The sequence below is a fragment of the Cetorhinus maximus genome, chromosome 20, assembly GCF_964194155.1.
Source record: "Cetorhinus maximus chromosome 20, sCetMax3.hap1.1, whole genome shotgun sequence".
Taxonomy (NCBI): domain Eukaryota; kingdom Metazoa; phylum Chordata; class Chondrichthyes; order Lamniformes; family Cetorhinidae; genus Cetorhinus; species Cetorhinus maximus.
The window spans coordinates 84,097,483-84,241,661 of record NC_135898.1 but is presented as its reverse complement, the minus strand read 5'-3'; the positions used below and the strand labels follow the sequence as shown (position 1 = coordinate 84,241,661).

General features: G+C 44.8%; 3 protein-coding genes and 2 long non-coding RNA genes across 6 annotated transcripts in view; 3 read left to right on the top strand and 2 right to left on the bottom strand.

The window, feature by feature from the left end:
- LOC144694703 (slit homolog 1 protein-like) overlaps positions 1–17,975 on the bottom strand; it is a 191,135-nt gene extending 173,160 nt beyond the window's left edge. Inside the window, exons 1-3 of the mRNA XM_078565291.1 lie at positions 17,477–17,975; positions 9,348–9,419; positions 8,051–8,122 (exon numbers count right to left, since the gene is read on the bottom strand). Of these exons, the coding sequence (XP_078421417.1) occupies positions 8,051–8,122; positions 9,348–9,419; positions 17,477–17,655 (323 nt within the window). The 5' untranslated portion in view covers positions 17,656–17,975. The remainder of the gene's footprint in view (positions 1–8,050; positions 8,123–9,347; positions 9,420–17,476) is intronic.
- An 18,201-nt stretch (positions 17,976–36,176) lies between these two features.
- Positions 36,177–92,138, bottom strand: pi4k2a (phosphatidylinositol 4-kinase type 2 alpha). Of its 2 annotated transcripts, XM_078565051.1 has the most exons (9): positions 91,705–92,138; positions 67,242–67,442; positions 65,788–65,919; positions 62,491–62,644; positions 60,326–60,387; positions 56,136–56,235; positions 53,825–53,958; positions 49,077–49,136; positions 36,177–44,510 (listed from the first exon to the last, which is right to left on the bottom strand). In XM_078565051.1, exons 1-9 carry the CDS (start codon positions 92,080–92,082, stop codon positions 44,352–44,354), a joined length of 1,380 nt encoding a protein of 459 aa, XP_078421177.1. In that variant the 5' UTR covers positions 92,083–92,138; the 3' UTR covers positions 36,177–44,351. The 2 variants fall into 2 exon arrangements, with proteins under 2 accessions (XP_078421177.1, XP_078421178.1); XM_078565052.1 differs by lacking the exon at positions 49,077–49,136.
- Positions 82,999–142,105, top strand: LOC144694527 (uncharacterized). The gene is made up of 2 exons (XR_013579769.1): positions 82,999–83,050; positions 141,678–142,105. It is a non-coding gene; the product is annotated as an uncharacterized LOC144694527 (long non-coding RNA).
- LOC144694702 (uncharacterized) lies at positions 114,266–119,056 on the top strand. The gene is made up of 3 exons (XR_013579814.1): positions 114,266–114,393; positions 117,945–118,056; positions 119,015–119,056. It is a non-coding gene; the product is annotated as an uncharacterized LOC144694702 (long non-coding RNA).
- pgam1b (phosphoglycerate mutase 1b) lies at positions 128,976–139,242 on the top strand. Its single transcript, XM_078565056.1, has 3 exons — positions 128,976–129,629; positions 132,114–132,294; positions 138,717–139,242. The coding sequence occupies exons 1-3, from the start codon at positions 129,216–129,218 to the stop codon at positions 138,884–138,886; spliced, it is 765 nt and encodes a 254-aa protein (XP_078421182.1). The 5' UTR covers positions 128,976–129,215; the 3' UTR covers positions 138,887–139,242.
- Positions 142,106–144,179: the final 2,074 nt, after the last annotated feature.

Sequence of the window (144,179 nt, the reverse complement as noted above, 5' to 3'; positions counted from 1 at the left end):
CTCTAATAGTCTCTGATACTGAGTGCCCTCTGATGCTCTCCAGTACTGAATACGCTCTAATATTCTGATACTGAATGTTCTCTGATACACTCTCTGCGCTCTGGTACTCTCTGATGCTGAGTGCTCTCTGATACTGAGTGCCCTCTAATACTCTCTGATACCAAGTGCCCTATGACGCTCTCTGATACTGAATACCCTCTGACCCAGAGTGCCCTCTAATACTCTCTGATACTGAGTCCCCTGTGACGCTCTCTGATACTGAATACCCTCTGATCTAGAGTGCCCTCTAATACTCTCTGATACTGATTGCCCATTAATACTCTATGATACTGAGTGCCCACTAATACTCTCTGTAATGATTGTAAGTTAAACCATTTCTTACTGCTAAGGGGATCATGTGACTGTATAGACCAATCAGCCCTAAGCGTGGGGAATCATAGGGGCAAAGCTTTCTAGCCATGGCCTTGGAACAAGCAGGTACTCTCATCTGGAGTCTGAAAATAAAGTTCACTGTTTCTTACAAGAAACCCATCCTGCGCTCCAAGTTTATTGCAATTGGCGACGAGAATAAATACCGCAGCCACAGCACCTCGCCTAGGGACTGTGAGTATTCCGATACTTTAATAGAAAGAAGTATACTCACCTGCAATGCTTCTCTTTGGTAGAATTGACCCGTACGACTCATCTGTCCATGACTGGGGTCAATACATTGAGCGATTGGGTTTCTACTTTGTAGCTAACTAAATGAGGCAGGTGTCCTAAGGCGAGCTCAGGGAGGACAGACCTCCCGTGGAGCAGAAGCGGAGGAAAACAGAAGGCAATTCTGCTAAGTGTCTGCAGGAGCAAAATGTATAACCTGAACCGTAGCTTGATGGCTCCGAACGCTCCAAATTCCAGGTCCTTCACAAAGCTAATTGACCTCGTGAAAGGATATTTTCAGTCTAAACCCTCAGGGATCATGCAAAGATTCAAGTTTAACTCTCGAGTAAGGGCCCCTGGGGAGTCGATCGTAACGTCCATCACAAAGTTAAAACAGGTAACAGAGCACTGTAACTTCGGTGATACTTCAAACGACATGTTGCAAGATCGTTTGGTTTGCAGCATAACTGACGACGACATTCAGCGCCGTTTACTTGCCGAAGTTGAGATAGACCTGAAGCACACCGTGGAGATAGCGCTAGCAGTGGAGAGCGCTGAGAGGGACTCACAGGCTTTGCAGACTGTGCAACATGGCGCCGTTCTGCAGTTAGGGCAGGAACCTGCCACCGGGCATGGGGCGAAGACCAGGGAGGCTACTGCAAAGCAGGACACGGGTCCCTAAGGCTAGAAAAGCAAAAAGAAATACCGCAAGCAGCTCACCAGTAACCCAGAAATTAAGTGCTCTGAGAGAAAAGATAGTTGCGGAATTATGTCATTTGGAGAAGTTAGGAATAATCCAGCCAGTCTAATTTTCAGAATGGGCAGCACCCATAGTCCCTGTGCTAAAACCAGACCAAACCATTCGCACCTGTGGGGATTATAAATTAATGGTAAACAGGGCTGTGAAATTAGACAAATACCCAATCCCAATGATTGAGGATCTGTATGCTAAACTCGTAGGAGAAAGATCCTACACTAAACTGGACATGAGTCATCTGTATCAACAGCTTGAGCTGGACAACACATCAAGAAGCTACATCATCATAAATACAGTGTGTCATCTGCTTGTGTGATTTTCCTAAGAACTATGGAAAGCTTACTACAAGGACTCCCCTGAGTTATAATGTACCTGGACGATGTCCTAATCACAGGATCCACAGAAGCAGAACATGTGGCAAACCTGGAAGAGGTTCTGAAGAGATTTTTAGAGGCTGGCATTCATTTAACAAAGAAAAGTGCACCTTCCAAAAAAGGAAGTTATGTATCGGGGTCACCGAGTGGATGCCCAAGAGTTGCATCCATTAGAGGAGAAAATCAGGGCAATCAAGGAAGCACCCTCTCCTACCAACATCACGGGGCAAAAGTCTTTTGGTAAACTATTACGGTCGATTCTTGCCTAATCTATCTACAGTATTAGCCCCTTTACACTTATATTGAAGAAGAACTACAGATGATCTTGGAAGGCACAGCAAGAGGGAGCCTTCACTAGAGCTAAGAAGCTTATACACTCGTCGTGTTTGCTAGTGCACTATGACCCGTCCAAGGAATTGATATTCACTTGCGATGCATCTCCCGACGGAGTGGGAGCAGTATTGTCACACAAGATGGAGGATGGATCTGAAAGACCGATAGGCTATGTATCTAGAACCCTGTCTGCAGCGAGAAAGGTTACTCACAAACTGAAAAAGAGGGCGTTTCTATTGTATTTGGAGTAAAGAAGTTCCTTCAATATTATTGTAACAGAGAAGGTTGATAAAGGAAACACTATTGATGTGGTGTATATGGATTTTCAAAAGGCTTTTGATACAGTGCCATATAACAGACTTGTGAGCAAAATTCTAGTTCATGGAATGAAAGGGAAAGTATCAGATGGATAAGAAATTGGCTGAGTGACAGGAAACAGAGACTAGTATTAAATGGTTGTTTTTCAGATTGGAGGAAGGTTTGAAGTGGAGTTCCTCGGGGGTCAGTGTTGGGACCCTTGCCCTTCCTGATATATATTAATAACCAAGGCAAGTTCAGGGCATGCTTTCAAAATTTGCAGATGATATGAAGATTGGAAATGGTGTCAAGTGTGATTGGGATAGTCTTGAACTTCAAAAGGACATAGACATGTTGGTTGACTGGGCAGACAAGTGGCAGATGAAGTTCAATGCAGAGAAGTGTGAGGTGATTCGTTTTGGCAGGAAAGATATGGAGAGATAGTATAAAATAAAGGGAGAGCCTCTAAAGGAGGTGCAGGAACAGAAGGACATCGGTGTATACATTCATAGGTCATTGAAGATAGATGGGCATATTGAGAGAGCAGTTAATAAAGCACAGAGTATCTTAGGCTTTATTAACAGGGACATTGAGTACAAGAGTAAGGAGGTCATGTTGAACTTGTATAGGACACTAGTTAGGCCTCATCTGGAGTACTGCATCCAGTTCTGGGTGCCATCCTTGAGGAAGGATGTGAAGGCATTGGAGAGAGTACAGAGGAGATTCACAAGAATTATTCCAGGGATAAAGAACTGTAGCTATGAGGATAGATTGGAGAGGTTGGGTATGCTTTTCTTGGAGAAAAGAAGGCTGAGAGGAGACTTGATAGAGGTATTCAAGATCCTGAGGGGTATGGAAAGGGTAAATAGTGAGAAACTGTTCCCACTCAAGAGGACATCAAGAACTAGAGGGTACAGATTCAAAATAATTGGCAAAAGGAGTAAATGTGACACGAGGAAAAATGTTTTTACCCAGAGGGTGGTTGGAGCCTGGAACAAACTACCTGAAAGGGTGGTGGAGGCAGGTTCGATCGAGGTGTTCAAAAGGGAATTGGATTGCTACCTGAAAAGAGAGAATGTGCAAGGTTATGGGGATAAGGCAGGAGAGTGGGACTAGGTGGAATGCTCTTTCAGAGAGTCAGTGCAGACTCGATGGACCAAATGCCCTCCTTTTGCACTGCAAAGATACTGTGATATTTGCATGGTCAACATTTCACCATAGTGTCAGATCAGAGACCACTGTTAGGATTGTTTAATGAAGATAAGGCAATCCCACCGATAGCCTCTGCTAGAATTCAAAGATGGGCTTTAATTTTGTCGACATTGAGTACACTTTTATGCACTGCCCAGGTGTGCATATAGCAGATGCAGACACCCTGTTCATCTCCCTTTGCCAGATAGTATTACACATGTTCCAGTACCTCAAGAGGTAGTACTTGCGTTGAATTTCCTGAACTTCTGTGCAAGACAGATAAAGAATTGAACAATTCGTGATCGAATTTTAGCAAGATTCCGTGAATATGTATTAAAGGATGGTCAAATGCACAAGTTCCAGAAGAATTAAAACCATTCTTTGCATGTAGATCTGAACTGAATTGTCAAGATGGTATTTTGTTATAGGCAGCGAGAGTCGTTATCCCTGTGCAAGGAAGAGAACTATTATTGGAAGAACTTCCAATAGTGCACATCCTGGTATTGCAAAAATGAAGGCGCTCACACGAAGTTATATCTGGTGGCCAGGTATAGGGAGTGATATAGAAAAAACGTTGAAACACTTTCTCCGCAGTCAGCAGCAGCAGAAGTTGCCCATTTCAGCTCCACTGGGGTCTGTGGGAGCGGCCTGGTCAACCCTGGATCAGGCTACATATAGACTATATAGGTCCATTTCTAGGTACCATATTTCTTGTGATTATCGACACACATTCCAAATGGATCAATGTGTTTGAAGTAAGATCACCTACTTCATCTGCAACCATTGAAAAACTGCGCCAGAGTTTCAGTGTTCATGGTATACCTGAAGTTATGATGTCAGACAATGGTACAGCTTTCACAAGCACTGAATTCCAGAGATTCATGAACCTAAATGGCATTAAACACGTCAGAACAGCACCGTATCATCCCTCATCCAATGGGTTAGCAAAAAGAGCAGTACAAACTTTTAAAACAGAGATAAAGAAACTAACAGAGGGAAGGTTGGAAACACAAATTTCAAGATTCCTGTTCAGCTATCGCACAACTCCTCATGTGACCACTGGTTTAACACCTTCAGAATTGTTAATGAAGCGTCGACTTCATACAAGATTGAGTCTAGTATTCCCTAATTTAGAGGGGAAGGAGGAAAGAAACCAGGGTAGTCAGAAAGTGAATCATAATGTTCACAGTAAAGATCGAGAGTTTCGTGTGGGGGAGACAGTTTTTGTACGAAATTTTGTAACTGGACCAAGATGGGTCCCTGGTACAATCGTCTCTGAAACAGGATCTTTATCATATCAGGTCGAAGTGGAGAACAGGATTGTTAGGAAACACGTAGGTCATCTCAGAAGTCGAGAATCCTCCAACAACCAGTTAATCCGCCTGAAATCGAATTCGAAACTTCGACCCCCTGAGGTGCTAGATCAACAAGGAATAGACATACCAGATGTCTCTGTTGAAGTAAATAATTCTGAACTGCCTTTGTCTGGGGATGTCCCTGAAGCTGCAGTTACTGTACAAGTTGATCCAGTGGAAATACCTCCAGTTGTAGATTTGCGTCGCTCTAACTGAATCAAAAAACCTCCTCAAAGACTAAATTTATAATGGCATGAACTGTATCTGATTGTATATCATGTGGGTTAAAATACTCTCGGATACTCTTTGATGCTGAGTGCTGTCTGATACGGAGTGCCCGCTAATACTGAGTGCCATCCGATACTCTCTGATACCCAGTGCCCTCTGATACTCTGATACTGAGTGCCACCTGATACTTTCTGATGCTGAGTGCCATCCAATACTCTCTGATGCTGAGTGCCCTCTGATAGAGTGCCATCTGATACTCTCTGATACTGAGTGCCAACTGATATTCTCTGATGTTAAGTGCCCTCCAATACTCTCTGATACTGAATGCTCTCTGATACAGAGTGCCCTCTGATGCTCTCTGATACTGAATGCCATCTGATACTCTCTGATGCTGAGCGCTCTCTGATATTGTGCCCTCTAATACTTTCTGATACCGAGTGCCCTCTGATACTGAGTGCCATCAGATACTCTCTGATGCTGAGTGCCCTCTGATACTGAGTGCCCTCTAATACCCTCCAATACTGAGTGCTCTCTGATACTTTCTGATACTGAGTGCCATCTGATGCTGAGTGCCCTCTAATACTCTCTGATTCTTAGTGCCCTCTGATACTGACTGCCCTCTAATACTCTCCAATACTGAGTACTCTCTGATACTGAGTACCCTCTGATACTGTGCCCTCTAAAACTCTCTGATTCTTAGTGCCCTCTGATACTGAGTGCCCTCTGATATTCTCTGATGCTGAGTACTCTCCAATGCTCTCTGATACCCAATGCCCTCTGATACTCTTTAATACTGAGTGCAATCGATACTCTCTAATACTGAATGCCCTCTGATACTCTCTGATGCTGAGTGCCCTCTGATATTGAGTGCCCTCTAATACCCTCTGATACTAAATGCCCTCTGATACTCTCTGATACTGAGTGCCACCTGATACTCTCTGATACGGAGTACCATCTGATACTCTCTGATGATGAGGGCCCTCCAATACTCTCTGATTCCTAGTGCCCTCTAATACTCTCTGATACTGTGCCATCGATACTCTTTGATACTGAATGCCCTCTGATACTCTCTGATACTGAGTGCCATCTGATACTCTCTAATGCTGAGTGCCCTCTGATACTGAGTGCCCTCTAATTCTCTCTGATACTGAGTGCCCTCTGATAGAGTGCCATCTGATACTCTCTGATACTGAATGCCATCTGATACTCTCTGATGCTGAGTGCTTTCTGATATTGTGCCCTCTAATACTTTCTGAAACCAAGTGCCCTCTGATACTGAGTGCCCTCTAATACTCTCTGATACCCAGTGCCCTCTGATACTGAGTGCCATATGATACTCTCTGATGCTGAGTATCCTCTAATACTCTCCGATACTGAATGCCCTCTGATACTGAGTGGCCTCTAATACTCTCTGATACTGAGTGCCCTCTGATGCTGAGTGTTCTCTAATACTCTGATACCCAGTGATCTCTGATACTCTCTGATACTGAGCACCCTCTGATACTCTCTGATGCTGAGTGCCGTCTGATACTGATTGCCCTCTAATACTCTCTGATATCCAATGCCCCCTGATACTCTCTGATACTGAGTGCCATCTGATACTCCCTGATACTGAGTGCCATCTGATACTCTCTGATGCTGAGTGCCATCTGATACTCTCTGATACTGAGTGCCCTCCAATACTCTCTGATACTGAATGCCCTCTGATACTGCGTACCCTCTGATCCTGGATGTCATCTGATCTCTCTGATGTTGAGTGCTTCCTGGCTGTGCCCTCTAATACTCTCTTATACCGAGTGCCCTCTGATACTGAGTACCCTCCAGTACTCTCTGATGCTGAGTGCCCTCTGATACTCTCCGCTACTTAGTGCTCTCTAATACTTCCTGAGACCCAGTGCCCTCTCATACTCTCTAATACTGAGTGCTCGCTGATACTCTCTGATACTGAATGGTCTCAGATACTGGGTGCCTGCTAATACTCTCTGATACCCAGTGCCCTCTAATATATTCTGATACCCAGTGCCCTCTAATACTCTCTGATACTGAGTGCCCTCTGATATTCTCTGATATTGAATGCCCTTTGTTACTCTCTAATACTGAATGCCCTCTGATGCTCTCCGATACTGAGTACTCTCTGATATTGAGAGCCCTTTGGTACAATGGGTGCCCAGATATATTCCCTTTTAGTACATGACGAATCTGTGAGGCTAGATAGCCAGCATCAGTGGGCTGTGAGTAACCCGGACCCACTTACACAACATAAAAGCAAAATACTGCGGATGCTGGAAATCGGAAAAAAAAACAGAAAATGCTGGAAAAACTCAGCAGGTCTGACAGCATCTGTGGAGAGAGAAACAGAGCCCGTGCTCTGAAGAAGAATCATGCGGACTCGAAACGTTTACTCTGTATTTCTCTCTCCACAGAAGCTGTTAGACCTGCTGAGTTTTTCCAGCATTTTCTGTTTTTGTTCCACTTAACACAACATCCTTGCATAGCTGTTTTTCAGCAGTTCTCTGGATAGTGATCAGGAGCAGGAACTCCAGTCGATTTTTTTTCCCCCCTTCCCGAGCTCAGGATCGTTGTGCCAGCAACTTCCTCTGTCGAGATCAGGGATCGAACCTGCGTGTTGGGGGGAGCACCACACACACACACACACACTCTGGTGGGGCCCAGCATCACAAAGCACAGTGTTTTTAAGATGCTGATCAGATAAGCTGAAGAGCAGTCTGAGGAAGCTGGTGTGCAGCATTAACATTGATCAGATGGGCTGAATGGCCTGTTTCTGCACACTGTAAATTCCACGTAATTCTTTGTGTTGAAACCCTAAAATCTATGCGTGGGAATGGAGAGACGGCAAAAATAAACTTCCAACTTACAATCTCTCCAACTCCTTCATGTCGTCAAAAGCACCGCGTTCAATGGAACTGATGTGATTCTCCATAAGTTGTCTGGGAGGAGAGAGAGAGAAAAGGGAGAGGAAACATTAACGTCATGGTTGAGGCAAGCAGGTCATTTAACACAGATTCTCAATACAAGAGTAATGGCTCAAAGCAGCCAGTCAATTCAGTCCCAACAGTTATGGCCCAAAGGACAACACTGTCCTTAACAAGTCCATAAATGAGCAGACCCACTCAGAACAATCCACAAGAAAGCCCATACTATCTCTTGCCCTTCAGTCTTTTAAGTCCAGGCACTTTTGCACCTTATTTTTATGACAAAAATATTATTAGGGTGCATTTTACAGCACAGGGTTAGATACAGAGTGAAGTTCTCTCTTAAAAATTAACATTTGCAATTAACACTTTAGTCTTTCAGCAAATATGAACAAGTGTTATTTTAATGCAAGAGTGAGCACTCCTCAGACAGTTACACTGTCCAATCAAACACCCTCAAGGCAGGCACAGCCTGGAGTTAGATATAGAGTAAATCTCCCACTACACTGTCCCCATCAAACACTCCCAGGGCAGGTGCAGCACAGGGTTAGATACAGAGTAAAGCTGCCTCTACACTGTCCCCATCAAACGCTCCCAGGACAGGTACAGCACGGGGTTAGATACAGAGTAAAGCTCCCTCTACACTGTCCCCATCAAACACTCCCAGGCAGGTACAGCATAGGGTTAGATACAGAGTAAAGCTCCCTCTACACTGTCCCCATCAAACACTCCCAGGACAGGTACAGCACGGGGTTAGATAAAGAGTAAGGCTCCCTCTACGCTGTCCCCATCAAACACTCCCAGGACAGGTACAGCTCGGGGTTAGATGCTCCACTCTACCATTTGTCTGCTTCCCGCACCAGCACTGACCCTTTGATTCTGATAGAAAAGACAAGACAGTTTCTGTTCTTCCCAACCTAACATCACCCACGCTGTTACCCATGCCCACTGCTACCAAGATACCCTGAGCAAACCATTCCACACAGGCACACTAGAACGTAGAACTCTATCAGCCTCATAGGGGTTTAAGCGGGTTAGTAACTGTCCGAAAATATCCTGCAAAAGGAAGTTGACAGTGATGCTTTCTGGAGCTGTTAGACCCCATTGTGCCTACACAATCTATCAAAGGTTTAATGCAAACAGTAGGGGCTTTAACGGTGCCCATGTGTAAACAGTGTTGACATACAGCAGAGTTAATGCTCTTTTATTTTCTCTCAATGCCGTCATTGGCGATACTCACAGAACCCTAATGTGCCTGAGTCCCAAGAAGTCACTTTTGCTGATCCGTGAGATGTTGTTTCCATTGAGCTCCCTGTGAAGGAAACCAGGCAAAACATCAATAATAAACCAGCTCCCTGTCTGAACCGCGACTCAATCTGGGACAACAGTCCCATGGCTGCCAGCTACCTTTTGTTGCTCCGTCTCGGTTTCAATACTTGATGCAACCCCCTAGGGCGTGAACACTGGCAGGCTTTGTGACCCTAGTGGGACACCACAGCACAAACTATATTTTCCTCACCTGAAAGTAATGCTCTGAATCCGCTATACCTTCAACAGGGGAAGGGTTACAGTTCAGGGTTCCCTTTATTCAGCAGGGTTAGGGTGAAAAGAAAAGGAAGACTTGCATTTATGTAGTACCTTTCATGACCCTAGGACATGTAGTGTAATGCAGTCATTTGTAATGCAGGATGCATGGCAGCCAATTAGTACGCAGCAAGAGCAGTAATGTGATAATGAGGTTGCCTGAGGGATAAATATTAGCCAGGACACCGGGGAGATCTCCCCATGCCCATCTCTGAATAGAGGCCGTGGGAACTTTCACTTGAACCCACAACCACTGCCCAACTCCAGAGGCTTGAGCACATCATTCAGGCTGACAGCGCTGAGGGAGTGCTGAGGGAGTGCTGCACTGTTGGAGGTGCCGAATTTCAGAGGAAACATTAAACCAGCCTCAGCAGGCAGTAAAAGATCCCAGAGCAATATTTCAAAAAATGGAAGGGGAGTTCTCCCCAGTGTCTTGACTAATATTTATTGCTCGGCTAACATCACTAAAACAAACGATCAGGTTATTATATTGCTATTGTGGGTGATTGTTCAGTGCAAATTTCCCAGCGATGTTTCCTTATAGGGATATATCCTCTCAGATGGATGTAAACAATCCTTGGGCACTATTTTGAAAACAGCAGGAGAGCTCTCCCTGGCATCCTAGCCAGTATGTATCTTATAAGTCAACATCACTGGTTATTATCTGATTGCCATTTGTAGGAACTTGCTGTGCACAGTTTAGCTGCTGCTACACTTGCACTACAAGGGTAACTAAACTTCAAATGTATTTTATTCATTGTAAAGTGCTCAGGGACATCCTGAGGTTGTGAAAGAAATGCAAATTATTTTTTTCTTCTGTAAGCAATAAGTATAACTATAAGCGACAATAAAGTGGGAGGTAGTGAATAGTTGACACTCAGTTTAATTGCAGGAGGAATTAGCCCCTTACCTGAGATGTTGAAAGGGGAAATTCTTTGGATTTAGGGTTTCAATCCCTCAGCCTTTTAAGTATATCAGTGTGCAACCACAATAACAGTGAATTCTCCAGCTTGCAGCAGGAGCTGGCTACGATAATGATCTTAATAGGTTTATAAACATCGAGTAAAAACACATCTGCTTTCTCACCGCATAATAACAGGTTTGAAGACCATTGCAGGCCTGTTGGAAAATGAACACATATGAACCTTCCTCAACTTGCATTCCAGCTCCTAACAGCATTCTTGTGTAGAATATATGGAACAAGGCAAAGATAGCTAGGACAGAAACAGCCATCTGGCCTATCAAGGCCATTGCTTGCTCAAACCATGTGTAGCAGGAGCAGACTGCTGTGCGGTCAGTTAGACCAAAGGCCTCTTTCTGTGCCACCATGGACTCTACTCCAATTGACTTTGAGGAAGATTCTGCTTGTCCCAATATCCCTGGGGAATGTTCAGTGAAGGAGAAAATGGGACTGAGACTTATCGTCACAGGTATCACACCCCTACTACACTTGGGATTTCTGTCTCCCCATTAGTTCTTTACTGCACCTACACCTTGAGCAAGCCTAACCTCAGCTTTGTGCAGCAGAAGTGAGCGTTCTCCAAGAGCTGAACAAACCAGGCATTGGGCATAGGCTGGGGAGGGAAAAACCTGTGGTGGGGGAAAGCTCGAAGGTGGGAGTCCCTCCACCCGTGCTCCCGCCCCTATAGGCAGCCTTCATTCTCGAGAGGCCTGCAGTTCTTCTCCACTTTCTGCTCCTGAGTGCAGGGTCCAGTTAAGGGAAGAGTGGGCTCTAGGTATGTACCAAAAACCATTTGAGAAAACCAAGTTCTCTCACACCCCTCCTCAGTGCACCTCAGATACACTGGGCTTGTCAGTCATCAACCAGGGGGCAGGTAGGAAGATCTACCCACAGGAACTAGAAGGAGAACTAAGAGGGCCCTTGGGCCTGCTCCGCCATTCGATATGATCACGGCTGATCTGGTCATGGTCTTAACTCCACTTTCCTGTCCGTCCCTCATAACCCTTGATTCCCTTGTCGATCAGAAACCGATCTAACTCAGCTTTGAATATATTCAATGACCCAGCCTCCACTGCTTTCTGGGGAAGAGAGTTCCACAGACTAATGACCCTCGAAGAGGAAAAAGTTCTCCTAATCTCAGTCTTAAATGGGAAACCCCCTACTTTTCAAACAATTTCTGGTCTCTCCCATAAGGGGAAACCTCTCAGCATCCACCCTGTCAAGTCCCCTCAGGATCTTACATGTTTCGATAAGATCACCTCTCACTCTTCTAAACTCCAGTGGGTCCAACCTTCCCACATAAGGTAACGGGAATCAACCGAGTGAACCTTCTCTGAACGGCACCTAATGCAATTATATCCTTTATGAAGTAAGGAGACCGAAACTGTACCCAATATTCCAGTACTTAGCCCTTTGAGGGTAAGCTGCATATAAATACACCCAGCCCCCTCAAAGTGTTGTCAAGCGAAAGTCCAGAACATTCGTCCATTCTCGCCTTGCCATGAGTTTCTCAATAGCCTGAGGCTAGGAGCAGTAGAGAAGCTCTAAGAGTCACTGGGAGCCCATGCATGGCTACAAAAAGTAACGTTGGCCTTTATCTTAAAGGGAGGCTGGAATACAAAAGTGAGGAATTGATGTTTCAGCTGTACCAAGTCGTACAGATGAGTTAAACTGAAGCCCCGGTCTGCCTGTTCAGGCGGATGTTATAGACCTCACGGAACAATTGGTTGTACAGCAGACAAGCTCTGCCTCTGAAATAAAAACAGAAAATGCTGGAAAAACTCAGCAGATCAGACAGCATCGGCAGAGAGAGAAACTGAGTTAAGGTTTCTCCAGAGCTAAAGAGTAGTAGAAATGTGATGGATTTTATACTGTTTAAGAGGGGGTGGAGCAGGTGGAGCAAGATAGAAGGTCAGGGATAGGTAGGAGCTAAGGAGAGATTGACAAAGATATCAGGGACACAAGTTCTCCATCTGTCCTGATTAACATCAGTCTCTCAACCAACAGCACTGAAGAAAAATAAAAATCAGACAAACTGATCTGATCACTGTCTGTGGGATCTTGCTGTGTGTAAAATAGCTGCCATGTTTGCTCTTGTAACTATGTGGCATAATTCATTCTATGATACACCAAAGTGTTACTGGGGCTAAGAGGGTTAAATTATGAGGATAGGTTGCGTAGATCAGGCGTGTATATAAGCTTGTATTCCCTAGAGTGTAGCAGATTAAGTGGCAATCTAATTGAGGTGTTTAAAATGATTAAAAGGATTTGATCGGATAGATAGAGAGAAGCTATTTCCTCTGGTGGGGGGAGTCTGGAGCAAGGGGACATAACCTTAAACTTAGAGCCAGGCTGTTCAGGGGTGATGTCAGCAAACATTGCTTCACACAAAGGGGAGTGGAAATGTGGAACTCTCCCCACCGAAAAGCTATCGAGGCTGGGGGGGGGTCAATTGAAAAGTTCAAAACTGAGATTGATCGATTTTTGTTGGGTAAGGGGATTAAGACACACAAACACACACACAGACAGACACACAAACAGATATACTCACACAAACACATATACACACACACACACTGACACACATTCACACGGACATACACACACACGCTGAGACCCTCACACGGACACACACACTCACACGGACACAGACAGACACACACACACACGCACACATACTCACACATACACACACGGACACACGCACTCACACTCACAGTTAAAGAACTGCACTCAGTCACACATACAAATAGACATACATATATACACAGATTCACGCACACACATATAAACACTGTCCAGTCACATATCTCCTCCACATACACAAACAGATTTCAAGTTTGGAAAGGGAGGAAACTACCTTACTGGACCGGGGGTGTGAGTGGGCAGTTAACTTGTTTTCCAACCTGTCAACAACTTGTCTGACCATCCTTTAAAATAAAACGTATAGCACCAAAGATAAAACCAGACCACTTACGTCACATGCACATTCCGCACAGAACAGGGGCAACATGCTGAGTTACAGACTGGAATCTAATCGAGGGGTTCGGGTGGTTTATATATAGAATAACAGATACCCGGGGGTGAGTTACAGACTGGAATCTAATCGAGGGGTTCAGGGTGGGATATTGGGAACATTTGCAAGTTGAAAGGGACAGAAGACAATTTTGCAGTAATCCCAGGATATGGTGATCCCAGTGGGAGAGACACGGCCGAGGTGCTGATCACCTCAGCTCTCCCAGTGGACGCTGCCCCCTGCTGGGAGTGTGGCTTCATCCCTTGGCAGATGTGTGAGAGAGAATGTGAGAGTATGTGTGTGTGAGAGAAAGTGTGTGTGAGTGAGAGAGGATGCTAGTGAGTGTGAGAGAAAGTATGCGAGCATGTGTGAGAATGAGTATTAGATTGTGGATGTGCGCGTGTGAGTGACTGTATGAGTGTGTGTGAGAGTATGAGCGTGTGTGAGTGTGAAGGTGAGAGAGTGTGTGAGAGAAATTGTGTAAGCGTTTGTGTCAGTGAACGGGGGTATTAATGAGCATGAGGGAGTGTGAGTGTGTGTTTGAGAAAGTATGAGAGTCAGTATGAGATTGTGTCCGTGTGTGTGAGATTGAGAGTGAACGGCTGTGTGAGTGAATGTGTGAGAGAGTGTGTTAGAGTGAGAGTGAGTTTGTGAGTGTGAGTGTGTGAATGAATGTGTGGGCGTCGGTGTGTGTGAGAGCGAGCATGTGAGAATGTGTGTAAGTGAGAAAATAAGTGAGGATAGGACCATTTGTGCTGAGATGCAAATACTTGTGATGGAATGCACTGCCTGACAGGACAGTGGAAGCTGATTCAATAGGAACTTTCAAAAGAGAATTGGATTCATACTTGAAAGGAGAAATTTGCAGAGCTACAGGGAAAGAGCCGGAGTAGAGTGAGGACTAATTGGATAGCTCTTTCAATGAGCCAGAACAGGCATAACGGGCCGAATGGCCTCCTTCTGTACAGTAAGAGTCTACGATCCAATCCATGTTCTCTGAGTGTTCCTACAGCACCTTCATCTCTCACTGCGTCTGTGATGTGCAATGGAAATCGGGACACAAGATCAATGGATTCTAACAGTGTCTCTCCTGGCCTATTGATAGGTAGGTTACTGGTGTGGGAGGGGCTGGTTCCATGGTGATACGACCAAGTCTGGACAAACATCATTTTTGTCTTGGGGAATCCAAGCGCAGAACAGCAGCTTTCCCACTGGCCGGTGGTGGGGTCAGTCTGAACACAGACACTCCGACTGCTGACCCTCCGCCAACTAACCTCCCGCCAGCCGGACCTCAGCTCACACACACTGGGCTGGATTTCATCCGGTTCCTCGCGGCAGGAGCCATGGGGGCCGGAGCCACTTCACCGCAGGACAGGCCCCACGTCAGTCTCCCAGTGGCGGCAAAGCCGCCCTCAATTAAGCCGGGAGTGCGGAAGGGACAGATGCAGGATTCTGGCTGGTGGGGCAGGATGTCACTTTGGCCTCCATTTTCCCTGAGCCCACAGCAATTTAGCGGTGGCTCAGGAGTTAATTGGAGGTCTCACGGCTCACCCACACCCTGGGAGGGTCTTCCAATAAAACCTGTCGGGTTTGCCAGCGGCCTTTGGGGTGGTCCCTCGCGATCAGGCACTCTGTGCCCAATTGAGGGGCCTGGTGTCAGATGGGGGGGGGAGGTCGCTGACAGCCACCCCCATGCCCTTGCCTTCAACCGCCCCCTCCCACCCCTCACCTGCAATCTCCCCCCCCACAATCCCTGCCCCACAATCCCCACCCCACCTTTGGTTCACACGATGACGCAGGAACATACAAATTAGGAGCAGGACGAGGCCATTCGGCCCCTCGAGCCTGCTCCACCATTCAAAAAGATCATGGCTGATCTGATTGTGGCCCCAACTCCACTTTTCTTCCTCCCGCCAACACCCTTTGACGCCCCCCCCTTGTCAATCAACAATCTATCGAACTCAGCCTTAAAAATATTCAATGACCCAGCCTCTACCGCTCTCTGGGGAAGAGAATTCCTCAGACTCAGGCCCTCAGAGTGAAAACAATTTCTCCTCATTTCCGTCCTACATGGGAGACCTCTTATTTTTAAACTGTGTGCCCCCCCACAATTCTGGTCTCTCCCACAAGGGGAAACATCCTCTCAGCATTCAGTGCAATGCTGACAGCTGCCACTGCTCCCACTGGCACTGGAGGCCTCTGATTGGTCAGCAGCTCTCAGTGAGTGTGGCTTCCGCCACCAGTGACCTCAATCGCGGATAAGGCCCGACAGCGGCCAACTGAGTGCCTGAAGGGCACTTGATTCCATTGGGCCTCCCCCACGGAAGTGACAGAGGGTCCCTGCCGGTTCACCAACCAATGAGCCAGACCCCCTGTCGACCCGACAGAATCCTGGCTACTCACAAACACACACACATACTCACACACACACATACTCACACAGAAACTTCACACACACATAATCACTTAACACACACAAAGACACACACACACACAGAGTCATCCTCGCTCGCACAAACACACACACATGCACACACATAGACACACACACTCAAACACACACACACATGCTCACACATAGACACACACAATCAAACTCACTCGCACAAACACGCATGCACATAGACACACACACACACATACATGCTCTCTCATGCTAACACACACACACACACTCACTCAAACACACACATACTCACACAGAAACTTAACACATACAAAGACACACACACAGAGTCATACTCGCTCGCACAAACACACATACACACATAGACACACTCATTCAAACACACACACACACACATACATGCTCACACATAGACACACACACTCATTCTTGCGCACTCACACACATAGTCAAACTCACTCGCACAAACACGCATGCACATAGACACACACACACGCATGCTAACACACACACACACACACACACACACACACGGTGTGGACAGGGCTGTATTCCAAAAAAATGTTCCTGTCTTTGAATTCAATATCCCGAATGCCACTGTTGGATGTGGTAAGAAATTAATTTTTTTAAAACAACTTTTTTTTCAATGAAAGCTAGGATCTGCATTTCTATCAAGTCTTTTTGCAATCTCAGAGCGTCCCAAAGCACTTCACATCCAAATACATACCTTTTCAAAGCATATTTACTGCTGTAATGTAGGCAACTCGACTGCCAGTTAGGACACGGCAAGATCTCGCAATCAGTAATAAGGTAATGGTCAGATCACCTGTTTATTTGATGTTGTTTAGTGATTAAATATTCTCCAAGATAGCACCATGGGATCTTTGACATCTACCTGAGGCCAGAGATGGGGGTTTCAATTTAACGTTTCGTTTTGAAAGACAGCCTCTTGACCGTGCTGCACTCCCCCAGTACTTCACTGGAGTGTGAACCTTGATTTGGCGCTGGGCTCTCTGGAGTGGGGCTTGAACCTTCTGACTCTGAGGTGAGAGTGCTACCCACCGAGGTCCAGCTGACACTGCAATGCATTAGAGGGGGACGGATAACACAGCAAGGAAATAAAAGTAACTGGTGCTGGTCACAATGCAAAATGCTTTGCGAGTCCCAGCCCTGCACGGGAGAAGGAAGAGCAGGTTAATGATGGCGGATTCTGCATCATCCCGTGGTCACAGGATGTGCATTCAGTGCAGTCGCCTCACAGGGTGGCAGAGAATTTCAAAGTTTGGTATTGGTACTCATTAAGGGACACCGGATAAAGTCTGGACAATTCCCCCCTGCACCCCTCTCCGTCAAACAAGGCAAACGAACAGACAAACAGGAAAAGGACGGGTTAATACTCACAGTCTCTCCGCGTTCCTTGGGATGTTCTTGGGGATGGCTCTCAGCCCGAGCCCGTGACAGTCTACAGTGGTCCCTGCGCAGCTACATAGAGCCGGGCAGGCAGTTGTACAGATCCGACAAGCAGCCAGCAGGAGAATCCCAGTCCTTACGATCCCAGGCAGACTCCAGCTTCTGTCCATGGTGTTCGGGAGGCACGGGAGGGGAGGGGAGGGGTGGGAAGAGAGAGATGAAAGGTGAGGAAATCCTTCGGGTCCCCAGTAAAACCTTCAGAGCATGACAAAACACCGGAGCTGTCTCAATCCAGTCTTTCGCTCAGTCCCCCCCCCAAAGGATCTATTCTGGGTCACAAACCCTCAATAGCACAATGGAAGGGAGGGATCCTTGTGCTAGTCGACACAGTAATCCAGTCACTGATCTTCAGGAGTAATCTCTGTTATGTTAACCCCCCCACCACTGGAGAATCTCTCTGTCTTTCTCTCTCGTTGATATTCCAAAAAAACCCTCTGTTACAAGCTGCATCTGACTGCCTATAGAATAAAACCGACACACACATCCATCAATGAGACCACAAATAACAGAGGATGACCCCGCCCCCTGATCGCACAGTCCCTGCTGTTGCAGCACAGGCTGGAGAGGAGATTGACAATCACACCCCCTCCCTCCCTCCCTCCTCTCCCCCAAAAGACTAACAGCAGGTTACGGGCAAGGAGAGACAGAAGGATATAATATACTCATTCACTGCTATGGTGCATGAATTACGTGTGTGTGTGTGTGTGTGTGTGTGTATCTGTGTCTGTGTGTCTGTGTGTGTGTGTGTGTGTGTATCTGTGTCTGTGTGTGTGTCTGTGTGTGTATCTGTGTCTGTGTGTGTGTGTGTGTCTGTGTATCTGTGTGTGTGTCTGTGTGTGTGTCTGTGTGTGTATCTGTGTCTGTGTGTGTGTCTGTGTGTGTCTGTGTATCTGTGTGTGTGTATCTGTGTCTGTGTGTGTATCTGTGTGTGTATCTGTGTCTGTGTGTGTGTGTGTATGTATCTGTGTCTGTGTGTGTGTCTGTGTCTGTGTGTATCTGTGTCTGTGTGTGTATCTGTGTCTGTGTGTGTGTGTATATCTGTGTCTGTGTGTGTGTATCTATGTCTGTGTGTGTGTGTCTGTATGTATCTGTGTCTGTGTGTGTATCTGTGTCTGTGTGTGTGTCTGTATGTATCTGTGTCTGTGTGTGTGTGTCTGTGTGTATCTGTGTCTGTGTGTGTATGTATCTGTGTCTGTGTGTGTGTGTGTCTGTGTGTATCTGTGTCTGTGTGTGTGTATGTATCTGTGTCTGTGTGTGTCTGTGTGTATCTGTGTCTGTGTGTGTATGTATCTGTGTCTGTGTGTGTGTGTGTCTGTGTGTATCTGTGTCTGTGTGTGTGTATGTATCTGTGTCTGTGTGTGTGTGTGTGTTTCAGATTGAACTGGCAGGCTTTGTTGGAACCGCAAACTGCACAGATGTGAAAAGAGTCCGATTTAATTGTTTATCCAGTTTCCACGGCCCTTGTTAATCATCCGTTGCCTTGTTGAAAGAGAGAGGAAAAAAAACAAACTAAATACAACCCTCAGAAAGTCTGGCAACACTTTAATTCACGGATTAATGTAAAGAATGTTGCGCAGCTAATTATTGTTTACATTTCATCTGTACTGGGAAACCAGGACTCGCTGGATAGACCTGAACATCATAGGCTTTATACCCTGAGAATATGTTGAGTCAAGACATCGCAGTCAGGTTGGCCTCAGTACCTGTGAAGGAGGGAGGGCAAGGTGGGCAGGAGAAAGCAGCCAAGGTTCCTGAACTTATCCAACAGCTGCTAAAACGTTGTGCGTGTGTGCCCATGCAACGAAAGGGGAGAGGTGAACTGGTTACCCAGGAGGAATGAGGTTCGATTGCGATGCTCCCCCTTGTTCAAATAGCCAGCTGTGCTAGCAGTCTGGGCTCAGGCGGGATGAATGGCCCATTGGGGTGAGCCAGACTAGGCTGTGCCAGGAAAGCACCCCAGTGCTTTCAGAAGTGGCTGGAGACATACAGTGGAAAAGCAAGTTTACAGTTCAACCAGTGGTTGAGTGCAGTGCTCATACCAACTAACAGAGAAGTAGCACAGCTACTGGCAAAGCACAGAGCAGGAGAGAGAGCAAGAGGGACGCTCCTGTGTGGTGTGTCACCATACCATCACTGTCGCTGGGTCAAAATCCTGGAACTCCCTCCCTAACAGCACTGTGGGTGTACCTACACCACATGGACTGCAGCGGCTCATGAAGGCAGCTCACCACCACCTTCTCAAGGGCAACTAGGGATGGGTAATGAACATTGCCCTTGCCAGTGATGCCCACATCCGGTGAATGAGTAAAATATACCCATTAGTCTCTGTGCACTCAAGGATCCTGGAAGCCGACATGTGAGATTAGGCATATTCCCACTCACAGGGGGTGTCAAACATAATGGTCAGTGGCCATCTTATTAATAAAAAAGGCTGTGGCGCACGAGGACGGGTTGTCAAACCTGCTTCATTCACAACCCCTTTTGTTTCTCCCTCTTCAAAGACTTTCAAAGGGAGATAAGAAATAGGAACAGGAGTAGGCCATTCAGCCCCTCAAGCCTGCCCCGCCATTTAACTAGATCATGGCTGATCTACTTCAACACCATTTTCCCACGCTATCTCCGTATCTCTTGATGTCTTTATTATCTAGAAATCTATCGATTTCTGTCTTGAACATACTCAGTGATTGAGCTTCCACAGCCCTCTGGGTAGAGGATTCCAAAGATTCACCACCCTCTGAGTGAAGAAATTCCTCCTAAATGGCCTGCCTCTTACGCTGAGCCTGTGTCCCCTGGTTCTAGACCCCCAGCCAGGGGAAATATCCTCCCTGCATCTAGCCTGTCGAGCCCTGTACGAGTTTTGTAAGTTTCAATGAGATCTCCTCTCATTCTCTAAACTCTAGAGAATACAGGTCCAGTCTCCTCAATCTCTCCTCACAGGACAGTCCTGCCATCCCAGGAGTTAGTCCGGTGAACCTCCTCTGCACGCCATCTCCGGGTTTCCCTCCTTTCCAGGCTGTTATTCCTTAACAATCCGGAGTACGGACTGTTAAATCGGAAACTGGATGCACTGTGTTGTGAAACAGGAGCAAATCCAGAATCGGGCCATCCCATCTCTCCAAGAATAAAAGGTTTATTGAAGAGCTATGACGTGGTAACCAAGTTGAATCTGGCAGCCATTTTGTGTGCAGCAAGATCTCAGTGACAGCAATCTATCGAGGGAGGAATGTTGCCCCAGGACGCGGGAAAAAATACCATATTCCCACCTTCAAATTGGGGCAATGGCAAAACATGTTTCCGTTAGTTGGAAGGTCAGTAACCAGGACTTGCAGATTTACAATATTTGGTAAAACAACAAAGGGGGGGGGGGATCAGGAGATTCTTTTTATTCAACAAGTTGTGATCCGGAATGTACTGCCTGAAAGGCCGATGGAAGCAAATTTAATAGTGACTTGCAAAAGAAAATTGGATAAATTCTTGAAAAGAAAACATTTGCAGGGCTCTGGGGGAAGACCAGGGTGAGTACGACTAATGGGGTAGCTCTTTCAAAGAGCCAGCACAGTCATAATGGGCCGAATGGCCTTCTTCTGTGCTGTAGGTCAGAGGTGGGGATGTTTGCTGATGTTTGCATAATGTTCAGCACCGTACACAACTCCTCAGATACTGAAGCAGTCCATGTCGATGTGCAGCAAGACCTGGACAATATCCAGGCTTGGGCTGACAAGTGGCAAGAAAGATTCATGCCACACAAGTGCCAGACAATGGCCATCTCCAACAAGAGAGAGTCTAACCATCGCTCCTTGACGTTCAATGGCATTAACATCACTGAATCCTCCGCTATCAACATCCTGGGGGTTACCATTAACCAGAAACTGAACTGGACTAGCCATATAAATACTGTGGCCAGAAGAGCAGGTCAGAGGCTGGGAATCCTGCAAGAAGTAACCCACCTCCTGACTCCCCAAAGCCTGTCCACCATCTCCAAGGCACAAGTCAGGAGTGTGATGGGATACTCTCCACTTGCCTGGATGAGTGCAGCTCCCACAACACTCAAGAAGCTCAATGCCATTTAGGGCAAAGCAGCCCACTTGATTGGCACCACATCCACAAACATTCACTCCAGTGATGTCCACATCCTATGAAAGAATTTTTTTTAAATGTTCTTAGAGCAGGGATTTAAGGGGGATTTAACAGATGTATTCAAACTCATGAAGGATTTTGATTGATTAAATAAGAGAAATTGTTTTCACTGACAGAAGGTTTGTTAAGCTGAGAATATAGATTTAAGAACCAGAGTGGAATTGAGGAACAATATTTTTAAGCAGCAAGTTATTATGATCTGGAACGCGCTGCCTGATAAAGCAGTGGAAGCAGATTCAATAATAACTTTCAAAAGAGGAATTGGATAAATATTTGAAAAGAATTGGAGACCCGGGAGAAATGGGACTGATTGGTTTAGCTCTGTCAAAGTGCCAGCACAAACCTGATGGGCTGAATTGCCTCTCCCTGTTCTGTATGATTCTATGATTTACTAGTCCGCCGCGCAGGCACTGTGGAACCTCAGTTTAACCCCTCATCTGTACAGCGCACTCCTGGCAGTGCAGCACTCCCTCGGCACTGCACTGGGAGTGTCAGCCTATGTGAAGAGCTCAGGTTTGTTGAGCAGGGCTTGAAGCCAGGGGCTCCTCCTGGCTTGACAAGCTCAGCTCACCCATGGCTGACACACTCGGGGTAACTTCCCAAATCCGTATTTCTTGGCGGGCAGCAGCGAGCACCTGCCCAAAGTTGATTTTTCAACTGTCCGAACGAGATGATTGCGGGCACAATGCGTCCAAATCTCCTGTGATGCCTCTTTGACACGCAACATCTCTCCACCAAGAACACAAGGCCAGATAACATTAACAACAGCACCCCTCCAGGCGAGGTAACCTCGCAATTCTCTCCTGTTGTGTGGCTGCATTTTCTCCCAGCTGAGTGAAACCCTCCGGCCTCGTGTGAATCTGGTTTATTCCCTGAGTCGCACTGAACTCGGTGGACGAGCTTCCGACATTCAGACCCTGCCAGAATTTTTTTAACCCTGAGTGCAATTAAAGGCTGCACACTGGCGTGGGAATCTCTAGGTCCCTGTTACTTTAAAGCAGAACTTTCTACTTGTAGGTGCGAAATGAACATAGGAGCAGGAGGAGGTCATTCAGCCCCCTGAGCCAGTACTGCCACCATTCAGTGAGACCATGGCTGATTTGCAACCTAACTCCATCCACCTGTCTTTGCTCATATCCATTAATGCCCTTGGTTACCAAAACTCTGTTATTCTCGGATTTAAATTTAACATTTGATCCAACATCAAGAAATTGCATTTATATAGTGCCTTTTATGACATCAGGGTATCCCAAAGAGCACTTTTTTTGAGTCACTGTTGTAAGGTAGGACACGTGGCATTGACCTGCGCACAACAAGATCCCACAAGCAGCAATGTGATAATGACCAGATAACCTGTTTTTTGAGTGACGCTGTCTGAGGAACGAATGCCCATGAAGAACTCCCCTGCTCTTCTTCGAAATAGTGACATGAAATCTTTTATGACCGTCCAAGAGAGCATTTGGGGCCTCGGTTTAATGTCTCACCTGAAAGGCAGCGCAGCACTCGCTCAGTGCTGGCATGAGCCTGTTGGGCTGGATTAAGTACTCAAGGCACTGGAACAGGATTTAACTCAGTCACAACAAAAGCCAATTCAGATGGAATGTAACAGGAAAAGTGATTATCATACCTAGTGATTATCTATACCTTCCCCACGCCTTCACAGTGTCTTTCATTGGTTATCTAACAGCCTTCTCCCCCCCCCAGTGAGTGTCCCCTCATAGGCAGCAGCTTTTCTCTTTTTCCTCTTTGTCCTGTTCTCTGTTCCCCTCAATCTTTGCGATGAGACATGCTCCCTCAGGTGCACATGCAAAATTCAACGATGAGGAAAGGAGCTCTCCCCAGTCTCCGAGCCAATTTACCCATCCAACAACATCACCAAGTTAAAGATTTTTTATCCGATATGTATCTCATTGCTGTTTGTGGAATCTTGCTATGCACAAATTAGCTGCCTCACTTCCTCCATGACTTTAATAGAAACAAAAACCCGGGTGAGATACAAAATGGTGGCTGATTTCATATCAAAATTACCCCCTCTCTGTCTTTGACCCTAATCCTTTCTGGACTTTTTTCTCTAACTATCTGGGTCCCTGTCTATCTTTCTCTCTCTCTCCCCCACCTTCAGACTCTGTGTTCCTATCTCTGTTTCTGTGCCTTCCTCCCTTACTCCTGTCTTCCATTCTGCCTGACTCTCCCTCTGTCTTACTTCCTATGGCACTCTCTGTATACCCTCCCTCCGATGAGAAGCAGTTCAACTAATGCACCCACCAAAAAAGGGGAGCAGGTCGGAGGTCGGATTTTAACTGCAGTCTGACTGCGCTCTGTAACCTTCTGCTTATTGATATAAATTAGCTCTGTGACAGGAGCACGAATATTAAAACATCCAGATAACAGCAGCGAGTGTAACCACCAGGGAGAGAGACAAAGAGAGACAGAGAGAGAGAGAAAGAGATAGGGAGATAGAAAAAGACAGAGAGATGCAGCAGACAGGTGACAGAGAGAGGTACAACAAATATATATATAGATGAAGATAGACTGGAACAGAGAATAAGATTAAGAGGAAGAGAAAGATAGCAGATATAGAGAGACAGAGAAGGTGAGAAATTCAGATAGTCAGCAAGAAAAAGCAAAGAGACGTAATGAAAGGAAGTGAAACATTAGCTGGGGCTGAGACCTCAGCTCCTAGGGGTAGTTTAGTCAGATAGCTCAAATCTCGATGGGTAATTTCCATTCTAGACCATGCCCTCTGCCAACCATTAAATCAGAAAATCATTATTCAGTTTTATTTCAATTTTATTTTCCTTTTCCACCTCCTGTGAATTCTCTCTCCATTGGACTGTGAAACTAACACTCGCTTCACAGAACACAGCCCTTTCATTTTCCATTAACTCTTTCATAACGAATCTTTTTGAAGATTTAGGCATGTATATGTGAGCATGTGCTGCGTGTGAGGAGAGTGGGTGGGGTGGGGGGGGGGGGTGGGGGTGCAGGAGCGAGGGGGCAGGTGGAACGACCCAGGTACCTGTTCAGAGACACCTCGACCCCCCCCCACCTCCCCCCAAAAGCCCCGGGGAGAGGGGAAAACACAGAAAATGTCGGAAATGAACAGGTCAGGCAACATTTGTAAGCAGAGAAGACAGACTCTTCCTGTACATCTGTTCAGACGCAGACTGACCCGCTCTGAATCTCCGGATTATTGCTGCTGCTGCTCTTTCCAGTCCGTGCTGTGTTATTCCCTGCATTTCAACATTCGGAACAATGATAAACAGCGTTGAATATGTGTGTCAACTGACAGGAAGCAATAAATGGCTAGATCACCCAAATGCTAAAAGCCACAGTCAGACAGATCTTATAGCTCCCAGGAATGGTGAGCTTCTCCAATGGAGGGTGGGGGGGAGGGGGAGTGGGGGGAATTGCAGGGCAATTGTTATCTAGGTGAATACAGCAGCCATTGTACTCTGGAAATAATCCACTAAAAGCAAACGATAGATAATCAGTTAACCTGGAAGGAATGGCAGGGGTGGGGGTGGGCGGTGAGGGAATGTGAGGAACTATAGGATTCAATAGGATAGATAAAGGTAAACTATTCCCTCTGATGGCGGTAGGGGGGTTGGGTGGGGGGAAGTCGGATTTGAGCCAAGCCATCCAGGAGTGATGTCAGGAATCCCTGCTTCACACAAAGGGGAGTGGAAATGGGGAACACTCTCCCCCACAAAAAGCTGTTGAGACTGAGAGTCAATTGGATGTTTGAAGGCTGAGATGGATGGATGGATAGATGACTGCAGCTCCTCACACTCTGCTTCCTGTAAGGACTCCATCCCTTTCTTGCAATTCCTCAGCCTTCATCACATCTGTTCCGATGATGCCACCTTCCAAAACGGCGTTTCTGATATGTCTTCCTTCTTCCTTAACCGTGGGTTCCCACCCACTGTGGCTGACAGGGCCCTCAACCGTGTCTAACCCACCTGCCACACCTCTGCCTTTCACCCCTTCTTCCCCCTCCCTCCCAGAACACCGATAGGATCCCCCTGGTCCTCACATTTCAGCCCATCAGCCTCCGCATTCAAAGGATCACCCTCTGCCATTTCCACTAACTCCAACATGATGCCACCACCAAACACATCTTCCCTTCACCCGCCCCCACCTCATCAGCATTCCGTAGGAACCGCTCCCTCCATGGCATAGTGGACCACTCCTCCATCACCCCCAACTCCACATCCCCTTCCCATGCAATTAGAGAAGGTGCAATACCTGCCCCTTTACCTCCTCATCGTCCAAAGCCCCAAACACTCCTTTCAGCTGAAGCAGCGCTTCACTTGCACCTCCCGCAATTTGGTCTCCTGCATTTTACTGCTCCCAATGCGGTCTCCTCTACACTGGAGAGACCGCTTGGCAGAACACCTTCGCTCAGTCCACAAGCATGACCCAGACCTTCCTGTCGCTGGCCATTTCAACGTACCATCATGGTCTCATGCCCACATGTGCGTCCTTAGCCTGCTGCAACGTTCCAGTGAAGCTCAACGCAAACTGGAGGAACAGCACCTCATCTTCCGATTAGGACTTTACAACTTAACATTGAGCTCAACAACTTCAGACCATGAACTTCCTCCTCCATCCTCACCCCTTTTTTAGTTCAATTTGTTTGTTTTATTATTTTAAATTTTTATTTTTGTTATTAATTTTTATTCTTTTTATCTTTTTTCCCCCAATGTCCCCCCTCACTCCCACATGGGCCATTTGTCACTTGTTCCATGTTGTTCTTTCTCAGAGCGCTGACCCTTGTTCTGCTATTAACACATTCTTCTATCTTACTTTGATGCCACAATCAGCATCTTCTTTAGTCTTTAACACTACCATTAATACTCCCTTTGTGTTGTGTTCATTACACCTTTGTCAATCTCTCCTTAGCTCCCACCTATCGCTGACCTTCTATTTTGCTCCAACTGCTCCTCCCCCCTTAAACAGTATAAAATCCATCACATTTCTAACTTCTCTTTAGCTCTGAACAGTCATATGGACCCGAAACATTAATTTTGTTTCTCTCTCTCCACAGATGTGCCAGGCCTCCTGAGTTTTTCCAGCATTTTCTGTTTTTATTTCAGATTTCCAGCATCTGCAGTATTTTGCTTTCACCATGGGTGGATTTTGGTTGGGGAAGGGGACACGGAGTGCAGATACTGATCAGGAAAAACTTGCTTTTTTTATAGGCCTGCTCATGACCACAGGACGCCTCAAGGTGCATCACAGGCAATGAAGCACTTTTTGAAGTGTTGTCATTGTTGTAATTTAGGAATCACGGGAGCTAATTTGTGCACAGCAAGATTGTACAAACAACAATCTGATAGAGAGATCATCTCAGTTTAATCATTTGCAAAGAAAAATATCGAGGAAAATTCCCCTGCTTTTGTTTGAAATAGCGTCCATGCAATCCTTTAGATCCATCTGAGGGGCAGGCTTGAGTGGCTTGGCGGCCGCCTCAGTTACAGGTATCGGTAAAGGGGTTTATAAATTCAGCATGGAAAGGGAGGGGGTCTGGGAACTGAGCTGATATGCAAGAACTCTGTCACCTGAATTGGAAATAAAGTACAGGCTCATGCTGTGCTGGAGCAATAGAAAGGGGTACTGCACCATCTAGTGGTTGAGGAATGGAGAGAGGCAAGTGCAAAAACAGACGGACAGGGTGGTTGTCTTATTTGTGATCTCATTCATCCATTTGTGAGATGGTTTTAGTCTATAAACATTCAGATTTTCTACAGTATTGACAAGAGTGGGGGGAGGGAAGAAGAGGAGGAGATGGAAGGGGAGGGGGAAAAGAGCAGGAGCAGATGGAAGGGGGAGGAAAAGAAGAGAAGATGGAAGGGGGGGGAAGAAGAGGAGGAGATGGAGGGGGGGGATAGAAGAGGAGGAGATGGAGGGGGGGGAAGAAGAGGAGGAGATAGAAGGGGGAGAAGAAGAGGAGGAGATAGAAGGGGGGGAAGAAGAGGAGGAGATGGAAGGGGGGGAAGAAGAGGAGATGGAAGGGGGGTAATGAAGAGGAGGAGATAGAAGTGGGGGGAAGAAGAGGAGATGGAAGGGGCGAACGAAGAGGAGGAGATGGAAGGGGAGGAAAGAAGAGGAGGAGATAGAAGGGAGGAAGAAGAGGAGGAGATGGAAGGGGGGGAACGAAGAGGAGAGGAAGTGGGGGGGAGATGAGGAGAGGAAGTGGACGGGGAGATGGAAGTGGGGGGGGAGATGGAAGTGGGGGGGAGATGGAAGTGGGGGGGAGATGGAAGTGGGGGGGAGATGGAAGTGGGGGGGAGATGGAAGTGGGGGGGAGATGGAAGTGGGGAGGAGATGGAAGTGGGGAGGAGATGGAAGTGGGGAGAGACAGAAGTCCGGGGGAGAAGGAAGTCGGGGGAGAAGAGGAGATGGGAGTGGGGAGACCATAAGACATAGGAGCAGAAATTAGGCCATTTGGCCCATCGAGTCTGCTCCACCATTCAATCATGGCTGATAAGTTTCTCAACCCCATTCTCCCGCCTTCTCCCCGTAACCTTTGATCCCCTTACCAATCAAGAACCTATCTAACTCGGTCTTAAATACACTCAATGAATTGGCCTCCACAGCCTTCTGTGGCAATGAATTCCATAGATTCACCACTCTCTGGCTGAAGAAGTTTCTCCTCATCTCTGTTCTAAAAGGTCTTCCCTTTACTCTGAGGCTGTGCCCTCGGGTCCTAGTCTCTCCTACTAATGGAAGCATCTTCCCCACGTCCACTCTATCCAGGCCTTTCAGTATTCTGTAAGTTTCAATCAGATCGCCCCTCATCCTTCTAAACTCCATCGAGTATAGACCCAGAGTCATCAAACGTTCCTCATATGTTAAGCCTTTCATTCCTGTTGTCATTCTCGTGAACCTCCTCTGGACCCTCTCCAGGGCCAGCACATCCTTCCTGAGATACGGGGCCCAAAATTGCTCACAATATTCTAAATGTGGTGTGACCAGAGCCTTATAAAGCTCAGCAGCACATCCCTGCTTTTATATTCTAGTCCTCTCGAAATAAATGCCAACATTGCATTTGCCTTCCTAACTACCGACTCAACCTGCAAGTTAACCTTAAGAGAATCCTGGACTAGGACTCCCAAGTCCCTTTGCACTCCAAATTTCTGAATTCTCTCCCCATTTAGAAAATAGTCTATGCCTCTATTCTTCCTACCAAAGTTCATGACCTCACACTTTCCCACGTTGTATTCCATCTGCCACTTCTTTGCCCATTCTCCTAACCTGTCCAAATCCTTCTGCAGCCTCCCCGCCTCCTCAATACTACCTGTTCCTCCACCTTTGTATCATCTGCAAACTTAGCCAGGATGCCCTCAGTTCCTTCATCTAGATCATTAATGTATGAAGTGAAAATTTGTGGTCCCAACACTGACCCCTGCAGAATTCCACTAGTCACCGGCCGCCATCCTGAGAAGGACCCCACTCTCTGCCTCCTGCCAAACAGCCAATCTTTATCCATGCTAGTACCTTGCCTCTAACACCATGGGCTCTTATCTTACTGAGTTAGTGGGGACAGACGGAAGTCAGGGGAGAAGAGGAGATGGAAGTGGGGAGAGATGGAAGTCGGGGGGAGAAGAGGAGATGGAAGTGGGGAGAGACGAGGAGATGGAAGGGGTTGATGGAAGTGGGGGGAGAAGAGGAGATGGAAGTGGGGGGCGAAGGGGTGCTGGAAGGGGGGTGATGGAAGTGGGGGGAGAAGAGGTGATGGAAGTGGGGGGAGAAGGGGTGATGGAAGTGGGGGGAGAAGGGGTGATGGAAGTGGGGGGAGAAGGGGTGATGGAAGGGGGGTGATGGAAGTGGGGGGAGAAGGGGTGATGGAAGCGGGGGGAGAAGGGGAGATGGAAGTGGGGGGAGAAGAGGAGATGGAAGTGGGGGGAGAAGAGGAGATGGAAGTGGGGGGAGAAGAGGAGATGGAAGTGGGGGGGAGAAGAGGAGATGGAAGTGGGGGGAGAAGAGGAGATGGAAGTGGGGGGAGAAGAGGAGATGGAAGTGGGGGGAGAAGAGGAGATGGAAGTGGGGGGAGAAGAGGAGATGGAAGTGGGGGGAGAAGAGGAGATGGAAGTGGGGAGAGAAGAGGAGATGGAAGTGGGGGGAGAAGAGGAGTTGGAAGTGGGGGGAGAAGAGGAGTTGGAAGGGGGGAGAGAAGAGGAGATGGAAGTAGGGGGAGAAGGAGGAGATGAAAGTGCGGGGAGAAGGTGGAGTTGAAAGTGGGGGAAAAGGAGGAGTTGAAAGCGGGGGAGAAGGAAGAGATGGAAGTGGGGGAGAAGAGGAGATGGAAGTGTGGGGAGAAGAGGAGATGGAAGTGGGGGGAGAAGAGGAGATGGAAGGGAGGAAGAAGAGATGTTAGTGGGGAGAAGAGGAGATGAAAGCAGGGGAGGAGATGGAGGGAGGAGAAGAGGAGATTGATGGGGCAGAAGAGGGGGAGGGCAGTGGAGTGGAAGGGGAGAGAAGAGAACCTGAATACTGTGAACAATTTTGGTCCCTTTATGTAAGGAAAGATATAGTGGCATTGGAGGCAGTCCAGAGATGGTGCACTACGTTGATCCCAGGTATGGAGAGATTTTCTTATGAGTAGAGGTTGAGTAGGTTGAGCCTGTAACCATTGGAGTTTAGAAGATTGGCAGGTGACCTTATTGAAACATATAAGATTCTTCGGGGGCTTGACAGGGTAGATGCTGAGAGGTTGTTTCCCCTTGTGGGAGAGTCCAGGACCAGAGGGCATAATCTCAGAGTGAGGGGTCATCCATTGAAGACAGAGATGAGAAGGAATTTCTTCTCTGAGAGGGTAGTGAATCTGTGGAATTCTTTACCACAGAGGGCTGTAGAGGTTGGGTCGTTAAGTATATTCAAGGCTGAGACGGACAGATTTTTAATCAGTAAGGGAATCAAGGGTTATGGGGAAAAGGCAAGAAAATGGAGTTGAGGATTATCAGATCAGCCATGATCTCATTGAATGGCAGAGCAGACTCGATGGGACAAATGGCTTACTTCTGCTCCTACATCTTATAGTCTGAGGGGGAGGGTCCAAAGAAGAGAGGTACGGGGTAGGAGAGAGAAAGAGAGAGAGACCCCTTGGGATCGACGGACCATGCGAGGGAGCGAGAGACCCCAAGGGAGACGCAGAGAGATTCACCAACAGACACTGTTCCTGAAGCTGACATTGAGCTTCCTTGCAGCAGTGTAGGTCAAGGACAGAGAATTGAATGTCAAGTAGAGCAGCGAATTAAATGACAAGGAACCAGAATCACGAGCTGCCAAATCTGCATTTGTTCTCCCCAGTGTAGAGCACATCACTTTATGAGCAGTGAATGCAGAATGCTAATCTGAAAGTACAAGTCTATTTCATATGGAAATAGTGTTTGGGGCCCTGGTCAGTGACAATGGAGGAGACTAATAGGTATTGCATTTCCTGAGCTTGAATGGAATGGAATGGGCGATCGAGAAGTGGCCAGTGTGTTGCAGAGAGAATGGTCCTTCCATTCTTTATGTTTGCTCTGACAAGTCCAAGTCTGCCATTGCTCAACATCTACAATGCCAAGATAAAAGCAAAATACTGCGGATGCTGGAAATCTAAAACAAAAACAAAAATAGCTGGAAAAACTCAGCAGGTCTGACAGCATCTGCGGAGAGGAACACAGTTGACGTTTCGAGTCCGTATAACTCTTCATCAGAACATCTACAATGCCAAGCAGGGACTCAGTCATCACTTTAGCACCCTTACACCACTGAGGCCAGGAATTGGAACCTGGGAAATCTAATCTCCGTCTGACTTTTTTTTTTCATTTATGGGATGTGGGTGTTGCTGGCTAGGCTGGCATTTATTGCCCATCCTTAATTGCCCTTGAGGTGCTGGTGGTGGTAAGCAGCTTAGAACAGAAGAAATAGGAACAGGAGTAGACCATTCGGCCCTTCGAGACTTCTCCGCCAATCAATAAGATCATGGTTGATCTTCTTGTGTTTCGATTTCCACATTTCCATCTAACCCCGATAACCTTTGATCCCCTTGCCTCACAAGAATCTATCTACCTCTGCCTTAAAAATATTCAATGACCCCACCTCCACCACCTTCTGAGGCAGTGTCCCAAAGTCGCACAACCCTCAGAAAAAATTTCTTCTCATCTCTATCCTAAAAGGGCGACACCTAATTTTAAAACAGTGCCCCCTAGTCCTGGACTCATTCACAAGAGGAAACATCCTTTTGACGCCCACCTTGTCAAGGCCATTCAGGATCTTATATACTTCAATCAAGTCACCCCTCACTCTTCTAAGCTCCAGTGGAAACAAGCCCAGTCTGCCCAACCTTACCTCATAAGACAACCCACTCATTCCAGGTGTCAATCTAGTAAACCTCCCTTGAACTGCCTCCAATGCATTTACAAATACTGGCCATCTTGAACTGCTGCAGTCCATGCTGTGTAAGTATACCCACAGTGCTGTTAGGGAGAGAGTTCCAGGATTTTGGCCCAGCAACTGTGAAGGAATGGCAATATATTTCCAAGTCAGGATGGTGTGGGGCTTGGAGGGGAACTTGCAGCGGGTGTGTTCCCATATGTCTGCTATCCTTGTCTTTCTAGGTGGTAGAGGTCATGGGTTTGGAAGGTACTGTCTCAGGAGCCTTGGTGAGTTTCTGCATTGCGTCGTGTAGATAGTACACACTGCTATCACTGTGCAGTGGTGGGGGGAGTAAATGTTTGTGGATGGGGTGCCAATCAAGCTGGCTGCTTTGTCCTGGATGGTATCAAGCTTTGAGTGTGGTTGGAGCTGCACTCATCCAGGCAAGCGGAGAGTATTCCATCACACTCCTGACTTGTGCCTTGTAGATTGTGGACATGCTTTCGGGAGTTAGGAGGTGGGCTACGCACCACAGGATTTCTAGCCTCTGGCCTGCTCTTGTAGTCACAGTATTTATATGGCTAGTCCAGTTCAATTTCTGGTCAATGGTAACCCCCACAATGTTGATAGTGGAGGATTCAGCAATGGTAATGCCACTGAATGTCAAGGGGCGATGGTTGGATTTTCTGTCTTGTTGGAGATGGTCATTGCCTGGCACTTGTGTGGTACAAATGTTACTTACCACTTGTCAGCCCAAGCCTAGATGTTGTCCAGGTCTTGCTGCATTTGAACATGGACTGCTTCAGTATCTGAGGAGTTGTGAATGGCACTGAGCATTGTGCAATTCTCAGTGAATATCCCCACTTCTGACCTTATGATGGTGGGAAGGTCATTGATGAAGCAGCTGAAGATGGTTGGGCCAAGGATACTACCCTGAGGAACTCCTGCAGTGAAGTCCTGGAGCTGAGATGACTGACCTCCAACAACCACAATCGTCTTCCTTTGTGCTGGTATGACTTCAACCAGAGGGGTGTTTTCCTTCCACCGATTCCCATTGGCTCCAGATTTTCTAGGGCTCCTTGATGCCACACTCGGTCAAATGTGGCCTTGATGTCAAGGGCAGTCACTCTCTCTGCAGTTCAGCTCTTTTGTCCACGTTTGAACCAAGGCTTTAATGAGGTCAGGAGCTGGCGGAACTCAAACTGAGCATCAGTGAGCAGGTTATTGCTAAGCAAATGCTGCTTGATAGCACTGTTGATGACCTCTTCCATCAGTTTACTAATGATTGAGAGTAAGCTGATGGGGCGGTAATTGGCCAATTTGGATTGGCACTGCTTTTTGTGCACAGGACATACCTGGGCAATTTTCCACATTGTTGGGTGGATGCCAGTGTTGTAGCTGTACTGGAACAGCTTGGCTAGAGATGTAGCAAGTTCTGGAGCACAAGTCTTCAGTACTGTTGCCAGAATATTGTCAGGGGTTTGCATTACCCAGTGCCTTCAACCATTTCTTGATATCACATGGAGTGAACCGAATTGGCCGAGACTGGCATCTGTGATGCTGGGGATCTCTGGAGGAGACCGAGATGGATCATCCACTCAGCATTTCTGGCTGAAGATTGTAGCAAATGCTTCAGCCTTATCTTTTGCACTGTTGTGCTGGGCTCCCTCATCATTGAGGATGGGGATATTTGTGGAGCCTCCTCCTCCAGAGAGTTATTCCATTGCCCACAATTCACGGCTTATGTGGCAGGACTGCAGAGCTTAGAGTCGATCCGTTGGTTGAGGGATTGCTTAGCTCTATCACTTGCTGCATATGCTGTTTGGCAGGCCAGCAGTCCTGTGTTGTAGCTTCACCAAGTTGACACCTCATTTTTAGGTATGCCTGGTGCTGCTCCTGGCATGCCCTCCTGCACTCTTCATTGAACCAGGGTTATCCCCTGGCTTGGTGGTAATGGTAGAGTGGGGGATATGCCGGGCCATGAGGTTACAGATTGTGGTCAAGTACAATTCTGCTGCTGTTGATGGTCCACAGCACTTCATGGTTGCCCAGTCTTGAGTTGCTAGATCTGCTCGAAATCTATCCCATTAAGAACGATGGAAGTGCCACAAAACACGATGGAGGGTATCCTCAACATGAAGGCAGGGCTTCGTCTTCACAAGGACTGTGCAGTGGTCACTCCTACTGACACTGTCATGGATAGATGCATCTGTGGCAGGCAGGTTGGGGAGGATGAGGTCAAGTATGTTTTGCCCTCTTGTTGGTTCCCTCACCATCTGCCACAGGCCGAGTCTAGCAGTTATGCCCTTTAGAATTCGACCAGCATGGTCAGTAGTGGTGCTACCGAGCCACTCTTGGTGATGGACATTGAAGTCCCAGCATACGTTCTGCATCCTTGCCACCCTCATTGCTTGCTGCACATGTTGTTCACCATGGAGGAGCACTGATTCATCAGCTGGGGGCTGGGGTGGAAGGTGGGTGTGCAGTATGTGGTATTCAGCAGGATGTTTCCTTGCCCATGCTTGGCCTGATGCCATGGGGTCTGGAGTCATGTTGAGGATTCCCAGGGCAACTGCGTACCACTGTGCCACCACCTCTGCTGGGTTTTACTGCTGGTGGGACAGGACATACGCAGGGATGGTATGTCTGTGACATTGTTTGTAAGGTATGATTCCATGAGTATGACTGTGTCAGGCTGTTGTTGAGCCTGAGAAACAAGTCTGTGGCACAAGTCCCCAGGTGTTAGCAAGGAGGACCCTTCAGGATCGACAGGGCTGAGTTTGCCGTTGTCATTTCTGGTGTCTTGGTCGATGCCGGGTGGTCTGTCCAGTTATATTCCTTTGAGGCTTTTTAGCGCTTTTGTTACAACTGAGTGGCTTGCTGGGTCATTTCAGAGGGTATTTAAGAGTCAACCACATTGCTGTGGGTCTGGAGTCACGCACAAGCCAGACCAGGTAAGGACAGCAGATTTCTTCCCTAAAAGGACATTAGTGAACCAGATGGGTCTTTACAACAATCTGCACCATCTGCCATGGTAGAATTTGAACCCAGGTCCCCACAGCATTACCCTGGGTCTCTGGATTAGGAGTCCAGGGACAATACCACTGCGTTACCTGCCTAGTATCACAATTGTTTTCAAGGAAGTTGCTAATGTCTTCAAAATATCAGAAACTGGACTGTCTTAACATTACATTCTGCAGCTTTCAAGCTGCATGGTTTATTCCAGGCTCTGATCAGATTTAATTGAAATTTGAATGATAGGACAAATGTTTCAAATTCCATGCACAGACAAGGTCAATGAAGAGGTGCTTGATATTGCATGAGCAGAAAGAACTCTAAAGAATGACATCCAGAAACAAAAGTATTTCAGCCATTTGATTAGGGCTGAAAAGCTACAGCCATCTCTGATAGAGGGCAACATGAAGAGGGGTCAACCTAGACATGGCCGGATGGCAGACATCACAGTTACTGCAGTCGAGCTACAGTGGAAGTGTGAGGATGGCACAAGACAGATGAGCATGACATACCATGACAGCAGCAGGAGAAACCAGTCTTCCTCAACTAGGTAAATTGATTTCTGGTGACATTTGTTGAGGGACAGAATGCTAGCTATTCATCCCATTGAGCCTGCTCCACCATCTTTCTGGGGTGGGGAGGAGAGCGGTCAGCAATTACTAATCACAATTCCCTGCCATTTGTCCACATCCCGCAAGGCTCATTTGCCAACTATCCATTATCCCATTAAACACTTAATTGAATTTACACTATTACACGTACCCCAGATGCCAGTCTCCTTCACGTGAAGATGTTTTCCTGGATTCACTGTTGATCAGTGTAGCACAAAATGGTAAGATTACACTCAAGGGCTCAACATGAAAACAAACTCCACCACTCTCTGGATCTTTGACCATGATTGCAAATCTTCTAGATGATAAAGAGTACACTCGAAACTCTGGATAACGTCTCCCCTCAAATAATCAATTGCAACATGGCATATCACCAATCAACACCAACACTATCAGTACAGCAGTCAGTACCGTGGAGTGGGCTCTCACCACCCGGTCAGCAATATCAAACCCCTTGTCCACTTCAAGTGGGAAATAATGTAAACAGAGGTTTGAAACAGTCATGTTAGAAAATTTATCAAATGCTAAACAGTAGTTTGGCAGATTTATATTTGCAGAAATAGTGATCATTTGATTCTCATTTTATATATATATATATAATATTTAAATACATTAGAGTATACAGTGCTTTATCAGAACAGTACATTACAGATTCAGTATCCAAGCAAAGAAAAGCAGTTTAAACTGGCAGAAACATTACTCGTTAATAGTTCCTCTGATGAGTTATGTAGATGGTCCAATAAAGCATAGCACTGTTACAATGAGGGCCCATGCTTGGCATATCCCTGCAGAATATTTATTAGTATTTACTTGTACTGAAGGCAGCAATTCGGGGCTTAAATAAAATTTTGTCCTTCCATTTCCTTGGTACTATTAAAGGGTTTTTATACTGCTATGATGCTGGTCATAAGCAAGTCAAGTTCAGTAGCAGGAGATAAGAGCAAGATTGACTGGAAGGAGGAGCCAAAATATGCACGTGCAATGGAGTTGAACCCTTGAACGGTGGATGAAGAAGGAGGAGCAATTTGCGATGTAAAACAATCAAGAATTGAGCTGAAAGTGAGCCTCTCTCCTGGACTCAGGATTTCCCAGGGAAGAAATCATTGGGTGAGTTGTGATCACACATAAAGCCATCCTCAGAAAGGAGTCACAAGGCCAGTACCTTCCATTTTCTACTTTGCAGCTTAATTGGGAAACACGTTCAGTCAGTCAGAAAAAATGCAACTCCATACCTCAAGGCAAAAACCAATGCTAAAACAATAACCTATACCATGATTCCCCACATTAAGTCATTAATCTGTCTAATGCTCAGTTGCTTGTGAGACTTGACCATTTTACAACCACCACAAAGCTCACAAGTTCAATGACCAAAAAAAGTTGACAAATTAATTGGGTTGCGAGTTTTCTGTTCAGTCACTGAAGATCTGACAGCACAGGGACCTTGAATCAAATCTCCTCCCACTGGCCAACACGTCTGGATTGGGTTTTATGACCATCACTTGTACGATTAGTCAGGATAGAAGAGAAAATCTCAATCCTGCCAAGAGTAATGCATGCCTAGAGTGTTCACAAAGCAGATAAAATAAAATTGTATTTGGTTCCCTGTAACCCTACCCGCCCCAGTGACAGCTACCAGCCAAAACCTTGCTGACCCAGGGCCCCATGTTGGTAAGGCACAAGAATCAAATCTTATCTCCTTCAAGGCAGGAGAAAGGCTGTCCAAAGTTCCACTAAAGCACCTGCACTGGAAAGGACATGTGTGGACACTGGGTGAGTACAGATAAATCTGCTCTGGGAGTGGGAGATAGTAGGGAGGAGATAGGATAGGATGGGATGAAAAAAGTTATTAAAAACCTAGGAGCACAATACAGCTAGAATCTATCCCTCAACAAGCAGTTTTTGATGACATTAGGGCTATTAGTTGAGGAAAATTAGCTTTGCGTGTGGATGAGATTTCTATGAGGGAGGGAATTCATGGCAGGATTGCACATACTTCCGCTTGCTCCCTTATCCCATGATAAGGTTTGAAGCTGCAGACGCACATCAGGAGGCAAGAACATAATGCCAGAAGTGATCACAATGGAGCATAGAGTCGTGTGGCAGTTAGGGAAGGGGAGATCCAAGACTAGCAGCTTCCCACATGCAGAGGTAAAAGTGGGACAGAAAGTCTAGGGAGTGGGTCTTAAAACATTGTGACTGTGGCCTTTGATCAATCATGAAACACCAAATCATATCCTTGAGATAAAAACAATATCCTGACAGTACGGTGCAGGTCCCTCAAGAGTTACTTTTAAGAAAAACTGGTTAATATTTCAGGAAGAGCCCTCGTTAAGACAAGATAGGTCTCCATCCAAAACTATTCTTTCCCCTCTACCCCCAAGATGTGACAGACCTCCTATTATTTCCAACAATTTCTGTTTTAGTTATTTAGCATTTAAAAATAATTAGATGCAACTTGGAACCTTCCATCTTAGCAAGGCCTTTGCTTGGCGGAGACGACAAAGTTCTAGAAAAGGCAAGACAAGAGAGAAAAGATCACCACTGGTTAATGATGGACTGATAGTGATGTGAATTTTAGTTAACTAACAGCACGAGTGATCAAATTTACCTTGTGATGTTTTCACTGCATCCAGAGTAAACTAAACTTTAACTTTGCCAGATCCCAAAACACAATGTTACTATTGCAGACAAAATCTTTTGCCAGCGGCTCACGCTGCATTGAATGGTCTTTTTAAAAAATGGCTCAAATATATTGCTCTGCAAACTCTTCCTGTAAACCAGTCACAGGCTGCGAACAAGAGTACACACTACTGCATTGCGTTGGTTCGTGTGTTAACAGTTAGCTAGGAGCATGCAAAGTGCTCCTTTGACCTCAAAGGAAACAGAACAAATGAAATGGGGCAAGTGACTTAGAGATCACTACATTCTGCATACCTCTATCTTTTCATGCAAAAAGAAATTGCAGCACTCAGGCAGCAAGTCACTCTACATGTGCGAGTGCAGGAGTGTGGGGGATCTTTATGGAATATCACCCTGTACACTACATAATTATCCCAACTGCAATGGGATTTCAGCAGAGAAAGCCCATAAGCTACATGTTATTTCAAAGGAAAACCCCTGCTATGTTCCAGCCTTGCACATATACCTGTGACAGTAAACAAATATTATCCATCATTTTCTTGCTCTCTACCATTGCACCATAACCGTTAACAATTGCTACTCAGTTAGGAGGGAGGGAGAAACATGAGCGTGAAAGGGATGGAGGCAGAAAGAGGTTTCTACTGAAAAGAAACAAGCTACATATTCAGACTGAAGCTATATGGGTATAATCTTTAAACGGGCTAATGAGGAAAAAAAAGAGTTCCTCCCTAACTTTTGATAGGTAATGAGCCAGGATAATTCACATGCAATGCTCACAAGTGAGTTACACTCAGACCTGCAAGCCAGAGTCTTGAAAATGTTGTACAAGAACAGTTTGGTGTGCTACATGTATAATCTGTCACTTTTAAATCAACTTTTCTTCCTGTGAAACCGATGTGAACTGCTCGTCAAATTCACAGGGTTGCATTTTTTTTTAAACATTTTGCTCGGGGAGGTGAGGGATACCTGAGGAAGTGGAAGGAAACCCACAGAATGATAGGGCAATAGACAGCCACTCAACTCACCAAACTACACTGATGAGGATTGATTCTAGTGGGGTCTGCTGGGGCAGACTCCTTGGACTGTAGAACACTGTGCCCCAATGTTGACAAAAATAGGGGTGGAACAAGCAGAAAAGGGCCCATTGCAAGAGAAAAAAAAAAATCGCACAAAACAGGAGCAATATCAATATGGCTTCATCAAAACCCAGTTTAAATTATTGCCCTTTGCTCACTCTCCCCAGAAGGTACAATTCCATCGATCCTAGCCTCAAGTGCCTTATCCAAATGGTGCTTGTAGATGCAGCATAGTCAAGTGTTGGCAGGCTGACTGCAGAAGGCATCACAGGCAATTTCAATGTCCATACACATACTTTCTAGCAATGGTTGCTGAATGGTGAGCCGGAATTCATAGGTTTTTGCCCTTTCTAACCTGGGTGGATTTTAAGCGCACCTCCACCAATTACCCCAGCCTCAACTGTACTAAAACTATGTAAATGATGCATTACAAAATTAACTTTAAAAATCACACAACTCACTTAAAGTTTGCCTAACTTTATTATATTTTACCCCCCCCCCACCCCCACCTCAAAATTATTAAATAATGCTGCGACTTCAGCTATTGCAAGAAAAAAACCCATGGGGTAATAATTTTAAAAATCGGTCCTAAATGGACCAGAATGCAGAATAGTTCAAGTATTTCACTGAACGCAGTCAAGCCCAGCAGAGCAGATGCAGCCTCTGAGAAGCCTGCCTGATGCCAGAACCCCTTTCATACACAAGTAGCAGCTACTTAGGGGTGGGTGAGAAAGGGGATCGATTTCCTGTCATGTTTATAACAGGATGGTTGCACGTGCCAATCTTGGTCATCCAGTGCAACATATAATTCAGAGCACCTAGCCTTCCACTGCACGCACACCAGAGGGAGGAGGGCGTTGGATTAAAAAAAAAATTCTGTATATTCTGTTTTCTAGAGAAAAATCAGCTGAAGTACAATTCACAAAAAACGTGTGCTGAGTAACTTTTAACTTCAAACACCCTGCAATGGTGCTCCATTCAAACCTTCAGCTAATTACTGCAGCTGTGACTACAAATTCAAAATAGCATTAAAAATGGGGCACTTGTTCGCATGGGGGTTTGATTTATGCAAGTGTCAAACTTCCGACACCAGGAACAAATGTAGGACTTTTCATTCCACCTTTCCTTTCATAATTATCACCCAACTTGTCCTAGATGACAAATATTTTATGTAGGGTAGTGGGGGGAGAGAAGGGGACTTGAGTTTTTTTTTTGCATTGGCTAACTAGCTCCAGCTTACACTGAACAGAACTGAAAACAATGTCAGCAAATGGCTGACACTTGAACTTTGGTTAGTATACATCAGTACATCATCTCTATCACCAGCAACAGGCCTTGTATCCCACCTCCACAACCCCCTGCTGTTGGTACAGAGCTCAAAAACACTCTCCCCAGACCTGACCCGGAATTTGGGTAGATGAAATCTATAATGGTACCACTGGGGACACTGCACACATCAAGTTGAGTGCAGGGGGAAGACATTAGAGGCTTATTATGATCTAGCGGTGATAACTCAACAAAGAGCTAAACAAGTGAACAAGCAATGCAGAGGTCAGCACACAAGTAAACTGGTGAGGGAACCTAAGCCAAACACAACTGATCCAGGTGCAAAACATTCTCTACCTTTTAAATTATATTTAAAAATAGACAGGGAATGGACCTCGACATTCAAGGGAAAGCTGCTGCTCAGCTTACAGGGCTGAATTGCCTCCCCAGAGTGGTCAGTGTCCCACTGCTCCACTCAAATGCATTCAGTTGTGAAAGAGGAGCAGGCAGAATTGGCCACTGCGCCTCTCTAATCAGTTTAGTCAACAGGCAGTTATTGTTAACCATGTAAGATTAAACAGGTTTGCCTCTCTCTCCCAGAAAAACTTGTTTCACTAGAAATCTGATATATAGGGACATACCGATACATCACACCAGGAGGTGGCACTGTTTTTCTCATTACACTTGTCCCATCCTTTCTGCACAGCCCTTTGTTGAGAGCTGGCACCTCCCACAATATTTCCCTTGGAGCCATCAGCCCAGACACTCTTCCCCACCCACTATACTCTCGCTAAAAAGTCTCCCTCTTTGGAAAGGGTTAATTAATATTGTCCACAACAAAAACCAAACCCAGGAAAAGTTACAATTGTCAGTGCTGTAGTTTCTGTTCTTAAAGTGACCGTATATGCTCAAAGTGGAGGCTGACCAGCTCTGGTCCCAACTGCTCACTTTCCATCCATACACCTGCAAGTGAATCATTTTGCTTTTTCTCACAGGCTGCGTGTTAAAAGTGCTCCCAGTTAATGAGCTTTAGCTGAACAAAGGGCAATAACCTTGCCCACTGCCCACTGACTGGGCAATAGCCCTACACCATGTGGCTGTGACTACGCAACACTCTGGTCCTTGCATCTGTGACTTGGGGCTGAGCAGGGAGTTGAACATACTCTGCTGCTACCCTACAGTACTGTAGATCATTGCAGTCCCACTGTGCTTTACATTTTAAACAGTCAGTGACAGAAGCCAGTAACTGCCCATATCTCCTACAACACAATACAATAGAATATGCTGTTAATAATGGCTCAATTGCCACTTAAAAATGAAGAGACTGTGTCCCAATTTCTCAGCATTGATAGCCTGCCCTGTCAGCAACCCAAGTCAGCCCCTAAAGCAGATTCACCCACAGAGCATGTTTACAGGACCATCCCCACACACAGCCCCACCACCCCCCACAACCCACTCAAGATAATTAGGAAGCAGGTTCCATAGAGTTTCAGGATAATTGGAAAGTGTGCAGTGATGCAGGGACCGGCATGTTGTAAGGGAAGGATTGCAAATCAGTCTGGGGTAAGATGCATCTACTGAAACAACCGAGTTTAGTGCAAAGATCATTTCAATACTCAAGGGCCTCAATCTTGAACGACGACTCACAAGGGCATCTGTCAAGCACCATCTTTAATCCTCCCCCTCTACATTTTCAAAACCGCAATTTCAGCCAAGAACTGAGCGAGGCTGAGGCCCACAGGTACTTTGCAGAAAGGGTAGGCCCGCCTGGGTCCAGATCCCTTCGGATTCAAAGTGCCATGGTTATGGTAGGGAGGGAAGGAATAGAGAATAGGCACCATAAAAGGTGACCACCATTGATATCTTGTTCTCTCAAATGAAGTTTAGTCACAATTGTTCAATCTAGCCAGCAATGAAACTGGTCAAAGGTATAGTTTTGTTGACACACGCTAAGACAGGTTAGCTCTTACATTAACCATAGGTTTAAAAAAAACTTACAAGTTTTTATCTCCCCTCATAGCTCATGGGTCACTGAAAGGACTATAATTCCTGGTCAACTACTTTAAGCAATGCAGTTTTACACAACAGCTTTAAACTAAATTAAACCTCGCAGTGTGGAACAGGCATTAGCAGACAAGCAGTTGTTCCAGAGACACAGGGCTTGGAGGGGTATGGTGGGTTTTGAATACACGGTATAGTGGGACATGAGCTGCTCTTTTCCCCTTCTCCCAACATGCCCAGTTTCCCTCCCAGATGTCAGGCTTTCCCCACAGGGGCCTGTTTGAAAGCAGCAAGGGCAGGGAAACTGCAGCAAAGTTATTGGTCAGTTCAGTCTGGCGATTGGGAACCGAGAAAGCAGACGGCTAAAGTAGAAACGGCTGGCTCTTCCCCCGTTAAAATACACTTGTCGTGCTTCTCCAATAGATTTACAACTGGGTGGGATTGAGAAAGTGAAAAGAAACCCAGTTAGCCTGAAGAGCGGGGAAGGGGGATGCAGGAGCAGGCCGAATCTGAATCTACTAAGCAGACCCAGGGGTCTTAGCAAGGTGCCATGGTTAATGCCAGGCGAATGGTATACTGAGTACAGAGGGCAGCTACTGAGACCCTTGTGCAAAGTTTTTACGTAATCATTATTTTGGCTTTTTATATAAACATGCTGTATTGGCTTCTGATCACAGTTACAGATTATTTCTTGTTCACAATTAGCAGGGCTATGTAGCTTTACAGTCATTTCACATGCATACCCTTTCCCCTGCCCTCTCAAAAACATGGGCCATGTAAAAAGTATGGAAGGCTGGGGAAGGGGGAAAAGAGAAGTGTTTCAGTACCAGCCACAACTGCGTTTTATATATACTCTAAATTCATGCCGCAGATTCAAGGCTAAAGGCTCCAAGTCAGTGATTTGAGAAATATTTTGGTCCAGCTAGTGTTCACACTAACACTGGCTGCGCTGAGTGTGTGTGGGGGAGGTGGGAGAGGGACGGTTATATGATCTTTTCCTCTTTTCCATTCCCCCTTCCACAGCTGAAGCTCGAGGCTAGTGATACATTTTTCCAGAGATTTTCTCCTCAAATACAGTATAACCATGTTTGCAGTCGCAGTCCTCCATATCTATATTTTCTCCTCTTAAAAACACAGACCGCAAAGCGTACTTGAAAGAAACATGATTGGGTTTGGATTATTCCAGGACCACCATAACCATGGTTCACTGAAGTGCACCTGGTTGCAATTTGAACCAAAACCATTTTAGTGCAAAAAAAAATAAATCAAATATCAGTTTCAGGGGACGAGGTGGTTAGGAAAGGGTTAATACAGATGAAGCCAGCCTGTACCACATGTCAGCTCCGCCATTACAGTCCAGTGTCAGGAGGGCAGCCAAGCATCTGACAGAGCTAGTGCATGGAGACAACTGTTGGAGAAACCGAGGAAAGAAAAATAAATGTTGGGGGTGTGCAGGAATTAAGTGCAAATCATCCAGTAGAATCCCCCTCGCACACTGTTTCTTAATGATGTAGTGGAAGTCTTGTGCAATAATTATACACGTGGGATAAAACATGAAGCAGGCTTCTCTCTCCAGCTAGGACAGTCCACTGTGTTCCCATCACTGAGAAGTAGAGGGGGCCCAGGATCATCAGGCTAGTCAGCCAGCAAGCTGTTCATGGGGGTGGCATTCTCCCTCTCCGTCCAGTTACGCTACCACCATGTAAAAAATGGTTTTCTGCTCTGGAAGCTCTGTGTGGACAAGTCACTGCTGCGATGCTGGCTGCGAGTCGTCTCCACGATGACGGGTGTGATCTGAATGAGCATCAGAGGTGACTTCCCATCCTTCAAGGCCTGTGTGAGATTTAGGATCTTGGGGTTGAAGGGGGGGGAGGCAGAGAGGAATATGGAGGGTGGCATGAGGAGCAGAGAGGAGAGAGATAAGGAACAAAGGAGAAAACAAATGTTTTACATTGACATCAAATCGGACATAAGACGGCAGATAAATCACAGGGCTGGTTCAATGTCTGTTGGCTCCACAGTGACAACTCAAGGGAGTGGAGGGAAGCAGGGCATTTTCTTCCCTGTCCCAGCTAGTTCACTAGCAGACCTTCAGTACGTCATCCATGTTGCTATTTATCCTGTGTAGTGTCATACTAGGCAGATTCGTGAAAGGCTATTCAACTGTTCAGAGGAAACAGGAATCAGAGCCAAACTTCATCCAGTGCCCACTTGAAGCAAATCTATGCATAGCGAGTCCAGACCGTACAAGTGTTATCCATGCTACTTGACTACAAAGTACATGAACTAAGCCTGACCCACAGCCTTCCCCTACAATTTTCCATCAGCATCAGTGGTATCAAGGTTGGAAAGGTGGCTGTGACTTTCATACTCCCTAGCTCAGAGGCACTTAAGTCAATCCCCTACTGCAACTCAAGCAGGGACAGATCACTGCACAAATCAGGGACACACTCGGCTGCTGATGGCCAGTGTGGCAATGGCAACATTCTGAATCCAAAAAGAATTACTTCAATTCCAGAGCCCACTAGTTTAATCAGATAGCAAACATTTGATTCATCTTCCTACAAAAACTGTCTGAAGAGTGAAGTTCAGCACCTGAAGGACCAAGTTTCATTCATGAAAAAGTGATGGCCACACTAAAGAAAAGATTGGCCAGACAAGGTTTGTGGAGAGCATCTCCACGTGGTGAGTACAGCATGGCTTGGGTTGTACACACCAGGGATGTCCCATCTTTGACGCCTGTTCTGGGCCAAAAAAAAAACTCAGCCCATGCAACATGGGAGCTCAGTTCCTCTGGCCTAGAAAGAGGGGAAAGCTATCACTGTGGAGTTAACAGACACAATCAGCTCTTGACCCACTGTCCACTGAAGGCTATTTAAACAAAAATCGCTCTCGGGATGTGGGCATCACTGACGAAGCCAACATTATTACCCATCCTTAGTCACCCAGAGAAGGTGCTTTAATGCAGGTTAGGGGCTTGCCAGGCCACTCTGGAGGACAGTTAAGTCAATTCCACTGGAGTGGGATGGAAATCACATGTAGATCCTCCCTGGTTAGGGATGGCAGGTTTCCTTCCCTAAGCAATATCAGTGCATCAGTTGGGTCTTTCACGACAATCTGCCAGTTTCATGGCCATTTTACTGAAATTTCTATGATTCCAAGAAAGGTTATGACACAGGAAGCCATTTGGTCCATCACATTCATGCTGGCCAAAAAACAGTGTTACTCAATACAATACCCGCTTCCAACGTGGTTGGGCAGAACCCAAACTGGGCATCAGTGAGCAGGTCATTGCTGAGTAAATGCTGATTTATAGCACTCTCCACGACACTTTCCATCACTTTGCTGATGATTGAGAATAGACTGATGGGACAGTAATTGGCTAGGTTGGATTTGTCCCATTTTTTTATGTACAGGACATACCTGGCCAATTTTCCACATTGTCGGGTAGATTCCATGCTGTAGCTGTACTGGAATGGCTTGGCTAGGGTCATGGCTAGTTCTTGAACACAAGTCTTCAGTACTATTGTTGTCAGGGCCCATAGCCTTTGCAGTGTCCAATGTCTTCAGCTATTTTGATAACACATGGAGTGAATCGAATTGACTGAAGACTGACATCTGTGATGTTGGGGACATCGGGAAGCAGCAGACATTAATCATCCACCCAGTACTTCTGGCTGGAGATGGCTGCAAATGTGTCAGCCTGTCTTTTGCACTGATGTGCTGGGCTCCCCCATCATTGAGGATGGGATGTTTGTGGAGCTTCCTCCTCCAGTTAGTTGTTTAAATGTCCACCAACATTCACAACTCGACATGGCAGGATGACAGAGCTTTAATCTGATCCGTTGGTTGTGGGATCGCTTAGTTCTGGCCATCCCATGCTGCTTACGGTGTTAGCATGCAAGTAGTCCTGTGTTGTTGCTTCACCAGGTTGACACCTCATTTTTAGGTATGCCTGGTGCTGCTCCTGGCATGCCCTCCTGCACTCCTCATTTCAGTAGGAGAGTTCCTTGCCCAGGTTTGACACAATGCCATGAGGCTTCTTCGGGTCCGGAGTCAATGTTGAGGACTCACAGGATAACCCTCTCCCAACTGCAGACTGTGCCACCACCTCTAGTGGGTCTGTCCTGCCGGTGGGACAAGACATACCCCAGATAGTGATGGCGGTGTCTGGGACAGTATCTGCATTATCTGATTTTGAGAGTATGACTATATCAGGCTGTTGCTTGAGAAGTCTGTGGGACAGCTCTCCCAATTTTGGCACAGGTGTTAGTAAGAACGACTTTGCAGGATGGACAGGGCTCGGTTTCCATTGTCGTTTCTGGTGCCTAGATCAATGCTGGGTGGTCCGTCTGACAGATTCCTTTTAGATTTTGTAGCGGGGTGTTACAACTAAGTGGCTTGTTAGGTCATTTCTGAGGGCTGTTAAGAGTCAACCACATCTGTGTCTGAAGTCACATGTAGGCCAGACCAGGTAAGGATGGCAGATTTCCTTCCCTGAGGGACATTAATGAACCAGGTAGATTTTTACAATAATCAAAAATGGTTTTATGGTCACTATTAATCAGACTAGATTTAATTTTTTAATTCCAGATTTATTAATTGAATTTAAATTCACCAGCTGCCATGGCCATGAACCCATGGAGCCTGAGCATTAGCCTAGGCCTCTGGATGACTGGTCCAATGACATTGCCACCACCGTCTTCCCCCTACACCTCAATTAAATCTTCCCTCAGCCTCCTCTATCACAAAGAAAACAACCCCATCCTACCCAATTTTTCATGCTTAACTTCTCCATTCCTGGCAATATTCTTGTAATCTCCTCTGCACCCTCTCCAGTGCAATCACATCTTTCCTGTAACTTGGGCATTAGAACTGCACACAGAACTCTAGCTATGAGCTAGTGTTTTATACAGTTCTAGCATAACCTCCCTGCTCTTATACACTGTGCCTTGGCTAATAAAGGAGAGTATTCTGTATGCCCGCTTAACCACCTTATTATGCTACCTTGAGGGATTTATGGACATGCAATCCATGGTCCCATTGGTTCCTCCAACTTCTCAGTATCCTATCTTTTGTATATCACTTGCCTTGTTTGCCCTCCCCAAATGCACTACCCACACTTCTTCAGACTGAATTCCATTTGCCATTTTTCTGCCCATCAGACCAGTCCATTGATATTTTCCTGCAGTGTACAATGTTTTCCTCACTATCAACCAAAAGGGCAATTTTTGAATCATCTGCAAACTTTTTAATCATGTCCCCACATGCAACGCTAATCATTTATTTTTATTTCCAGAATATTTTTAAACAAACTGAAGTCAGATTCTCAATGTGCCATGGTGAGATCTGAATTCACCTTCTCTGGATTAGTGCAGGCCTCTTGATTAGTAATGCAGTAACAACTACCACTCCACCTTATAGCTGGAACATTTGAGAGCATGTGACAATGGGCATCAACTGGATTCAGTTCCAATGCCTCACCCACAGAAAGCCATGTTTTCATTATTGCACACAATAGAAAGGTTCCTGAAGGTCCCACTCATGCAATCCATCCTAGTAAGGGGCTGAAAGGAAGGGACAAGTGTGAGCCATCCCCCACCAATACATGACCAGAGGGCAGCACACGTGTTGAAATCTCATCCTAAGCTGACTGTCTTCATGGTTCAGGGGAGCAGAGCACAGGACCCAAGTTGGAGGAAAGAGGAAAGAGAAGTGGCAAGGTCAAAGAGGGATTGAACCCCAAAATTCACCAATCCACAGGGATACACTAATTGGGGCAAGATCTGCTGCAGCTATATGGAAATTTCAGATTTTAAATACCTTGGAGGGGTTTAAAAAAAGTCAATCTGCACTGCCAAAATGTGATCAGATTGGAAAACAGTCGCTTGGCAGTACAGAGCTTGAATATTGCTGAAGAGACATGTTACCAAAGCTTTTCATCTTGTAGTCATCAGGACAAACACAAGAATACCAAATTTCAAACAATCACAACAATTTATACTACAGGAGAAAAGGGTGATCAGTTGGCAAACCAATGCTGATTGGCTGAGGTATTGCCATGGAGAAAGCAAAGGGGAACCATAAGCTCTTCAAACTCCTGGGTAATTCAAAAAAGCTGTAAGGCTTGAATATATTCCTTTATTTGTAGAGGACCGGTCCCTGCATACGAACATATGCTGCTTCTGGCAAGCGTAAATGAGCCATGTTATGAGCTTGACTGATTATCTTAAATTGAGTGTTAGTGTAGTTATTAGCTACACTGTCATTTTTGCATTTGTCCTGATGAGTGCAAGATGTAACACATAGGGAGCTCCCTCTACACTGGCTTTCTTTGGCAAGGCTGTTATGGCAGATTTTCTTCATGAACCAGCCACATGCAATCCTAGAGGATACAAGCAGCTCCCAGTAGCTCACCTGCCCTCTCATGACGGAAATCTGTTTGTAGAACTGCCCCCGATCAAATCCTGGGTCTTTCTGCAAAGGAAACGGATAATATTTTAATCCTGGTATCCTCAAACCCAAACACAAGTTTACTGCCAAAGAAATACCCCCCCAGCTGGAATTCAAAGCCACTGAACAGCAGCAATTAAAATGATCCAGTGCACAATGGATGAGAGGATTGGACACTGCTGTGAAGCCTCCATAGTTCATTAGCTGTCAATAAACCATGGAGGAAAAGGTTGCAGACAGAAACCAGCAACCACGGAACCACAGCAAAGGCTATAGGAAAAATAAATTAATACAGCACAGACTAGATGGCAAATAAAGCTCAGCTGCCTCAATTAACATCTTTCACACTTTGGGACTGCTGGCAATAGGCAAGTAGGGTGTAGTTAATGCAGCCCCTCTCCCACCTTGCTGCTGTGATACCAGATTCCACTCGCGAATAGGGGGCATTGGATTGTGGCCAACTACACTCACTGAAGCTACACATAATTGAAGTTATGTCAGTGTGGACAGGGAAGGACTACCTTTGCTATTCAATGTGCACCACCAGTCTGCCCCAGGATACAAGGGGCCAGGGGTACACAATGAAATGGGCTAATCTCCACCCGTGGGTTTAGGCAATACAGTGCTCTCTTCTCACTCCCCAGACGATTCGAGGTCTATGAACATCGTACGTCGTACCATTACTTAAAAAAGGTGTGAGAAATAGGCCAGAAAATTATAGGCCGGTCAGTCTGACTTCAGTGGTGGGCAAATTATTGTAAACAATTCTGAGACATAGGATAAACTGCCACTTAGAAAGGGTTAGCCAGCATGGTTAGGGGAAGGTCGTGTCTTACTAGCAAAACAGGAAAGGTGGCTCAGCCATGGATTACAAAGGAAATTAGGGATAGTATTAGATCCCAAGAGGAGACATATAAAATTGCCAGAAAAAGCAGCAAGCCTGAGGATTGGGAGCAGTTTAGAATTCAGTAAAAGTGGACAAAAAGGTTGATCAAGAAGGGAAAAATGGAGTATGAGAGTAAACTTGCAAGTAACATAAAAACTAACTGTAAAAGCTTCTATAAATGTGTGAAGACAAAAAGATTAGCAAAGACAAACGTAGAGTCAGAAACAGGGCAAATGAGGAACAAAGAAACGGCAGAAGAATTGAATACATATTTTGGTTCTGTCTTCAGAAAAAAGTACACAAATAGTTCCCAAGAAATGTTAGGGAACCAAGGGTCTACTGGGAGGGAGGAGCTAAAGAAAATCAGTATTAGTAAAAAGAAAATAAATGGTGCTAGAGAAATTAATGGGGTTAAAGGCTGAAAAATCCCCAGGGCCTGATAATCTACATCCCAGAGCATTAGAGGAAGTGGCTGAAATTATTGGATACATTGGTGGCCATCTTCCAAAATTCTATAGACTCTGGAACAGTTCCGATGGATTGGAGGTTGGCAAATGTAACCCCACTATTTAAAAAATAGGGAGAGAAAAAACAGACCAGTTAGCCTAACATCAGTAGTGGGGAAAATGCTAGAGTCTATTACAAAAGACGTGGTAACAGAACACTTGGAAAGCATTAACGGGATCAAAGTCAGTATGGGTTTATGAAAGGGAAATCATGCTTAACTAATCTACTGGAGTTTGAGGATGTAACTAGTAGAATAGATAAGGGAGAGCCAGTGGATGTGGTGTATTTGGATTTCAAGAAGGCTTTTGATAAGGTCCCACAAAAAAGGCTAGTGGGCAAAATTAAAGCACATGGGATCAGGGGTAATATGCTGGCATGGATTGAGAATTGGTTGACAGACTAGAAACAGAGAGTGGGAATAAATGGGTCGTTTTCTGGATGGCAGGCGGTGTACCGCAGGGATCAGTGCTTGGGCCCCAGCTATTCACAATATATATAAGTGACTTGGCTGAGGAAACCAAATGCAGTATTTCCAAGTTTGCTGACCACACAAAACTGGGCAGGGTTGCGAGCTGTGCAGGATGCAAGGAGGCTTCAGGGCAATTTAGACAAGTCGTGTGTGTCGGCAAACACATGGTAGATGTAGTATAACGTGGATAAATGTGAAGTTATACACTTCGATGTGAAAAACGTAAAAGCAGAGTACTATTTAAATGGTGATATGTTGGGAAATGTGGATATACAAAGGGATCTGGGTGTCCTTGTACACCAGTCAATGAAAGTAAACAGGCAGGTGCAGTAAGCAATTAGAAAGGCAAATGGTATGTTGGCCTTCAGTGCAACAGGATCGGAGTTCAGAAGTAGGGATGTCTTACTGCAGTTATACAAGGCCTTGGTGAGACCACACCTGGAGTACTGCCGTCAGTTTTGGTCTCCCTACCTAAGAAAGGATATACTCGCCATAGAGCGAGTGCAGCAAAGGTTCCCTATGCTGATACCAGGGATGGCAGGACTGTCATATGAGGAGAGATTGGCTCAACTGGGCCTATATTCACTAGAGTTTAGAAGAATAAAGAGGGGAATCAGATTGAAACGTGTAAAATTCTAACAGGGCTAGAAATGCAGGGAGGATGTTTCACCTGATTGGGGGGTCTAGAACCAGGGCCACAGTCTCAGGATACAGTGCAGGCCATTTAGGACTGAGATTTGGAAAAATTTCTTCACTCAGAGGGTGGTCAACCTGTGGAATTCTCTACCACAGAAGGCTGCGGAAGCCGAGCCACTGAGTATATTCAAGAAAGAAATTGATAATTTTTTGGATATTAGGGGCATCCAGGGGTATGGAGAGAAAGCAGGAATATGGCATAGAGATAGAGGATCAGCCATGATCGTGTTGAATGGCAGAGCAGGCTCACGGGGCCAAATGGCCTACTCCTGCTCCTAGTTACTATGTTTAAATAGAATTTTTTGAGGAAATAACAAAGAGGATTAATGACAGTAGTGCAGTGGATATTGTCTACATGAATTTCAGTAAGGCATTTGACAAGGTCCCAGATGGCAGATTGTTCAGGAAAGTTGAGATCTCATGGGATACAGGGGAAGGTCGTAGGCTGGATCCAAAATTGGCTCAGCGACGGGAAACAAAGGTAATGGTCGATGGTTGTTTTTGCGAATGGAAAATGGTTTCCAAATGATTTCCCACAGGCTCAGTGTTGGGGCCCTTCCTGTTGTTGTATATATTAATGATTTAGACTCAAATGTGGGAGGCATGATTGGAAAATTTGCAGATGACAAAAATTGGCCATGTAGTTGATAGTGAAGAGGATAGCTGTTGACTCCAGAATAATAATCGATGGTTTGGTGATTGGGCAGAGAAGTGGCAAATGGAATTCAATCCGGAAGTGAGAAGCAATGAATTTGGGGAGGGCAAACAAAGCAAGGGAATATTCAATAAATGAGCTATTAAGAGGGGTTGAGGAAGTGGGAGACCTTGGAGTGTGTCCCCATAGGTCCTTGAAGGTGGCAAGACAGGTGGACAAGGTGGTCAAGAAAGCATATGGAATACTTTCCTTTATTGGGCAAGGTATTGAATACAAAAGCAAGGACGTAATGATGGAACTGTATAAACACTAGTTAGGCCACAGCTAGAATTGTGTACGCAGTTCTGGTCACCATGCAGGAAGGACATAATTGCTCTGCATAGTGTACGAAGGAGATTTACAAGAATGTTACCAGGGCTTGAAAATTGCAGCTGCTGGGAGAGACTGGAGAGGTTTCCTTAAAAACAGAGGAGGCTAAGGGGTGACCTAATTGAGGTGTACAAAATTATGAGGGGCCTAGATAGGGTAGACAGAAAAGACTTGCTTCCCCTAGTTGAGGGGTCAATTACTGGGGCAGAGTTAAGGTCATTGGTGGAAGGATTAGAGGGAACATGAGGAAAAACTTTTTCACCCAGGTGGTGGGCGCCTGGAATTCACTGGTTGAGGCTGAAACGCTCGACTCATTTAAAAGGTACCTGGATCTGCATCGGAAGTGCTGTAACCTGCAAAGCTATGGACCAGGCACTGGAAAGTGGGATTAAAATGGGTGGCTAGTTTTTTTTTTGTCCAGCGCAGACATGATGGCTCTTCCTGCACTGTAACTTTTCTATGGTTCCAAAACAAGGAAATGTGATATTATCTTGTAGGTGACAAAGTTGCATTCAAAGGGTCATTGACATAATGCCAAAACACTGGGAGGTGTGTGAGGGATGAGTCACGTAAGCCAATGCGATGTTGTCAAAACTGAGACACCTTTTTAATTCATCATAAACTTCCCTTATTACAAGGGCAGACCTACCAACATGGCTCATTCTGGTATTATGCAGTTCAAAACGCACCCTTCAGTTATCTCACTTTGATTGTGCAGAATTGATTACATTCTTCAAATGGGCACTGAAAATTTCAATATCACACTGGATACCAAAATCAGCACTTTTTAAAGATTCATTCATGGGATGAGTGTTGCTGGCAAGGCCAGCATTTATCACCTATCTCCAAGTCTCCTTAAGGTAACTGAGCTATCCTCTTGAACAGCTGCAGTCAGTGTGGTGTAGGTACGTCCACATTGCTGTTAGCTAGACCCATCTTTACCCTCTCTTTCACTCTACATCTTCCCAAGAAAGTGAGTGCTGCTGAGCTCCTGCACCTTATTTGCTCAGCCACAATACACAATAACCGGTTACTCCTCAACAGCCCCACTCCCCACTGAATGGCCCCTTCCGCCTCCAATCACGGCAACTGTAAATAATGAAACACAAGTTCATAGTCTGCTGACTGACCTTGAAGAGCTCATAAAGGTCCTCTTCTAAATCTTTTACAAAGTTTGGGTCGGAAATTTTGGGAAGAACAAGATCCTTAATTTCCTGGGTAAATGGTATCTTCGCTTGAGGCAGCCACGCCCAGTAAAAAGGATCTGTAAAAAATAAAAACATTATCTATAAAAGCAACAACTTTCCATTTCCTGCAAGTGTTCTCTTGTATTTAATGATCAGGAGTTCATGTGACCATGGGAGGGGACCAATATCCAAACAGTCCCATTCTCAGCAGATGCCCACTTGTTAGTGATATACAGCAGGATCTGTCGTCATCTGCCCCTTCCTTAACCTAGGCCAAAAGCTTTGGCAAATTATGGTGACTCTCTCAGCTATTTCCTCATTTACCACTGTCAATATTTTGAGAAACATACTTTTATCCCGTTAACTAACCCTCTTGGTCCTCCTTCAAAACTACTTAAAACCTACCAAACTTGCAGTCACACTTCAGCCAGTGCCGCCTCCTTTGACTCAATTTTTATCTGATTATGCTCCTTTGGAAAGTTTTAAAAGCACCATTTTTAAAGAACTTATTCACAGGATGTGGGTATCGCTGCCAAACATTTATCGCCCATCCTTACCTACCCTTGAGGTAGTGATGGTGACCCACCTTGAGTGGTTTGCTCAGCCATTTCAGTGGGCAGTTAAGGGTTTTAACCACATCGTTGTGGGACTGGAGTCACAAATAGGGAAGACTGGGCAAAGATGATTGATTTCCTTCCCTAAAGGATATTAGTGAACCGGATGGGTTTTAACTGACTCCAGTAGTTTCACGGTCATCATTACTGATACTAGCTTTTTATTCCAGGTTTAATCAACTGAATTTAAATTTCCCAGCTGCCATGGTGGAATTTCAACTCAAGTCCCTGGATCATGAGCCCAGGTCTCAGGATTTCTAGTCCAGTAACATAACTATGTTATTGTACCTCATGCAAGCTGTTGCTTAATACAGCCTCCTTTTGAATATTTATCTTCAAGGGCAGCTCTTTTAAACCCTCCTCAGTTACTCCCATAGGCTACTTTCACTTTCTGCCATGGGGGAAAAACTGAGACAAAAATACTTCAGTAGATCTGTAGGCAGCCTCGCCATTATTAACTTAAAAACCCCTTGCTATTTTCCCTTTATGTTTATGGCGTATGATACATTCACGCCCTTTATATCTCACTTACATTTAATCTGTGCCATATTTATCCTTTCAGAAAACATTTCCATCCCATGCTCAAAAATTCTATTGTCAAAATTACAGAAAGGCTTTGGATGAAGTCTACCGACTCCAGGAGGAAGCTGTTCAGCCCAGTGTGTCCATCTGGAGCTAGCTCCATACAAGGGCCGGCTATTCTAATCCATTTTTCCCAATCTTCCACACACCCTTTAACATTGACCCTCTCCGATAGTTTACCTCATTGCCTTTTAATGAAACAAAAGGGGGACCATTTATCGCATCTCAAACATGGCAAAACACGTCACAAATTATTGCATGATGCTGTACTTGACAAAGAGGAATTCTGAGCACAGCAAAATTGCAAACGGCAACGAGATGAATGGCAAGTTAAAACGTATTTGGTTGAGGGAGGAATGTTGGCCAGGACACTGAAAACTTTGAAAGCACAAAATGAGATTGTTAACATCCACCTGGACAGACAAACATGGTCTCAGTTTAATATCTCACCCGAAGGACCCAGAGGATTAAGATTTGGTGTGCGCCACCAGAGAGGAACTCTGGGGGCAATGATTCTGACCTTGAAGAGAGCTAATTTGCAGTGTTACAGGGAAAATGCTGAGGAGCGGGGCTAATTGGATAGCTCTTTCAAAGAGCTGGCACAGGCAAGGCAGGCTGAATGGCCCCCTTCTGTGCTGTCAGATTCTATTAGGCTCCCTCAACACTGTCTGTAATAAGTCTATGTATGAGCTCGAGACCTGGAGTGCTCCTTGAATTCTGTATCACTAACTCAAAAGGTCAGAGTGATACCACTGAGCCAAGTCGAAACAACATAGAACATGATTACTTGCCCTCAACAGCTGTCTTTGGCAATGCATTCATATTCTAATAATCTACTGCATGAAAACTTTCAACATCTCAACTTTGGTCAAATGCTCTCCATTGCAGTCTCAAGGCCACATCTGACATTTTTCATCCTCTCACATGCCTGTTTGATCAGTTGCCATTTGCAACATTGACTTCAAAACCCCAAATCAAAAATTAAACACGAGCTCTTAAAATCAGAGAGAGTTTCAAGGAAATTTTGCTTTGTAACATGACTGAATTTCAATACTCACATGCCCGCCATGAGTCTGGGTGTTTCAGAGGAAACGCCAAACCATTGTCTATCGCTGCGATCTTTATTATAGGCTCTTTCACTACAACCCAGTCAGCATCCTGGAATAAAATACACACTGAGACTTTATAAATTCCACATGCCTCCTATCTTCACCAGTCCCCTTCAAAGTATGTTACACGATTATAGATGCAGTATTTTAAATACAAAACTAGTTAAATCCATTCTGATCACTTTTTAAGACAAAGACCATAGATAGGCCATGTGCATCAGTGATAGACAGAACAGCAAGAGGTTCCCAAGTTGGACTCCAGGTGTATGTTAAACTGGCTGCTCTCAGACTAAACATTGTTGGAGGGCAGTACAATTTGCATCAGTCCCCTGGTTATGGAGAGCAAAGAAAAATCTACTTGGGTTCCCACACCTGATCACTGTCTGGTGGCCACACCCCCAGCCACACAAAGCACAACTATTAGGACATTGGGCAGAAAGGAGGTGTGCAATGGTCACACCTCCCACCTCAATAGCCCACCGACACATCACCTAGACCCATACAAGTATGGTCAATTCTGCACCGTGGTGGAGAGGAGGAAATCTGTAAGGCTATAACTGTAGCCATTTCAAATATCCTTGGATAGTTCTAATCTCATGAACCTAACTATATTTTTCTTTTCTGCACATGCAAATAGGTAAATGGTATGCCCCAAGATTGTGCTGTGGGGTCTTTGAAAATCTTTGGTAAGTTGAGCTAATAATACCTAATGTAAAAGCAAGAGAGAAGGTCACCCATGGAGATGATGTAAAGGCCTGTTAGCTAAGCTTAAAAGTGAGGTTTGAAGAAATTGGAAACAGGAAAAGAGACAGTTGAAATCAACTGACTGTAAGATGGCATTCTTCTGTGACCACATTTTATGCAATCTCATTGTTGTCTGAGTATTTAACCCTCAAACATTCAAAAGTTTTTGACTGGTGTTTCAAACTTATTGGTACTCGGGTGCAATATAGCAGCCACAATGCCTTTCCACCTGCCAACAATATCTGTAAGTATTATAATGAAGGAAGAAGCTGAGGAGAGATTGAAAGAGATCAATGAACTGAAAGCTCAAAGGAGGAGGCTGACACACAACGTAATACTCTCCAAAAACAGAACACACAAATCAGCATACAGGTAGCTCCACAAAGGAAAGAATGAGGGTCCCCAGTTCCTAAACAGAATCTCCCTGAAGGGAGGACAGACCCCCTCGTTTCATAGCTTTTAGCCAGCCCATATTTGCTGAGGAGTTCATTCTTTTTTTTAAAAAAAGCCACAGTATTTCTCCATTACCTCCTAATGCTTCCCACCTCCCCTTCTACTTGATATTCGCTGGTTTGTCCTGTCTGAATTTCACGAGGATCAAGGTTCAGAAAGGTTCCCCTGGCACTGCTGCTTTATTAGTGAATAATCCTTCTCAAGGGCAACTAGGGATGGGCAATAAATGCTGGCCTAGCCAGCGAAGCCTACACCCCCATGAATGAATAAAATTTAAAAATCCCCAAATCAATACTGGCATCAACAACAGTAAGGTTATGATCCCAGCTGATGTTACTGCTGGACAAACCTGATCCCAGGGTGGAACCCAGCTTGATAGATCCTAACTTTTATATTTTGTTTAGATACGTGAAGAGTTGCTACTGAACAGTCACAGGAGTCAGTTAATGAACTTTTAACAAAAGGATAAAATATTTATTAAACAGGAAAAGATGAACTATATTACAATACTCCTTCACCCACAACCATACCTTTACAGATATATACAGATTTGTAAAGATAACAAGTTACAAAAGCTATCTTATACTCTCATGTTCACAGTAAGTATACAATTCATGTAAACCAACAGGTAACCTGTGGTCAGACACACCACACTCTGAAACCAAGTGTCAGATGCCACCCCAGACAGATGCTATAGATCTCTCAAGTCCCCCCAGGCGCTTGTTACACCATGAGCCAACCGGTCTCACTGAACTCCATCTTTCACACGAGGGTTCCCGATCTCCACTCTCCAAGACCTCGCTTTGGAATTGTGCTCCAAACCAACGCTTTTTCTCACACGCCTTCCGCAAGGGTTCACCTCCAGGGTTTCAAAACTCTCCTTCTGATGTTCCTCTCCCCTTGGTCACCACATGCATTCAAGCTGTCTTCCACACACACACACACTCGCACTGACTCAGCTGTCAACAGTACACCACTTCTTCACATGCCCATAGCAAAGAGTTACAGGCCTTCAGCTGTCTCTTTGGATCTTCTGACTTCTCACAAGCCTATATCGCTTTGAATCTGCTTCCTGCAGCTTTCGTCTCTTTAAGCTTGAAGCCTTCCTCTGCTCCTCACTCTTCACTTAACAGGACCTTTTCCAGGTTCCTGTCCTTCCTTTGGTTAGGTGGTTTTCTTGGGACTTTCTCCTATTTCTGCTTCACACCTTGGCCTTGGGGCCTTTCAGTTCTTTTGGGAAGTCTGCTCTCACTCCGCAGTTCCCTCCACCAGTATCCAGTCTCCCTGGAATCTTGGCTTCAGCTTTAGTTTGGGACTTGCTATCTGCCCTTCTGCTCCAGTCTCACCCTGGCAGCTGTTTTCAATTGAACTCAAAACGTTTTCGCTTTAGTGTGTTTGTGTGGGTCTCCCTCTCTGGACCCCTGTTGCTAGGCAACAGCAGTTTTTTTTCTACTCTTGTTTGCCTTAACTTCTCTTCCACAGTCATAAGACTCATTAGAAATGCAGGTATACAAAGAGCTGTAGACCTACTTTCTCCACTCAAAAATGGAACTAGATCCCAGGTTTTACCTTTTAACCCACAAATAGAACAAAATATAAACTTAAACTTAAAGATATAACAAATTCCTAACACACAAATACACATATAACTTACTTAAACTATCACTATTTCCTAACAATATCCACTCATTAAAGGGAATGTGGATTGAAAGGTATGCATCAAGCATTTTTCCATATTATGCACTTATATGGTCAACAGGAGGCAAAAAATAAAAACAGAAAATGCTGGAAAAACTCAGGTCTGGCAGCATCTGTGGAGAGAGAAACAGAGTTAACGTTTCGAGTCCGTACGACTTCTTCAGAGCTAAAGAGAAGCAGAAACGTGATGGATTTTATACTGTTTAAGAGTGGGAGGAGCAGGTGGAACAAGATAGGTGGTCAGGGATAGGTGACAGCTAAGGAGAGAATGACAAAGATCTCATGGACACAAGAGAAAGGGAGTGTTAACGGTAATGGTAAAGAGTAAAGAAGGTGCTAACAGTAGCATAAAGGTAAGATAGCAGAAGGCGTCAGCACTCTGCGAAAGTAAAACATAAAAAGTGACAGGTGGCTCAGTGGGGGGGAGGGGGGGTTTGGGGGAGAAGGATAAGAAATGAACAAATTAAAAGAGTAAAATAAAAATAAATAAATAAAATAAAAATTGGATTTAAAAAGGGGTCAAGATGGAGGAGAAAGTTCATGGTCTGAAGTTGTTGAACTCAATGTTAAACCCGGAAGGCTGTAAGGTGCCTAATTGGAAGATGAGGTGCTGTTCTTCCATTTTACATTGAGTTTCACTGGAACATTGCAGCAGGCCAAGGACAGACATGTGGGCATGATTCTGTCATTGTTCTTATGTTTTGCTTTCACAGAGCGCTGACCCTTGTCCTGCTATTAATACCTTCTGCTATCTTACCTTTATGCCACTATCAGCACCTTCTTTGCTCTTTACCACTATCATTAACACTCCCTTTGTCTTGTGTCCATGACACATTTGTCAATCTCTCCTTAGCTGTAACCTATTCCTCACCTTCTATCTCGTTCTACCTGCTCCACCCGCTCATAAACAGTATAAAATCCATCACATTTCAACTTTCCTTTAGCTCTAAAGAAGTCATATGGACTTGAAGCATTAACTGTTTCTCTCTCCACAGATGCTGCCATACCTCAGTCAGAGTTATATAGCACAGAAACAAGGCCCTTGGGCCTATTGTGTCCTTGCCAGCCATCAAGCACCTATCTATTCTAATCCAATTTTCCAGCACTTGGCCCGTAGCCCTGCTGAGTTTTTTCAGCATTTTCTGTTTTTATTTCAGATTTCCAACATCCGCAATATTATGCTTTGATATAATAACAAAAAAAACTGGTTCCAAATGTTTCAGACAAAAATCAACTCTACTCACCTTTGAACCAGCACTATCCATAGGACAGTCGTATTTGATCAACCAATTATCATTACCTCGATCTATGAAAAGAATGAATTTGTGATGAAATGTTTGCTCATCAGCTTCCCCCTGCCCCCAAGGGCCCCACCACCACCACAATTTTCACTTTATTCCCTTCCCCTCCTAAACTCCATCACAGACACAGAGGCCAATTGAACTGACTCACCCAAACAGAGGTCAATCAGCTCAGCACAAAACACACCAGATCGAGGGCTTCCATGGTTTGTCTGACCCAGTGTTATACTGGGCTCTGAAATTTACCCGCTGGGATATTTGGAGAAAGATTTTTCTTTTTTGGGGCGAGGAGAAAGCTTCTAGATGCTTTCTCCATCGTCGATATCATACTTTCTCATGTCCGAGTCTGACACATTTACATACAGGGTCCCTGGGGGTGAACACTACTATCCACAATACTACAATCTATTGACATGTACCAATTTACTCCTAATCACCTTTCTGTCTCCTAACCATCTCTCTGCCCATTGAAACATATTGGTCAACACCATTTGCCCAAGTCTTCACCAAGAAGGAAACAGATAGCTTACTTGATCTGGAAAGGGAGCTAGAGGAAGCTGCAGAGGTAAGGTTCACATTACTACCAACCCAGCTGTGCAGCCTTAAAGTGAATAAATCTTAAGGACCGCATGAGATACATTCGAGAATTTTTAAGGAAACGAGGAGAGGAATTGCAGGAGCTCTGACACAAATCACTGAATACTGAAGAGGTGCCTTGGGGATGGAGAAAGGCAAGTGTTATTCTTACTTTTAAAAGGGGCACAAAAGGTCCTTAGAAACCAGGGCATTTAATGTTCACTATGGGTAAAGATAAGATGGCAGCTTGTCAGGACTGCATCCCAAGCCTCAGCAGAGTGGGTCTAATGGCTGCAGAGGAGCCCAATTTCTCATGTGAACCCTAGGACAGATATCAGACCCTTCACTGAAAGGGGCAAAGCATTTGTTAAGCAGCCACCATATATGTCTCGAGGTCAGTATGGTGGGCAACCTTGGGGCACAGGGAACAGCTCTGTGGAAATGACCGATCGCGCCCCTCGGCTTCCCCGAATTGCCATCTGGAAAACGTTGAGAGATCTCAGATGCTGGCTAACCTGCTAGCACTTCCAACTTTCCGATTCAGGCTGAATTTTTTTTTTCATTCATTTATGCGATGTGGCCATCACTGGCTAGGCCAGCATTTATTGCCCATCCCTATTTGCCCTTGATGGGGAGGTGGTGAGCTGCCTTCTTGAACTGCTGCAGTCCATGTGGTGTATGTTTTGGCCCAGCAACAGTGAAGGAACGCCGATATATTTCCAAGTCAGGCTGGTGAGTGGCTTGGAGGGGAACTTGCAGGTGGTGGTGTTCCCATGTGTCTGCTGCTCTTGACCTTCTACATGGCAGCAGTTGTGGGTTTGGAAGGTGCTGTCTCAGGAGCCTTGGTGAGTTTCTTCAGTGCACCTTATAGATGGTAAACACTGCTACTACTGTGTATCAGCGATGGTGGGAGTGAATATTTGTGGATGGGGTGCCAACCAAGCAGGTTGCTTTGTCCTGGATGGTGTCAAACTTTGAGTGTTGTTGGAGCTGCACTCATCCAGGCAAGTGGAGGCTATTCCATCACATTCCTGACTTGTGCCTTTAGATGGTGGACAGGTTTTGGGGAGTCAGGTGGTGAGTTAGTCGCTGCAGGATTCCTAGCCTTGACCTGCCCTTGTAGCCAGTGTTTATATGGCTAGTCCAGTTCAATTTCTGGTCAATGGCAACACCCAGAGTGTTGATAGTGGGGGATTCAGCGATGGTAATGCCACTAACCCTCCCGTCCGATCTACAAGGCTTCTTAAAAAAAAATTCAGCATGATTTGTGTGGGGGGATATGAATCAAATACAGTGAGTCCAATGCAGCCCAGAGTAGCAGGAGAATGTTCCCTGTGTCTATGGCTGCAAGGGAGAGGCAGCCTCAAAGCTCTAATGGATGAGAAAAGAACAAAACTGACAAACACACTCAGAGGGGCTAAGTGCTGCCTAGACATATGTGCACATGCACAAACACATACACCCCCACACGTCTAGCAAGGTGTTAATGCCATCAGAAGAGAGGAAATTGGCAAAAGTCACGCAATACTGGCCTGTGTTCCTGATGATGTAATCCAGAACCACAAGCCGCTCGAACTGCAATTGCAGCTGCAATTTGGTCTTGTCGGGTAAAGGCTCTGCTTCAAACCTCCGCAACCAATAATCTGCATCTTTATAACCTTCTACAAACAACTGGAAGGAACCAACCTGGAAAGGAGAGGGAAAAGCAGAAGTTGTTTTATCCCATTTATAAGCTGGGCAATTTCTTTCAGCAATCACACCAGCAACTTGTTGTGGTTATCTATTAGAAACTAATTCCATCCTACACCGGTTCTGGAGAAGATGCAAAAAAAATTTATTGGAATGACAACAAAACCGAGCTTATACTCAAAGGAAAGACTACACAACTTCAAGGTCTTATCTATCGGAAAAAGATGGATAAAATGAAAGAGTTTGATAGGATAGCGTTACAAGAATGTGCTTTTTTTTTTCAAAGAAAACAACTTCTAATTCTTTTTTCTGGCTGGATTTGGAAAAAAAAGGAAAAACTGAATGGAGGACTGCCAGCCAGCTGCAATATACAAACTTGCATTCCATCAAGTGGGATGCAAAGGAACACTGGGGAGCATCTCCTGTGGCTTTACACTTTCCAAAAACTTTTCGAAGGTTTCTGAGGTAAGCTATCAAAATGAAATTACCTGTCCGAAAAAACAATGGCTGCAGCATACATGGGTTAATTCAATTCCTATGGAATATACAGCTAATAGGATACTTTAAAGGCTGCTTACTAAGCCAGAGATATCAGAATGCTATACTGAAAACAAGTTGAAGCTGTTTTGCACTCTCGGTCTCCTAAGCATTGTGCCCAGATTTGCAAAGTAACCATCCTAAGAGAAATCTACTGCAAACAGGGATCTTTTAAGAATAAAAGATGGAAATATGCTCCATACAACTATACCCAGGTAGACAACTGAACAAAATGGCCACAACGTGGAATCACTGCATTGCGACAGCCCAAAGGACAGCTAACCATATACTTGTTTCTTTATCTTCATTCAAGAAATGTAAAAAAAACCCTTAAACTATCCTCTTATCCTACCATCTGTACTAGTGCATGCGTGGGGGGCCCAGGGAATGTGAGACATATGAATGGATGATGGTTGTGATTCACTCAATACACTTTTCATTTGGGAAATAGCTTCAATAAACTTATCTTGCTCTTTAAACACAGAAAATCTGTTTAATTCTTTATAATCTGAAAGCATAAATAGTGGGACTCCTGCAGTATTGGCAAAACACATCTCCAAATTCACAAAAAAAGAACTAGTTATGGTCAGGCCTAGAGTGGCAGAATAGGGGTGTCATTTCACCCCTCCTCATGTGGTCATAGCAATAGATTTAGAAAAGATGCAAAAACAGAAAATTCTGGAAAAGCTCAGCAAGTCTGGCAGCATCTGTGGAAATGTGGGTCTTCACAGATATTGCCAGACCTGCGGAGCTTTCCCAGCATATTCTGTTTTTATTTCAGATTTCCCAGCACCTGCAATATCATGCTTTTATTTTATAGGAAAGATGTTTCCATTTGCAAGCGAGACCACAACTGGAGGCCACAAATACTTTAACTAACAGATCCAATAGGGAATTTAGGAGAAACATCTTTACCCAGAGAGTAGTTGGAATGTGGAACTCGCTACCACAGGGACTAGTTGAAACGTAGAACATAGATGCATTTAAGGCAAAGCTAGAAAAACGCATGTGGAATGGAAGGATATGTTGATGAAAGAGTGGTGGGATTAGATTTGTGGAGAACATAAATGTAGGCAAGGATCTGTTAACCTGGAAGTATTAACAGCACAGTAGCGAGCCTACGTAACATCATGAGCAGGTGCTCATTGTATTGGACCACTGGGGGGTTCAATCTCCCCTGTAACACCTGTTTGAGTCACAGAAATGTCCTTTAAGGAGACCACTAAGATAATAACTGATATGATAAATGAATGAGTAGTCTGATTAAACTAGTGCATTTAAAATAAAGCAAAAGGCCAGAAGTAGCCATTAATCATTAAAGTAGAATGTCAGCACCAGTGTTCATCAGACACTATGCGCTGCAGCGATCACCCCAAGTATACTGCTGAAAACTGCATGCTCCCTCTCCAAGACCATCCTGAGAATGGAGAAAACTGCAGGAAAGAGGCAGACAGCCAGAGACATCCCCCGCAGATGAACCGTGGGCCCTGGAAACGTTGTGGAACTTCTAGACCAACTGGCTGCCAACCCACCCATCATCATGTAATTTCTAAGCAGCTGTGAAGGGCAGAGGCATCGAAGTATCACATTCACACAGACAAGTATAGAGATTTAGAACTTTAGGGACGTGCAACAATTCAGTACCTCTTTAATATCACAGGAGCGGATGATGAAAAGTCACAACAATTAGCCGAGCATGTTTAGATCAGGAAAGCTGCAGTTTCCACCCCTGGTCTATGTTAGGTTATGGCAGCTGGAACAGCAGAACAACTGTTACTGTGCCCTGCCATTCGTAAATGCTGAATAGATGGGTGGATAAATGGATGTTGGGGGGTGGGGGGGGTTAAGAAAGAGAGTAGTCAGGTTTCCCACAACCCCTGCTGAAATCTGTGTACATGAACATCAAGTGAGGATATACACAATGGGACGGCTGGTCAAAGGTCACTGGGCTCACACCAAAAATAACTTGGGCAATACAACAATAAATGTCTAATCGTCTACGCCTTTAATGGAGTAAATTGTCCCAAGCCACTTCACAGGGTGTTACCAAACAAAACTTGGCATCAAGTCAAATATGATGATATTTGGGGAAAGCTAGGACAAAGAAAGGTTTTAAGGAGCTTCTTTAAGGAGGGAAGGAATGTAGAAGGGTGGAGAATTTTAGGGACAGAATTCCAGAGCTTGGGGCCCAGGTAGTTGAAAACACAACAATGTGCATATATATCATATCCTTAACATAGAAAAATGTCCCAAGGTGCATAGCAAAATTGGCCGAGGCACAGACAGAGACATCAGGATAGGTGGCCAAAAACCTGAGATGGGGGAGCGAGGCCTTGGAGGGATTTGAAAACATGGAATTAAAAATTGAGGCATTGTTGGACCCTGATGCCAATGTAGGTCAGTGGGCACTGGGGTGGGTTGGAACAAGACAATGTGCTGAAGGACACCTAGTACCATTCCAACTGCCCTCCCAGGAGAAGTCATGCCTAAAGGAGAGACGGGGAGAAAAACATTGAAAAAAATTCACACCCTCACTCAGTGCAGGGAAAAAAAAATGTCAAAAGTCAGGACACAAGATGATGACACCCAGTAGAAGCTGGTACCTTGGGAGGTAGACCGATCCGGTGAAACCGCTGTCCAACTTTTGGCACTTTCTCAAGAGCCAGTTTCTTCCCCCGTGATTTCACTCGATCGATTGCACTGTAGTTAAAAGTCTCACTTGCTAAATGCACTACCTGGAGAGGGAGAATCAGAGTTAATAAAGACAAGTAGGTGGTCTGGACTCATACAGTACAGCTCAAGGGGTTTTTAACATAGTTCTTAGTCCAGTTTTGGGAATGCCCTACGAAGGGTGCAAACTCTGAGTGATCAGAATATGCTGATGCCACTTTTTTTTGCTGAACATCAAGTCTCATACCATCTGTGGCAAGGACAGAAAGTTACATCTTTGCAGAGTTTGAGAGATGGGAGAGTTGAAAGTAAAGTACCCGGTGATTGTTACCATGTAAAGCAAGAGCACGTTTGCACTCCTGAGCAAAGTTGCTGCTTCAAAGCAACCCCCCCCCGCCCGGGCCTTTGCTCAGCTACCACAATGACCATGTTGGGATTGTACATCATTCAACCTCCTTTTCTTCTTAAGCAGAAACAAAATTCCCACACGAGAACTTTCAATCACATCTTTATGGCAGAAAATGCCCCAACGCATGCAGACAAAACAGACAGAAAACCAAAGGAGGAGCAGAATCAAAGGTTTTGATTAAGAGATAGCATTTAAGAGTGTTTTGAAGGAGGGATGGAAAGGGAAAGGAATTTGAGGAACCAGTTCCAGAGAACAGGACCTATGTGACTGAAGATATTCCTGATGGTGGTGAGGTAAATGGGAAAACACAAGGCCAGAATCAGAGGCTTTGTACGGGTGGAAGGTTCACACTATCAGTCAGGGGTGGGGCCATATAGGATCAAGTCAAACTACCCTACTGAAGCTCAAGCATCTGTTCAACTGTTTCTCTTCCCATTGGAAATGTCGAGGCTCTACTTGGCAACAGTAACAAGACTGATTCTAGGTCACCACATGGGGTTGATGGGCGCAAACCCATATAACCAACAGCACTGCTGGTCACAGCCACTTACCAACTGATAGAGCTAGGTCATTTGACAAACACTCAGTATCACTCTACATAAAGACAACCAAACTCAGTCCCAAGACACAGGTCCCCTATAAAGTAGCACCCAGTCCACCTGCTTGATCTATTCTGTAGCTCATCCTGATCATTCAGTGGATAAAAGCCCCATCTGGTGTGGTGTCTAGCTGTAGAGGCCAACAATGCTCAAGGTTCCACAACTGATCATGTGGGGTGTAAATCATTAGGGTTGATTTCCTCAAATGATCGCATATGGCATCTTGTGCAAGAGTAGGATCAGACTGAACTGTGAAGTCAAAGACCCTGTAGACATTGCCACTAGACTGCTGTCACCAGCTATGGAACTGTACTTCAGGCACAGGTCTATGCTTTGGGGAAGAAGGCAAAGAGAGAAAAAGTAGAGTTCAGTGTCCTACCTTAGTCCTTGGTACTATGTTAAGCCCCAATTTCTGGTCCACCAGGCTGGCCCCAGCCTCCGAGAGATAGCCCTGATTGAGAACGAGACAGTCTCTGCCAAAGCAGCACGGACAACATAGCTTCTGCAGCCACTTAGTCCATTTCGGGTTCAGGTGACCATAAGGTTCCTCGTTCTTAGGTTTAAAAACACCTATAAATTTCTGGGCGGATGAAGAGATAGAATTAGTCCCATTAAGTGTCATCAATATTTGAACAGCTTTACTCAAGGCAAAAGCAAACCTTTAGGTCAAAGTGGTTTTGAAGGAGCTGATGTTGATGACGGCATACTCGTGTTAACTAGTGTTGCAATCCCGATAGAGACCGATAACTTTTAAAAGGATATCTAAACTCCCAGTAGGATAAAAGCAAAATACTGCGTATTCTGGAAATCTGAAACAAAAACAGAAAATGCTGGAAAAACTCAGCTGGTCTAACAGCATCTGTGGAGGGAAAGAGAGAGTTAACATTTTGAGTCCGTATGACTCTTCTTCAGAGCTAAAGAGAAGTAAAAACATGAAGAAATTTATACTGCTTAAGGGGGGTGAAGCTGGATTGAAGGCCAGTGATAGGTGGAGACAAAGGAGAGATTGACAAAGGTGTCATGAACAAAAGGACAAAGGGGTGTTAATGGTAGTGGTGCTGGCTAAGGGAGGTGCTGATGGTGGCATTAAGGTCAGAAAGTAGAATGTGTTAATAGCCGGGCAAGGGTAAGCACTCTGGAAAGAACAACATGAACAAGTGACAGCTGGCCCTAATGGGGGGTGGGGAGGGGGGAGGAGAGACGGTGGTCAGAAAAAAGATATAAAATAGAATAAAGGGTGGGGATAAAACAATGAATAAAAATGAAAATAAATAAAAATATAAATAAAAATAAGTGGATAAAAAATAAAAATGAATATTGGAAAAAAGGGGATAAGAAAGGGGTAAGGATGGAGAGAGTTCATGATCTGAAGTTGTTGAACTCAATGGTAAGTCCGGAAGGCTGTAAAGGGCCTAATCGGAAGATGAGGTGCTGTTCCTCCAGGTTGCGTTGAACTTCACTGGAACATTGCAGCAGGCCAAGGACGGACATGTGGCCATAAGAGCAGGATGGCGTGTTGAAATGGCAAGCGACAGGAAGGTCTGGGTCATGCTTGCGGACAGACCGAAGCTGTTCCACAAAGTGGTCACCCAGTCTGCATTTGGTCTCTCCAGTGTAGAAGAGACCGCATTGGGAGTAGTGAATGCAGTAGGCCAAATTGAAGGAGGTGCAAGTGAAGCGCTGCTTCACCTGAAAGGAGTGTTTGGGCCCTTGGACAGTGAGGAGGGAGGAGAGAAAGGGACAGGTGTTGCACCTTCTGCGATTGCATAGAAGGTGCTGTGGGAGGGTGATGAGGTGTGGGGGGGCAATGGAGGACTGGGCCAGGGTGTCCTGGAGGGAACAGTCCCTATGAATGCTGAGGGGGGGGGGGTGAAGGGAAAATGTGTTTGGTGGTGACATCATGCTGGAGTTGGCGGAAATGGCAGAGGATGATCCTTTGAATGCTGTTAGACCTGTTCAGATGCTGTTAGGCCTGCTGAGTTTTTCCAGCTTTTTTTGTTTGGTTTCTCAACTTGCAGTGACTGACTGAAAGGATCACAGGAATAGATTAAGTTTTAAGACCATTAGTATAACAAACTAAAAGCATCAACTAAACACTATTCAGTAGACAACTTATACTCTAAACTAGAGGAGAGAAATTCCCTATTTAACTTTTACCATGATCAAAAATCCCACACCATGGTAATACTATACCCTGTCCCTTAAATGGGCATATTATTCTCCCAGAAGCAGGCCAGTTATTCTCAGCTTGCTAGCTTGCTTCCTTTTTCTTTCCCACCTGGGTAACTTTAATTCTAGAACTGACTCTCACTGAGGGTTTCACTGGAGATTCCTTCCATCTAGCCCAAGCTAGATCAATCATCCAGTCTCCTTTAAATCCTCACAGATTGAGTCTCTTCAATTTGAGCACAAGCTCCCACTGCGTTCTGTGCGGTAAACAACAGTCAGAATTTTTTCTGCTTTGGGTGCAGGACTCTCCTTCTCTCCACTTCAGACGGCAGCAAACTGACTTTTGTCTGTGAAGTTCTGTGATATCTTAGGAAATACACAACCCAATACTATAGTTTTTTTTTATTGACTTTTCCCCTCATCACCATGGGCCTTGTATCCAGGTAGAAATCCTAATTAACTATCCTCTTGGCTCCTAACTCCACTCTATCTTGAAATTAAACAGTTTAAAGTAGAGCCTTTTATAAAACCTAACATTCCTAATACCTCCCTACAAGATTTGGAGGCTAATTCTATCCACAGGCAGCACAACTGCTCTTACAATTGTCTACAGGTGTGAGCATCTTGCACCTTCTTTCCATTAAGTCAACAGCAACCCCCACAACATCCCAACCCCACCGTAACCACCAAACTACCCAGGCTTGTCATCAGGCATAATTTGAACACATGACCCACTTCATTACTCCTTTTAACCTGAAATTAAAGACAGTCCCAAAACAATTTTTATTAACTTTGTATTCTTAACAACACCAAGATTACCAGAATAAACCTCCTCCTACATTGCCCAGTATGCTTTGGTCCCATCAGAAAGTGAGATAACATCGAGTGAGCTAACATTCTGAACTAGTCACCCTTCTGGCCTCAAGACTGCTACATTTTTTTTTTATTTCTTTCATGGGATGCGGGCATCGCTGGCTATGCCAGCACTTTTTTGCCCAACCCTAATTGCCCTTGTTCAGAGGGCAATTAAGAGTCAACCACATTGCTGTGCTTCTGGAATCACATTCAGGCCAGACCAGGTGAGGACAGCAGACTTCCTTCCCTAAAGGACATTAGTGAACCGGATGGGTTTTTTACGACAATTGGCAATGGCTTTGTCGTCATCATCAGACTTTTAATTCCAGATTTTTATTGAATTAAAATTTCACCGGAACCCGGGTCCCCAGAGCATTAACCTGGGTCTCTGAAAATAATAGTCCAGTGACAATACCACTATGCCATCACCTCCCCACCAGGCTCACTGTGGACCCACTCCTATGTGGAGTGGGGACAACAATCACAAGATGAAGTACGCACAAGGCTTTGATCCCAGACAGAGTTATATTTACACTGTTGTGTCAGGGCCTCACCCACTGCACCACCCATTTCTCCTGTAAAAATTGGTATTCCAAAAAGCATCACGAGCACTCGTGCTTTGCAAACGAGCTTGCCAACCATCACATTTTGGAATTCACTCATACACAGACGAACAGTGTTCTCATCCCTGATGTGCTGAACGCACAAGTCTCAGTCCAGCAGTCTAGTGTTAAACCAAACCCAGTTTCCATTCATTATCCCAAATATGTAAAGGTCACAAGATACACAGATGAGACAGCCCATTCCAGACTCATCCGTTCAAATTAATTCAGCCATTTCTGAAATGATCAAATAATAAAATGATTCCAGTGGTTCCTCCAATTCCCCACCTTAATTTCAGGAGTGGATAACCAATGTCAGAGCCAAATACACCATTTAGCAGTTTGAACTGATGCCCTTTGTCCTGTCACAGTTCGACTAGAAATGGTACAATGGATTTACATTTAGTGCACCATTAAAGCCCTCAGTTGGGTTCAAGTCCAGGTGGTGTAACGAACTCCGGTACTTACCTTAAGTTTAAATCAAAGGCACAATCGGGGAACTACAGTTCCTGGCGAGCCTCGGGGCTTCTGCACATGCGCCAGCTGGGAAAGGGTCGCACTTGCGCAGTTAGTCCATTTTCACGTCTTTAGGCTGGGGACCAGCCCTGCACGTGTGCGGAAGAAAAGGAAGTAAATAAGTGAAACGTAGTGAAATGGCAAGTCAGGGGACCTGGGACCTGAGCGCCATGAGACAGGTGTCATCCCAGGGAGTAGGACACAGGGAAAGCTCCCATAAGGTCTCGGGCAGGGTCAAAGACAGGTACCAGAAGACAGTCCCAGGTAAGGGACAAGGAAAGAGGACAGAAACAGATCTTGTTAAATGAAGTTGAGAAAGAAGCAGAGCAATAGGTTCTGTATTAAAGGGACCATTGCGGGGAAGCTGACTTGAAGCAAAGTGGCTTGAACGAAGCCCTGAAGATCCAAGAGGGCAGGCGAAGGTTGGTGACTCAGTGCTGTGGGTTGCAAGGGCAAAGGTAGCCTTTTGAAGCAGTGGTGTTCTGCTTGGCATAGCCAAAGATCTGAAAGTGTGCTTGGAAACTCTTTCAAGTTATCAACAGTCACAGATTGCAACTCTTTCGAGTACAATCACAGTTCTTGGTTTCCGGGAGTGGGACATGAACCCACAACCCTCTGATTCAAAGGCGAGGGTGCTATGAACTGAGCCACAGCTGACACCTCAAGTGTGCTTGGAAGGTGAAGCTTGAGTGTACACAGAGATCCAGGTGAAAGAAATCTTGGAAGGCAAGATTGAAACCCTGGAGGCGGGACTCTTGTTGATCCACCTCCAAGTGGGAACGGCTTTTGGAGAGAATTCCAAGCAGGGTTCTTCAAATGTGGAGATTGGAAACCCTCGTGAGAAAGACAGAGTTTCAGCGAGACCGGTTGGCTCACAATGTGACAAGCATCTGGGCGAGTTGCTGAGAAATCTATCGAGTCTGCTTTGGTCACATCTGTCATTTACTTTGGAGTGTGGTGTGTCTGTCCACAGTTCACTCACATGTAGCGCTTACATACCCTGAATATTAGAGAGATATGGTAAATTGTTTTATCTTTCTGAATGTGTGTCAGTAAAGGTATAGCTGGAGTGAAGGAATAGTGATTATTTGAATCACTTTCTTATGTTTGTATTGAGATCTTTACAACCTTTTTGTCTGGTGTAATATAGTTCATTTTTCTTATTTAAATAAATATTCTATTCCGTGTGTTAAAAACTCATCAGAGACTCCTGTGAATTTGTTCAGTAACTTTCCTCCATCAAGCCAGGTTTCAGTCTGGAATCTGACTTGTCCAGTAGTTTCAGCCGGAATCATAACAGTAGCAATATTTGTTCTCTCATCTCAGGGAGTGCTTTTCACGATCACCAAACACCTCTCAAAGCACTTTGCAGCCAGTGAAGTACTTCTTGTTGAAGTGTAGTCACTGTTGTAATGTAGTAAACACTTCAGCCAATTTGCACATAGCAAACTCCCACAAACAGCAATGTGATGATGACCACATAAGCTGTTTCTGTCATGTTGGTGAGGGATAGATATTCCCAGGATACCAGGGAGAACTCCCCTGCTCTTTTCCATAAAGTGACAGCGGATCTTTTACGTCCCCTCGAGGGTTTAAAATTTCACCCAAAAGCTGCAAACAAAACTTTGTCCTCTATCTCCTCTCACATTCACTCGGGTCCATTTGATTATCGTATCTCACTGCCAGTTCTATCATCACATCTGTACCTGCTTCAGTTGGTAAAGCCAATATATAAACTGATTACAAGTCCCACTGTTTGGTTACAGCAAATCTATCACTGAACTAATTCATTGCATGATAACAATACAATTCAGGACAATCAGGCAAGTTGATAGCCTTTAATGTCATGTGATACGCTCTTTGTAGAATAGCCTTTAATTTATCACTCCAGATTACTCTAACTTACCTTGTTAGAGTCTGTCCAAGTTCCAAACTGTACTTCCTAGGGCACAACTCCCTACTGACCAATGTTCACCTGTGTACAGTGAATATTTGAGCAATTCAGCATGTGGGGTATCTCTATCAAAACCAATCCTACCCACAACCGATGCCCAGACATACATTCCAGAAATCTCCGGATAGCAAACTGACTTTTCTCTTCCTACACCCCTGGGTACTGATCCAATCTGCAGGAACTGAGCAAAGACATCAATCATTACATTGATGTAATGGCAATCTTAAATTTGACAATCTTAGGATGCCCCAAAGTCCTTCAAAGCCAGTTATGTGCTTTTTGAGGAACAATTAGAACCATAGAACACTACAGCACAGAAAACAGGCCATTCGGCCCTTCTAGTCTGTGCCGAAATATTATTCCGCTAGTCCCACTGACCTGCACCTAGTCCATAACCCTCCAGACCTCTCCCATCCATGTATCTAATTTATTCTTAAAACTTAAGAGTGAGCCCCATTTACCACGTCAGATGGTAGCTCGTTCCACACTCTCACCACTCTCTGAGTGAAGAAGTTCCCCCTAATGTTCCCCCTAAACCTTTCCCCTTTCACCCTAAAGCCATGTCCTCTCGTGTTTATTTCTCCTAATCTAAGTGGAAAGAGCCTACTTGCATTTACTCTGTCTATACCCCTCACAATTTTGTAAACTTCTATCAAATCTCCCCTCATTCTTCTACGCTCTGAGGAATAAAGTCCTAACCTGTTTAATCTTTCCCTGTAACTCAATTCCTTAAGACCCGGCAACATCCTAGTAAATCTTCTCTGCACTCTTTCAATCTTACTGATATCCTTCCTGTAGTTAGGCGACCAGAACTGCACACAATACTCCAAAGTTGGCCTCACCAATGTCTTATACAACCTCACCATAACATCCCAACTCCTATATTCAATACTTTGATTTATGAAAGCCAATATGCCAAAAGCTTTCTGTACAACCTTGTCTACCTGTGACGCCACTTTCAGGGAATTATGCACCTGAACTCCCAGATCCCTTTGTTCCTCCACACTCCTCAGTGCCTTACCATTTATTGTGTATGGCCTACCTTGGTTTGACCTTCCAAAATGTAACACCTCACTTTTCCGCATTAAATTCCATCTGCCATTTTCTGGCCCATTTTTCCAGTTGGTCCAGATCTCTCTGCAAGCTTTGAAAGCCTTCCTCACTGTCCACAGCGCCTCCAATCTTAGTGTCATCAGCAAACTTGCTGATCCAATTCACCACATTATCATCCAAATCATTGATATAGACAACAAACAACAATGGTCCCAGTACAGATCCCTGAGGCACACCACTAGTCACAGACCTCCAGTCTGAGAAGCAATCATCCACTACCACTCTCTGTCTTCTCCCACACAGCCAATTTCGAATCCAGTTTACAACCACTCCATGGATACCAAGTGTCTGAACCTTCTGAACTAACCTCCCATGTGGGACCTTGTCAAAGGCCTTACTAAAGTCCATGTAGACAATATCCACAGCCTTTCCTTCATCTACTTTCTTGGTAACCTCCTCGAAAGGCTCTACAAGGTTCGTTAAACACAACCTACCACGCACAAAGCCATGCTGACTATCCTTAATTAGCCCTTGGCTGTCCAAATAATTATATATCCGATCTCTCAGAACACCTTCCAATAATTTACCTATGACTGATGTCAGGCTCACTGGCCTGTAATTACTTGGTTTACTTTTGGAGCCTTTTTTAAACAACGGAACAACATGAGCTACCCTCCAATCCTCCGGCACCTCACCCATAGCTAAGGACATTTTAAATATTTCTGCCAGGGCCCCTGCAATTTCTACACTAGTCTCCCTCAAGGTCCGAGGGAATATCATGTCAGGCCCGGGGGATTTATCTATCTTTATTCGCTGTAAGGCAACAAGCACCTCCTCCTCTTTAATCTCTATATGTTCCATGAAACTACTGCTTGTTTCCCTTCCTTCCTTATACACTATGCCAGTTTCCTGAGTAAATACTGATGCAAAAAAACTGTTTAAGATCTCCCCCATCTCGTGAGGCTCCACACATAGACGGCCACTCTGATCTTCAAGGGGACCAATTGTGTCCCTTACTATCCTTTTACTCCTAATATATTTGTAGAAACCCTTCGGGTTTACCTTCACATTATCTGCCAAAGCAACCTCAAGTCTTCTTTTTGCCTTCCTGGTTTCCTTTTTTAGTATTTTCTTACATTTTCTATCATCTACAAGTACCTCATTTGCTTCTTGTTGCCTATACCTGCTATACACCTCTCTCTTCTTCTTAACCAGATTGCCAATATCCCTTGAAAACCAAGGTTCCCTATGCCTGTTAACTTTGCCTTTAATCCTGACAGGAACATGCAAACTCTGCACTCTCAAAATTTCGCTTTTGAATGCCTTCCACTTACTGAACACATCCTTGCCAGAAAACAACTTATGCCAATCCATTCTTCCTAGATCCTTTCTCATTTCCACAAAATTGGCCTTTCTCCAATTTAGAATCTCGAGGACCAGACCTATCCTTATCCATAATTAGCTTAAAACTAATGACATTGTGGTCACTGGACCCAAAATGTTCACCTACACATACTTCTGTCACCTGACCTGTCTGGTTCCCTAATAGGAGATCAAGTATTGCATCCTCTCTCTCGTTGGTACCTCTCTATATTGATTTAGAAAACTTTCCTGAACACATTTGACAAACTCCAAGCCATCCAGCCCTTTTACAGTATGGGAGTCCCAGTCAATATGTGGAAAGTTAAAATCTCCTACTATCACAACTTTCTGTTTCTTACATCGGTCTGCTATCTCTCTACAGATTTGCTCCTCCAATTCTCTCTGACTATTGGGCGGTCTATAATACAACCCTATTAGTGTGGTCACACCTTTCCCATTCCTCAGCTCCACCCATATGGCCTCTGTAGACGAGCCCTCTGGGCTGTCCTGCTTACGCACAGCTGTGATATTTTCCCTGACTAGTAATGCCACTCCTCCCCCTTTCATCCCTCCCCCTCTATCACGTCTGAAACAACAGAACCCCGGAACATTGAGCTGCCAGTCCTGCCCCTCCTGCAACCAAGTCTCACTAATAGCAATAATGTCGTAATCCCACGTGCCAATCCGCGCCCTAAGATCATCTGCCTTTCCGACAATACTCCTTGCATTGAAATAGATGCACCTGAGAACATTTCTATCACGTACGGACCCTTGATTTCTGTCTATACATGCATTCCTCTCGACCTTTATCCTCCTCCACCTCACTATCTGCTCTAACACTCTGGTTCCCCTCTCCCTGCAAATCTAGTTTAAACGCCCCGGAGCAGCACTAGCAAACCTACCCGCAAGGATGTTAGTCCCTCCAGTTCAGGTGCAAACCGTCCTGTCGGAACAGGTCCCACCTTCCCTGGAACAGAGCCCAATTGTCAAGAAACATGAAGCCCTCCCTCCTGCACCATCTCCTTAGCCACGTATTTAGCTGCATTATCCTCCTATTTCTCGCCTCACTAGCACGTGGCATGGTTAGCACTCCTGAGATCATAACCCTGGAGGTCCTGTCCTTCAACTTTGCACTTAACTCCCTAAACTCTCATTGCAAGACCTCCTCCTCCTTCCTATCCACGTCATTGGTCCCTACATGGACCACGACATCTGGCTGCTCACCCTCCCTCCTGAGAATACTGAGAACTCGATCCAAGATATCGCGGACCCTGGCACCAGGGAGGCAACAGACCATCTGGGATTCTTGATCTCTCCCACAGAACCTCCTATCTGTCCCCCTAACTATCGAATCCCCTATCACTACTGCTCCCCTCTTTTCCCTCCCTCCTTTCTGAGTTGAGGGTCGAGCCTCGATGCCAGAGATGCGACCACTACAACTTGTCCCTGGTAGGTCGTCCCCACCAACAGTATCCAAAACGGTATACCTATTGTTGATTGGAACGGCCACAGGGGTTCTCTGCTCTTTGTCTATTCCCCTTCCCTCTCCTGACATTCACCCAGCTGCCTGCCTCCTAACTTTTAGGGGTGACTGTATCCCTGAAACTCCTGTCTATTACTGCCTCTGCCTCCCGTATGATCCGAAGTTCATCCAGCTCCAGCTCCAGTTCCCTAACTCGGCTTCTCAGGAGCTGCAGCTGGATGCACCTTTTGCAGGTGTAGTCATCAGGGACAATTGTGCTGTCCATGACTTCCCACATGCTGCATTCGGAGCACTCAACTGCCCCAACTGCTGCCTGCATTACCTACTCCTAATTTAATTAAAAGGACTTTACCTGGCCCTACCCCACTGGGAGCAAGCTCGTACTCAGCCTCTGCTTGCCTAAGCCTCTCGAGCCAAAGCCTCAAAGCTCCACTCCTTCACTGGGCCACTCGCCCACTGGCCGCTCACAGGCTGGCCGCTCCTCTTCAGCTTCCCCTCCTTTTATTTTCAATCTCCGCACTCTTTTTCAACTGACCTGCCTTCAATCTCCACGCTCTTTTTCAAATGTTGAGTGCAAGAGTCCTTCTTCTCGATTCCCTCCTGAGTGGTGGTGACTGCGCTGACTTCTCCCAGAATGCTTCAGTCACTTCTCACCAGTGCCCTCTGTTCGATCACTGTTACAATGTAGCAAATGTAGCAGCTAATTTGCACACACCCAGATCTCACTGGTAAAAGTGATGCTGGCTAAGGAATATATATCAGCCCAAACACTAGGGAAAACTCCTCTGCCATTCTTTGAAATAGTCCCATGTGATTTTTCTATCTACCTGACAAGGCAGGTTAAACACCTCATCCAAGAGACAGCACCTCTGACAGTGCTGTGCTCCAGTGAAGTTGAAGAGTGGGACATGATTCTGACCGAGGCAAGATGGAGACCCAGGGCTACAGCTGACCTTAAAGTTAGACTTTCCTGGTCTGTTTAACTGAGATGCATAAACATGGACAGTACAAAATAATTTAAGTTAATTCAAGCCCAAGGGTAGAATCAGACTTGGCTTTGATGCCTCAGTTAGTCAAACATCCTGCTGAGGACTTGCTGTCTTGGTTCATACAAAAGCATCCACTGAGGGGAAGATGGTGTACATCCATATCATCTAAAGGAGACTTTCACAATCAGTGACTAATTAAATTTTGTTAAACAGAAGCTCAAAATAACTCTCTCACCCTTGCTGCAAAATTCTGACTAACGCAAGAGGTCACTGGGCAGCAGCTGTGTACACAAGCTGAGCACATGCTAAGTAAATCCTCAATAGGGCCAGCTCTGATATCCCCAGGGAATGAAGCTGAAATCCCACCCGTTGTCCAGAACCTCTTAGTTGGGCTCACTTTTCTGTCAAAACCTCTTCTCAAGGCCAACTCTTGACGGGCTATGGCTCTGCACACAGTCTCTCAGGTTAGACCAAGGCCATGTCTGCCTTCTCATGGACATAAAAGATTGCAAGGGCACTATTTTGAAGGGCACAGGAGTTCTTCCCTGGGTCCTGGCCAGTATTTATCACCCAACCAACATCACTGACATAGATGATCAGGTTATTAGTATCTTGGTGTTTGTGGAAGCTTTGTGCACACAAACTGGCTGCTGCACTTCCCACAGTAAAACAGTGACTACACTGTAAAAAATGTACTGCAGCGTGCTTTGGGACATCTTGAGGTTTTGAGCCCAGAAGTGTTTTTCTTGCCATTACACAAAAACGGCCTCATGAAAATTTCCCAATGCACAGCAGAAACCACCACACATTATGAAAAGGAAGCCTGCAATAGCGCCAGGAACCTCTTCCGACCTTTGGTAAAGCACCTTGGCTCGCAGCTCTGCAACTTCAAGCCAAATTGTTTTTTTTATCAAAACAACTGGAGAAAGACCAGGTCCCCTCAGTGCAGAACAACACCATGACTAAACAAGTTAAACAAGGATGACATGTTAAGTCAATAAAGTTGAAAATGTTATCATTGCTTTCTATTTAAACCTGTAGCATGTTAGAAGAAACATGCCTTTAAAGGTTGGATATGTGTACGTTAGTAGTGAAACAAAAAGATGGGGAACTCCACAGCTGCAATATAGCAGCCAGAATATCCAATTCCCTTTTGAAACTTACTAAGAATCTGCTTCCACTGCCCTTTCAGGCAGTGCAATACACAATGTAAACCGACATCTGCCTGTAAACAACATGCATTTATATAGCACCTTTAACATAGAAAAAAATGCCCAAATAATGACCGTCAAGCCAAAGGAGATATCAGGAAGGCTCACCAGAAGCTTGGCCAAATATGAGGGTCTTAAGGAGGATAGGGGGAAGGGTTTAGAGGAAGACTTCCAGAGCCTGGCTATCTGGAGACATGAGTCTGGAGTTGAGTGAGGAGTGAAGCTGAGGAGTGCACTGTTTCAGCTGCTGTGAGGCTGCAGTCAGGGTAAAAGGAAAAAAGCAACTGTGACACTACAGGAAGCTAGTAGGTTGATTGGCCAGTAAGTGCTCAGTCTAAGGGACAGTGTGAGAGAAACTAGCTTAGGACTGGCGAGTTAAGGTAGATCTATAAATAAAAAGAACTAAAACTTTAAAATAAACCAAAATTTGATAACTTTAAAATTAAAATCAAACAATAAAGTTTCAAAAAAGCAATAAAAATAAAGCAATTTAAACAAACATCTAAAACACAAACCTTGTAGTTAAGAAGCATATATCCTTTAGTTGTCAGTGGTACTAGCATTCAATAAATAGTAAATTGTAGCATACACAGGAAGAAAGTAATTAAAATTAGCTAAATAACAAGTTAGAATGGCGGGACCAGGTGTTATGTTGCAGCTGAGAGACGTGGGAGCTTTTGGACGTCAAGGTGACCCGTGACAAACACGTCTGCAGGAAGTATAAGCAGCTTGAGGAATTCGGATAAGGATTTGGAAGCCAAATGCAGGCACGGCGCAGCATGAGGGAGGGGGAGAAATACCTGGATACTTTGTTCCAGAAGACAGTCACACCTCTTAGAAGAGGGTCATCTGTTTTGGTCAGCAGTGAGGGACAGAAGGACGTGACTGTCAGTGAGGCAGGTAATGGGACTGAGCAAACAGTAGGGGAGGACCCTCAGGCTTTGCAATAGTCAAACAGGTTTGAGGTGCTCACAACCTGTGTGGACGAAAGCGATGGTGGTGATAGTGGCTAAAGGGAGGTGCTAATGGTGATATTAAGAGTAGAAAGCAGAATGAGTAAGTGACAGATGGCCCTAGTCAGGTAACCGCTTTGCAGAACACTTTTGATCTGTCTGCAAGCATGACCCAGACCTTCCTGTCACTTGCCATTTCAACACACCACCCTGCTTCCATGCCCGTCCTTGGACTGCTGCAATGTTCCAGTGAAGCTCAACACAAACTGGAGGAACAGCGCCTCATCATTAGGCACTTCAAAGCCTTCTGGACTTAACATTGAATTCAACAACTTCAGACCATGAACACTCTCCTCCACCCTCACCCCTTTTTTTGAAATATTTACTTATTAATTTTTATACACATATACTTTTTTCCCCACCTATTTTCATTGTTATTTTTAAAATTTATTTCAATTTTTAGCCATTGTTTTATCCCCACCTTTTAGCCTATTTGAATCTTTCTTCCCCACACCATCCCCTCCTCCCACCCCACCCCCATTAGGGCCATCTGTCACTTGCTCATTCTGCTTTCTACGCTTAATGTCACTATTAGCACCTCTTTTAGCCAGTATCATCACCATCAACGCCCCTTCGACCTTTTGTTTATGACATCTTTTGCAATCTCTCTTTAGCCCCCACCTATCATTGGCCTTCTATCCAGCTTCACCTGTCCCACCCCCCTTAAACAGTATATATTTCACCACATTTTTACTTCTCTTTAGTTCTGAAGAGTCATATGGACTCAAAATGTTAACTCTTTCTCTCCACAGATGCTGTCAGACCTGCTGAGTTTTTCCAGCACTTTTTTTTTAAGATTTCAAGCATCCGCAGTATTTTGCCTTTATCTGCAAGGTAGGTGAGCTGGCTGGCCATGGCACTGTGGTACAGGAAGCCGTTCAAGTGAGGGGAGCAAAAAGGAATGTAGTGGTAGTAGCGGATAGTATATTAAGGGGGATTGACATTGTTTTCTGCAGCAAAGAGCGAGTGCCCAAGTGGCTAGGTTGCCTGCCCGGTGCCGAGGTTCAAGATATCTGCTCAGGGCTGGAGAGGGACTTGCAGTGGGAAGGGGAGGATCCAGTTCTCATGGTCCATGTAGGTACCAATGATATAGTTAGAACTAGGAAAGGGGTTCTGCAATGTCAGTATGAGGAGCTAGGTTAAGCAGAACCTGAAAGGTAATCTCTGGATTATTACCTGAGCCATGTGCAGATTGGCATAGGGCAAACAAGATTAGAGACACCAAATGCGTGGCTCAAAGACTGGTGTGAGAGAAGTGGGTTCCAGTTTGTGGGGCACTGGCATCAGTACTGGGGAAATTGGGGGCTGTACCGCTGGGACGGTTTACACCTGAACCATGCTGGGATGAGCGTCCTCGCAAATCACATAACTAGGGGAGTAGAGGGGGCTTTAAACTAAATGAGAGAGGTGAAGGATTGAGCTTGGGATGGGGTAGCAATTCAAGCTGTAGAGTCAAGACAGGAGAGCAAAACAGTAATATGAGAAACAAGGGTCAGAGAATAGCAGGAAGGGACAGAGAAAAAAACTTAAGAATACAACAGTCAAGACTAGATGTTACAAAGGTAACAAAAAGACAAAACTGAATGCTCTCTATCTGAATGCACATAATATTCATAAAGTAAATGAATTGATAGCCCACACTGAAGTAAATAAATATGATCTGATTGCAATTATGGAGACTGGTTGCAGGACAACACAGATTGGGTCCTGAATATTGAGGGTACATAACATTCAGAAGAATAAGAAGCTAGGTAAAGGTGGAGGGGTAGCACTGTTAAGCAAAGAGGACATTGGTGCAATAGTTAGAGATGGCCTTGGTTCAGGAGATCAGGATGTAGAATCTGTTTGGGTGGAGATGAGGAATAGTAGGGGAAAAAAGCCATTACTGGGAGTGGTCTACAGTCCCCCTAACAGTAGCCACAGTGTAGGACAAAGTATTCAAGAGAAAATATTGTGCGCTTGCAATAAAGGGACTATAATAATCATGGGTGATTTTAATCTACACATAGTGGTAGCCTGGATGAGGGGTTCTTAGAATGCTTTTGAGATAGTTTCTTAGAGCAGCATGTTCTGGAACCAACCAGACAGCAGGTTATATTAGACTTGGTATTATGTAACGTGACAGGATTAATTCATGAGCTCAGAATAAAGGCACCCCTAGGTAGCAGTGACCACAATATGACTGAATTTTACATCCAGTTTGAAAGGGAGAAGAGCGGGGTCTAAGACTAGTATTTTAAACTTAAATAAGGGCAACTATGTAGGAATGAAAACTGAGCTAGTTGAAGTGAACTGGGAAACTAGGCTAGAAGATAGATCAATAGAGAAGCAGTGGCAGACATTAAAGGGGATATTTCAGAGTCTTCAGAATAAGTACATTCCTACTATAAAGAAAAATTCTAAGGGGAGGACCCACCATCCATGGTTAAGCAGAGATGTTAAGGAAAGCATCAAATTTAAGGAAAAAGCATACAACTCTGCAAAGCTGAGTGGTAGGACAGATGATTGGACAGAATATAAAGAACAGCAGATAATGACTAAAAGGTTAATCAGGAGAAAGAAATTAGAGTATGAGAGGAAGCTAGTTAGAAATGTAAAAACAGATAGCAAGAGTTTCTACAGGTATTTAAAAAGGAAAAGAGTAAAGTGAGTATTGGTCCTCTAGAGAGCGACAGTGGGGAGTTAATAGTAGATAATAAGGAAATGGCAAAAGAAACAAACAAATATTTCGCTTCTTAAAAACAAAAAACTACTGCGGATGCTGGAAATCCAAAACAAAAACAAAAACAGAATTACCTGGAAAAACTCAGCAGGTCTGGCAGCATCGGTGGAGAAGAAAAGAGTTGACGTTTCGAGTCCAATGACCCTTCAACAGAACGGTTCTGTTGAAAGGTCATTGGACTCGAAACGTCAACTATTTTCTTCTCCACCGATGCTGCCAGACCTGCTGAGTTTTTCCAGGTAATTCTGTTTTTGTTTTTGTAAATATTTCGCTTCTGTGTTCACTATAGAGGATACAAAAAAAATTCCAGTAATAGCTGAAAATCAGGAGGTGAAAGGGAGAAAGGAGCTTGGTGAAATTGGGAATCACTAGGGAAACGGTACTGAGCAAACTGATGGAGCTGCGGGCTGACAAGTCTCCGGGTCCCGGTGGACTACGTCCTCGGATTTCAAAAGAGGTTGCTGAGGTAGTCGATGCACTGGTATTAATTTTCCAAAATTCACTAGATTCTGGAAAGGTTCCACCAAATTGGAAAGTAGCAAATATAAGCCCTCTATTCAAGGGAGGAGGCAGAAAACAGGAACCTTTAGGCCAGTTAACTTGACGTCTGTCACGGGGAAGTTATTAGAATCAATTATTAAGGAGGTTAAAGCTGGGACTTGGAAGAGCTCAAGGTAATCAGGAAGAGTCAGCATAGTTTTGTGAAAGGAAAATCATGCTTAACCAATTTATTGGAGTTTTTTGAAGGAGTAACATGCGCAGTGGATAAAGGGGAGCCTGTAGGCGTGCTGTACTTGGATTTCCAGAAGGCATTTGAAAAGGTGCCACATCAAAGATTGTTAAGGAAAATAAAAGTGCATGGTGTAGTGGGTAGCATATTAGCATGGATAGAAGATTGGCTGGCTGGCAGAAAGCAGAAAGTATGCATAAATGGGTCTTTTTCTGATTGGCAGGGTGTGACGAGTGGAGTCCCACAGAGGTCTGTACTGGGGCCTCACCTTTTTATGATTTACACAATAACTTAGATGAGGAGAGTGAAGACATGTTAGCTAAATTTGCAGATGACACAAAGATAGGTAGGAAAGTATGTTGTGAAGAGGACATGAGGTTGCAGGTGGATATAGATAGGTTAAGTGAGTGGGCAGAGATCTGGCAAATGAAGTTTAATGTGGGAAAATGTGAAGTTGTTCACTTTGGTGGGAAGAACAAAAAAGCAGAGTTTTGCTTAAATGGAGAACAGCTGCATAATTCTGAGGTGCAGAGGGATTCAGGTGTTCTGGTATGAGTCACAAAAAGTTAGTATACAGGTACAGCAAGTAATTAAGAAGGTTAATGGAATGCTATTCTTTATTACAAGATGGAATGAACATAAAAGTAAGGATATTATGCTTCAGTTATACAGGGCATTGGTGAGTTTGCACCTCAAATACTGTGTGCAGTTTTGGTTTACTAGATTGATACTTGGAATAGTGGGTTGTTTTATGAGGAAAGGTTGGACAGACTGGGCTTGTTTAGCTGGAGTTTAGAACTGGAGTTTAGAAGAGTGAGGGGTGATTTGATTGAAGTATACAAGATCCTGAACAGCCTTGACAAGGTGGACATCGAAAGAATGTTTCCTCTTGTGGGTGAGTCCAGAACTAGGGGCACCATTTTAAAATTAGGGGTCACCCTTTTATGACAGAGATGACGAGATATTTTTTCTCTCAGAAAGTTGTGCAACTTTGGAATTCTCCGCCTCAGAAGGTGGTGGATGCGGGGTCATTGAATATTTTTAAGGCAGAGATAGATGGATTCTTGTTAGGCAAGGGACTCTAAGGTTATCGCGGTTAGATGGGAATATGGAAATCGAAACACAAGATCAGCCATGATCTTATTGAATGGCAGAGCAGGCTCGAGGGGCCGAATGGTCCACTCCTGTTCCTATGTTCTTATAGCGCCCATAACAAAGTAAGACGTCCCAACATGCTTCACAGAAATGTTATCAAACAAAATATGACACCAAGCCACATAAGGAGATATTAGGGCAGGAGACCAAAAGCTTGGTGATAAGGGCAGCATCTCAAAGAGGGATACTCAAGGAGAGCAGTGCAGAAGTTTAGGAACATAATTCTCAAACTCAAAGTCCTGGCAGCTGAAGGCAGGTCCAGCCATGTGGAGCAATTAAAATTTGGGAATGCACAAGAGATCAAAATTGGAGGAGCGCAGAGGTCATGGAGGGGTGTAGCTCTGAAGGATAAGGAGGGGCAAGGTCATAGATGGATTTGAAAACATGAATGAAAATTTTAAAATCAAAATGTTGATTAACCAGGACCAATGTAGATCAGTGAACCCAGGGGTGATGGGTAAACATGGACTTGGTACAAGTTAGGACAAAGGCAACAGAGTTTTGGATGAGGTTAGTAAGTGAAAGCCCAGCCTGGAGAACATTGGTATAGTCAAGTCTTGAGATAACAAAGACAGGGATGAGGGTTTCAGCTGCACATACACTGAGATAAGGGTGGAGTCAGGTGATGTTAGAGGTGAAAATAAGTGTTCAGTGATGCTACAGATATGTGGTCAGAAATACATCTCGGGGTCAAATACAACACCAAGGTTACAAAGATTTTAGTTTAGCCTCAGGAAAAGGAAGAGGGGTAAATTATACATTGGGGAAAATTTCTGCTCACCCAGTACTGGATATAGAGACATTGGAGGGGATGAGGGAGGTGATTGTGAGGTGGAGTTGGGTGTCATTGGCATATATGTGGAAAATGCTGCTGTTGCTGAGGGGCAGCATGTAGATGAGAAATAGGAGGTAGTCAGGGATAGATACTTGGGGGACTCCAGGGGTAATGATACGAGATCAGAAAGAGAAGTCATTTCAGGTGATTCTCTGGTTATAGCTAGATAGATAAGAACGAAGCCAAGCAAGTCCCACCCAGTGGAGAGGCATTAGAGAGGGGGGTATGGTCAACCATGATAAAAGCTGCAGACAGGTCATGAAGCACGAGGAAGGAAAGTTTACCTTCCATTTGTGATGTTGATAAGAGCTGTTTCCATGCCATGGCAAGGGCGGAAACCTGATTGCAGGGATTCAAACATGGAGTTCTGGGAAAAATGGGCATGGATTTAGGAAGCAACAACACGTTCAAGGGCTTGAAGGCAAGGGAGGTTGAAGATGGGTGGTGGGGTGCAAAGAAAGAGTGGTCAGCGATTGCTTTTTGAGGAGAGGGGGACAGTACACGAGAGAGAAAACTGTTAACCGTATCAGATAACATGGGAGCAAGTTTGTCAGTAGTTTAGTAGGAATAGGGTCAAGGTGGTTTTTAGACAAGATGAGCTCAGAGAGGGCATGAGGGGTGATAGGAGATAAACTAGAGAAAGATGCGATTTCATGGTTAGGGTAGGGAGGAACCTTGGAGGAAGTTTGGCTCTGGTGGGCTCGTGAAAGGGAGGGATGGAGAGTAAAATAAAACTGGAAAGAATTAGCCACAGGGGAATAGCTACTTTACAGCCATGAAATGCACAGAAAAATATTCAGCTGACAAGCCATGCAGTTAGATAATCCCATAGTCTACATTCATCATTATAACCTTCAATCCAAGTTATTCATTGGCTCCAATATTATGTAATTTAAAGGTAGGATCTGGCTTAGTTGCAACAATTAAAGAGCTATGAAAGTCAATTCAATAGTAATTTTCAAAAGGGGATTAAATATGTACTTGAAAAAGAAAATTTTGCAGGGCTGAAGGGAAAAAGCAGGTGCAATAGGACTAATCACTAGCTCGTTATTGCAACAAGCCAGATTCTGGTCTCACCCAACACGCAATCACCCGGCAGCAGCAGGAACTTGCTGAACCTTTCTTTCCCCGCAACACCCCCCAGGATGTTGTGATTAACAACAGACCCAGATGACACTCAGTCCACAGCAATTATGGAACCTGGGACATTTCTGGACTTGTCTTTTGCCTTTTATACATGTCAGCAATAACATCCCTTCATGGTCAATAGTGTCCAAGTTGATCAATAAAATTGTTTCAAGTATAAGTCTTTGAGCGAGGGCACCGTGAACTGTCCAGAGAGTCGACATTGTTGTATCTGACTGATTCTTATGCGATCAAAGAGTGAGCAGGGAAAACGTTAAACCAGATACCAGCACTGCAATCTCAACTAGCTGTGGGCCATGACTACAAATTGCTTGTGCCTCCTTCTTCAACACAGAAGGAAGCCATTCAGCCCATCAAATTTCTGCTGGAACTAGCTACATACTGGAGCTCTTTAATCTAATCCCATTTCCTTTCTCATCTCCATATCCTTTCATATTTTTCTTCCACTTTTCATTTATAGTGGTTATTAACTACAGAGTTCAAAACTACTAACTGAATTAGCTTTAGTCCAATGCCATATCTCATCCGCACAATGAATAAACTCTAATGACTGTTAGACTTTGAACCCTGATAACATAAAGACCTTAATTTAATGATCAGGACATTATTTTACTCTTTTCTCATTTTTTTTGTATTTTTACATTGTATCTGAAATGGCTGATTGGAAAACAACCTCAATTCAGCCCTTGGCCATGACACAAGTCAATGTGAAATAAGCCTTTTGATCATTATCAAATGACCCCTCCATGTTTTCCTAATTCTCTAGGCGTGGACACCGACTTCACTTCAATGTCAACTTGCAGCATAGTCTCTACTCTAAAGATGTTTGGCATGAAAATATCTCTTTAGCCTCCTTCTGGATATGCCTGAAACCAACTTAAAGGAGCCAAATGAGAAGATGCAATGATTCAGTGCTGCATTAGCCGATTTCACTGCCATTATGCTAAGGAGGAAGTGTAGGAGATGATGAGCTAGTGTTACACTACCAATCACTGTCCTATTAACCCTGCTTAAATTGCAGGTACGATTAATCTGCACCACAATACTCAATGATTATTGGTCAACATATTGGGAAAAAATAGCCATTATCATTAGAACATACAAAAAAATCAAAAAATGAAGATCACGATGTAAAAATTGGAATGACAGATCAACATTGTACAGCCATAGTTATATAACACAGCTCATGACTGTGACTGATTTAATCCATCCCGAAGTCTAAAATAAATACTGCACCACTTTAATTTAATGAGACATGAGACACTCATTAAAAAACAGTATCTATGGTGTACTGTATAGGGTAGTGCTGAGCTAAAGATTCTTCCCATCCACAATACTTGCTGTGTGCTACTTAACAGATCTCAACAGTATGGTTAATCCAATCAGCCTAGTAACTGGGCCAGAAAACTGGGGCTAGGGGAGGAATGAAAGAGAGCAGATCGTGACAATGACCCTGTTGCAAGTGTGCTCGCAAGGGACATCAGGCAAGCAAAGGGTTGACTGAGGTGCCTTCAACTGTCAAAGGCACTCAGTTTGCACATGAAGAATGAAAAGTATCATTGAGTTTCTATGCGCCTTGGGACAGAAATTTCACCAAAACCACATGGGGAATGCAGCCACGGACACTGCTCTTGAGCAAGAGCTCAACTGTACTTCGGATTACCCAAGCTCCCTAGCGTGTATAAATGCTGAAAATCCTGATAAACAATGTAACAGAAAGATGGGTAACAAATAGTGATAACAGGACTGTAATCTATTCCATGAGCTCCTAAAATCAAAGTGCAAAAGCAAAGCTTTTGAATAGTTCGTCAGCAAAACAGCTGTTTGCAGGAGCTTGCTATGCGTAAATTGCCACGTTTCTTACATTATAACAGTGATTACACTTCAAGGTACTTTGTTGGTTGTGAAGCGCTTTGAAATGTCTCACGGCTATGAAAGATGCTGCAGAAATGCAAGTTGCTCTTGCTTTAGCTCAGCTACCCAAAGTCTCACCTAAAGGCCCCACACACACATGCACTTCCAGCCTGAGTTTGCTGAGTAGTGATCTCGAGCAGGGAGCCAAATTAATTTCCCTGATTCAAGCATTACTGCCATCTGTAGAGCTCCTAACACTGCTGAGGCTCAGCTGACACGCAACTGCCCAGGAATAAACCTGGAATCTTATGTGTGGGCCTCAGCACTCACTGAGCCATCAGTGGAACGTCTACTGCTCTGGGAAAAGATTATTGCACAATGAGATTCACACAAAATTGTTAAACCTTAGCCCACTTCATCAGAGTCAAGCTTAGACACATTTTAACCAATGTTTCTTTCCCATTTTAACTGTAAGCAATTCCGAGATTTTAGGTTGAGTCGTCATAAATGGGGAAGCTTGCAATGGTTGCTGCATCTAGCAATTCACTTAGAAACATTTTGGTTTCAACAGGAACATGGAGCGGTCCACTAACCACTTGAGCCCTTTCTATCACTCAATTAACTCACGGTTGATCTATTTATCTACCTTTGATCATATCCCTTGATATCCTTAATAAAAATCTTTCAACCTCAGTCTTGAAAATTTTAATTCACCCTCACCCCACATCCTTTCGAGGGACTTCCATTACCCTCTGTGGGAAGTACTTCTTCCTGATTTCCTCCAACAGTCTAGCTTCCCCTTATTCTGTATTCACCCAGATGCAAGTGTGTTGAAGGAACAGATAGAGAGAAGTTATTATTTTAAATACCTCGATCAAATCAGCCCTCACCCTTCTAACCTTGAGGTAATACAAGCCAAATTTATGCAACCTGCCCTCAATTTAACACTGTAAGCCCCAGAATCATTCTGGTGAATCTGGGCTCTACCCTGCCATAGCTGACAAATCCTTCCTGAGGTGTAGTACTCAGAACTGAATAGTTACTCCAGATGGGGTCAGACTAAAACTCTGTACTATTAAAGTACAATTTCATTTCCTTTATATTCCAGTACGCTTGGGGTAAAAGCCAACATTCCATTGGCCTTTTTGATTACTTTTTGTACACGTTCACTAGCTTTTAGCGCTGTCTATGGACACTCCGAACCCTTTGTTCCTTCACAGCGCCTAGTCACTCACCATTAAGGTATTCCAATTTGTTTGCCTTAGGTCCACAGTCATGGCCTCGCACTTTCCCCACAATGGCAGTTTTGTGCAGTCTGTCCATGTCCCTTTGACTATTTCGGACTCCTAGTTTTGACATGCTTTGCTTTCAACAAGACTGCTATTAAGTTTTATTAATATTTTTTGTGTTCCTCTGTTGCTTTTTATAGCATGCCCAGTGACCATGACCATAGTTGCTTAACTGCACAAGTAAAGCTTTTGTATTTTAGTGAAACAAAGGTTTTGCATCAAACCAATTACTTTGAATACTTCCCATTGTTTTCCTGGGGTTATATCAGTGACTACACTGTAAAAGTACTGCACTTTGGGATACCCTGAGGGTGCGGAAGAATCTATATAAATGCCCTTGATTCATTTGTTCACCCAATTGCTGAATCCAGTTTACTGCAGGCAACTTATTTTAATCCTTTTGATATTTGTGTAATTCAAATTAAAAATATTGGTTTGTGACTATCTTCTCCCTCTTAAGGGCAGACTGTGTAAACTTAGTTTGTATTTCCTCAAGGTTTTAAAGTTCAGGGCTAAAACACATCCGATTATGTGTTTAAAACATTAGCTTCTCTCTTTTGAAACATTACTTCCTCTGGGGGAATTCAGAACAAACATTAAAAATCATAAATCATATGCTCCTTCACAGATTGTTAACTAATTCCAGCTCATTCCTCATTAACAATCTGATTATGGATGTAACCCTGGTTTCTGCCACATTTCCCGGATACACCTGTTTATCTTTATACATCCACCCACTATATGACTAAGCTGTAGGCACTCCCAACCTCTGCCCAGTATTTTCCTTACCTGTTCGCTTTCACTGAAATCTTTTCCTGCTGCTATTGCTGTAATTGAGTTTTTAATTATTAAGTGTGACTTTTCTCTTTAATTCATTTATTTCTAATGCTACATGCAGTTGTGAACACAACTCCTATTTGAGCAGCACACATACACATTGCAAGACCCACGGAAATGTGTTATTTAGATGCAGATGAGCACTCCCCAAACTCAGTTATGTACATCAAAAACGGAGAAGGATTGGACATGCATAGGTCCGAGGTTAAGCGCTCACACACACATACACTCCCCAGGGTTTTGTGCTATACATAGACATGTAAATAACCAACTCTGCCCAAAAGCTTATGTCTTGAAGCACTTGGACTTGGTCTACTTCAACATCCATCTGCACTACATTTTTCCACCAATTTGAAGCACGTGGAATCACAACAGTTCAGGGCAGGTACTCGCACCATGGGGTAAATAAACACACCAAAAGTGAAATGATAGAATTGCCGATGAGCTCAGGGCAGCCTAATCACAATACTGACATAGATTAGCTGCGCTCCAACCAGTGGAGTTCAGGCACAATCATCCTGTGTACACCTTGCATACAGCTTTCTGCCTCTGAAGCCCAGCTTACTCTTTCCCTAACGCCACTGGTCCAGCTTTGTGTAGTAACGCTGCCTGTTATACAACCCCCACAATGCAGTATCCATTAATCCTGAGTCCAGTGTTAACACTTATCACCGATGATAGATTCCCTTTGGATTCACACACTCTGGGGTTCAATATCTCATGTCTGTCCCTCTTCCCATCATGGCTCCTCTCCTTATTCTCTGTCGCTTTTACCCATTACCCTGCCCTACCTGCCTGTAACCTCAGTCCTTATTACCTCTCTGCTCCTCGTCCCAATGGTGCCTGCCCCAGTCCCCATTGTACCTCAGGTGATATTCCACCCCCCACCCCCCCACCCCCCATTGTACCTCAGGTGATATTCCACCCCCCACCCCCCCACCCCCCATTGTACCTCAGGTGATATTCCCCCCTCCCCCCCCAAACAGGTACTCCCTCTTCTCCCGTTAGCCCCCTCATCACTCCCTCCCCTCATGTCACCGTAACCTGCTCCCTCCCCGGGTACTCACCCCTGCCGGGTCCGGGATGAAGTAGCTGCCACTCGAGCCCTGGCTGATTCTCTGCGGCTGGATGCCCTGCTCCTGGGCCTGCTCGGCCCGCCGCATCACCTCGGCGAACTCGGGCTCCTCCGGGAAGTCATTGAGGGACCGCGGGCCCAGGAGGGGCTGCCGCTCGCGGCCGGAGCCGGGGGAGCCGGGGGGAGAGGCCGAGGCGGAGGCCGGGCCCAGCACCCTCACCCCGGCTCCCGGAGCCAGGCCGGCCGGGCAACGAGCCCCAAAGCCGGAGCCTGAGGCGGTGGCCGGGGACGGAGGCAGCACGGCGGCTGTGGAGAAGTAGGTGTCGGGAGGCGGCTGGAGCGGCGAGCGGAGCGGGCTGGTCTCGTCCATGGCCGGAGCTGAGCTGCGGCCTAACGGGAATCGGGCGACGCGGCGGCTCCAAGCGACGGCCGTCTAACAGGAAGTGGCGCACGCAGCCGGGGCTGTCAGCTGACCCGGCACTTCCGGTTCTGTCCGACTTCCGGTCCCGCCCAACTTCCTGTTTCCCCCCCACAAAAGGCAGCACATCTAACTTCCGGTATTGATCATAGCATGAGAGAGCAGGCTTAAAGGGCTGAATGGCCTCCTCCTGGTTCCTCAGTCCTGTGTGCAACGCAGGAGGCCATTTAACCCGACGTTTCAGTGCTGGCTTTCAACAGGAGCAATTTACCTACTGCCACTCCAATTCCTTCTCCCCACAACCCTTAACATTCTTCCTTCTCAGATGATTATCCAATTCCCTCTTGAAAGCCTCAATTGAAGCTGCCTCCACCACACTCTCAGGCAGCGCATTCCAGGTCGTAACCACTCGCTGTGTTAAAAAGTTTTTCCTCAGGTCTCCATAACTTCTTTAGCCAATTACCTTAAATCTAGAAAATGCTGGAAAAACTCAGCAGGTCTGACAGCAGCTGTGGAGAGAAAGGCAGAGTTAACGTTTCGAGTCCGTATGACTCTTCTTCAGGGCTAAAGAGAAGTAAAAATGTGATGAAATTTATACTGTTTAAGGTGGGATGGAGCAGGTGAAGCTGGATAGAAGGTCAGCGATAGGTGGAGGCAAAGGAGAGACTGACAAAGATGCCATGAACAAAAGGACATAGGGGTGTTAATGGTGGTGGTACTGGCTAAAGGAGGTGCTGATGGTGGCATTAAGGATAGAAATAAGAATGTGATAATAGCCGGGCAAGAGTAACCACTCTGGAAAGAACAACATGAAGAAGTGACAGATGGCCCTAGTGGGGGTGGGGGATGTGGGGAGGGGATGGTGGTGGGAAAAAAGATCGAAAATAGGATAAAATGTGGAGATAAAATCACAAGTAAAAATGAAAATAAATAAAAAGTGGATAAAATTTTAAAAATAAAAATTAATATTTAAATAAGGGGCAAGGGTGGAGAAGAGAGTTCATGGTCTGAAGTTGTCGAACTCAATGTTAAGCTCGGAAAGCTGTAAAGTGCCTAATCAGAAGATGAGGTGCTGTTCCTCCAGTTTGCGTTGGTTTTCACCGGAACAATGCAGCAGGCCAAAGACGGACATGTGGGCATGAGAGCAGGATGGTGTGTTGAAATGGCAAGCGACAGGAAGGTCTGGGTCATGCTTGCGAACACCACCCCACAAAATCCCAGATGTCAGTCGAGTGAATCTTCTCTAACCTCTTTCCAACACATTTATATCCTTTCTTAAATAAAGAGACTAAAACTGTACACAGTTCTCCAGATGTGGTCTCACCAATGCCCTGTACAACTGTAGCAAAATATCCCTACTTTTATATTCCATCCCCCCGCAATAAATGACAATGTTCCACTTGCATTTGTTTTCTTCAATGTAGAGGAAACCGCATTGAGAACAGCGAATGCAGTAGACCAAATTGAAGGAGGCATTCGCTGCTCCCAATGCGGTCTTCTCTACATTGGAGACACCAAACGCAGACTGGGTGACTGCTTTGCAGAACACCTTCGGTCTGTCCGCAAGCATGACCCAGACCTTTCTGTCGCTTGCCATTTCAACACACCACCCTGCTCTCATGCCCACATGTCCGTCCTTGGCCTGCTGTAATGTTCCAGTGAAGCCCAACACAAACTAATCTTCCGATTAGGCACTTTACAGCCTTCCGGACTTAACATTGAGTTCAACAACTTCAGACCATAAACTCTCTCCTCCATCCTCACCCCTTTTTAATGCTCTTTTTTCAAAATTAATTTTTAAGTTTTATATTTTATCCACTTATTTTTAATTTTATTTATTTTCTTTGTTATTCATTGTTTTATCCCCACCTTTTATACTATTTTCGATCTTTTTTCCCACCACCATCCCCTCCCTCCACCCCACCCCCACTCGGGCCATCTGTCACTAGTTCATGTTATTCTTTCCAGAGTGCTTACCCTTGCCCGGCTATTATCACATACCGCTTCCTATCTTCAATGCCACCATCAGCACCTCCTTTAGCCAGTACCACCACTATTAACACCCCTTTGTCCTTTTATTCATGACATCTCTCCTTTGCCTCCACCTATCACTGGCCTTCTACCCAGCTTCACCTGCTCCACTCCCCTTCAACAGTATAAGTTTCATCACATTTTTACTTCTCTTTAGCCCTGAAGAAGAATCATACGGACTCAAAACATTAGGTCTGTCTTTCTCTCCACAGATGCTGTTAGACCTGCTGAGTTTTTCCAGCATTTTCTGTTCTTATTTCAGATTTCCAGCATCCGCAGTATTTTGTTTTTACCTTAAATCTATGTCCTCTCATCATTGATCTTTCCGTAGGGTGACCATATTTTCAAAAGTCAAAACGGGGACACATTGAAAAGCCCTGGGAAGGTGGGGCTCCGTGATGATTCACATGTTGGGCGATGAATGGCAGGAGTCTAGGGTAGGGGCAGTTGAAGGTAGGAGGTCATGTGATGACATCTCCAGAACATGTCTAGCCAGAGTTGGCAACCTTAAAGAGATCCAATTGCTGAAGACAGCAGTTAGGAACCACTCACTTTTGTTTCATTTCTGCCTCATTTTCTTTAAAAAACACTGAACGAAGGCTCTCCCATGCTCTCCCCCACATGCCTCCTCGATGAAATCTCTGATTGGCCAATTGAAGCATTCTGATGGAATGGCCAATGGGGATACTGAGAGGCAGCCCCCAACTAGGGGCAGCCAAAAGCCATCCCATTGAAAACTAGTCCATTTTGGGGGGAAACAATTTGCCCCCTGCGCCAGGTCTGGATGCCAATGAGAAGGATTTCTGCGTATGTGGGCAGCTGCTTAATGGTTGGTGAGTGGGTGGCATTCCAATTGGCGGGCACGGCTAAGAGGGCTTTTTGGGGTTTGCTGACAGTAAATGGGATGTGGGGTAAAAAGGAGGGAGAGGATGCGGAGAAGAGATACTGATGCTGTGCAAAATGGTGAAGTGCTGATGAAAATCTCTGATGTGGTTTATGTAAAGAGGGAGAAGCTGCAAACTAGGACATCTGAGCTGTATCGAGCAAGCTGTCAGGACACTGGGACCTTTAATGAAAATCCAGGACTGTTCGGCAAAACCGCAACATCTGATCACCATATCCTTTCACCAATGAGAACAGTATCTTTTTATCTACTCTGTCCAGATCCCTCATGATTTTGAACACCTCTATCAAAGCTCCTCTCAACCTTCTCTTCTCCAAGGAGAACAGTCCCAACTTCTTCAATCTATCCACATAATGGAAGTCCCTCGTCTCTGGAACCATTCTCGTGAAACTTTTCTGCAGTCTCTCTAATGCCTTCACTCCCTTCCTAGTATCTGGCTCACCAAACTGGATGCAATGTTCCAGTTGAGTCTGCTCCAGTGTTCTTTACATGTTTAACATAACCTCCTTGGCTTGGGTTGATTGCACAATCAGCTAAATGTCACCTGACCTTCAATATTTATCCTCAACCAACACCATTGGAAAGAACAGATTATCTTCTCATTTATTTCCGGGATCTTCAACCTGTTTGGCCGCATTATGAATGCACCTTCCTTGGCCATCAAGTCCTGGAGTGGAACATGAACTCGAAGCTTCTGGCTCAGAGGCAGGGACACTACTCACTGCACCACAAGACCTCACTTTCAGCTCTATAAATGCAAATTCATTCTTCTTGCCTTTCACCCATTTCATACTTGCTTGTGGAATTTCGAGTATCAATCGTGGCAGCCATGTTTGCTGACTGAACAACAGTCATTGCACTGCAAAGTAATTAGTCATATATTAAGCACTATGGAATATTTCTGCAACGTCTAATGAGGCACTAGCTAAATGTAAGTCCTTCACCTTCCTCCCTATTCAGCATTTATTTTCTAACGTAGAAAGAACTTGCATTCATGTCGCATCTTTCCCATCATCAGGAGGTCTCAAAGCATTGTACAGCTAATTTGAAATGTAATAGCTGTTGCTTTACAGATAAACATGCAGCCAATTTGTGCATATGGTCCCAAAAATAGAACAAGTGAGCTAAATGACTTGACAGTCTGTTTTGTTTGTGCTGGTTTATAGATAAATATTGGCCAGGGCACCAGGGAAAACTCCACAGCTCTTTGAATAGTGCCACGGGAGCAAAGATGAGGCTTCAATTTAACGTCTCACCCAAAAGACAGCACATTTGACAATGAAGCATTCGCTTGGTACTGCACTGAAATGTCAGTCTGGATTATGTGCCTGGAGTGGGGCTTCGGGAACCCATGATCTTGTAGCTCAGAGGTGAATATACTACCAAACTGAGCCAAGTTGAAACAGAATAGGGATTGGGATTGATTTGGTCCTCAGTGGGCTATGTGAAGTTCCTGGCTTACAAGAGTAATCATCATCTGCCACTCTCCAGATCTTGTTGGTGTCAGCTGTAGCTCAGTTGGTTGCCCTATTACCTCACAGTTAGAAGCTTTGGTTCAAGTTCCACTCTAGACATTTCAACACATGATCGATGTTGACACTCTCAAGTGCAGTGCTGAAAGACCAATGAATTATCAGAGGTGCTGTCTTTTAGATGAGAAGTTAAATTGAGACCCCTGATTTCTCGGGTGAATGAAAAAGATCCTGTGGCACTATTTTGAAAAAAGAAAAGTGAAATGTTCTCCCCAGTGTCCTGAGCCAATATTTATAACTCAACCAACAGCACAAAAACAGATTATCACGTTGCTGTTTGTGGGATCTTGCTGACTGCAACTTGTCTTGTGTTTCCTACATTTTTTGCATTTCTATAGCACCTTTCACAAATTAGGAACATACCAAAGTGTTTTACAGCTTTTTGAAGTGCGGTCACTGTTCCAGTACACCTACAACATGGGCATCGAGCCGACTATGTTGAAAATTGTCCAGGTATGCCCTGTACACAAAAAGCAGGACAAATCCAACCCAGCCATTACCGCCCCATCAGTCTATTCTCCATCATCAGTAAAGTAATGGAAGGGGTCATCAACAGTGCTAACAAGCAGAACTTACTTGCAATAACCTGCACACTGATGCTCAGTTTGGGTTCCACCAGGGCCACTCAGCTTTTGACCTCATTACAGACTTGGTTCAAACATGGACAATGAGCTGAACTACCGAGGTGAGGTGAGAGTGACTGCCCTTGACAGCAAGGCTGTATTTGACCGAGTGTGGTATCAAGGAGCCCTAGCAAAACTGGAGTCAATGGGAATCAGGGGGAAAACTCTCTGCTGGTTGGAGTCATACCTAGCACAAAGGAAGGTGGTTGTGGTTGTTGGAGGTCAGTCATCTCAGCTCCAGGACATCACCGCAGGATTTCCTCAGGGTAGTGTCCTCGGCCCAACCATCTTCAGCTGCTTCATCAATGACCTTCTTTCCACCATAAGGTCAGAAGTGGGGATGTTCGCCGATGATTGCACAATGCTCAGCACTATTCGCAATTCCTCAGATACTGAAGCAGTCCATGCCCAAATGCAGTAAAACCTGGACAATATCCAGGCTTGGGCTCACAGGTAGCAAGTAACATTTGCGCCACACAAGTGTCAGGCAATGACCATCTCCAACAGGAGGGAATCCAACCATCGCCCGTTGATGTTCAATAGCATTACCATCACTGAATCCCCCACTATCAACACTCTGGGGGTTACCACTGACCAGAAACTGAACTGGACCAGCCATATAAATACTGTGGCTACAAGAGCAGGGTATAGGCGAGGAATCTTGTGACGAGTAACTCACCTCCTGACTCCCCAAAGCCTGCCCAAGGCACAAGTCAGGAGCTTGATGGAATACTCCTCACTTGCCTGGATGAGTGCAGCTCCCACAACACTCAAGGAGTTTGACACCGTCCAGGACAAAGCAGCCCGCTTGATTGGCACCACGTTCACAAACATCCACTCCCTCCACCACCGATGCACAGTAGCAGCAGTGTGCACCATCTATAAGATGTACTGCAGGAACTCACCAAGGCTCCTTAGACAGCACCCTCCAAACCCACAACTGCTACCATCTAGAAGGACAAGGGCTGCAGATAGATGGGAACACCACCACCTGGAAGCTCCCCTCCAAGCCATACACCATCCTGACTTGGAAATATATCACTGTTCCTTCACTGTCACTGGGTCAAGATCCTGGAATGCCCTCCCTAACAGCACTGTGGGTGTACCTACACCACATGGACTGCAGCGGTTGAAGAAGGCAGCTCACCAGCACCTTCTCAAGGGCAACTAGGGATGGGCAATAAATGCTGGCCCAGCCAGCAAAGCCAAGATCCCAGAAATGAATAAAAAAAGTGTAGACACTGTGGCAATGTAGGAAACGCAGCAACTGATTTGCTCACAGCAAGACCCCACAACCAACAGTGAGATAAATGGGAAAATACTCTGTTTTAGGCATTTGTTTGGGGGAAAATAGTGGACCAGGGCACCTAGAAAGGGGTTATTGCAACTATTAGATTGCATTCATGCTTAGTGTCTGCACAATATTTTCCTTGTTTTGTAATGTCTGAATGATATTTGCCCAAATCCTGTGTCATGGGGAGATGATGGCTTAGTGGTATTGTCACTGGACTGGTAATCCAGAGACTCTGGGACACGGGTCCAAATCCTAACACAGCAGCTGGGTGGCATTTAAATTTAATTAATAAATATATCATATATAAAGCTAGTCCCAGTAATGGTGACCATGAAACTATCATCAACTGTTGTAAAAACCCACCTGGCTCACTGATGCCCTTTAGGGAAGGAAATTTGCTGTCTTTACCCTGTCTGACCTACATGTGACTCCAGACCCACAGCAATGGGGTTGACTCCTAACTGCCCTCTGAAATGGCCTGGCAAGCCAACTCAGTTCAAGTGCAACTAGGGATGGGCAACAAATACTGGCCTTGCCATTGACGCCCACATCCCATAAAATGCCACGGTTTGCACAGATTTCTTCGCTGACGCCACTCGGTGCTATTTAGACTTTGACACCTTGATTTGTAATACAATTGCTCATCATTTCACTCTGTTATTTGCATTGTCATGTGTAATATTTGCATATCTTTGCACTGTGCAGGGTAAATAAACTGTTTTAAACGGCGTGTTGACGAAATTGTCTGAATTTGACGCTACCGGGGACGGTTCTATTGTATTTGGACGGTGCATACACGCCAAATTGGCACAAGTTTTCATCCGGTCGATATTTACACCACTTGGCGCATTGCATTGAGATATTTGCACTGACGCTATTGATTTGCCGGATAATTGCACCCTCCTCTAAGGCTGTATTACCCGGTTTAGATTACATCTCCCCAGCGAAGCGTTCAGCGTCCCCCGCCCCGAGTGCCCGGGAGAGTTTGGACCAAAGCGTCCGTGGCAACCACTTGTACCAGCAACAAGTTCAGAGCAACTGCAAGTGATGCTGCAGAGACGGCATAGCAGCGACCTTCCAACAGAACACTACACAGCACATAAACCTTGAAAGTGACAACTACAATTGCGACTTCTTTAAAAAAAAACGTTCATTATTTAATAGTTTAATTGCATTTTTTTTCTTATCGAACCAGCAGATTTGAATGGGTTTCTAAAGGAGATCATTCCCGAATTGTGCAGACTGAAGACTCAAAAGTGAACGAGAAGCTGAAGAGGAGGGAAGAGAGTCCATGTCTTTCTCCCCAGATCCTCCTTTCTACCCACACCTACACTTCTCTCCCGTTTCCAGCCTGTCCTTCAATCTCAACGGTCTGACCTGCCAGGAGAGGTAATCAAAAAAGATACCAGCGCAGAATTAGGCAGCATTAATCCCAAATGATAAGCAATCGAGTTCATTTTGAAAAAGATATATTAATTTTAAATGTTTAATTGATTGGAATACTCTGTTTATATTTAGTAATCTCTTTTTTTTTTATTGTTCATGGGATGTGGGCTCTGCCAGCATTTTTTGCCCATCCCTAATTGCCCTTGAGAAGGTGGTGGTGAGCTGCCTTCTTCAACCGCTGCAGTCCATGTGGTGTAGGTACACCCACAGTGCCGTTAGGAAGTCAGTTCCAGGATTTTGACCCAGTGACAGTGAAGGAATGGCGATATATTTCCAAGTCACGATGATGAGTGGCTTGGAGGGGAACTTCCAGGTGGTGGTGTTCCCATGTGTCTGCTGCCCTTGTCCTTCTAGGTGGTAGAAATTGTGGGTTTGGAAGATGCCGTCTAAGGAGGCTTGGTGAGTTGCTGCAGTGCATCTTGTAGATGGTACACACTGCTGCTACTGTGCGTTGGTGGTGGAGGGAGTGAATGTTTAAGTGGTGGATGGGGTGCTGATCAAGTGGGCTGCTTTGTCCTGGATAGTTATTAAGAGAGGGACTTGCATTTATTTATACAGTGCCTTTCACGGCCAACAGATGACTCAAAGTGTTTCACAGCCAATGAAATACTTTTGAAGTGTTATCACTGTTATAATTTTATTAAAAGAAAATTGAATGTGTAGCATTCTGGAACACCCAGCGAGGTGTGTTTGATATATGAAAGGATAAATTCTGTTGGCAAATCTCATTCTTGATTACGTGACCATAGAATGATACAGTTTAGAAGGAGGCCATTTTGCCCATCATGCCTATGCTAAGTCTCTGAAAGAGCTATCCAATTGGTCCCAAATTCTCTGCTTGTTCTCTGTAGCCCCACAAACGTTTCCAAGTCTTTTTCAAAGGTTACTATTGAGATTTCTTCTGTCACCCTTTCAGGCAGTGCATTCCAGATCACAACAACTCACTGTGTAAAAAAATAAATCTCCTCATCTTCCCCCTCTGGTTCATTTGTTTTTTGATAACATCGCATTTACAGCAGAGAAACAGGCCATTTGGCCCAACAGGTCTTTGCTGCTGTTTATGTTCCACATACTCCTTCCACTTTGCTTCATCTCACCTCACCAACATTCTCCTTTAGAAATAGACACTGTCATGGTTTGTCTCCTGTTTCCAAAGTATTAGTGTCTGCATTCCACACCTTTACGAGTGGGAATTTTTCATTAATCCTGATTTCCCAACTCCTTTCCTGAAGGCTTCAGTTGCCTGCTGGGCTGGGATTCATCAGCAGCCAATGCCATGGGCTCTCTGGTAACTTTTGTCGTGTGGGACCAGGCAGTTCAACCATGAGGGGTACAGCACAGCATGTTCATATCCCCAGCTGACATTTACACACACTTTACAGGTTCCAGCTCAGCACACTTCAGGAAGTGAACTCGTGACATTCTAGTCTGTATCATTTTAGTTTACTGGAAACAATCTCAGTTGGTAGCTACTCTCTGAGTTAGAAGGTGTGGATTCAGGCCCGACTCCAGCACATAAACCAGACTCCTGATGTCATTACTGAGGGAGTGCTGCACACTCAGCGGTGGTATGAGACATTAAACAAAGGCTCCATCTGCTTTCCCAGGCGGATGTAAAAGATTCCCTGACACTATTTTGAAGAAGAGCAGGGGAGTTCTCCCCAGTGTCCTGCCCGATATTTATCCCTCAACCAACATCAATAAAACAGATTATCCGGCTGTGATCACATTGCTGTTTGTGGGAGCTTGCTGTGTGCAAATTGGCTGCCATTTTTCCTGCATTACAATTTCCTACAATAATACACTTCAAAAATGCATAATTTGGTATTTTGTGTCATCCTGATGGCGTTATAGAAATGCAATATCTCATCTGAAGGACAGTACCCATGACAGTGCAGCACTCTCTCAGTAATACAGTGGGGGTATCAACTTGCATTTGGCACTCAGCGGCGGAATTTTACGGCCCCATTGTGGTGGGGGGGGGGAGCCATAAAACGTGGCGAGCCCTTCAAAAGTCCATTGACTTCGGCGGGACCGGAAAGTCCTGCCATCAGGACGGGCCGTAAAATTCCGCCCCAAGTCTCTGGAGTGGGCCTTGAACCCAGAACCTCCTGAGTCAAAGATGAGAGTACCCACTGAGGAAGGACAGTCCAAAGGATAACACAGAAATTCTTAAAATAAACTTATCAATTAGAGATAGACTGACAGGGCATAGAAAAGTGTAATTTCTTTTTTCAATGTTCTACAAAAATGTTTTAAATGCAGATGAGGAAGTTTCAGGCATGGAGATTTAAACACAAAGCTCCTCCTTGACAACTATAAAAGGAAATAGTTCAAATACTTGATCTCTTTATACGCTCCCTCTGCTCCAGCTTGTTTATTTTTGCCTTTGTCCCCTGAACTCAGTGACACCCCCAAGCGCAGACTCAAGCTTTCTCCCGAGAGTGGAAACCCGAGTCCTGAGGCCTTGCATGTTGCCACGGATACCAAAACTCCTACAGGTCTGTACAGGTTGTGTTCAGCTGGTAATTTGGGTCTGTTGCCATGGTTCCAACATTCGGTCAGGGTCAACGCAGGGGGTTGGGTGCGTGGTTCGGGGGGAACAGAATATTTTGCACAATAGGAAAATCTGGAAGGAGGGCAGCTGAGGGGTTCTGCTTTCTGTGTTTAGAAGCTGCAGGCCCAGCGTGTACCATAAAAGCCTCAAAATACATCTTTGCATCTCGAGGCAGATTTGCAGACCTCCTATAAGAACTGTTTCTGTATTGATCGGTAAGACTGACTGTTTGTTGCATCTGTCTCTATATATCTTTCTTATATGATAACATATTATTCACAGCACAAAAACAGATTTGGTCCAGTAGGTCCATGCTAGAATTTATGGTCTGTATCAGCCTCCTCCCACACTTCCTCAGTTAACCCCATCAACTCTATTCCCCTTAAATTCCTTATTGGATTTATTAGTGATACCTTCTTATATTTATGGCCTGTAGTTTTGGTCTCCCTGACAAGTGGAACCGTCATCTCTACATCTACCCTATCGAACCTCTTTATAATCTTAAAGACCTCTAACAGGCCACTCCTCAGTCTTCTCTTTTCAAGAGAAAACATGTCCAGTCTGTTCAGTCTTCTCTGACAAGAGTAACAGGCCTGATTTTAACACTCGGGGCAGGAGTTCCTGGACCTGTCAGTGGCAGGCATCATTGCAGGTGGGATGGGAACATTTGGAGAGCGACCAAAGGTCAATTGACTCCAAATCCAAGTCAATGCTCTCCAAATTTTCCCGCCCCACGCGCGACAATGCCTATCGCTAATGGAACCGGAAAATCCCAGCCTAAGTGAATGGATTTTGAGTTAGTTAAAATTGGGCCCAGCCTCTTAGTTCTCGCGTCATCCTTGGACATCGTTTATGTGCCTCCTCTAGTGCCTCTGTGGGCAGAATTTTCTGGGACCATTCAGAAGCGCATTGACGTCGGTGGGACCGTAAAATCCTGCTGGCGTAAAATTCCACCCTATATCATTTTTGTAATATGGGAACCAGAACTGTTCATGGTGCTCCAAGTGTGGTCCAACCAAAGTACTATCCAAGTTTAACATATTTTCTCTACTTTTCAATCTTCTAGACATGAAAGTTTTCTTTTGTACAGCCTTTCTTAAAATATTTTCATTCTTCCTCTAATGCTCTCCCTCCTTTTAAATGATTTTGAATTCAATATCCCACATGGAAGTCTGTTGCATACACTCATCACTGTTCTGTGCTGGGATATATATATATACATGATCTAGCTTTCCAATTACCGCTCCCCCGACACCTTGGTTGAAAAGCCTGCTGGCCTTTATTGTCCAGGCTGCCAGTAACATTGGCTTCTCTGGGGGAAGGGGAGGGGGAGGGGTTGGTGTGGAGGGAGGAGGTACAGTACTGAGAATATTAGTCAAAAATATTGTGAAATCAGATCAGTACAAAAGAGTTATATAACGCCATATCACATCATTTAGCAATTCCTGTACAATGACTAAAAACATTGTAACATGTAGTCAGGTGCAAAGCAAGATGTCACAAACAAATAAACGGTCAATTAATCTGTTTTATTAAGGGAGGAATGTTTGCCAGCAAAACTCTGCACTCTTCTTCAAATATGCAATATTTTACTCTAAATAGGGGCTTGGGTTTAATGTCTCATCCAAAAGACAGTGCAGAACGTCTTCAGTACTGCAGTGGGTGCATCAGCCTCGATTATGTCTCTGGAGTGGGTTTTGAACTCACAGCCTTCTGAGTCAAGAGGCAAGAGGGCTATCCACTGAGCAATGACTGACAGTTACAGCCCCCCTTGTAGCTATGATAAAGATGAGGGACAGCTTCATGACAAAGAAAGGTAGATCAGGAAACAGGGACACTGCGCAGATTAGTTAACTGTATGTTTTGCAATACTCACTACAGGTCAGTCCCCCAGCTCACCATGTAGACTGGAGACGACGAACACAAGCGAAAGGTAAGTCTACAGGAATGAATCACAGGGCATCTCATCCTGGCATCTGTTTATTATGTGATGAGCATTTTTTATATTGTCTCTGTGTGTGCATATCTGTGAAGGAAGGTTTTTTAGTTTTGTTTTTATTCATCCCTGTACGTGTCACCGACACTTATGGCCCAGAGAATGCACTGGTTGGTATTGCTCTAAACTTCAGAGGGCAATAAAGAGTCAGCCACATTGGTGGGACTGGAGTCACTTATAAGCCCAGAGCAGGTAAGGATGGTAGGTATTTCATTAAAGGACATTAGTGAACCAACTGAGTTTTGAACCACAATTCAACAGGTTCATTGTCACTTTTACTGACTTATATTTTCATATTTTTTAAAAAACTGAATTCAAAATTCTCAGTCATGGTGGGATTTGAATTCACTTTATTATCGGCCTAGTAACGACACCATAACATTGCAATGCAGTATCAAGTCACAGCTGTTGAGGATGTCTACACTGGGAGGCTATTCATTGATGTGCTAGGACTCCTGCAATGAGTTTCATAGAACCATAGAATGGCTACAACACAGGGGAGGCCATTCAGCTCATTGTGCTTGTGCTGGCCCTCTGCAAGAGCCACTCAGCCAGCCCCACTCTCCCACCTTTACCCTGTAGCCCTGAAAGTTTCTCTTCAGGTGCTTATCCAATTCCCTTTTGAAAGCCACAATTAAACCTGCCTCCAACACACTCTCAGGCAGTGCATCCAGATCCTAACCACTCACTATGTAAAAAGGTTTTTCCTCATGTCGCCGTTGCTTCTTAAACCTGAACCCTCTGGTTCCAGAATAGTTTTTCCCTCCTGACTCTGTCCAGACCCATCATGATTTTGAACATCTCTAACAAACTTCTTCTCAAGCTTCTCCTTTCTAAGGAGAACTGCCCCAGCTTCTCCAATCTATCCACGTAACTAAAGTCCATCATTCATGGAACCATTCTCGTAAATCTTTTCTGAAGCCATTCTAATGCCTTTACATCCTTCCTAAAGAGCTAAAACCCAGAACTGGACCCAATATTCCAATTGAGGCTCAGCCAGTGTTAAATAAAGGTTCACCATAGCCTCCTTGCTTTTGTACTTGATGCTTCTGTTTTATAAAGCTCAGGATCCTGAATGCCTTCAACCTGCCCTGCCATCATCAACGATTTATGGACATATACCCCCTGGTACCTCTGCTCCAATTATTGGCCAACAGGCCGCTTCCCACCTAGCTGCAGTTTTGCCAAATGAGGCCTCTGGGAAGGCAGGGGGGGTTGCAGCAAGTGTGAATAGACTTGTGCCCCAGCATGAGTCAGCATCTTCAGAGGCTGGGAATCATGAAAAAGTAAAGGAATTAATCCCATTAGAGATGTGCCTATGATAACGTTGCTTTCTCCTTGCAGCCACACTCCAGTGCGGCCCACAGTCCCCAAGCCGGTAAGTGAGGAAAAGACTTATGTTTATTCAATAAGACACTAGTAAATGACCTGAGTCACTTTCTGCTTTTAGCTAATGATTATTAGTTTTTGTTTTATTGTACAAGGATCAAGAGGGAGCCTTTTGAAACTCACTCCACAGAGTCACCTAGTGGCCAGACCCTATAGCTACATTGTTACAGGCAACTGTTTACATATCAGATTTCCATTTCAAATACTTGACTTAAAAGTGTGAGAATGGGATGTTGAAAAGAAAATACACGCAAACACAAGATGTGCACCTTGTATATAATCCACCTGAATATCAATCCAGATCATGGGTCAGGCACTGGAGGCAAAAGTCCATCACCGAAGAGTCAAAACCACATATATTTTTCTGATACAGTGAAGTTAGAAGCTGGGAAATAATTAGGCCAGGGCACACAGGCTAATTCCCATTTTAAAGTCACACGCTCGCTCCATATTTTTTACAATGCCCTGGCTTTATGGTATATCTTTTATTTGCAGTTTGAAATTTAACAATTGATCTAGCATCAATTGCTTTTTGCAGAAGGGTTCCAAACTTCTACCACCCTTTGTGTGTAGAAATGTTTCCTAATTTCACCCCTGAAAGGTCTGGCTCTCATTTTTAAACTGTGCCCCTAGTCCTAGACTCCCGAACCATGGGAAATACTTTCTCTCTATCTAACTTATCAGTTCCCCTTAATATCTTGAAACTTCAATTGAATCATACCTTAACTTTCTAAATTCAAGGAAATATTGCTGAAAAAAGAGAAATACTGTTGAAGCTCTTCATCTTGCACTCATCAGGACAGACACAAGAATGCCAAATTTCAAAGGGAACAGCAATTTATACCACCTGAGAAGAGGGGTACTGATAGGTTGGCAAGTTGGCTCTGAATGGTTGAGATGTTCCCATGGTAAATTCACCAGGGAGCTATTGTCCCTCATGCTTTTGTTTATTCAAGAAAGGTACCATGTTTGGACATGTTCCTTTTGCCTGCAGAGGACAGGTCCTTGCACATGAATATATGTAGCTTCCAGCAAGTATAAGTGAGTTACATTGCAAGTCCAACTGATAATCTTAAATTGGCTGTTAATGTAATTCTTAGCACACTTGGGGTTGGTCAGCAAATGCAGTCCAATCGCAGAATCACATCTAAATTTGGACATCACATTCTGAGTTAGACATAATGTTCAAGGGAATACAACCAGAGTTTGTTTAATCTCTCCTTGTAGCTTAATCCTTGGAGTCAGGTATCATTTTGGTAAATGCACGTTGTACTCCCTCCAAGATCAATGTATCTTTCCTAAGGTGTGGTGCCCAGAACTGCTCACAGTAACTGCAGCTGTGATCTAACTAGGACTTTGTATATCTGAAGCAGGACTTCTACCCCGTTGTATTTTCGTCCTCTAGATATACAACCCAGCATTCCATTAGCCTTTTTTGGTTATTTTTTGTACTTGCTCGCAACATTGTAATGGTCTCCATATTCGGACCCCCAAGTCTTTGGACCTCCACTGTTTCGAAGTTTTCACCATTTAGAAAGTCCTCTGTTCTGTGCTTAGGGCTTCAGGAGCTGAAGACATGATTACCAATGGTGGAGCGATTAAAATCAGCAATGCTCAAGAGGCAAGAATTAGAGGAGCACAGAGATCTCAGAGGGTTGTGGGTCTGGAGGCGGTTGCAGAGATAGGGAGGGGCAAGGCCATGGAGGATTTGGAAAAAAGGATGGTCATTTTAAAATTTGAGGCATTGCTCAAGCTAGGGTCAATGTCGGTCAGTGAGCATAACGGAGATGGGTGAATTGAACTTGACAATTAAATCAATGTAATAGCATTATTAACAAATTTGCAATTTTCAATTTTGCACGAAATCTTATTTTGGGACATTAGAAATTTCAGTTAGTGAGAAAATTGGCAATTAAAAATCATTTTAGAAAATATTGTCAGAGGATTGAGGGAACAAGCTATCAAGATTGTGCAATCAAAGTTGAGACTTTACACAGACAAGGCCAACAAAAAATGTGCACAAAACTCATAATGGATAAATTTGACAGAAACATTTGACAAAAAGTGACGACAGGAAGTCAAGTGGCAAAAACAAGAAGTGCCTGCAGATGTGAGAAGTTTTAAAAAGAATATATGTGTTTAATTTTGTAGATTTCAATCTTCTTCGGTTAAAAATACTGTGCTCTAAAACATTCACTGGTTTATTTGTATAGATCCGGCTTCTAGACAAGATGAGAATGAAGACGGAAGGAAATTTGCATCAACTGGGCAAGCAATGCGTGAGATTGAACTCTCCATCTTTTCATCTTTCTTTTGCATGTGATTGTTTTATCCCTTCTGGTCTTTTCAGTCTCAGTTGTCATTGGGGTCTAGTTCTACATTCTAATACCTCTCTCACATGTTCATTCATCATGTGAGCCTTCATCTGTTAATTTTGACATCAGAGAATAGTCAGACTCTCTCCGTGTCTGAGTTACCCTTTCCTGCTTTCCAGCAGAGCTCACTGGGTAACGATCAGGAGCAGGAATCCTGGTTCATGGATTTTCTGTCTGTATCCTAGAGGGGGCAAGGTCAATTATACCACTCCGACAGTCTGTTCCATCACAGATCACTGAACCCGGCACAGAACATGGATGGGTCAGTACCACATTGAATTGTTCACCTCCTCACTGAATGTATTCGATTGGACAGTGGAGGGGGATCTTTACTCTGTAACTAACCCCGTGCTGTACCTGACCTGGGAGTGTTTGATGGGACAGTGTAGAGGTTGCTTTACTCTGTATCTAACCCCGTGCTGTGCCTGTCCTCCGAGTGTTTGATGGGGACAGCGTAGAGGGAGCTTTACTCTGTATCTAACCCCGTGCTGTGCCTGTCCTCCGAGTGTTTGATGGGGACAGTGTAGATGGAGCTTTACTCTGTATCCAACCCCATGCTGTACCTGTCCTGGGAGTGTTTGATGGGGACAGTGTAGATGGAGCTTTACTCTGTATCCAACCCCATGCTGTACCTGCCCTGGGAGTGTTTGATGGGGACACTGTTGAGGAAGCTTTACTCTGTATCTAAGCCCATGCTGTTCCTGCTCTGGCAGTCTGACTGAAGGGGCAGAGCAATCTATTCATTCGCTCTTCAGTCCCTCTTTTGCTGAGCACAATGCCACCATAAATTTTCAGTAATTCTCTTTGTCTAAGTTCTGTCCCACGTCTGCCGAGTTTCTTTTGTAGTGAGTAAATTGCTGTTTTGCTTCTTTCTGCTGCGGACAGGACAGTGGACATGTGCAATCAGGGGGTGGTGATTCCTCCCCTCTGAACCAACTCGACAGCAAAGGCACTGAACAGGTTGACAGACAACAAACACCGGCTCAGAGAAAAAGGAAAAGCAGTTTCCATGGTAACTGGGAAACTGATCAGAGACGGGTAAAGTTGTGATTCATGGAAAACCTGTTACTAAGGCTTTGGTTCTTTTTTGGCACAATTTCACTGAAGGGGCTAACCGGTCTCTCTCGCCAACAATGACATTCTGTGTCTGTGATTCCCCCACACGGTGATGGGACGTGGGTCTGTGTCTGTGATTCCCCCACACGGTGAGGGGATGCGGGTCTGTGTCTGTGATTCCCCCACACGGTGAGGGGACTCGGGTCTGTGTCTGTGATTCCCCCACATGTTGAGGGAACATAGGCCTGTGTCTTTGATTCCCCCACATGGTGATGGGACTTGGGTCTGTGATCTCAGGATACAGTGGAAGATCAATATTCAGTCTCGGAGTCCATGAGTAGGACAGACAATAAAACAAAAGCAGCTCATATTCCTTCTACAGGCCAGTATCCAATGGAAAGTTTAAGCGTTTGTTCGTACGAGGAAAGCATATGATTGTGATGCCCTCACAGCGGAATAGCCTGCCTAGGCTCACTGCCTAGATTCACGGGAACTGTTGAATACTGGTGGCTGTTGAAGCCATCCTGAGTGATGAGTTTGCACCATGAGTCTGGGGACTAAGAGAGAGGACTGCAGGCAGTTCCACGATTCCTCCTCTGATTTCTGTCTCTGATTCTTTTTCCAGGTTTATAATCTTCGCCGATTATCCTACCCCCAGGAAGTGGATGTTAAACAAATCCCAGACTCAGAAGAGTGCAGCCTCATCGGAGATTTCGCTAAAGTAAGAACCATCTCAGACTCCATTCTTTTTCTCTCTCCTGCTCCTTCTTACACACTCCCTGCTCTCCTGTCTCCCACTCCGTTATTCACACCCCCTCTCCCTCCCCCATTACACCTATCCCATCTCCCTCCTGCACCCTGTGTCGAGGGAGCTTTACTCTGTATCTAACCCTGTGCTGTACCTGTCCTGAGAGTGTTTGATGGGGACAGTGTAGAGGGAGCTTTTCTCTGTATCTAACCCCATGCTGTACCTGTCCTGGGAGTTCTTGATGGGGACAGTATAGAAGGAGCTTTACTCTGTATCTAACCCCCGGATGTACCTGTCCTGGGAGTCAAACAGTGAGTACCTGTGACTGGAGATTGCTGCATGCCCAGCTGTGACATTCCTAATATTACTTGAGTGGGAAGTTCAGGAAAGATTGAGACAGATGATGACGGTTCTACTCTTGCTCCTTGCTCTAGGCCTGTGTTTTGCCAGTCGAAGAGGGGAAACATCAGGATCTGAAATATGTTTCAGCTCGCACAGTGAGTACTGCTATGGCATTGGGGACAATTCACAACTCACTGGCACCCAGACTGGTCTATCAGCAAAGGGTGTTTGTGAAACCGTACACTCCAGCAAACTCCCTGCTTCAGTTCTTGGCCTTGGAAACCTGTCGGTATAGTTGCTTCCACCCTAGTGTCATGGCTCTGATGATGGAATTTTAGCCAAGGGCAGGGTTGATGTGGAAGGAGGTTAGGGACAAGATCTATAGGAACAGGAGGAGACCTTTCAGCCCCTCGGGCCTGTTCCACTATTTAATGAGATTGTGGCTGATGTGCATCTTAACTCCATTGACTGGTTCTGGTTGAGCAACCCTCAGTACCCTTCCCCAATAAAAATCTATCAATCTCAGTTTTGAATTTGGAGGGTTAGAGTTCCAATTTCCACTACACATTAAAACCATAGAAAAGTTACAGCACAAAAGGAGGCCATTCGGCCCAACTTGTCCATGCCAGCCCGAGGACACCCAGGTGCCCTTTCTAATCCCACCTTCCTGCACCCAGCCCATAGCCCTGCAGCTTACAGCACTTTAGGTGCAGATCCAGATACTTTTTAAAAGAGTTTAGAGTTTCTGCCTCTATCACCAACTTGGGCAGCGAATTCCAGACACCCACTACTCTCTGCGTAAAAAAGTTCTTCCTCATGTCCCCCCTACACCTTCTGCCACTTATCTTGAATCTATGTCCCCTGGTTCTAGAATTCTCCACCAAGGGAAACAATTTTATCCTGTCCACTCTATCTATTCCCCTCATAATTTTGTACACCTCAATCAAGTCACCTCTCAGCCTTCTCTGGTCTAAGGAAAATAACCCAAACCTATCCAATCTCTCCACGTAGCTATGTTTTTCTAACCCTGGCAACATTCTTGTAAACCTCCTCTGCACTCTCTCCAGAACTATTACGTCCTTCCTGTAATGTGACCAGAAATGCACACAATACTCCAGTTGTGGCCATTGTGTAAAGAAACTTCCTGACATCACCCCTGAACAGCCTGGCTCTCATTTTAAGTTTTTTTCTGGATTCTATCCTGGACTCCCCCCACCACCTATCTATCCAATTAAATCCTTTAATCACCTTAAACACCATTATTATAGCGCTTCTATACTCAAAGGGAATACTAGCTGAGTCTATGCAAACATTCCTCACATTTTAATTCTGTAAGCCCCTCTGTAGGATTCTGGCAAATCTGTGCTGCACCTTCTCCCAGGTCAGTCTATCCTTCCTGAGGTGCCCAGGTCTGAACCAAGTTACCCCAGATAGGGTCAGACTAAAGCTCTGTACAACTGAAGCATAACTTCATGTCCTTTATATTCCAGTACACTTGGGATAAAAGCTGACACTCCATTGGCCTTTTTGATTACTTTTTGTACCCATGCTGTACTTTTTGTAAGAATGCCCATACATGGACACCAAAATTCCAATGTTCCTTCACAGCTTCTAGTCTCTCACTCTTAGGAAATTGTTCCAATTTACCTTTCTTGGATCCAGTAATGACCGCATTGGTGAATCGCCACTGCACCCGCTCAAGGCCATTTGTATCCTTCCTGAATGCAGTTCAGCTGTGATGCCCCTTACAATGCAATAGCCTGCACATGCTCTCCGTGTGGGCCCTGGTGCAAAATCGTGGCGTTTGGAGCAAGAGCAGCTGGGCTCCATGGAGTCTGTGTCCTGGCAAGATCTCAGTGCGAGGGGGAGAGGTGAAAATTCGACTCTTCCTTGACCAGGCGTTGGCTTTTAGGGTTGTGCCAAGCTCCGTCTCTCTCTGCCATGACCCCTCCCACAACTCGACCTCACCACTGCAACAATATTCCTTTCCTTCTCTTTTCCAACCTTGTCTTCTCTAGCACCTTGCCTTTACTTTGGGACCCCGATACAATGCAGGTTAACATTCCCAGTGCAATACTGAGGGAGTGCTGAACTGTCAGAGGTGCTGTCTTTCAGGTGAGACATTTGGGATCCTGTTTGCCCTCTCAGGTGGATATAATGGATCCCGTGGCACTATTTCGAAGAAGAGCAGGGGAGTTCTCCCCGGTGTCTTTGCTAATATTTATCCCTCAACCAACATCCCAAAAAAACACTAAGATGAAAGCAAAATACTGCAGATGCTGGAAATTAAAACAGAAAATGCTGGAAAAACTCAGCAGGTCTGGCAGCATCTGTGGAGAGAGAAACAGAGTTAATGTTTCGGGTCCATATGACTCTTCACGGACTCGAAACGTTAACTCTTTTCTCTCTCTACGGATGCTGCCAGACCTGCTGAGTTTTTCCAGCATTTTGTTTTTATCTAAGAAAACAGATTATCTCGTCATTTTCACATTGCTATTTGCGGGAGCTTGCTGTGTGCAAATTGGCTGCTGTGTTTCCTACATTACAACAGTGACGACACTTCAGAAAATTAAATAATTGGCTGGAAAGCGCTTTGGGATGTCCCTCGGTAGTGAAAGGCGCTAGGGAAATGCAAGTTCTTTCTTTTTTCTCTCTGTCATGAGGCAATGATCTCGCTGAGGTTTTGTGATGTTTTACAGGTAGCAGCTCTGCTGGGTGGGGAGTTTGAACATGTCATTGATGAGTATGTGATAGTGGATTGTCGCTACCCATATGAATACAATGGAGGGCACATAAAGGTTTGTTTCTTACTCGCTGTTTGTGGCCTGTGGGGTTGTGACCGTGTTTCTTCTGCTTTACATTTCAAATTCTAGTTGGTTGTCCCTTTTCCTCCACCTTATCCCCCCACCGCCGACAAGCAGGTGGACAAGGGGGAGACCCTAGTTCTGATATTATGACTGAGTATTGGCAGAGGAGGTCAGGGAGGGGGTTGGCGGTGGGGGGGGCGATACTGGAGGTTGCTCTTTCTGTCTGGGTTATTTTACTCTTTCCATTTGACTCCCTTCCCCTCACGTTTGACTGAAATGCATTCCCGAGAAAACTGCCTCCTACAAACTGGACCCGCTGCACAGTGTTAGGTTCCCCATTCCCATTTCTACTCCTGATCCAGCTATCCAAGAGGACAGGATTGTGTTTCTCTATGAGTGATGCCTAGTGTGGTCGAATGGCCACCCACTGCCTAGCCACATGCATAAGTGTTGGCCACGTAAACAAATAGATTGAAAGGTGAGCCAGACCCAGTGGAATTATTTCATTGTGATGTGACTCCTCGTCTTGTCAACTATTGTTCAGGGGGCAGCACTCGGGCTTCTGAGTCAGAAGATTGAGGTTCAAACCCATTCCAGAGATGTGAGCATAAAAATCTAGGTTGACGCTGCAGTGCAGTGAATGCTGCAGTGTCAGAGGTACAGTTTTTTGGATGAGATGTTAAACCTGTCTACCCACTCAGGCGGATGTAGAGAGATCCAACAGCATTTTTTGAAGAAGACCAGGGCAGTTCTCCCTGGTATCCTGGCAAATGTTAATCTCTCAATAAAAATCACCAAAACAGATTATCTGATCATTATCACATTGCTGTTTGTGAGAGCTTGCTGTGCGCCACTTGGTTGTCATGTTTCCTATGACACATCAAAACCATACTAATGGGATGTCCTGAGGTTGTGAAAGGTGCTATTGAAATGCAAGTCCTTTTTCCCTAATCACGGAGAGGGAAATAGAACATTTTCCACTCTGTCCATCCTGTTCATTCTGAAGCCTTTTCCCCGTGTGTTTTGCAGGGAGCCCTGAACCTGTACACAGAGGAGCAGCTGATCAACACATTCGTTCCAAGTCAGGCATTGCCATATCCCAGGAAGCATTGTAGGGTCATCATCTTTCACTGCGAGTTCTCCTCGGAGCGAGGTCCCAAATTGTAAGTGTCACTAACACTCTGCTGTTTCCATTCTCTCCACTCCCCTCACCATTGCCCTTCTCTAGCTGCTGCCAGTCCCACACATGTGGCTATCTTCTTCCAAGGGCCCATTCTCCATGTGTATACCTGAGAGATGAGCATTACAAAGTTACTGATCATGGGAGACACCCAGGCTGAAGCCAACTCTGATTTCATCTCTACTCAACATATACAATCACAAAGATAAAAACAAAAAGCTAAAAGCTACTGCGGATGCTGGAAATCCAAAACAAAAACAGAACTACCTGGAAAAACTCAGCAGCTCTGGCAGCATCGGCGGAGAAGAAATCAGTCAACGTTTCGAGCCTTCACGGCCCTTCGGCAGAACTGAAGCATAGTTAGAAGAAGGGAGAAATATAAATTGGTTTAAGGTTGGGGGGTGGGGGGGGGTTGCTGGTGGGGGGGCTGGTGGGGGGAGAGAGAGACACATTGAGGGTGTGGTGATTGTGGAGATGAGCAGATAATCAAAAGATGTCACAGACAAAAGGGTCAAAGAGGTGTTTTGTCTGAGAAAAGTGCTAATTAAGAATGGAGGACAGGATATTCAAAGTACAGCTCTAGTGGGGTTGGGGTGGAAAGGCTAACAAGGTTTTAGTTTTAGATTAAAAAATAATGGAAATAGGTGGGGAAAGAAGAACCTATATAAATTATTGAAAAATAAAAGCGGGGGGGTGGGTGGGGGGGGAAGAAACGGGGTGGGGATGGGGGGAGGGGGAGTTTAAGATCTAAAGTTGTTGAATTCAATATTCAGCCCGGAAGGCTGTAAAGTGCCTAGTCGGAAGATGAGGTGCTGTTCCTCCAGTTTGCGTTGGGCTTCACTGGAACAATGCAGCAAGCCAAGGACAGACATGTGGGCAAGAGAACAGGGTGGAGTGTTAAAATGGCAAGCGACAGGGAGGTTTGGGTCTTTCTTGCAGACAGACCGCAGGTGTTCTGCAAAACGGTCGCCCAGTTTGTGTTTGGTCTCTCCAATGTAGAGGAGACCACATTGGGAGCAACGAATGCAGTAGACTAAGTTAGGGGAAATGCAAGTGAAATGCTGCTTCACTTGAAAGGAGTGTTTGGGCCCTTGGACGGTGAGGAGAGAGAAAGTGAAGGGGCAGGTGTTGCATCTTCTGCGTGGGCATGGGGAGGTGCCATAGGTGGGGGTTGAGGAGTAGGGGGTGGTACAGCTCCTCCATCACCCCCTACTCCTCAACCCCCACCTATGGCACCTCCCCATGCCCACGCAGAAGATGCAACACCTGCCCCTTCACTTCCTCTCTCCTCACCGTCCAAGGGCCCAAACACTCCTTTCAAGTGAAGCAGCATTTCACTTGCATTTCCCCTAACTTAGTCTACTGCATTCGTTGCTCCCAATGCGGTCTCCTCTACATTGGAGAGACCAAACGCAAACTGGGCGACCGTTTTGCAGAACACCTGCGGTCTGTCCGCAAGAAAGACCCAAACCTCCCTGTCGCTTGCCATTTTAACACTCCACCCTGTTCTCTTGCCCACATGTCTGCCCTTGGCTCACTGCATTGTTCCAGTGAAGCCCAACGCAAACTGGAGGAACAGCACCTCATCTTCCGACTAGGCACTTTATAGCCTTCCGGGCTGAATATTGAATTCAACAACTTTAGATCTTAAACTCCCCCTCCCCCCATCCCCACCCCGTTTCTCCCCCCCCCCCTTTTTTTTCAATAATTTATATAGATTCTTCTTTCCCCACCTATTTCCATTATTTTTAAATCTAAAACTAAAACCTTGTTAGTTTTTTCCACCCCACCCCCACTAGAGCTGTACTTTGAATATCCTGTCTTCCATTCTTAATTAGCACTTTTCTTAGACAAATATCACCACCTTCAACACCTCTTTGATCCTTTTGTCTGTGACATCTTTTGATTATCTGCTCCTATCACGGCTTGCTTATCTCCACAATCACCACACCCTCAACTTCTCTCTTCCCCCCCCGCCCCCCCCACCTTAAACCAGTTTATATTTCTCCTTTCTCCTAACTATGCTTCAGTTCTGCCGAAGGGCCATGAAGGCTCGAAACGTTAACTGATTTCTTCTCCGCCGATGCTGCCAGACCTGCTGAGTTTTTCCAGGTAATTCTGTTTTTGTTTTGGATTTCCAGCATCCGCAGTAGCTTTTAGCTTTTTGTTTTTATCTCTGTACTTTGAGTGTCCTGTCTTCCATTCTTAATTAGCACTTTTCTTAGACAAATATCACCACCTTCAACACCTCTTTGATCCTTTTGTCTGTGACATCTTTTGATTATCTGCTCCTATCACTGCTTATCTCCACAATCACCACACCCTCAACTTCTCTCTCCCCACCCCCGCCGCCCCCCCCCTCCCCCCACCTTAAACCAGCTTATATTTCACCCCTCTCCTAACTATGCTTCAGTTCTGCCGAAGGGCCGTGAAGGCTCGAAACGTTAACTGATTTCTTCTCCACCGATGCTGCCAGACCTGCTGAGTTTTTCCAGGTAATTCTGTAAGAGTTAACGACATTGCTGTGGATCTGAAGTCACATGTAGGCTAAATTTCCAGATTGGCTTTTATGACAATCAGCATCATACGAAATAAATATCACCCAGGTTCCTGGGATTAACTCATTAGACTTTTTAAATTCGAGATATTTATTGAATTCAAATTTCACCATCTGCCATGGTAGGATTTGAACCCAGGTCCCCAGAGCATTACCCTGGGATCTCTGGGTTACCAGTCCAACACCTCCCCTATCAACATCACAAAAACAGATTATCTGGTCATTGCTGTTTGTGCAATCTTGCCATGAGCAAATTAGCTGTCAGGTTTCTGACATTAAAACAATGACTACACTTCAAAAGTACTTCACTGCCTGAGAACCTCTTTGGAGCATCCTGAGGGTTGTGAAAGGTGCTATATCATTGTAATTTCTTTCTTTCCTTCCTTCTCCTGTTGGCTTGTTTCCTCCAGTAGCACACTTTCTCTCTGGTAGCACAATTTCTCGCTGGTGGCACACATTATGTAGCTGGTGAGAGGTAACCCAGCCCCAGTCCCCTTGCTAGTAATAGTCCTGAGTCAGGTGCATGAGAATGCCTTGAGTTTCATGTGACCTTCTTGTTTCCTTTCTGCCCTGTGGGCTGATAAACTGCTGAGTCTCTGCTTTACAATGAGATCCAAATCGACTCCAGTAAGAAATCGCACGCATAAACCCCATTGGCCAACAGGGTGACCAACTGTCCCATTCTCCACGCTAAAGTGTCCCTAACATATTTCCCCAGGAGTTGGTCACACTAAACTTAATATCCCACTGCACACAGCACTAAAGCAGCTAATATGTGACATGAACGTGAGCAGCTCAGAGTCAAATGACACGTGTTGTATAATTCGATTTTTAAAATGACAAACAGCTGCAAATTAATCAAGTAAATATCAGGTGACCCACATAAGGTTTGAACCAATGATCTTGGTGTTATCAACACCTGATGAAACCAACTGATCTGTTCCCCACACAAAGTTTTATTCTCTTTCTCTCCCTAGTTGCCGGAATCTCAGGAGAATGGACCGGAATGCAAATGTGTATCCCAGCCTCTGTTTTCCAGAACTTTACATATTAAAGGACGGATACAAGGAATTCTTCCAGGAGTTTGAGGTAACTCAGCTGGGATTGCCACCAGTTAACATGGCCAAAGGGGCAAATTCAGGAGCAGCTGATGGGGAGTTTAAACAGACAGAAACTATAAGAGAGAGTATGCAGGAAAGCTAGCGAGAGTGACAGAAATAGAGGGCCTAATTTTAACTCTATATAAGTGAATGGTCATTGTGTGAGTTAAAATCATGCCTGGAGTGTGTATGAGAGAGACAGAAAGGGAAGGAGAGAGGGGGAGCTGGAAAAAGAGATAGAGAGGGTAAGACAGAGAAGAGAGGGAGAACAAGAGATAATGTGATAAATGGAGAGGAGAAGTAAGGAGCAGAGGGAGACAGAAAGAGAGAGTATGAGATAATGATAAAGAGAGAAATGCCAAGAAATTCCTTGGAGTTTCCCTAGATCATCCGTGGTAACATCAGAAGATTGGCAGAAGCTGTGATTACCCAGCATATCTGGAGTTTACACCAATCCTATGCCAAGTTGCATGGACCAATCAGGAGCATTACCTGAGGAAATTTGGTGGTAAGAGAGAGCGAGAAGAGTGTGTGAGAGAGGTAGTGAATGAAGGAGAAGAGTGAGAGACAGCAAGGTGGAGAGGCAGTGAAAGAGATAGATAGATAGACAAGAAAACAGGTGAGATGGACTGGTACATAGAGTATGAGTGAGAGATAGAAAAGAGAAACAAAGGGCCTTGGCAGAGACATGGGCACAGAGAGAAAGAGAGAAATGGAAAGGCAGATAGACAGGTAAAGGATGAGACAATAATTGAGAAAGGAAGGAACTAAAGGACAAGAGAAAGTTATACTGAGAGAAATTGACAGACTAAGATGATGAAGAGAAAGAAAGAGAGAAGCCAAAGAGAGAGATAGTTTGCACCAAGGCAGGTGATGAGCTCTGGGGAAGCGACTGTGTGCTTTCCCTTGTATGCTGTCATCTTTTAACCTATTTCTCTGTCGTGTAGACATTCTGTGAACCTCAGGGATACGTCCAGATGCACCACAAGGACTACAGAGAGGAACTTCGCACAATCCGCAGGAAAGTGCGTTCGGTGGCTGCATATCGCAGGCGAAAGGAACTATTCAAAACAGCAAATGGACACTGAAAGGATGGCCGAGATTTTGGCTTCAGAACTAACCTTAAATAACTTTTATGGGTTAAAGTCCTGCTCACTTTCCATACCCTTTATTGGTCACAATCAATGTCGACCATCCCTGACAGGAGCTCACTCACAGACTATTCAGAGCCTTTGCTTGGAGGCCAAGCAAATTCATATTCGAAAAAGCAGAAGCTTAAGTAATGTCTGTATTCCAAGTGACCCAGGGGGAATCTTACCACTGTGCCAACTGTTCCCATCAAACACTCCCAGGACAGGTACAGCATGGGGTTAGATACAGAGTAAAGCTCCCTCTACTCTGTCCTCATCAAACACTCCCAGGGTAGGTACAGCACAGGGTTAAATACAGAGTAAAGCTCCCACTACACTGCCCCCATCAAACACTCCCAGGGTAAGTACAGCATGAGGTTAGATACAGAATAAAGCTCCCTTGTATGACCCCCCTTCTCTGGTCCACAAGTTCTTGTCCCTACCTTTGATATTAATGGCACAACAACCTGGGATACTGTTTCACTAAATGTGAAACACCTTTATTAAATCTCTAAGCAATAGTACATACTCACAGTGACTCTGGTTGCTTAGGAATCCCGCGAGTTAGGGTCCGTCTCAGCTGGTCAGTTCTTCAACAGATCTCCCACCGCACCTTCAGAATGGCTGACCAGGCCATTGTACCGCCTACAGTAACAATGTCCTTGAGGGCTGTGTCTTTATGCATCTTCCTGCACCTGTCCTTTGGCATATAAGGTAATACCTTGAATCGGATCATCCGATTGGCTTATTAATCCCACCCTTGCCATCCAGAACCACCCCTATGTGGTCATATCTGCCCTTGGAGGGGGGGGGATGGGGCAGTGGGGGTCGTGTCTCCAGGTGCATGCCAACAATGGGTGTGATTACTGTATCTTGTGGCAGAAAGAAGGTCATTCACATATTCCTGGATGGCTATTGTCTAGTTAAGGTTTGGCCGGAATTTTACATCCCCATGGGCATCAAGCGTCATGGCGGGCGTGAGCAGACAATATGGTTAGAGGGCCAAAAATCAGTTTCAGGCCATCGTGAAACCAGTTTGCGATCGTCCGCTCCACCTGTCAATGGCTTTTCCCACCGCCAGAAGTCAGGAACATCATATAATTATAAGCCGGAATCATCTAGATCATCTCAGGACGTTGGTGTGATTGCGCCCTGACGTGTTTCACAACTGTACATTAGCGACGTGTACCAAGGCGGGCTGCACTTTGCTCGGGACTTCCAGGTTTTTTTGCCTACCTTGCTTCGGGCAGCACTCGCAGTCATCAGCACCAGGCTTTGCAGGCAGCACCACATCACTTTTAGGGTGGCTCATGGGCAGGTGTCTACCTACCAGTCCAGCCGTAAGGCGGGGGTGGCTTTTCAATGTCTGCAGGGCCAGGGCTCGCTTGGGGAAGGCAGAGGTGGCCTCAGGCAAGGGAAGAGGCTGAAGGGCGAGGGCTGTACTGGGGAAGGAGGGTATCCCAGGGTGTGTGTGGGGGCATGCAAGTGGCCTCAAGATGGTGAGGGATGAGGAGGCAGTCTCCAGAGGAGATGAGGCCAGATGGAGATGTGAGGGTGTGTGAGAGAGTGAGTGATGATGTCCCTTGAGCTGGCAGTGAGTGAGATGCCAGTGAATGTGTGATGGGCTTGTGAGGGTGTGAGTTTAGTGTGACGAGATGGTTGCCTTACCCTGGCAAGAGATCATTGATCTGTTTTCTGCACTGGAAGACCGATCTCTTGAGTGCAGCATTGGCACTCACCACCTCTGCCACCGCCTCCCAAGCTGGAGTGGTGAGACTGTTTGGCATCCTGCAGCCAGAATGGGGTTAGAGGACATCGCGGCGGCCATCCGCAGAGCCCTGAAGGCGTCCCAGGGATGCGTTACTGAATCAGGGGGGACTGCACTTTTCTTGGCTTTTGGAGCCATGTCTTCACCGATACCTTCCTGGGCTGCAAGCATTGAGAAGTTTGCACGCAAACAGACTTTTTAAATATGGCGCCCTGCATGAGGAAGCGGCGAGGTAACAGCGTGACAGGCAAATCGGAGCCGTCCGCCAGTGAGATGGCGTGTTTCCTGTGGCTGTATTATTAATGAGGTGGGAATGGGATGATACCGTCCGAAAAACCACCATAGCGGTCGGCAGGTAAAACATTTTTTCTCACCCGCAACTTCACTTAGTGCAAATCTGGGACCATTCTGCCCAAAATGTCCATGACCATCTACCACCTCAGGGACCTGCCCTCATATGCCTCTGTGTGTGTGTCTGTTTAGTTGAAAATGTCTTTATTTTTACAAAGTTTAATATGAGCTTCAGTGATGTCTTCAGTCAAAACTCTTCTCCATAGCTCCGTCTTCTTCCCACCATGAGACAAACTCTGTCCACAGGACTCCACCACAACCAACTTAAATTTGTTAATACAAAAGAAATAAAAGCATTGTTACATGATTAAATGTGATTAGTACAATTTAAATGATGCATTGGCTTACACCCTCTACACTGTCCTCATCAAACACTCCCAGGACAGGTACAGCACAGGATTAGATGCAGAGTAAAGCTCCCTCTACAATGTCCCCATCAAACACTCCCAGGACAGGTACAGCACGGGGTTAGATGCAGAGTAAAACTCCCGCTAGTCTGTGCCAATCAAACACTCCCAGAACAAGTACAGCAAGGGGTTAGATACAGAGTAAAGGCCCTTCAATACTTTGTCAACAAACAAACTAAAAATGAAAATGTCAAGTTGCAATCCAATTTTTGATCATTTTCTGTAACTTTTTGGAAAATATCTGAGTATCATTGATGTTTCAGGGCTCTGTGAAGATTTTTAAGTAAACGTTAAAATTACATGAATTTAAAATGTGTATTAAAGCTAAATGAACCGGTTTGTGAGAGGGAGAGAACAGCGAGACTTCATAAAGAGTGCAAGAGGGAGAGGAGGAGATGTTTGGTGAGTGACAGGTGAGTAAACACTATATAAATTTTAAGGTATGTCAGTGCAGCTCAGCCATGTGCAATGTGCATCCTGCAGGATGTGGGAAGTCACGCAGGCACAATGTGCCCTCGATGACTACATTTTCAGGAAGTGTCACCAATTGCAAAAACTTGAGCTCGTGCTGCAGAACTTGAGCAGTGGCTGGAGTCACTGTGGTGCATCCATAAGGCTGAGGATTATGTGGAAAGCATGTTTAGAGAGGTGGTTGCACTGCAGCTAAGAAGCACACAGGCAGAGTGGGAATGGTTGACCACCGGAGTATCTAAGAGAAACAGGCAGGTAGTGCAGGAATCCCCTGAGGCTATCTTGCTCTCTACCCACTTTTCCATTTTGGATACTGGTGAACGAGATGGTTCCTCAGAGGGCTGTAGCAAGGGCCAAGTTCGTGGCACCACGGGTGGCTCAGCTGCACAGGAGGGGAGGAGGAAAAGTGGAAGAGCTTTAGTGGTAGGGGATTCCATAGTAAGAGGAGCAGACAGGCATTTCTGCGGCTGTAGATGTGACTCCAGCATGGTATGTTGCTTCCCTGGTGCCAGGGTCAAGGATGTCACAGAGCGGCTGCAGGACATTCTTTTGGGAGAGGACAAGCAGCCAGAGGTCATGGTCTATACTGGGACCAATGACATAGGCAGGAAAAGGGACAAGGTACAGAAAGCAGATTTTAGGAAGTTAGGAAGGAAATTGAAAAGCAGGACCTCAAGTGCAGTAATCTCAGGATTATTCTCAGTGCCATGTGCTAGTGAGCATAAGAAAAGGAACATTGAGTCATTCAATACGTGGCTGGAGAAATGGAGTAGGAGGGAGGGCTTTAGATTTCTGAGGCATTGGGACTGGTTCTGGGGCAGGTGGGACCTGTACAAGAAGGAAGGGTTGCACCTTAACAGAACTGGGATTAATGCCCTCGTGGGGAAGGTTTAAACTAGATCGATAGGGGGATGGGAACCTGATGGAAAATTCAGAGAGGAGGAGAAAAGCTGGCAGTGGGAAGTAGAGATGTATTAACTGATAAGGAGGATAAATCAGAGAGTAGTATCAAGGTAAATAGAATATTTGGAGAGTTTGATAGAACTAGAGGAGGCAATAGTAAGCCATTAGATGGGGTCAGAGCAAGAGGGAATGTTAAAAAGCATACATCAGGATTAATGTGAACATTATAATGCAATTAATATGTGAATGCATGGAGTGTGGTCAATAAGATGGGTGAACTACAGGCACAGGTTGGCTATATACAGGACCGGGCATTAAATATTCCTGGGTACAAGGTATTTAGGAGAGACAAGGTGGTGGGGGGAGTAGAAGTATTGATTAAAGATAGTATTACAGTTCTGGAGAGAGAGGATGTTCCAGACGGGTCAAGGACAGAATCTCTTTGGCTAGAGGTAAGGAGTGAAAAAAGTACAATAACATTGTTCAGCGTAGTATATAGTCCTCCAACTAGTGGAAGGGATGTAGAGAAACAAATTTGCAAAGAAATTACAGAGGGGTGCAAGAATTATAGAACAATTATAATGGAGGACTTCAATTATCCAAACATAGACTGGGATAGGAATAGTGCAAAGAGGCAAGAGTTCCTGGAGCATGTTCAAGATAATTTTCTGCAGCAGTATGGCTCCGGTCCAATGAGGCACTGTTGGACCTGGTTCCGGGGAATAAGTTGGCTCAAGTGGATCAATTATCAGTGGGAAAGCATTTAGGGGACAGTGACCATTTTATCATCAGGCTTAGGTTGGCCACGGAGAAGGGCAAGGAACAATCCCGAGCAAGGATAATTAATTGGGGGAAAGCCAACTTCGATGGGATGAAAATGCATCTGAGTCGAATGAGTTGGAATCAAATGTTGGCAGAAAAGATGGTGGCTGAACGATGGGCCACCTTCAAAGAAAAAGTATTGCAGGAAATGTCAAGGTAAATTCCCTTGAAGAGGAAAGGTAGGACAAATAAATCTAGAATGCCCTGGATGACGAGAGAGAGGTGAAGATGAAAAGGAAGAAGTGTGCATACGGCAGATGTCAGGTAGAAAATACAATGAAGAATCAAACTGAATATAGAAGGACCAGAGGGGAAGTGAAAAAAGCTAATCAGAAGAGCAAGGAGGGAGCATGAAAAGAGACTGGCAGCTAACATAAAAGGGAATCCCAAGGTCTCCTATAAGCGTGTAAACAATAAAAGGGTGATAAAAGAAAAAGTAGGGCCAATTAGGGATAAAAGAGGAGACTTGTATGTGGAGGCAGGAAACGTAGTGGAGGTATTAAATGAGTACTTTGCATCTGTATTTAAAAAGGAAGAGGATGCTACCCAGGCTGAGATGAGAGAGGAGGTAACTGGTACACTCAAGGAATTTAAAATTGAGAAGGAGGAGGTATTAGAAAGGCTATATTAACTTAAAATTGATAGGGTACTCGGACTGGATGAGATGCATCCAAGGATACTGAGGGAAACGAGCGTGGACATTTCAGAGGCACCGGTGATAATCTTACACCCCTGCTCAAAGGGTGCAAGGATAATGCCAGCAACTACAGACCAGTCAGTTTGACTTCAGTGGGTAGGGAAACTTCTGGAAGCTATAGTTCGGGACAAAATCAATAGTCACTTAGACAGGTGCGGAATAATTAAGGAAAGCCAGCAGGGATTCATTAAGGGAAAATCATGTTTAACTAACTTGCTGGAGTTTTTTGAGGAGGTAACAGAGAAGGTTGATAAGGGCATTGCTGTTGATGTGTATATGGATTTTCAAAAGGCTTTTGACACAATGCCACACAATAGACTTCTGAGCAAAATTCCAGCTCATGGAATAAAAGGGAAAGTAGGCATTTGGATAAGAAATTGGCTGAGTGACAGGAAACAGAGAGTAGTGATAAATAGTTGTTTTTCAGATTGGAGGAAAGTTTGTAGTGGAGTTCCCCAAAGGTCAGTGTTGGGACCCTTGCTCTTTTTGATATAAATTAATGGCGCAGGCTGTGGTGTGCAGGGCATGATTTCAAAATTTGTGGATGATACAAAGATTGAAAACATTGTCAACTGTGATGAGGATAGCCCTGAACTTCAAAAGGACATAGACATGTTGGTGGATTGGGCAGACAAATGACAGATGAAGTTCAATGCAGAGAAGTGTGAGGTGATTCATTTTGGCAGGAAGAATATGGAGACACAGTATAAAATAAAGGGAAAAACTCTAAAGGAGGTGCAGGAACTGAGGGACCTTGGTGTATATGTACATAAGTCATTGAAGGTGGCAGGGCATGTTGAGAGAGTAGTTAGTAAAGCATATGGTATCCTGGGCTTTATTATTAGGGGCATTGAGTACAAGAGTAAGGAGCTCATGTTGAATTTGTATAAAACACTAGTTAAGCCTCATCTGGAGTACTGCATCCAGTTCTGGGTGCCATCCTTGAGAAAGAATGTGAAGGCATTGGAGAGGGCACATAGGAGATTCAGAAGCATGATTCCAGGGATAAACAACTGTAACTATGAGGATGGATTGGAGAGGTTGGGACTGTTTTCCTTGGAGAAAAGAAGGCTGAGAGGAGACGTGATAGAGGTATTCAAGGTCCTGAGGGGCATGGACAGAGTAAATAGTGAGAAATTGCTCCAACTCAAGAGATCATCAAGAACTAGAGGGCACAGATTCAAAATAATGGCCAAAAGGAGAAGTGATGTGGAGAAAATTTTTTTACCCTGAGGGTGGTTGGAGTCTGGAACAAACTTCCTGAAAGGGTGGTGGAGGCAGGTTCGATTGAGGTATTCAAAAAATAATTGGATTAATATCTGAAAAGAGAGAATGTGTAAGGTTACGAGGATAAAGCAGGGGAGTGGGATTCGGTAAAATGCTCTTTCAGAGAGCTAGTGCAGAGTCGATGGGCCGAATGGCCTCCTTCTGCACTGTAAAGGTTCTGTGATTACCAAGCTATTTCAGTGCAGTTCCCTGGAATTTGAGCCCTGCAATACTAAGCCTCCTAGCTTCACAAAACTAAGCTGAAATAGTTTATACAACAATGATACATCTAGGATCACAGCACAGTCTAAGTAATGGAACAAACTGGTGGCTAATATACAGTATGGGGCGCGTATTGTATACACGTAATTACGGTGTCTGCTCACGAAACTGCTTTAGGCTTCAGTAATCTCAGCGTCAGATTGAAATAATTCAGATTCCGGTTGAAAGTTAATTATATATGAATAATTATTTGCACCAATGTTGCAAATATGCTAAAATTGTCATATTTTACCATGGAGCAATTAGCCCAAAGCGATGCAATATTTATATTTTGCCAATTTGTTTTATTAAAAGAACAGAATCAGGAATTTTTTTGCCAAGGTTTGCTTAGGCAATTTAGATTTTCTTTTGTTATGCTGGTTCAATACTGGCTTGCGCTGTCAGCTGCTATATATCGGACTAGCTGTAAATCCCAAAGACGTGCCTGACTCGGTGTTTGACTGCAATGCAGAAAGAGCGCCAGGGTTTTTAGCAGAGACCAGGAGAGAAAGCTTTCAAAAAGATGCTATCTAAATTTTTTATGCGAAGTATTAAATTGAAACGCGAAATATTGCAATGTCCCCACGTCTTATCTGATCCAGAAAATGCAGGCGCAACATTAAATGTAGAGTCTTTATATATATATATATAATTAAACACATATCTGTACTAATTACACATAAAATACTTTATACCTTAAATAATATACAGAAATTAAATTATGCATTAATATATATTATTTTCTATTTACATTAATATACACATTATATGGTATATTAATATTAATAATATCTATGTTTTAAATAGAAAAATGTGTAATTACCATAAACCAAATATTTATTCATGAAAGTGTTGCATTTATATCAATATACCTGGATAACATCTAGATTTAATTAACAATTAATTCAACTCCTTTTTCATTTCTTTAAACAAAAATGGACCTTGATAACAAATATTAATATAATCCTATGAAGGAATATTGAGTTTATGTGTTGTATATTGGGTATTATTAAGATACATTATTGACTGAGTTGGCTGGGCTGGGTAGCACTCACCTCTGAGCCAGAAGGTAGTGGGCATGAGTGCCACTCCCCAGACTTGGCGCTGATACTTCCAGTGAAGTATGGAGAGTCGGAGGTGCCGTCTTTCAACTGAGACAGTAAACTGGAGGCTCTGTGTTTGAAGATCTATGTTGTTCAATCATCCCACTTTGTTGCTCAGGAGTCATTTGATCTTTCTACCCTGTGGGATTGCTGATAAAATAGAATCCAATTACACCCCTTGTATGAAATAATTATATTGAATAATATCATGCACCCAGGCAGGGGAAAGTGTTCGAGTTTTTCTACAGAATGGAAAAGATCTTGTGTAGTTTAGCTGGGTTGGAAATATTGAATCTTTCCCCAAATAAGAATTTGCTGTCACTGTGTTCATTTGGTGCAATGTGCAGAGCACGCTAATGAGGGCTGAGGCAGTCACCAAAATCCATGTTATCATCTGCACAGTGTTATAAATAACGAATGGGATGTTTTCCTGTCAAATTAATAATATTGCACAATGCTGTTAAAGTAAAATTTGTATTCTCTGGTTTTTTAATAGTCATCACCTATAGGGTGCACACAAACTGACACTGCATTATGTCATTGCTGCTCTTAATATTAATGACCCATGCTGCATATATATCAGATGATATCTGTAACCAGGTGCCAATGATGGTGTTATCTTTTTACTAGGACCTTTCTGTGATTGTTTGGTGAATCTGGAAAGAGGAAAAAATATCATGTATGATTGAGAGGGAGGGTTAAAGTGGGCTTGAGCAGTGGGGGTGGTGGGGTTTTGGTAAATAAAGGGCCCCGAAACAGGAAAAGCACCAGGGCCCATGATTTCCCTGCCTGGCCCTGGCTGTTAAACATTGCATGGCTCTACTTGAAGATGAGCAGGGGAGCTCTCCTCGATTCCCTGGCCAATATTTATCCTTTGACGGGTATCGCGAAGGCAGGTTATTTGGATATTATCTCATTGCTGTTTGTGGAATTCGTTTTGCACAAATTGGCTGCCATGTTTCCCATACTAAAACAGTGATGACACTTTGAAAAGTACTTCATTGGCAGTGTGGTGTTTTTTCTGAAGGCAATGCATGGAGTCCTGGCAAAGGTCCACTGTGTGTGAGTGGACATCTGGTGCAATAGGACCAGGCTGGATATATCATTAATTTCCCTTACAGTGAGCACCCATTGTCTGTCCTGTAAATATTGGTCATGTGGGAAAGGTACCCAAGACAGTGCAATGCCAGGGGCAGAACAACTCAACTGAAAGAGATTCCCACTGAAAAGGATGGTGGCTAATAATAAACAAGACAGCATTCAGGCTGAGAGGAAGGTATGTAGAAGAAGGAAGGTTAACACCATCCAGGACAAAGCAGCCCGCTTGATTGGCACCCCATTCACCACCAACACACAGTAGCAGCAATGTGTACCATCTGCACTGCAGAAACTCACCTTCTCAAGGGCAATTAGGGATGGGCAATAAACACTGGCCTAGCCAGGAACATGAAAAAAGTAATAAATTAAAAATACTATAATGCTCCAGGAAGTCTCCCCTGTCCTGTAGGGCTAGTCCATCTCTGGTTTTCTCTACTCTGGTGGCCCCTGGTAAGCAGTCAGCAGCTTCAGAAGAACAAAGAACTTTTTTTTTTCCCCCCAAATACATTATTAAACATTTGAAAACGATCCATTTTTTTTCCCCTCAGGTTTTACTAAAGGGGAGTGGTGGCTTATACATTTGGATCCAGCTTTTCGCCGGTAAATTGGGTACATCCTTCCATCCTGCTGCTGAAGGTCGCTGTGCCCTCATTACGTGCACTTTGTCTGCTTCCACTCCACTCGGCAGCGGATGCGGATCATCGCGGACAGCACAGCACAGCTTGAGAGCAAGAGAGAGGGAGAGATAGAGAGATAGAGAGAGCCACTGGAGAAAAGCAGCAGAGAGAGGAATAAACAGAGGGAGGAAATAAAAGGGAAGGAGAAAAGGAATAAGAGAGACGCAGGGATCATCTGCTTTAATCTTCTGGTGATGGCTGCTCACAGGTTGGTTCTGATCCGGCACGGTGAGAGTACCTGGAACCAGGAGAACCGCTTCTGCGGCTGGTTCGATGCCGATCTGTCCGACTCCGGCACCCAGGAGGCGGCCAGAGGGGCTCGGGCTCTGAGTGAAGCCGGCTACCAGTTCGACATCTGCTACACCTCGGTGCTGAAGCGGGCCATCCGCACCCTCTGGGCGGTGCTGGAAGGCATCGATCAGATGTGGCTGCCCGTGGTCAGGTCCTGGCGGCTCAACGAGAGGCACTACGGGGGTCTGACCGGCCTCAACAAGGCGGAGACGGCGGCCAAGCACGGAGAGCAGCAAGTGAAGATCTGGAGGAGATCCTTCGATGTCCCCCCGCCTCCTATGGAATCGGACCATGACTTCTACTCCATCATCAGCAAGGTCAAAGCCACACATATACACACATTAAATAATACATACAGTTAACATCTATGCAATGGGAATAGACTAGCATGGTATGTTACTGAATTAGCACTAATAATGTGGAGACATGGCTTCAAAATCTTACCATTCCAGCTGGAGGTATTTAAATTCAATTCAATAAACCTGGAATAAAAATAGTTTGCACCAGTGATGGTGACTATGGAATTACAAGGTAGTTTTTTTTTAAAATCCCATCTGGTTCACTAATGCCCTTTAGGGTAGGAAATCTGCCGTCCTTACCTGGTCCGGCCTACATGTGACTTCAGCCCCCACAGCAATGTGGTTGGCTCTTAACTGCCCTCTGAATTGGCCTAGCGAGCCAACTCAGTTTTTTATTTGTTCATTCATGGGATGTGGGCTCCGCTGGCTGGGCCAGCTTTTATCGCCTAAATGCCCTTGAGAAGGTGGTGGTGGTGAGCTGCCCTATTGAACCGCTGCAGTCCATGTGGTGTTGGTGCACCCACAGTGCTGTTAGGGAGGGAGTTCCAGGATTTTGGCCCAGCGACAGTGAAATTGCACCAAACTGCTATGAAAACCTGTAATCCACATGGACTGCGGCTGTTCAAGAAGGCAGCTCTCGAGGGCAATTAGGGTTGGGGCAATAATGAGCAGTCTTGTCAATGATTTCCAAATCCTGTAAATGAATAGAAAAAAATAACATGTGTATATGTATGTGTATATATGTAAAGTAATATGTTGATATATTAGTATATTATATAGTATGTTAATTCATATATTAAATACTGCATGTATACATTTTATATACCTTAACTAATATATACTTTAAATAATACATGTATTAAATAATATATACACACATACTAAATATATATATATTAAATATGTGTTAAAAGTGTTCCTATTTGGTGCAGTTTCCTATAATGAAAAATGAATTTCTTTCAAACTGTTCTGAAATTCAATTCTGCTCACCATAAATACGATCAGGAAACATGCACACCGCATTAACATTAAAAATGATGTATCTATGCATTGCACAGTGAATGTGCAATATTGATGATTCTCTACATGACGTTGTGTGTACATGCAATACAGAGTAAATATGTGCATTAATTAACAATATTTAAAATTGCTAATGTGATTTAACATTGCATTTTTGCTCTATATTATTTTAAAATAATTCCTAAAGTAATATGTAACTCAAATTTCTATATATTTCACATAAATTCTGTAAGAGAATGCAGGAGTGTGTATACTCATATTGTGTGTATGTCACTTAGACATGCACTCACAAACAGACACACAGTTAAACCTCCTTTCAACAGCCATCCCTGCCACTCTGATTTATTAGGTCAGGGTCAAGTAATCAGGGACCCCCTTCCCCATATCGTCACCCCCCCCAACCCCAGGTGACACCCCTTGGATATTGGGGTGATTGGGGCAGCTGGAGAAATAAAGACAGCTAAAGAGACAAAGGGGGATAGAGATGCTCAGAGAGAGAGAAAGACAGAGAGATAGCGGGACAAAGATCAACAAATGAACAGACTGATGGGGATCAAAGGAATCAGATAGCAAGATAGCAAATCAGAGAGAGACAGATAGAGGCAAAGTGAAAGACAGAAAAAGAGACAGACTGACGGGGGAAAGAGACAGAAAAACAGAAAGATATAAGTTGGTGTAGGAAGAAAAAGAGGCAGACAAGGTGGCAGAGAGAGAGAGAGAGGAGACAAGCAGAGGGAGACAGACAAGACAGACAGATGGAGGGAAGAACAATCAGAGAGAAAAACAGAGAAGAAGAGAGAGACAAAGAGAGACAGAGACAGACAAAAGAAGACAGAAACAAAGATGGACAAAATGTATTTGTGGTTCCACTACAACAGAATAACTGAAGCAATTCCTGACCTTATAGAACCAAGTCAGTCTCCTGCCTCCTTCAGCTGCATTTTAAAGTCTCCCATCCCCCGCCTTTTCCTGTGTCGCACATTTAAAACAAACCTATTTCTACCAATGTGAACCTCTCAGAATAAAACCACAACCTGGGATTGGAGCAGCAGGAGACTCAGTTAGCTTCACACATCATTCTTGCAGCATGTCTCTGTCTCTCTATCTCTCTTTGTCTCACAGAGGTTCAATCTCTGCATCCACTTTCTCCATTCAGAATGACCAGCAATTTATCTCTGACATGCTGTGCAGCCTTTTTCTTGCTGTGGCTCAGTGGGGAGCGTACTCGCCACTGAACCAGTTGTGGGTTTGAGCCCCACTCCAGAGGCTTGAGCACATAATCCCCACTGACAAACAGTGCAGCACTGAGGGAGTGCGACACTGTCAGAGATGCTCCCTTTTAAATGTGACGTTAAACAAAGGCCCATATGACTTTGATCAAAAAAGCCATTAAAATGAGTTGGTGCACAGCTCCCCCTTTACAAGTAACATGCCCGTGCTTTGTACAATTCTTGGTAGCTAAAGGTATGATTGCTCCCCTAGGATCGTCGATATGCCGACCTGTCTGAGGACGAGCTTCCCGCCTGCGAGAGCCTGAAGGATACGATCGCCCGAGCCCTGCCCTTCTGGGACGAGGAGATTGTGCCGCAGATTAAAGCTGGGAAACGGGTGCTCATTGCAGCTCATGGCAATAGCCTGAGGGGGATTGTCAAACATCTGGAAGGTATCAGTTCCTGGCCTCGTGTCATGTGTTGATTTTTATTTCCTGCATTTACAATGAGCAGACCTGACGGCCATGGCTTTGCGTTTCATCTCCAATTTGCCCCTGAACCGAAATTCCATCCTCCATATTGTCAACATCACGGAGGTAACCTACTTCCACCTTCACAACATCACCCGTCTCTGCCCATCTCAGCTTGTCTTCTGAGATATCTTCAGATCAGCCGTGGTCTTATTGAATGGTGGAGCAGGCTCGAGGGCATGAATGGCCTACTCTTGCTCCTAATTCGTTTGTTCGCATGTTCTGCTGAAACCCTCATCCAGGTCTTTGTTACCTCTGGATTCGACGGTGATGTAGCAGTAATGTTACTGGACTAGTAATCCAGGCTAATGCTCTGGGGACACGAGTTCAAATCCCAACATGGCAGCTGGTGGAATTTTAAATTCAATTAATTAAATCTGGAATATAAAGCTCATCTCAGTTATGGTGACCATGACAACTATCACTGATTGTTGTAAAAGCCCATATGGTTCACCAATGTCCTTTACGGAAGGAAATCTGCTGACCTTACCTGGTCTGACTACATGTGACTCCAGATCTACAGTAATGTAATTGAACAACTACCCTCTGATATGGCCAGCAAGCCACTCAGTTCAAGGGCAATTAGGGATGGGCAACAAATGCTGGCCTTGCCAGCTACACCCAAATCCCATGAAAAAACAAAAAAATTCCAAAACTTTTCTGTCCAGCTTCCTGTCTTCCACTCTCCATAAAATTCATCCAAAACTCAGCTCCTCCATTTCCTAATTCATACCAAACCCTGTTCACCCATTATCTGTGTACTTCCTGACTTACACTGGCTCCTGGTCCCATAACCCCATAATTTTAAAGCTCTTATCCTTGCTTTCAAATCCCTCCATTGCCTCAGCCCTCCCTAACTCTGTAAACTCCTCCAGCCTCACAAACTTCTGAGATGAGCGCAGCTCCAAAAACACTCAAGAAGCTGGACATCATCCAGGACAATGCAGCCCGCTTGATTCGCACCCCATCCACCACCTTAAATATTCACTCCCTCCACCACCGACGCACAGTGGCAGCAGCGAGTACCATCTACAAGATGAACTGCAGCAACTCACCAAGGCTGCTTCAACAGCACCTTCCAAACCCACAACCTCCACCACTTCGAAGGACAAGGGCAGCAGATAGGTGGGAACACCACCACCTGGAAATTCCCCTCCAAGTCACTCACCATCCTGCCTTGGAAATATATCACCGTTCCTTCACTGTCGCTGGTCAAAATCCTGGAACTCCCTCCCAAACAGCACTGTGGGTGTACCTACAGCCAATGGACTGAAGCAGTTCAAGAAGGTAGCTCACCACCACCTTCTCAAGGGCAGTTAAGGATGGGCAATAATGCTGGCCTAGCAACGCTCACATCCCATGAAAGAATAAATTTTAAAAAAGATATCTGTTCTTTTCTTATTCTGGCCTCTTGAGCATCCCTGATTTTTATCACTCCACCATTGGCAGGCATACCTTCAGCCCCTCAGGCCCTTTAAACTCTGGAATTTCCTCCCTAAACCTCTCACTTCCCTATTTCTCCTCTTTTAAATCACTAGATTAAACCTACCTCTTTGGCCAAGTTTTTGGTCACTTGTCCAGGTATCTGGTTATGTGTCTTGGTGTCTGACAATGGCCCTGTGAAACACTTTGGGACATTCTACAGCCAATAAATTGTCGTGGGTATTTCAATAAAGGCCTGAGCTGCTGTGTGTGATTGTACGTAAATTTAAACTCAAGGGCTAAATTGCACTGTGTTTTTCAGCATAATCCATGTGCTATCGGCCAAACCAGTGCCAAAGATTGAGGAATTTCAAGTATAAATTAGATCCAGAGCAAATTGAGTTTCCCCAAGTTATTGTGATAATTTAAAAATATCACTTCAGAAGCTGATTGAACCGGGACCCAATTGGCAATGTCTTCAAAGATTTTCCGTGTAATTTGACCACTGTACCAGATTATTGCAAACTCATGGATTCTGTCAGGTTATCAAAGTCATTTTTAATTATTTAAAATTGGGTTGCTCACAGGTAGCGGACTGACAGTCATTAAAAGAAGCTTTATTTGTGCTAAATTTCACTCATATTAATCAAACTGCACCAGGTTACTGCTCTTCAATACCACAAAAGGTGGCCATTCGGCCCGTCATGTCTGTGCTGGCTCTCTGTAAAAGCAACTCGCCTCATTCCACTTCCCACCTTTTCCCCATAGTCCTATAAATTTATTCTCTTCAGATACTTATCCAATCTTCTTTGAAGGCGTCAATTCAGTCTGCCTCCACCACACTCTCAGGCAGTACATTCCAGATCCTAACCACTCGCTGCCTAAAAAATAGTTTCCTCGAAGCCGTTGCTTCTTTTGCCAATCACCTTAAGTCAGTGGCCTCTGGTTCCTGATTGTTCCGCTAATGGGAATGGTTTCTCCCTATCTACTCTGTCCAGACCTCTCATGATTTTAAGCACAATATATCAAGGAATAATTTTCAATGTAAATTTTAAAAAAAATAATGTTCTAAACCACTGCCCGACTGCGCTGGCTCACGAAACCGATGGAGTAAAAATCTCCTTAGATGCTGATGGAAGCAAGATTGTCCCCTCTTCCTCCAGTGGGCATGCACCGACAACATAAAGCCCCCCCCCACCCCCGGCCCGACTGAGAATAAACTGACAAACTAGCTCCATGTGGTCATAAAACTTTGGGGCGCCATGCTGTTGCTCTTGCTTCGTTGGTGCTTGGAACCTGTGTCCATGGCTTAGTTTGGTGGGAATTCACCTTTAAATCAGAAGCCTGTAGGTTCATGAGAACAGGAGTAGGGCCATTCGGCCCCTCAAGCCTGCTCCGTCATTCAACTAGGTCATGGCTGATTTCTGCCTCAAGCCATTTTCCCGCACTATCCCCATATCCCTTGATATCTTTAATAGGTTCAAAATCCACTCCAGAGACCTGAGTACAGAACACTCCCAATGCAGTACTGAGGGAGTGCTGCATTGTTGGGCATGCTCTCTTTCAGATGAGACCTTAAAACTGAGGCCCTGTCTGCCCTCCCAGGTGGACATAAAAGACCCAATACCATTATTTCAAAAAAGAGCAAGGGGGCGGTGGTGGTTCTCCCTGGTGTCCTGGATTATATTCATCCCTCAACCGGCATCACTAAAACAGATTATCTGGCCATTAGCAAACTTCATTTTGTGGGAGCTTGCTGTGCATAAATTAGTTTCTGCTTTCCCCTACTTTAGAAAGTACTTGATTGGCTGGAAAGAGCTTTCAGTCATCCGATCATGAAAGACACTATAACTAAAGTCCCAATTCAGAAAATCTATACCTATATGGACCTTAAATCACGTGGGGGTTGCTCCTAGCTCTTTGTACCATTTCTCTGGCTTCTACAGTTACGGGAGAGGGTATTTGTGGGCTTGTATATCCGGTCGGCCTCCAAGGCTCTATCATAGCATCCTAAAGCAGAGAGCTGGATAATGATCTGCAATTGTGTTGCTCTAACTTGGCCTGTTCAATACTTGAGTCCCAGGCTTTGCATGGCTACAAGCTGATTAGGCCATTACTTCACTTAGTGACAATTTCAGTTAGAACTTGAATTCTTAAATACTTATACAATGAACTCAGTTTGGTTGAACTTTTAGTTACAACTTTTTAAAAAAAAAAACAACTTTTAATGTTATAGCAGTTAAATGATAACTCAGGTTTCGGTGCATATGTGTGTGTGGAATTATGGTTTGCCATCAAGTCAGGCAGCGCCTGTGGAGAGGCAAACAGAGTCAACCTTTCAGGTCGATGACCTTTCATCAGAACTGTCTGATCAGCTGGGTGTTTCCAGCATTTTCTTTTTTTATTTTGGATTTGCAGCATCTGCAGAATTTTGCTTTGATGTATGGTTGCCATATGTGTCAGTGTGTTGCTGTGGCAACTATGCCACAGGTATAGCATGGACTTGTCAGAAAGCCAGGAAGAATTCCACATTCATTTGTTAATTCATACAGAATTGGCAGTATGTAGGTAGGTAAAAAATAAAGAACTTCTAAGGCTAATGGAATGTTAGCCTTTATCTCTTGCATGATGTACCAGTGTAGATGAGATCACCTCTTTGAAATACTTCCTTGAACTCCTTGGATAAGGCCAGTTTTTGGCAGGCTTCATATAAGAGGTGTAAGGGAGGGGTAGCACCTCTGAAAGACAGGCTTGCTGCACTCCTTGAAGTGGCTCATTCTGTACTGGTCCTCACCTTCACCCAGCTCTCACCTTTGGCTCCAGCTAGCTGTTAGCATGTGACAGCGGATGGGGGGATGGTGGTTGGTGGTTGGAACACAAAGGGGAGAACATTATGTTTCCACTGTATAAAGCTCTGGCTAGAATATATTTGGAGTAACTACATTCAGCTATGGGCACTGCACCTCAGAAAGGATGTACTGGTACTGGTCTTAGAGACGGTGCAGCGTAGATTTACCAGAATTATACCAGGGCTAAGAGGGTTACTTTATGAGGACAGGTTTGCTAGACTAGGCTTGTATTCATTTAAGTATAGGAGATTAAGGGATGATTTAACTGAGGTGTTTGAGATGATTAAATCTTAGGGACAAACTATTCCCGGAACAAGAGGGCATAACCTTAAAATTAAAGCCAGGCTGTTCAGGGGGTGACTTCTTCACACAAAGGGTAGTGAAAATCTGGAACTCTCTCTCTGATAAAGCTTATTGAGGCTGAGGGTCAGTTGAAAGGTGGTGGCATAGTGGTATTGTCTCTGTACTAGTAATCCAGAGAACCAGGGTAATGCTCTGGGGACCTGGGTTTGAACCCACCACGGCAGATGGTGGAATTTGAATTGAGTAAAAATCTGGAATTAAAAGTCTGATGATGACAACCATGAAACCATTGCCGATTGTTGTTAAAAAACCCACCATTTCACTAATGCCCTTTAGGGAAGGAAATCTGCTGTCCTCACCTAGTCTGGCCTACATGTGACTCCAGATCCACAGCAATGTGGTTGACTCTCAAATGCCCTCTGAACAAGGGCAATTAGGGATGGGCAATAAAAGCTGGCCTAGCCAGTGATGCCCACATCCCAGGAATGAATAAAAAAAAATCAAAACTTAGTTTGATAGATTTTTGTTGGATAAAGTATTAAGTCTTGCAGAACCATGGCATTGCCTTGGTGAGACCAATTCTGGAGTATTGTGTACAGTTTTAGTCTCCTTACTTAAGAAAGGATATACTTGCCATAGAGGGAGTGCAGCAAAGGTTCACTAGGCTGATACCGGGGATGGCAGGATTGACATATGAGGTGAGATTGGTTCGACTGGGCCTATATTCACTAGAGTTTAGAAGAATGAAGAGGAGAATCAGATTGAAACATGTAAAACTCTAACAGGGCTAGACAGATTGGACGCAGGGAGGATGTTTCCCCTGGTTGGTGAGTCTAGAACCAGGGGCCACAGTCCCAGGATATGGGGCAGGCTATTTAGGACTGAGATGAGGAAAAATTTGTTCTCTTAGAAGGTGGTCAACCTATGGAATTCTCTACCGCAGAAGGCTGTGGAGGCCAGGTCACTGAGTATATTCAAGAAAGAAATTAATAAATTTTTGAATATTAGGGGCATCAAGGGGTATGGAGAGAAAGTAGGAATATGGCGTTAAGATAGAGGATCAGTCATGATCATATTGAATGGCAGAGGAGGCTCGAAGGGCCGAATGACTTACTCCTGCTCCTAGTTTCTATGTTTATCTAAGGAAGGACATACTTGTCATAGAGGAAGTGCAACGGAGGTTATCAGACTAATCCCTAGGATGGCAGGATTATTTTATGAGGGGAGATTGAGGAGACTGGGCCTGTATTCTCTAACATTTCGAAGAATGAGGGGGTGACCTCATTTGAAACATACAAAATTCTTACAGGGCGTGACAAGGTAGATGTGGATGAGTTGTTTCCCCTGGCTGGTGAGTCTAGAGCCAGAGGACACAGTCTCAGAATAAGAAACAAACCATTTAGGACTAAGATGCAGAGGAATTTCTTCACTCAGAGGGTGGTTAATCTTTGGAATTCTCTATCCCAGAGTGTTGTGGAAGCTCAATCATTGAGCCTGTTCAAGACAGAAACCAATAGATTTCTGGATACTAATGACACCAAGGGTTATGGGGATAGTGGGGAAAAATGGCATAGAGGTAGATGATCAGTCATGATCTGTTTGAATGACAAAGCGTGCTCAATAGGCCGAAAGGCCTACTCCTGCTCCTATTTCCTATGTTCCTATAGCAGGTAAATATCAGCCATGTTCGAATTGAATGGTGGAAGAGACTCGAGGGGCACCTTCCAATTCCTATGTTCCTAATGATTTGGTCTGTTCTTTGATTGGTAGGCATGTCCGAGGAAGCCATCATGGAACTGAACCTCCCAACAGGAATCCCCATCATGTACGAGCTGGACAAGAACCTGAAGCCGGTGAAGCCCATGCAGTTCCTGGGAGACGAGGAGACTGTGAAGGCAGCAATGGCCGCTGTGGCAGCTCAGGGCAAAGCCAAGAAATGAAGAACGACACAGAAAGAGGGCAGATGCAAGTATGAAGATCAGAAGAATTCCACGATATAGCTTCTTAAAAGAAAAAAAGTATATATATGTGCTTGGGGAAACATGGCAGCATATAACTCTCAGTTATCACTAGTGAAGAATTGTATTTCCCATCATGCACTGTGCTTATTGAGCATGCTCAGTGGGTCCTTTGCATCTCCTGCAACCCTATTTCACTCTCCCCCATCTGGGTCCTCCCTCCTCCTCCCCATCTCTTACTTCTAGTGACTTGTGTTGGATTTGTACAATTGGAGCCAATTTTCATAGTGAGTGTGAGCAGTAAAGTGTGAAGCCGCTCCTCCGTGCATTTCGTTTAATTGGTGTTGGAGTCCTTCTTATATCGGCTCAGATTGAACAGGACCCAGCAAACACAGCTCAACCATCAATTTTCTTAATTAACTCTTTGGTCACTTCAAGGGACAGACCCGGAAATGGCACAATGTCCTTACCAATTAAACGCTTTCAATGCTATCCGACAGGCTGTAGAATTATCACTGACTGGGCATTAAACTCTGTTTCAGAATTACAATAAGGCAGTTTTGCCTGGGTTCAACATCGCACAGTGTACCTTTGTTGCAGACTAGCAGTGAAAAGAGTTTTAGCTGTCTTCAATTTAGGATTCAATTTTTATAGGCATAGCAAAGTTAAGCTTTGGGATGTAAGAACACTGGCGATAACCTGATAAAATTGCTCAGCATGGGGACCAGACGAACCCTTAGCCTCTTCACTTAACTCCTCATCAAGGATAAAATAATCACTAGTGAATCCAGTCGGGAATTCAGGAGAAACCTCTTTACCCAGGGAGTGGTTAAGGGGGATAGTGTAGATGTATTTAAGAGGAAGCTAGATAAACACAAGAAGAAAAAAGGAATAGAGGGATATAGTGATAGGCTGAGATGAAGCGGGGTGAGAGGAAGCTCATGTGGAACATAAACACCAGCATGGACCAGTTGGCCCGAATGGCCTGTTTCTGTGCTGTAAGTTCTATGTAGGAACTTAGGATTTAGGAGCAGGAGAAGGCCATTCATCCCTTTGAGCCCTGCTTAATACTACATAACAGTCTATGTTGCTGTAAGTTAATGATGGCTAAAGTTGCCAATTACATCAACCAGTTTGGATTATGTTGACACTTACACTGCCAAACCCCATCAGTATCCACACACACTACTGAGGGAATCAATTAACCCTTGTCAATTACCAATGAAGTCAGGCAGTCAAGTCATGAACTAACAATTGTTTAGTAACCTTAGAATCATAGTTAGCTGCACTTCAACATTGTGTATATAAGAAACTAATAGTTTGGGTTCATTAAGGAAAAAGTTCATGGAGCTGATAAGGCCATTCAGCTGCGTCATAATAATTCAGAGAGGACAGTGTTGATCTTCTAAGATCTCAAAGTGATGAACCTCTGTCTCTTGAGATATCCATTGTTCCTGGATCCTCTGCTCCTGGATAAATCCAGGTTCCACACTGCTGCCTGGATCGGGACTAACTGGCTTAACTATTGCCTGCCTTGATCAAAGTGACAGACTTTTAACTGCTTGTATCTGGCTGATATAGCTGTGTGATATTGGCTTCTGTCAACCTTCTCTTTCTCTCTCTCTTGAAGATGCAAGCTTCCAATTTACAAATTCACCCTTTCATGTTCACTGGAACTCTTATTACTGCTAATGCAAGATCTAGAACTAAACTAAAGCCTGACACCTGAAGACTGAGACTTTATTGACAAAAAAGCCATCTTATATATTCTTAATTTATACTGAAACCCACTGAATTCTATTGACCAGTCTGAGTGTTCAGGCCTTCTGGTATCAATCACCTACACACTGCAGTTGGTTTGACTTCTATATCAATGAAGCACTGGCCAATTGTCCAGGACATACCAGATCAGTCATTTATTCCCGAGCTTCTTAGGCTGTAAAAACACTGGGGTTTAGAAAGCCCGACAAACAATTGCAGGTGAACCCTTAGCCCTCTCACTGAACTCCGCACTAAAGAACCACCTGAAGTTACACCATGCGGTTTAGGTTGTGGAGTGTACGTCTCTGACCACTCAGATTATTTGAAGTGAGCTCACCACACCAACACTCAATGGGGAACATTAACGAGATACTGAGTGAATAAATTAACATGAAGGAAGAAGTCAGAAAAGTCACGCACTAACAACTAAATGAATCTTATAGTGAGCTTATTGAAACATATAAGATCCTGAGGGGTCTTGACAGGGTGGATGCTGAGAGGATGTTTCCCCTTATAGTGGAGACTAGAGATAGGGGACACAGTTTAAAAATAAGGGGTCTCCCATTTAAGATGGGATAAGGAGATTTTTTTTCTCTCAGAGTGTTGTTCGCCTGTGGAATTCTCTTCCCCAGAGAGCAGTGGAAGCAGGGTCATTGAATATTTTTAAAATTAAGTTAGATTCTTGATTGACAAGGGAGTTAAAGTGTATAAGGAGTAGGTGGGAATGTGGAGTTGAGGCCACAATCAGATCAGCCATTATCTTATTGAATGACGGAGCAGGCTCGAAGGGCCGAATGGCCTCCTCCTGCTCCTAATTTGTATGTTGTAGTTGTGGTTGGAGTTATCTAGCAGCTTGAACAGTGGATCACTAATGGGCTGGAGTTTTTTAGGGAATAAGTGAGAGAGGTTAGACAGGCAATTCACTGTATTGTTGTAAATCAGTATTAAAAATGGCATTGGCACCTCACACAATGGGCTGAATGCCTCTGTAATCTCTAAATCACAATCAAAGATCTATTGTACTCATCTTGATAAAACAATCCTTGACCACATTGCTCAGGCGAGGAAGCTCAGAACACAATGTGCAACCCCTAAATTCAGAGGCTGTCTCGTTGAATTTTTTATTAGTCAAGGAGCTAAGAGTGGTGCTAGTTTGTGGCTATGTTGTGCTTCCCCGTCCCCTGCACCCCACCAGCTCCACCACATCCACAACAGTGCTTCCAACAACTGAGAAGGGTTGTCCTCTGTCATCACTGATTTCTCACTCTTTTCCCCACCCACCCTTTTTGTCTCTGTGTTGCTGCTTGGATGTGGTTGCTGACTGTCACAGTAAGGAACTAACAGTGGCTCAACCATGGCCTGGAGCTCAATGTAAGCCCATCTTTGCATTCCAAACTTCCTGTAACAAATAAACTGTGAATAACTGTAGCTGTGAATTCAGTTTTGGTGGTCTGTTCATTTCTTATCTCAAGTTGCCGGGTGGTATTTCTTTTCCATTGTCTTTTGACCTTTGCTCCTCCCCCTTCTTGCCATCCTTCCCAACCTCTCTCATTCCCTTCGCTCTTCCCTTCCTCCCCTTTCTCTCCCTCGCCTTCTCTCCTTCCTATCCCACCTAACCCCATCTCCTCTCCCTTCACCACCTCTACCATTCCCAGAAGCAGAAGGGGGGAATGAGGAGAAATTGTTTTATGCAGTGAGCTGTTCTGATCTGGAATGTGCTGACTGAAAGGGCGGTGGAACACATTCAGTCAAAACTTTCAAAAGGGAATTGGATAAATACTCGTAAAGGAAATAGTTGCAGGGCTATGGGGAAAGAACTGGGGGAGTGGGACTAATTGGACAGCTCAGTCAAAGAGCCATCACAGTCAGATGGGCCAAATGGCCTTGTCGTGTGCTGGGAACATTTATGATTCTGCTCCTCTCCAGAAGGTGAAGTTTATATTAGGACATTAATTTATTGGAAGGTCATCGCCCAGTGTCTCACTAGAGTGTGGGTCAGTCTTCATCTGTGTTTCTTGGCATCATTGTCAGAAGCGAGACAATCACTTTGGGGCATCACAGTCTTATTCTCTCCCAAGGTCCATGCTTGCCCCACTGGCCAGGGTCCCTTGAATACGGATCAGGAACAGGAAACTTTTACCCTGATTTTAATCTGACAAGCTCAGACCTAGAAATTGAAACTGGGATAAAATCAGAAAATGCTGGGAAAATTCAGCAGGTCCAGCAGCATCTGTGGAGAGAGAAACTGAGTTAACGTTTTGAGTCCAATATGACTTTTCTTTGGAACTGGGGTTCTGAAGGCTTACGAAGAAGAGTCATATTGAACTTGAAACATTAATTCCGTTTCCCTCTCCACAGATGTTGCCAGACCTGCTGAGTTTTTCCAGCACTTTCTGTTTTTATTTCAGATCTCCAGCATCTGCAGTATTTTACCAGTCAGCCTGACGTCGGTAGTGGGGAGAATTCTAGAGTCCATTATATAAGATTTAATAGCTGAGCACTGGGAAAACAGTGGCAGAATCGGACAGAGTCAGCATGGATTTACCCAAGGGAAATCATGCTTGACAAATCTACTGGAATTTTTTGAGGATGTAACTAGTAGCGTTGATGAGGGGGAGCCAGTGGATGTGGTTTATTTGGACTTTCAGAAGGCTTTTGACAAAGTCCCACATAAGAGATTAGCGTGTAAAATTAAAGCGCATGGGATTGGGGGTAGTGTATTGAGATGGATAGAAAATTGGTTGGCAGACAAGAAACAGAGTAGGAATAAACGGGTCTTTCTCCAAATGGCAGGCAGTGACTAGTGGGGTACCGCAGGGTTCGGTGCTGGGACCCCAGTTATTCACAATATATATTAATGATTTAGATGAGGGAGCTAAATGTAATGTTTCCAAATTTACAGATGACACAAAGCTGGGTGGGAGGGTGAGCTGTGAGGAGGATGCAGAGATGCTTCAGTATGATTTGGACAAGCTGAGTGGGCAAATGCATGGCAGATGCAGTATAATGTGGATAAATGTGAGATCCACTTTGGTGGCAAAAACAGGAAGGCAGATTATCTGAATGGCTATAAATTGAGAGAGGGGAATGTGCAACAAGACCTGGGTGTCCTTGTACACCAGGTGCTGAAGGTAACCATGCAGGTGCAGCAGGCGGTAAAGAAGGCAAATGGTTTGTTGGCCTTCATAGCGAGAGGATTCAAGTACAGGAGCAGGGATGACTTGCTGCAATTATACAAGGCCTTGGTGAGACCACATCTGGAATAGTGTGTGCAGTTTTGGTCTCCTTATCTGAGGAAGGATGTTCTTGCTATAGAGGGAGTGCAGCAAAGGTTTACCAGACTGATTCCTGGGATGGTGGGACTGACATATGAGGAGAGATTGAATCGGTTAGGATTATATTTGCTGGAGTTCAGAAGAATGAGGGGGGACCTCATAGAAACCTATAAAATTCTACCAGGACTAGACAGGGTAGATGCAGGAAGGATGTTCCCGATGGTGGGGGAGTCCAGAAC

What these genes read in the sequence shown, in the direction of transcription:
- pgam1b (XM_078565056.1), top strand. Translation starts at nt 129,216, where the DNA reads ATGGCTGCTCACAGGTTGGTTCTGATCCGGCACGGTGAGAGTACCTGG. An exon ending in TCTACTCCATCATCAGCAAG is followed by an intron (nt 129,630 to 132,113) that starts GTCAAAGCCACA and finishes TTGCTCCCCTAG; the next exon opens with GATCGTCGATATGCCGACCT. An exon ending in GATTGTCAAACATCTGGAAG is followed by an intron (nt 132,295 to 138,716) that starts GTATCAGTTCCT and finishes TTTGATTGGTAG; the next exon opens with GCATGTCCGAGGAAGCCATC.
- pi4k2a (XM_078565051.1), bottom strand. Translation starts at nt 92,082, where the DNA reads ATGGACGAGACCAGCCCGCTCCGCTCGCCGCTCCAGCCGCCTCCCGAC. An exon ending in TGGATAGTGCTGGTTCAAAG is followed by an intron (nt 56,236 to 60,325) that starts GTGAGTAGAGTT and finishes ATTTTATTCCAG; the next exon opens with GATGCTGACTGGGTTGTAGT. An exon ending in CCCAGACTCATGGCGGGCAT is followed by an intron (nt 53,959 to 56,135) that starts GTGAGTATTGAA and finishes TATTTTTTACAG; the next exon opens with ATCCTTTTTACTGGGCGTGG.